This window comes from Ostrea edulis, chromosome 6, assembly GCF_947568905.1.
Source record: "Ostrea edulis chromosome 6, xbOstEdul1.1, whole genome shotgun sequence".
Lineage (NCBI taxonomy): Eukaryota > Metazoa > Mollusca > Bivalvia > Ostreida > Ostreidae > Ostrea > Ostrea edulis.
In genome coordinates this window covers 29,003,908-29,135,470 of record NC_079169.1, presented here as the reverse complement: position 1 = coordinate 29,135,470, position 131,563 = coordinate 29,003,908, and the positions used below count along the sequence as shown (strand labels likewise).

Genomic DNA, 131,563 nt, shown 5'->3' with positions numbered 1-131,563 from the left:
TGGGTTACGAATTTTTATAAAACGTTTATTTTAGGTAATTTTTCGGATCGATGGTATAGGTTAGATTACAAATATGTTATAAAAAGATGATTTAGGCCAAATAAAATTATACCTCTGTTTCCTGTTACCCGACCGACTGATGCCTGGGCGAAAATGTTGTTAAAAAAATGTCCCCGATCGACCGGGAAATCGGCAATCACGGTTCCGAATTTGCTTGTACTCAACTTCCGGTACATTTCAAGGGAGCTCATCAAGGTCATCATGGCTGCCCACATGTTGTCGGTGAGCAGTCTGTTTACTCTTAGGTTTAAGAAGTGCCAGCATAAAGATGAAAAGTCCGTGCTTAAGACGGTTGAGGATAGAACGACACTTGAAGAAGTATTTCAATCTGATCATGGGGTGTTGCCCAGAAATTGCAGTCTTCTTGTCAAAACATCGGCAGATGACCATAATATTTTCGATGTTAACCCCAACCTGACAATTTCCGATATTAACCGGGATTTCAAAATGCACGAGCAGTAATTAACTGCGTAGAATGTAGAAAGCCTCATGTGGTCTACAGCAGGAAAAATGTAATTGTTACTTAAGAATAAGAGTCTAAATAAATTAATTTGCGGAAATAGCCAAAACAAACATTTCTGCATTTGAGACAGTTCAATTTTCAAAGCATGAGGCCTGTTCTAGTTTGTAAAAGATTGATACTAGCATGAAGTAAAATGTGTCTCATTTGATTTCAATAGTAAAGTTTACAAAGGTCTTAATAAAATAATTTTTATACCTGTTCCAAATTTTCAGAAAAATTTGATGGGAATTTAGGGTTTTTTTCTTCATTATGGTCTAATGTAACTTTTTAAGTACTTTAATGTAAAACGAAACTTGTTTGTTGACTTTTTCAGCTAACAACAGAGAGGCAGCTATGCAGTCTGGCTGTTGCCATCACGGAATTCGACTATACATGTGGGACAATTATGCTGCCAGACGAGCATCACATGTATAACATGCTAACTACACGGATGAACATTACCTGTCAGAGTCCTATTGAACTACCCTACTACACCGCTGCCTTAGGACCAGTTGATGTCTGTGCTCATTGTGGCTGCACTGGGGCAGACCCCAAAACAGAACTTAAAAAAATGTACAAAACCGTCCTGCCTCTATGTAATGAATGTGAAAATGATGGCAAAAAACCTGTCGTGGCCAGATTGTACGGCAGTTTGGAGTGACTTTTGGATGTTGTTGTTGATCTAAAGTGACCTTTAATGTTTATTAATGAATTAAAAACTGTAATGATTGTTTATTAAAAGAAAACAAAACCAGTATTAATTATTTTAGCACTTGTAGAGGACTGTGTGTCTACAATTCGTACAACACGCTCCTTGCTTTAAAAAAAAAGCCTACCTACCTACCCATTTTTTCCCTGACATGTAACAGGAAACAGAGATATAATTTTATTTGCCCTTATGAAAAAAAAGTCGAAAAGGCCCGGGGGGGGGGGGGGGGGGGGGGGGTCCTGTTCTCAAGCATTTATGGATGCTGTATAAAATCTAAATGCATACTTAGGAATAGCAGAAAAGGATGTACAAAAAATGGTGAATTTCATAACCCAGGGTTATGACTTTAGGACGAGTCCAAATCAGTCAGTATAGTTTGATGTTTTAATGTTAATACACCTATTGTTTAAAGCCTTTCATCAGTGTATGCACCTCTGAGGGCAGTGAAGTTTTAAGAACACATCTTGTTTATACTGTTGATGAACATTAGAATTTAACTTCGATATTCAGAACCGCCGCGCTGCGGTGGCGGAGAGGTTAAAGCGTTCGCCCCGCTTGCAGAAGGCCGGGGTTCGAATCCCGGCCGCGACAGACCTAAGTCGTTAAAACAGGTAGTGACAGTTCCATCGCCAAATGCTCGGCATCAGGTGTGAAGGTCACGGGTTTTCGGAAATGACCTTGAAAACGGATGACCTGTGTTACAGTAGGTGTGGCACGCTAAAGTACCCTCACTGCTCAATGGCCTTAAGCGCCGAGCATAGACCCTTTGAAGCCCTTCACCGGTAGTGAAAAATTCTCGAGCGAAACGTTTAGCAAGATACAATCAATCAATCGATATTCAGAACAGGAAATATTTTCTAGATTTCATAGTCCATGGAAGTAGTGATACATGTACTTTTTCACTAGTATTCAGGTGACCGATAAGGCCTGTGGGTCTCTTGTTCTTGAGACATCGAAGTTAATTGAGATATTAATAAGAGAACTGATATGAAAAGATTTAATCGGCATTCAGGTAAGGACTGTAATTTATTATAGAAGTTAAATATATGATCTTGTGGGAAAAGGATCATCAAAACTGGTATCGGGGGTTGTTAGCCGTAAGTTAATTAAACATGCAAAGAATGTCTAATTAAATTAGGCTGTCCAGCTCTTGCTACATAAAGGCAACCCCTCCAAAAAGTCGTACTCTTATTCTTTTGCAATTCGACACCGAGTCATATAGGTATGTATTTCTGGTACTGTATTTGAAATATATAGCTACCTTGAGTAAACCTGTGTACACAATTTTATAATGGAAAAAAATGTGCAATTGTATGAGAAATCTGTAATGATGGGTTATTAGTTTATGTGCAGTCTACATCCAATACAATAACTTGAAAATAACAAGCATATGGTTCACACATTTTAATTTTCAATATGGGTGGGAGAAACTTCGCGCTAACGGGGGTGGGGGGTTCACCCCTATTTGAGGACGCTGACCAATCTACAAATAAAAGAAAAGAAATAAAGAAAGCAATCTTTGTACAACAGGCGAAAGGTATATTTTAGGGCGAAACGTCCGAAAATTCAGAGAAGGGGTGGTGAAAAACCTTTGTCAACCAATCAAGTAAAACAGTAAGTCGATGTATTCCCAGATTTTCCCTTTCATATTTTCAGAAAAGTTCCAATATTCCGGAGAGAAAAACTACGCACACCATAAAACACACTTCGAACAACACCCAAGAATATTCTAAACTCCGACCACGTAGGGTGCATGCAGGACCAACAACAAACCGATATGTCTAGTGTAACCACGGGTGCAAGTGGATAGGACTGTAAACCTCCTTCCCCTCTTTTTGTTCGCATGGAATTAGTTATTAAAACAATTTTAAACATTTTCATTTTAACATATACACGAATTAATGCAAACAAATGTCATTGTTTTGCACCTTCAATAATAATAATGATAATATATCTCCGAAATCGACTTCATACTATACACAACACTGAGGGTTCAAAAGGTTTTGAGAATGGTATTTACAAGACAGGATTGGACTGGAATAACAAGTTAAAAGACAAGACTTGTACGTAATGTAGAAATAATGCCGGTCTTACCTGTTCAACAGGAATAGCTTCAACACAGTGTTGCGATAATCTGCGTGTGTAACTTTACGTAGAAACAACAATCATTTTTAAAAAGTTCCAAACTTTATTCAAGTCCTAGTATCAACAATTTTACAAACATAAATTTCACAGGCAGGGCTTTAGTAAGTCTGAACTTAACCAAGATCAAACTAGAAAAGGGACTCTACATTTTACGCAAACTCGTCTCATCCATGCGAACTCCGCCTACATTGTCATTGATTGACCAATAGAGTGGGATTACAGATTCAAAGTTTCATACATGTATGAAATAAATAAAACAAAGCGTAGTGTTAAATACAATTCGTAGTACATGACAGTATGAAAATTTAGGGGCTTGTACCTTACCCAGCTGGGCAGACGCACAGGAGAGTAGATATCTGATGAAGAAATTTTGCATTTACAGAAAACAGATGAACGATATTACAATGTCAGGAGTAATACATTGAGCAGTGATGTTCTTATTACCGACCGTCTGGAGGCCATCGGGATGGAAAAGAGTGTCAATTATTTTTCCATAGAACTCAATACCAACTTTAGGTGCTCTCGCTATTTCACTACAATTTCAGACAAATAATTTGCCTCATTAGAGTTCATTCTACGCACTGGATAAAACCACAACAAATATTTACTAGAGTCCCGTTGTTTGTATATCTCAAATCTGTGTCCCCTTCATAACATACTGCTGTTCCGCACTCAAACACCTACTCCTTTAATTTCCAGTGCCAATTTCTTTGCATATCTTCCTCAGCCCATTATTTATTTCAATTCCTTATATTTTCACTTTCAAAATAATTTATTCCATACCTGATTTCCACCACTCGTGTAATACCAGGACTCATTTTGACCTCGCTTACTTGTCCCGTAGGGATCCCGGTTAGAATAGATCCTCAGTACCCCTTGCTTGTCGTAAGAAGCAACTAAGTGGGGTGGTCCTTTGGATGAGACCACAAAAACCGAGGCCCCGTGTCACAGCAGGTGTGGCACGATAAAGATCCCTCCCTGCTCAAAGGCCGTAAGCGCCGAGCATAGGTCTAAAGTTTGGCTACTCCTTTTAAAAATATATTTAGTTGAAACTTAGTATCAAAGAAGATTTTATTTAAATGTTTTACACATATACACTATATATATATATCAAGTTTGGCCCCACCCTGGAGTTAGAAACTCTACCCCGGGGATCATAAAATTTGCAAAGGCAGTCCTGTTTTACATGACTATGCAGTTAGTTTTTCGTAGAGATATTTAGTTGTCGAGAATAAGATTTTTGAAAATTGGTCAATTTTGACATTTTTGCCCCGCCCCATAGTCGTCAGGGGTGCAGGAGTCCTGAAATTTGCAATGTTTTCCATGTCCCAAAGATGCTTTATACTTTGAATACAATAGGAATGGTAGTTATCAAGAAAACGTCAAATATGTTCCATTGTTAACACATTATTTGATCACTGACCTTTGGGATCATGAGATTTACAATTTTGGTAAGGGACTAACTCCTCATTATAGATATCCATTTAGTTTTATTTTAGTAACAACAGCATTAAAGAAGGTGGGGTTTTTTTTTTTTTTTTTATATTTTACACATAATATATACCCCTGGAGTCAGAACCCCTGCCCAAGGGATCATGAAATTTACATTTTTGGTAGAAAAATTTTCGTTCACATGTGCTGTTGTAAAGAAGACGAGTTTTGAAAATTGGTGAAGTTTTGACACTTTTTGCCCCGCCCCTAAGTCCCAAGGAGTGCAGGAATCCTGAAATTTCATTTTATGTCCCCCTTTTCCCAAAGAAACTTCATGCCAAATTTGAAAAGAATCGGAATACCTAGTAAGGAAATTTATCTTTAATTTTTGGAACAACATAAGGATTGATTGATAGTACACTATGTATTGTTAAACTTCCCTCTCGAGAATTTTTCACTCACATGGAGACGTCGTCATTGCCGGTGAAGGGCTGCAAAAATTCAGCCTATGCTCGTCGCTTACGGCCTTTGAAAAAGCCAGGGTTCTTTATCATGCCACACCTGCTGTGACACAGGGCTTCGGTTTTTGCGGTCTCATCCAAAGGAGCGCCCCATTTAGTCGCCTCTTACGACAAGCAATAGGCACTGGGATCCCCACGGGATGAAAACATAAGGAAACAAATAAGGTAAACATACACTTATGCTACGTATAAAACAGAGAGGTAGAACTCTTCAATTCTGGTATTGGTGGGGGACATGCAGTACATACTACCAAACAAAATTGTAATACATTTACGGCGGGTGTGACCGGTCAACAGGGGATGCTTACTCCTCCTAGGCACCTGATCCCACCTCTGGTGTGTCCAGGGGTCCGTGTTTGCCCAACTATCTATTTTGTATTGCTTGTAGGAGTTATGAGATTGATCACTGTTCGTTATCTTCACCTTGCATTTACAACATAGGAAGCAATGGTAAGAAGCATAACATTGGATGAAAAAAGGATAGTACTAGTACTGTTTTCAATTGAGATGATATAAGCATAGAATATATAACAAGTACATGTACTACATCAAAAACCATATGAAAAATTAGGAATTTACAGTCCGATTTATTTTTCTTTCAACTAATACATGTTTATAAGCTCAGAATATATATGGAACAGCAGTCAATTCACGTACTGACCAGCAACACAAGTTGTGTACTTCGCAAAATATTTTTTTCGACCATACAGAAATTAGATCATGAACCTTACCATATGATTTCTTTTAACAACGTAATTTGGATACAACCATTCCTACGCAGGTAACAATCGTGCTTTTAACGCAGAGTACAACCAACACTTACGGCAATTTACTATGGAGAGTGTAGATGTCCATGAGAAGGGGTTAGAAAGTGGACCATTTTTTTCTTTTTGATAGATAATTCTTTTTTATACATGTATAAACTAACGGAAAAAAGAAACTCTGCATTATTTGGTACATGTATATGAAAAAATAATAAAAAAAATAACAATGAACAAATTAAATTTTTTGTAATAATGTTAACAAATGTATTCGTTACAACATTTCATAATCCATTAATGTTAACGTCGAATAACGTCAATTTTAGCACACTCGAAAGACACTGGTATTTGAACTTGAATTAACAAAGTTAATAACGCGTGTGACCACCATATGCATTCAGGCATGCTTGACCACGGAGCCTAATAATTGATGCCACTAAAGTGTTCAGAAATGCTTGAGGGATGTTGTTCCAGATGTTGGTTAAAGCCTGGCCTAAATCAGCCAATCCTACATGTATTTAAAGATTTTAAACTAGTTGAAACTTTTTGTAAACATGCCAAGGGCCTCCGAGGCCGAGTGGTTAGAGCATCGCGCTCAAAATCACACGGCCTCTCACCTCTGTCGGCGCGAGTTCGAATGCCGTGAGAAACCGGTGGTACACAATAATACAATGTTTATACATTTCTGAATGATGAGTGAATCTTTATTTTCATCAGAATTTTTTCCATCACACTCACAGACCAGGTCCCCATACCCCTACCAGTGTCAATCTGTGACTGATAGCAGTACGGTATTTAATTTGATATAGTGTAGAGGAAATTCGAAATATGGTAATTTTCAACAATATTAATTACAAGGCAAGGCAAAAGGGGTCATAAGCTACAGATGATGCAATTTTCACTTGCAAGTTGCACTGCCACTAGCTACACTTAATTAGTGACTTACTTACAGATAAATAAAGTAACTTACAAATATTTTATTTATTCATTTATCTATCATTCCATTTCATTTTTTTTTTTAATATATATATCATGGTTTGTACTTGAAGAGTCATCGCAATAAAGGGACATTAATTATTAGTGTTACAAAACAATCTGATCATGCAGTGTTTAAATTTCTGAATTTTGAAAAAATAAAAATAAATAAATAATAAACATTTCAACCATTCATTCTCAGACAGATTCTGATACCACTCAGCCCCCGACTGGCCAGAGAGTTCTGCTTCTGTCAGTTCTGATGCAACTACATGTAGCTCAGTCCCCAGACTGGCCAGAGAGTCCACTATTTCGGTAAATTCTGATAATGATGCAACTCAGCCCCCCCCCCCCGACAACTCAACCAGAAGTTCTCGGAAAAGACTTGCTGATGTTTAATAAATCAGTTTTCCTATTAATTTTACTTTTGCTCCTGTTCATCAGTTCATTAGGCTATGGCCCAATCTGATTAAATTTAAGATCGTTGATCCGCTCCGTATTCCTCTTCCTTTCCTGTATCTGTGAAGTCCAGAGGTGAGATATATTCTTTCCAAAACAACTAAGAATGTTCATAGAACAATTTATTATTAATTGTTTTCCTTTTATATTGTATGCCTTATTTCAAGAAATAACTTTCAGGTCACTTTTTAATGTGAAATGGAACATTTTCAATTTTTGACAACCTGACGGTAGGGGTGTTTAAGACACTATAACTCATTTTCTGTAAGGAAGTGGGGTAAAAAGAATTCAGATTTGGATTCAGTATACTCAAAATTGGTAATTACACCTGCTTTTTATTGTTCTGGGTAATGGTGTTTCAAGAAATTAAAGTTGGGTCACTTTTTGATGCGAAATGAAACATTTTCCGTTTTTGGCAACCTGACGGTAGGGGTGTTTAAGACAATATACCTCATTTTCTATAGGAAATTGGAGTAAAAGGAATCCAGATTTGAAATCAGCATACTCAAAATTGGTAATTGCACCTGATTTTTATTGTTTTGGGTAATTTTTAAAAAATGGGTGGTGGTTGCTATATAAAGAGAGAAAAAAAGGGCACAACAAGAAATGTAAACAAGCATTCTGAGAGTATTGCATGGTAATACATAGTCTCCTACCGGTTGCAAAAATTACTGTACCATAACATTATTCAAAGTCCATTATGTAGGTTGTGGTAGAAGAGAAAATTGGGGAACCAGAATAGGAAATTAACTACTATTCGAGTAGAGACTAGACCGGGGGGGGGGGGGGGAGACAAGGGGAAAAAAGAGAAATTTATAATTAGGTTTAATTAGGTCTTTAACCAAGTCAATAAACTGTGACATGTAGGTGATCATGAATGATTTAGCTATATTGTTGTATTACTATGCTAGAAGTTTTAATGAGTGTAGTACTCTTATCTACAGAGATAAGAAACTTGGATGTAAACTAACAATTCATGCTATTTTTCTAAGTCCAAGGGCCATAACTTAATGAAAAATCAAAAGACCGAGACGAAATTCGAACTTGATCTGTAACTTGTTATGGCAAAGTAATGTACCAAATATCAAATGAATATCTGCAAGCACAACCAAAAAAAGTCCGGAAAACTGATAATTCATGCTATTTTTCAAAGTCCAAGGGCCATAACTTAGTGACAAATCAATGGACCAAGACGAAACTCGAACTTGATCTGTAACTTGTTATGACAAAGCAATTTACCAAATATAAAATGAATATATGCAAGCACGTAAAAAAAAAAGTCCGGAAAACTAATAATTGATGCTATTTTTCTAAGTTCAAGGGCCATAATTGATGCTATTTTTCTAAGTTCAAGGGCCATAATTTAGTGAAAAATCAATGGACCGAGACGAAACTCGAACTTGATCTGTAACTTGCTATGACAAAGCAATGTACTAAATATCAAATAAATATCTGCAAGCACAACCAAAAAAAGTCTGGAAAACTGATAATTCACAATATTTTTCTAATCAAGTCCAAAGGCCATAACTAAGTAAAAAATCAATGGACCGGGACCAAATTCGAACTTGATCAGTAACTTGTTATGGCAAAGCAATGTACCAAATATAAAATAAATATCTACAAGAACTTCGTCGGTAGGGGACTAAAAACATATCTTATATCCTGGTAGCGGTTTGAGCTTCTATTGACAAAAAAAAAAAAAAAAAAACCTTTTCACATGTAAGCGTCATAACCAAAAATTCTTAAGAATTATATTTTAGCCTATTAGGTGACGTAATCAATTCTGGTTTGAGTTATATATACATGTAGCATTCGGTGAGATCCCCTACCACTTCAACACAGTTAGATTTCGTGCGAATTGGTCTCAGTAGCTGGACAAGTTACTGGCGGCGTAACCCTTTTTTTACTTGTCATCTCTTACCTGGCACTTATCGGCATACATACTTTTTAAAATTGTCCATTAATGTACCCAGCACAACCACACGCCTGTCAAAATGAGGTGAAGGAACTTCACACATGGGGGCGCAGAATCATTAAGCGAATCAAACATCGAACAGCCCCGATGAAATGCTTGATTTAGATCCACACAGGTTGGTGACACAGGGCGCAGACGCACTCATATTTGTAACATTAGAGAACTTCATTATCATTCAATACTCAGGCTCCCTCCCATTTTCAAACCACTCTAAGGCACAGCATGCGAATGCCTTCCTAAAGTTTCTTTTTTCACTCGGAGATTACTTGTACATATTTCATGTTTATTTAAATCCATCATAACAAATTACGGCAGGGTCTATAAGCCCGTGAACTGATACAATCGGAAGTTCCGTGAACTCAAACACACACAAATTGCATACGTCATACAATTTACTTTCGTTTTTACTAAAGGCGTAGTATTAACTCATACCCGAGATGCATATTAAAAATCTTTTGTAAGTGGAGGTACAGAATCAACACTAAATAGGATTTGATTGAGTTCACAGGCATCTAATTAGGATGTGATTGAGTTCATGGGCCTCTAATTAGGATATGATTCACTTCACGGGCCTGTCTCTAACACTAAATGGGATGTGATTGAGTTCACGGGCCTGACTCTAACATTAATTAGGATATGATCCAGTTCACGAGCCTGATTCTAACATTAATTAGGATATGATCCAGTTTACGGGCCTGATTCTAACACTAATTAAAATGTGATCCAGTTCATGGGCCTGACTATAACACTAATTAGGATGTGATTGAGTTCACCGCAAAAACAGAGGTCCCGTGTCACAGCAGGTGTTGGACAATAAAGATCCCTCCCTGCTCGGTGGCTATAAGCGCCGAGCATAGACCTAAACTTTACAGCCCTTCACCGGCAGTGGTGACGTCTCAACATGAGTGAAATATTCTCGAGAGGGACGTTAAACAATATTCAATCAATCAATCACAATTGAATAAATACCCAGTCTCTCTGTGTTATAGACTTTACCAGTCATCTTGAGCTAAATCAACATTTTTGTGCCAGACCCATTTTTGTGTGCATCATAACTCGGTATTCTCTATAAATAGTTGAATCTGTAACTACTACATGTAAGAGCTTGACGTATTTGACAGACACTTTCCCCCACAATTTCCTCTGGTACTTAGTCTTGATTTTAAGAAGAAAAATTTGAACAGATAACAGTTTTATTATCAAGACCTTAGACATACAATGATTATATTATCACATTATTGTAACCTTTGACATTGAAATATTTTTCAGATACATGTACTTATGAAAGAGCTGGCTCGCATTCTACCTCATGCTCCAAGGTTGCTATAGCAATTTATAGTAACACATAATGGCTATGTTAGACAGATTGATAATGATGGGTAATCAGATCAAACATCCTTAATATAAATCAAATTTACATAATCTGTTAAGAATTGATTATATATTACTGGGTAATTAAGGGGTCTTTCATGAAAAGAAATGAAACATCTTTAAGTTTTCATAAAACATATGAAACAACAATTTTATCTTTCTTTCAGTGATTAATTGGTAAACGCATTAAACGTTTCAATGTTCCATGGGAAATACAACATAACTATTTATTCTATTTGTTGAACAAGATGCCCATGGGCCACATTGCTCACATGAGCCACCTTGCCTTATATTTAAAGATTTTTCCTAAATAATTGTATGTAAAACTTTGATCCTCTATTGTGGCCCCATACAACCCCTGGAGGCCATGATTTCAATAAACTTGAATCTGTACTATGTCAGGAAGCTTTCATGTACATTTCAGCTCTTCTGGCCCAGTGGTTCTTGATAAAAAAAAATTAATGACCCACCCTATTTTTGTGATCATCTCCCCTTTGAAGAGGGCATGACCCTTCATTTGAACAAACTCGAAAGCCCTTCACCCAAGGATACTTTTGGCTAAGTTTGGTTATTATTGGCCCAGTGCTTCTGGAGAAGAAGTCGAAAATAAAAAGTTTAATCACGGACAGACAGACAGACAATGAACAACAGGCGATCAGAAAAGCTAACTTGAGCTTTCAGCTCAGGTGAGCTAAAAAGTATTTACGTATGGAATAATTTTCTTCATATGTGTCTTTTTTCATCCAATGCTATTTCTCCCCACTTTTAAATTAACGTTCAGATTTAAAATACATTAGAGTTTCTTGTAAATATGCATATCGATATGTGATATATGTCCTTATCAATTACAGAGTTTCATAATACTGCCTTGCATGTGCTGTAGTTAAAACAGTATACCCTTTACAAGTCGTCGCCTGCAGTATATAATAACCTCTCTATCATAAGAATGAGTTGAATTAAACAATGCTATAATTCTAATATATACAAATGATCCATGTGTACATACTCTCCAAAGAAAACAATTTAATTTTTAAACAATGTTAATGTTGCTGAAGAAAATTTACCACAAAGCCAAAAAAATGCAAAAGTTTGGCATCGGATCAAGTGCCTTTGACCTTGTTGACAATATACAATTACAAACAAAAGAATTAATAATAATTTATTCGTTTTGTGATTGCACACTCAGTGGAGGTGTATCTTCTGTTGGCCTCCTCATATGGCATTCCTGTTTTGGAACAAATGAGAACAACAGCCTCTTTTAACATCACTAGGGGGCAGGTAGTGAGCTGCCATTCTGGAGAGCAAACAAAATTCTATGAAAATTTAAACTTTAAATATTGTGCAATCATAATAATCTATACTGTCTTTAAAAAAATTAAAGGTTGAAAAAGCATAACATACATAAATATACTATATTAAATTAGTTTTTATTGTTTCAAGGATGATATGTTTAAGTTCTGGATATTAATTACTGGTAAGTAGCCTTACAGTGGATAATTTAGAAATCTTTTACTGAGGTCTTCATTTTAGCAAGCCTTGCAGTGTTCTGTATTTGGTAATGATTGATCTGAAATAAATATTGAAAAAATATTACATTCAAAACATATGATGAAATCATGAACTCTTTGGGAATAATTTATGATTCAATTGCAACTACATGAAGGATCGTTTATGAAATAGACATGAATGCCCTTTCTTGCAGAGTGGTGAGAAATCAACACACAGAACAATGGATGGAAGGAAGGACATAATTTAGATAATTATAGCAAACATTATACAACCTAACCATATACATGCTTGGATATGAAAAGTATCGATATTAAATGGGAGTATCTTTACCCATGACGAGCCTTGCTGTCCCTGAATATATTTAGAACGTGTTCCAGTTCCTTAAAAATAAAATAAAAGAGTCGGATTAGAAAGCTTTAATATGCTATATGATGCACTACTTGTGTAAAAATTGAGCAAACATGTTCATTCAACTTAATAAAGATGTGTATTTTGGATCCATACCCAAAATATATAGTGACTAATTCCTATCATATCAAAGTAATCAAAATGTGAGCTGCTGATTCTTTAGAAAATTACTTTCTTACCAATATATCAATATACTTTCCCCAAAGCAGTAAAGTTTAATATATTTATTGAACGGATTTTTTTATAAACTGGTGGTGTCTTTCATGGTCTTCTTCCTCACTGGAAAAAATACTGTTGTCTTGTTAATACATGGTTTTGAAGTGGACATTGTTTTCAGAAGTAAGGATGTAGATGTAAACCATGTTTCTCCACAACCCCTGGCAAATAGATTTGAATAATTAGGAGCTAGGATGAACTGAAAATTGTCTACCACAGCCACATATAAACAAGAGGCCCAAGGGCCACATCGCTCACCTGAGTCACTTAAAGATTTTCCCTATATATTTGTATGCAAAACGTTGATCCCCCATGTGACCCCATCCTACCCCTGGGAGCCATAATTTTCACAAACTGAAATATGTCAGGAAGCTTTCATGTCAATATCAGCTGTTCTGGCTCAGTGGTTCTTGAGAAAAAGATTTTTAAACATTTTCCTTATATATTTGTATGTAAAACTTTGATCCCCTATTGTGGCCCCATCCAACACCCGGGGGCCATGATTTGAACAAACTTGAATCTGCATTATGTCAGAAAGCTTTCATGCAAATATCAGCTTTTCTGGATCAGTGGTTCTTGAGAAGAAGATTTTTAAACATTTTCCTTATATATTTGTATGTAAAACTTTGATCCCCTATTGTGGCCCCATCCAACACCTGGGGGCCGTGATTTGAACAAACTTGAATCTGCATTATGTCAGGAAGCTTTCATGTAAATCTCGGCTTTTCTGGCTCAGTGGTTCTTGAGAAGATTTTTAAAGATTTTTCCGATATATTTGTATGTAAAACTTTGATCCCCTATTGTGGCCCCATCCAACCCCCAGGGGCCATGATTTTAATAAACTTGAATTTGTACTATGTCAGGAAGCTGTCATGTAAATTTCAGCTTTTCTGGCCCAGTGGCTCTTGATTAGAAGCTTTTTAAATGACCCCACCCTATTTTTGCATTTTTGTGATTATCTCCCATTTGAAAGGGACATGGCCCTTCTTTTGAACAAACTTGAAAGCCCTTTAATCAAGATTGCTTTGTGGGAAGTTTGGTTGAAATTGGCTCAGCGGTTCTTGAGAAGAAGTCGAAAATGTAAAAAGTTTATGACGCCGACGACGACAGACAACGGGCAAATTTTGATCAGAAAAGCTCACTTGAGCCTTTGGCTCAGGTGAGCTAAAAATATAAATGCTCACCATTTATGAATATCACAGTTTATCATTCCTGTCAGTGCATGGAGTAAACTGTCAATCTGCAAGATATTTAATTATCAAATACTTTTATGCTATTTTCTAAACTGAGCACACTGAAACCTGTAATTCATATAATACAACACAAGAGATGTTTCTAAAACACATATGCCCCCCAAGTTGCAACATTGAAAGGGATATACCCGTGCCTCATTTAATTGACAGTAGTATCACCAATTCAAAATATTGAGCAGACAATATCTTCCTATGTCAAGAGTGGATTGACCATGTGACCTAAGAATTAATAGGGGTCATCTACTCCTTCTATATGCTGTACCTGTGTACCAAGTTTGTTGTCAATCAACCAATTAATTCTTAAAATATAGGAAACATCCCCCTTAATGTATTGAATAGTATGGAGGAGAAAGCATGGGCAGGAAGATAGACATGAACTCTGATAAGCCATATAGGAGGAGAAGCGTTCACAAACTATTTTATACCCTACACCCCTCAGATCCACTTTAACTTTAAGGATAACAATTGGATCCTCCTGTCCCTACAACATGCACATCTACAAATGGCATTGAAGCATTGTACAAATTCTCAAGTCTATCAGATAAGCCATATAGGAGAAGTGTTCACAAGGTATTTTAACATCCTCCACCCCTTTTAGATCCACTATAACTCTTAGGAAAACAATTGGATCCTCCCGTCCCAACAATATTCACATCTGCAAATGACAATGAAGCATTGTACAAAGTTTCAAGTCTATCTGATAAGCCATATAGGTGGAGAAGCGTTCACAAGATTTTGTAACAGAAGGAAGGACGGACAGAAAGTACAAATACAATATGTCTCCCCCTGGAAGAGGGAAGATATAATTATATGTGTGCATGTTTATATACACACAGCACTAAACATGACTTAAAGTAATTCCACCCTCCTGTGATGTCATCAGATTTTGTAAAATCAATGATTTATTTAGATTTATGCATGATAGGAACATAAATTTTGTTAGAGTCTTTTCCGATAGTTATTGTAAAAAAAAAACTTGTTAAAATAAACTATCTCAAAAGTCTAAGTTATAGATGAATAATCAATGATACGATTTAAATCAAAATAGAAGTGTGTAACATTTCACTATAAAGAGTTGTATGAAAATGTGATTTGTGGAAATAAATATTAATGCTATAATCCTAATTAGAGGCCCGTTATCTTAATCACATCCTAATTAGTGTTAGAGTCAGCCCCGTGAACTGGAGCATATCCTAATTAGTGTCAGGCCCGTGAACTCAATCACATCATAATTAGTGTTAGAATCAGGCCCATGAACTCAATCACATCCTAATTAGTGTTCGAATCAGGCCCGTGAGCTCAATCACATGCTAATTAGTGTTAGAATCAGGCCCGTGAACTCAATCACATTTTAATTAGTGTTAGAATCAGGCCCGTGAACTGGATCATATCCTAATTAGTGTTAGAACCAGGCCCGTGAACTGGATCATATCCTAATTTGTGTTAGAATCAGGCCCGTGAACTCAATCACATCCTATTTAGTGTTAGAACCAGGTGCATGAACTCAATCACATGCTAATTAGTTTTAGAATCAGGCCTGTGAACTGGATCACATGCTAATTAGCGTTAGAGTTAGGCCTGTGAACTGGATCACATTTTATTTAGTGTTAGAATCAGGCCCGTGAACTGGGTCACATTTTAATTAGTTTTAGAATCAGGCCCGTGAACTGGATCATATCCTAATTAGCGTTAGAGTTAGGCCCGTAAACTGAATCACATTTTATTTAGTGTTAGAACCAGGTTCGTGAACTCGATCACATTTTAATTAGTGTTAGAATCAGGCCCGTGAACTGGATCATATCCTAATTAGTGTTAGAATCAGGCCCGTGAACTGGATCATATCCTAATTAGTGTTAGAATCAGGCCCGTGAACTCAATCACATGCTGATTAGTGTTAGAATCAGGCCCGTGAACTCAATCACATGCTGATTAGTGTTAGAGTCAGGCCTGTGAACTCAATCACATCCTAATTAGTGTTAGAATCAGGCCCGTGAACTGGATCATATCCTAATTTGTGTTAAAATCAGGCCCGTGAACTGGGTCACATTTTAATTAGTTTTAGAATCAGGCCCGTGAACTGGATCATATCCTAATTAGCGTTAGAATCAGGCCCGTGAACTGAATCACATTTTATTTAGTGTTATAATCAGGCCCGTGAACTGGATCATATCCTAATTAGTGTTAGAATCAGGCCCGTGAACTGGATCATATCCTAATTAGTGTTAGAATCAGGCCCGTGAACTCAATCACATGCTGATTAGTGTTAGAATCAGGCCCGTGAACTCAATCACATCCTAATTAGTGTTAGAGTCAGGCCTGTGAACTCAATCACATCCTAATTAGTGTTAGAATCATGCCCGTGAACTGGATCATATCCTAATTTGTGTTAGAATCAGGCCCGTGAACTCAATCACATCCTAATTAGTGTTCGAATCAGGCCCGTGAACTGGATCATATCCTAATTAGTGTTAGAATCAAGCCCGTGAACTGGATCATATCCTAATGTGTGTGAGAATCAGGCCCGTGAACTCGACCACATGCTAATTAGTGTTAGAATCAGGCTTGTGAACTCAATCACATCCTAATTAGTGTTAGAACCAGGTGCGTGAACTCAATCACATGCTAATTAGTTTTAGAATCAGGCCTGTGAACTGGATCACATGCTAATTAGCGTTAGAGTTAGGCCTGTGAACTGGATCACATTTTATTTAGTGTTAGAATCAGGCCCGTGAACTGGATCACATTTTAATTAGTTTTAGAATCAGGCCCGTGAACTGGATCATATCCTAATTAGCGTTAGAGTTAGGCCTGTGAACTGGATCACATTTTATTTAGTGTTAGAATCAGGCCCGTGAACTGGATCACATTTTAATTAGTTTTAGAATCAGGCCCGTGAACTGGATCATATCCTAATTAGCGTTAGAGTTAGGCCCGTGAACTGGATCATATTTTATTTAGTGTTAGAATCAGGGCCGTGAACTCGATCACATTTTAATTAGTGTTAGAATCAGGCCCGTGAACTGGATCATATCCTAATTAGGGGTTAGAATCAGGCCCGTGAACTCAATCACATGCTAATTAGTGTTAGAGTCAGGCCCGTGAACTCAATTACATTTTAGTTATTGTTAGAATCAGGCCCGTGAACTCGATCACATTATAATTAGTGTTAGAATCAGGCCCGTGAATATAGAGTACAGCAGTATCAAAGTTATTCATATAGGAAAACGAAAGTATATCGTATGACGTATGCAATTTGTGTGTGTTTGAGTTCAAGGAATTTCCGGTCGGATCAGTTCACGGGCTTATAGCCTTTCCCAACAAATTACTACATAATCGGAATTACGGGACCGCAATGTAAAATTCAAACCGAACACGTGAACGGATTTACCGGCCTTAAATGAGTACTGCGTACCAGGTTTCCCATTTCATGTCAGTGAATTTTCCGTTTTGGTTTGAGAGGTTTTTTTTATATTTAGGGATCTTACTGTTTTTGCGTCTGATCCTTACCCGTTTTGACCCGAAACGCCTGCCTCGAAAAAATACATAAAGGCATCGAACACTAACGTATTGTAAAACAAACTTGTACATATAACTTATTGAAATGATTTATATTATCAATTTATGATAGCTCCATATTTATAAAAGAAAGTGTTCATTGAGACAATGACTGATAGTAAGAGAGAGAAAGAGGGGTTGGGTATAGACTGTGTGTCAGCTACCTTGATGCATATAACTATTTTACAATCACTATGACCACAGAAACTCTGCAAACCGCCCCACGATATGCCCCGTGTATATCAAAAGTATGCACAACGCCCCGATCTCTTCGCCAGGTAAATAACAATGACCATAGATGAGCTCGGCCCACATCCAGTGATCCGGGAAGAAACTGTACGTTGACCAAAAGGTAAATGTATTAAAAGTGTTAAATCTTATTGTCAACATTAGTCTTGTGCTAACATTCTATTGATTTTTACCTTTCGAAAAGTTCTTTTATTGACTTTTAAATAGTTTGGAAAAGTCTGATTGGGACTGATAGCGGGAGTCACTTCAGTCCAGCATAAAATGTCAATAGTTACTGCATGGGCAATCAAAGAGAAGCAAATATTAATGCTGCAACCTAGATTGACAAATGACAACACTGCTGCATACAAGATTTAATTTTTTTCGCAAGAAATAGATACTTTGTATTTAAACGAACAAGATGTGTTTGTGAAACACTGATGCCCCCGGTTTACGATAAAGTGGATCTGTAAGACTAATTTTATTGATTGATTGATTGTATCTTGTGTAACGTCTCCCTCGAGAATTTTTCACTCATATGGAGACGTCACCAAGATCGGTGAAGGGCTTCAAAGTTAGGCCTTTGCTGGGCGCTTACGGCCATTGAGCAGTGAGGGTTCTTTAGCGTGCCACACCTACTGTGACACAGGACATCCTTTTTTTAAGGTCATTTCCGAGGACCTGTGACGAGCGTTTGGCGATGGAACTGTCACTACCTGTTTTAACAACTTAGGGCTGGCGCGATCGAGATTCCAACCCCGGCCTTCCGTATGCGGGGCACACGCTCAAGACCACCGCGTTTATTGAAAATTTCCAAAACCTATGTCAGCGGTCAAGGTCACAAGGTCATCAAATCGTTGGAAGAGTTTTCATATATGTACAAAAAATGCATATGCTTAATATAAAAATAGTATCTCTTACGATTTGAAAGATAGGGCTTATATTCTAATTTTCTAACCTTAGGTCAAAGGTTAAGGTTCCAGTTCAAAGATTTTAGTGTCAATGTAAATGTCTTGCCACAAACAAATACATATACCCAATATGTAAAGTCTACCTCTTATTGTGTCGCCTGCGTTACACGCAGTGGCGACATATAGGGATCACTATCCGTCGTCCTGCGTCGTTGTCTGGCGTCGTCGTCGTCACAAAAAATTTCTGTCACAGTTTTCTCAAGAACCACATGGGGCAACTCCCTGATATTTGGCACAGAGCATCAGTGTGGCCAACTGTATTGTGTAAGACATTTTCGAATCTGTCGCTTATCAACTTCCTGTTTGCCGGGACTTAGAATTTTTTACAGCAAACAAATTTTTTGCTGAAGATTTTATTTTATGATTAACTGAAGGACAGTATTTTTATGTACAAAAGGACAGTATTTGTAATTCCCATACTGAAGGACAGTATATTGATTTCAGAACAGCACTAATTATGATTTTTCTTGAGAAACAGTAAATTGGATATATAAAAAGACAACAAGACTAAGCAGTAAACCCAACAGATAATTACCTATGGTTATTACCATTGTCTTGAAGAGCACAGTAACAGGTTGATACATATTTTCAAACATATGTTTTCATTCAGTCTACATTTAATAAATGTCTTAATTTCAAACAGATTCTCCCACAAATTCCATTGCATAATAATGTCTCATCTTTCAATTTCAATTAAGTTATCGTTAAAGAATGTTTAGTAATTCTCAAAACCTTTAAAAGAAGTATTAAACTGACAAAAACCATTTGAATAATTTACTTTTTCAACATTATACGTGATATATTACATATAGAATGAACTAGCAGGCGACACATGTCTTCCGGGGAAGACATAATACTGCGTGGTGAAAATATATGACCAAGGTTAAAGTTTTTTGCCACAGACAGACGGAAAGCCCTAAATTTATATGCTCCCTTAATCTTCGATTCGGGGTGCATAAAAATGACTCTATATGAATATTATTTAATCCTAGTTTCGCGAAACTCGCCAATACAAACGTTTTCTAGAATTCTTCACTTAGTATATCAATCATATACTTTGGTATCGACACTGAGTAATTACTTTTTATCAATAAAGATACATTTTATCTACAACTTTTACTTTCATAATACCTGCCAAGGTGTATTTGACTTGAGAAGTCGTCAACTAGGAACTGTTTCACAAATCCAAGATGTAGACCATTCAGTTCCCGTGGAGATCTGGGTTAAAATAGGTCCTCGGTACCCCTTGCTTGTCGTAAGAGGCGACTAACGTCCTTCGGATGAGACCGCAAAAACCGAGGTCCCGTGTCACAGCAGGTGTGGCACGATAAAGATCCCTCCCTACTGAAAGTCCATAAGCGCAGAGCATAGGCCTATATTTTGCAACCCTTTGCCGGCAATGGTGATGTCTCAAAATGAGTGAAATATTCTCTAGAGGGACGTTAATCAATATCTAATCAATCACCATCCAATTGAAGAAAAAGCATAGACTCTGCAAGATTAAGCATGTACGGTAATATACGAAAAGCTTCACTTTTATTGACACAAGTCGGGAAAAGGATGAGCACAAGAGACCTGGAGCAGAAGAAAAAAATAAGACAGGGATGAACAAGCACAAATAGGACAGGTGAGTACTTCATAATAACGTCATTAGTAACAGGTAAGTATATCACAATAACGTCATTAGTAACAGGTAAGACTTCACAATCACGTCATTAGTAACAGGTAAGTATTTCACAATAACGTCATTAGTGACAGGTGCGTACTTCACAATAACGTCATTAGTGACAAGTAAGCACTTCACAATCACGTCATTAGTAACAGGTAAGACTTCACAATAACGTCATTTGTAACAGGAAAGCACTTCACAATAACGTCATTAGTGACAGGTAAGTATTTCACAATAACGTCAATGTCTAAAATATGTTCTTAAAACGCGAAATTACAGTAAGCTTTATATCTTTTAATAAGTTCATTACAGCGTAACATCGGTTTGATATAGAAGACTTATACCCATAGATACTGAATAAGCAGGGTTATTATCAGAATGACAAAGCATATTGTCCAGAATGGCCTGTATTGGTCCGTAGCTTTTGTAGAAATTCCAAGTGGTCTGGTGGCAAGTGGGTAATCATTCCGCTCCCACTGCGTAAATATGGCTTTCCTGGCCCCGGACCATTTCCCAGGGCCCATAACTCGGTACTGGTAAGGAGTTACTGGGCCAAAGAAGACAGGTGAGGCAAGTTTCGGGTCAGTCAACATCAACTTGCCTGTAAATGAAGAGGAAACAATATTTCTATCTTTTATAACTATGATTGTCTTATTATCTTCAACAGTACAACATTTAAGTTAATATTTGGATTATTCTCAGGCGGTACAAAGATAGAACTTGCAGTATTTTGGTAATAATTTTGGAGGTATTCTGTTTGAAGTATCTTTAAACAAGGCATCCATCCGTTTCAATATTAGAAAATAAAAAGAATTTAGTCTTTATAAACTCTTGGAAAAGAGAACATCAACAATACCGTGCTCTTCAAATGTAAAATTCGTTGCCGATCATTTAGTCATTTTTCTGTTTTCGTTCACTTAGTCATTGTGATATGCAAAACATCTATAATTTACATATACATGTACTGCTACTATAAACAACATTGTATTCGCAACTACTTTTATTCAAGAAATATCTTGTGAGAAATGTGTTCACAAAGAGTAGAAACTGAGCGAAATGCTGACTTTAAACGAGACTGTTGAAAACCCTGCATCATCCACTTGTTTGTCAGTAGCCTGCCTCGATTTAAAAACTGATTATACGTGGAACAAGCTCTCTTGCGTATCGAATCAGTTGAGAGTTAAAAGCACCTCATTCAGGCGATATGGAATATTTTTACATAAATATGGGAAGTTGACGATGGAGAAGCTGAAATCATCCCGTTTGTCATAAACTTGAGTTGTTATTTTGACGTTGATAACTATTTTCAATAAAATATCCAAGTATGAACCAGAAGTGGACGACTTTGTGGTGTCTTATTTCGAGTTCATAGGGATACCGGTACATCGAATAGACATATAGATGAAAAGTATTATTAATAGATAAAACGTCCGCGATATACATGTATCTAAATGTCGTATTGACGGCGACAGTAAGAGATTTTTTCTTCTAACGTAGAAGTGTTTGAATAAATTCTGCTTCATATGAATATAAAAACAGGTCCGCTAACAAAGGATCACAATTCGCGCCCATGGGAATTCCAACAGACTGTTGAAAGACAGTCTGTTGGGAGACCTGATCACCGAGGACTACGAAGACATTGTCAATGAGGAACTCCAGCATATTTTAATTTCAACCTCAATTTGTACGTAGAATCCGAGTGGTGTTAAGAAATTGTCTGGATGACTTGATCACTAGATAGGAATATTTTGCTTTTTTTTATGTTGATTTGAGAAAAGTTTTGCGATTTCAAGTTTACTAATAGTTTTTTGAAATTTTCTAGAATCCACATTTGATTTACAGCACTTCTGGCATATGTAGTCGCACAGTAAGTTTGCAGTTTCTCCTTCACAGCTGTAAATATTTTCATGAGGAGCAAAGATGGGGGCTTGGCAGAACATTTACTAGATCAAACTTCAACTTCCCATATTTATGTACCATATTCCATTATCACCTGCATATGGTGCTTATATCTTTCAACTAATTCGATACGCAAGAGCTTCTATTTCTTATGGCCAGTTTTTAAATTGATACAGGCTACTGACAAACAAGTTGATGGTGCAGGGGATCCAACAGTCTCGTTTAAAGTCAGCATTTCGCAAATTCTATGGTCGTTGTAAGGATCGCATTTGCCAATACAACCTATCATTGAGTCAAATGTTGTCTGACGTGTTGTTATTTTTTTTAGAAATAGTGGGGAAATTATGGAAACTGAGAAATGGTTGTATAATAACCAATGTCTTGAAGTTGTGAATACATTAAAGTATTTAGGAATGTTGTTTAATTACAATGGCAAATTTTTCCAAACACCAAAACATGTTGCCAAACAAGGACGTAAAGCACTTTTTGCAATATCTAATACTTTGAGAAATCATTATTTTAATGTTGAAACTCAGTGTTCAATTTTTGATACTTATGTACACAGTATTCTTTCTTATGCATGTGAAATTTGGGGTTTTCATAAAGCACCAGACATTGAAAAGGTGCATCTTTCTTTTTGTGAAAAAAAACATGCTGGTAGTAAACAAAAGAACCAACAATAGTATGGTATATTGTGAACTTGGTAGATTTCCACTTTACTTTAGAAGAAAATTGAGAATTTTTAAATTCTGGTTAAAAATTAAAACAATAAATAACTGTATTTTGAAAGATTGTTATGAAAATATGATTGCAAACAATGACAGCTGGATTGTTAATGTGAAACATGATCTGTCAAGCATTGGTTTAGAAAACTGTATTTGTTTGAAAAGCCGTGTGTTTATCAGCTTAAGGATTATAAAATAATAGAATTCAGAATATTGGATATTTACAAACAAAACCTACTGTCGTCTCTTTCAAGTTCTACAAAAAGTGTTCTTTATCAACATTAATAGATAACTTTTGTTTACAATCATATCTTAAAAGATCAATCAACTTAAAAGGGGAAAAAATATCATTAAATTCAGAACGTCTTCATTCTTTGAATATTGAAAAAGGCAGACATAACAATGTTTTAAGAACTGCGAGGCTTAGACAATTATGTGATTATAATGATATAGAAGATGAGTTTCATTTTATCCTGAAATGTCCATTTTACAACGAATTGAGAAAGAAATATATTAAGTACAAGGTGTGAAAATACGAAGTTAAGCATTGCAAGTCAATAATGTAATTATAGCATTTTTCTAATAACATGTGCATCTCATAATAATGTGATTACATGTATATTATCTTATATTTGTAATTTCTTCTCCTCCTATCTTCTCCTGTCCACTCGCCTGTTGTTTATCTTATACACTTAGATATATTGTGTGTATATCTGTATATGCACTAGATTTATTTCGATGAGTTGTATAACTCAAGGACAATAAAGAATTGAAATTGAAAGTTAGGCCGTTCTTGGCACGGCCGTTCTTGGCACACTGACTTTGACTACGGATAACACCGTTTACCTGTTCAAGATATATAACTGTAGGGCTCACGGCGGGTGTGAAAGGTTGACAGGGGATGCTCACTCCCCCTAGGCACCTGATCCCACCTCTGGTATATCCACAGGTCCTTGTTTGCCCAACTCTATTTTGTATTGCTTATAGGAGTTATGAGATTGAGCACAGTTCGTTATCTTCACCTTTCATCCATCGACAGGGGATGCTTGCTCATTCTAGGCACCTGATCCCACTTCTGGTGTATCCAGGGGTCCGTGTTTGCCCAACTATCTATTTTGTATTGCTTGTAGGAGTTATGAGATCGATCACTGTTCGTTATCTTCACATTTCATACAGCAGCATAACTTTGTAAGGTTTTTTAAATGACGTTTAGGAATCAAGTAAAAGTAGGGTAGCTATGGCGGGAAAATAATTTGCGATGCTGACTTCTACTGTCGAACTCTTGATGAAGTAACTGTCGATATATTAATTAATTATAGTCTAATTAGTTTTAAAATATTATATATATATAATTATTTTTATGACTCTGGTCTGTCATCGAACTTTGGCCTTCCGCATACAAAGCAAGCCCTCTACTGAATACGTTAATATGTAGATAATATTGATTGATGTTTTCCACCACACTCAACAATTTTTCAGTTATCTGGTGGCGCCCAGTTTTTATTGGTGGAAGAGAGAACCCAGATACAATCTACCTGGGAAGAGACCACCGACCTTCCGAAAGTAAACTGGGAAACTTTCTCACTTACAGGCGCGAGCGGGATTCAAACTCGCGCCAACAGAGGTGAAAGGCCGTGTGATTTGAGTGCGATGCTCTAACCACTCGGCCATGCAGGCCCCCTGTCCATCTTATCACATTCAATAATCATATAAAGAGGCAAGACTTTTATAAATGTTATCAATCAAATCAGCTATCCGATATCTTGGTTTTTTCACTCTTTTTTGAAATATACCTAAATAAGGATAATTTCCATTCAATATTGACAATTCGTCCATGTGTTTTACGTAATCCACCTGAATTGTGTGTCTTGGACTCGCCACAAACTGTTTTCGCATGGCGTCCAGTTTTGTCCGAACATCTTTCCACATCTCATCTCTGCTAGGAAGAGTGACATCTCCCTACAAAATAAATGTTAATGACTTTATAAAGAGAGTAAGGTTTGTCAAATAACGAAAAGCAGAGGAAACTTATTTTACTCTATGATTGTTTGTGTGCGTGGTCCTAGAGAATTGCACCAGTGTTAGCCTTTGAAGTTTCTACATCGTCGTGGCGGAGTAATGAGGATTGCTACGACGGTTTTCTTCGACCAGAGGGTTGACAGTTGTTTAAATTGAGGTAGGAAAATTAAGTACAGTCATCTTTTCTATGCTACTAATTATGGCAAAACAAAAACCCATTAGTAGGGAATTCCGTATCACCTACAACATAAAGTATATCCGAGAACAGTTTCCGCATCCTAATTAGTATGTAAAGGGTGAAGACAACGAACAGCGACCAATTCCACAGCTCCCATAGGCAATACAAAATAGTCAGCTGGGCAAACACGGACCCCTGGACCATCGAAGGTGGGACCAGGCACCCAGGAGGAGCAAGCATCCCCTGTCGACCGGTCACACCCGCTGCAAGCCCCACATTCCGATCAGGCAAACGGAGCCATCTGCAGCCATAACAAGTGCGCAAACAGCCGACACGAAACACGCCAGACAACACTTGACCCAATGATAGGTTGCATTGACGAATTAGATCGTTACAACGACCATAGAATTTACGTAATGCTTACTTCAGTCGAGACCGTAAACCCCTGCACCACCCTGTCCGTCAGTAGCCCGCCTCGATTTAAAAACTGACCACACTCAGAACAAGCTCCCGCGCACCGAACCAACTGAGAGATATAAATACCACATGCAGGTGATAATGGAACACCGGTACACAAACATGAGAAGTTGATGAAGAAGCTGAAATCATCCCGTTTGCCACACAGCCGAGCCGTCAGCCTGCCGTTAATGTCTACCTTGAATGAAATATCTAAGTATAACGTTATAACGATCTAGTTCGTCAATACATGTACAACCTATCATTGGGTCAAATGTTGTCTGACGTGTTTCATACCGATTGTAAGGCTGTTCTTAGCACAATGATTTTGACTACGGATAACTCCGTTTACCTGATCAGGATATGGGGCTCACGGCGGCTGTGACCAGTCGACAGGGGATACTTACTCCTCCTAGCTATAGGCACCTGATCCCACGTCCGGTGTGTCCAGGGGTCCGTGTTTGCCCAACTATCTATTTTGTATTGCTTATAGGAGTTATGAAATTGATCACTGTTCGTTATCTTCACCTTTCATGAAGTAGAAGTGGACGAGTCCACTTTAATGTTTAATTTACTCATATATAGTAATCGAACTGTCAACTGCCGCGCAATTTCCAAATTCCAGTTATCACAGCAATTCAACCTGTAACTGACGGTATTTTTCAACTACCCAGGTGTGCACCAATTAACACCTATCGGTATAACTAACATAATCCAAATATCTTATGAAAAGTTCAGCAAAAAACCCCAGAAACATTGCTTGTGAGCTACTACTGTGAGCGTTTTGTATAAACCGCCATAGCTGCAGACGCAATCGCCGTATACTCGTGATCCGGGTTAGGATACGTCCTCAGTACTCCATCCCCGGGGATCCGGGATAGAATAAGTCCTCAGTACCCAACCCCCGGCGATCCGGGTTAGAATAGGTCCTCAGTACCCCACCCCCGGAGATCCGGGTTAGAATAGGTCCTCAGTACTCCCTTGCTTGTCGAAGAGGTGACTAAATGGTGCGGTCCTTCGGATGAGACAACAAAAACTGAGGTCCCGTATCACAACAGGTGTGACATAATAAAGACCACTATTTCTGTGCTTTATATGAAATATTTCACATGCAATGTGTATCATGTATGATCCTCTTAATGAACGTTAAATAACTGTATCCCATTTCCATTCGCAATGACCGTGTAGCGTGTGACAGCATGGCGAGAATTCCATCGTCATAGAAAGCAAGTTTTATGACTTGCCTAGATGGTCGAGCGGTCTAGCGCTGGTTACATGCTGCGAGGAGATTTGGTTCCGCAAGTCGTGAGTTGAACCCCGGGTTGGGGCGGAAGTGGGTATCCAAATAAAGTGAAATTCTCGGTGTTTTATTTTACATATTTCTTCACTTAAGGCAGTTATGTTCATTTAAGAGTTCAATGCTATTTCTGTTCTTATATATATATATATATATTCATGGCATTCTATCTTTTAGAACGGTGTTTGCGAACGTAAATAATTTTTGACATGTTTATTTGTAGAATAGAAATCTCTAGAAATGTGCCATAGTATAAATCGACTGTAAATTCTGTGAATGTGTTTCTGGTCACCCATCAATCCTAGTACTTTATACTTCAAATCCGGAATGCGAGCCATAATTGGTAATACATGTGTATATAGTCATTTAAAAAAATATATATTGTCTGACAGTATCTGAGACGTTGAACATTTCTTACTATCGACGAACGCGGACGGACAAAATTAGACCGCAATAGATAACCTGGGTGATTCTGGTTATTCAAAAACATTCTTACCTTGACAACTCTAGTAAAAAGCCTACTCTGCTGTTCAGAAATTGGCATTATTGCACCAAGCGGCTGAATGAATCCAATACACGCCAGTGTGTTCTTTTCCAGGGCAGGAGGAAACATATTCTTGTACAACTCAACTTTGTTGTTTTCAACTTCTATAACAGATTTATCCAGGAACGGGAAACCGAATTTGTAACCCGTGGCTAAAAATACCACATCGATGTCATCTTCGAAAGTCCCGTCTTCGAATTCAACGCCAGTTTTGGTGAATTTCTTGACATTGGGTTTGACTTTCACAGATCCACTGATGATTCTGTTGGGGAGGTCATCATTCACAGTTGGATGCTGTGCCAAAGGAGAGTGATTTGGTTGCAATGAATATTTGGCGTGGTCGAACCTTTCATTTAATTTCTTGGCTACAGCCTTACTCTGGTTTATAAAGATGCTCATCACAGCCATTAGAGCTCTAAATGCAAAATTAATACCCAATCACATGCCAGTGTTTTGTTATCCCTTGAAATTGTATAATTCATGTTCACGGTATAAAATACGACACCAAATACATAACATTCTGGAAAATATCACAAACACATCGGTTATATCACAATCAGATACCCAAACAATATCACAAACACATCGGTTATATCACAATCAGATACCCAAACAATATCACAAACACATCGGTTATATCACAATCAGATACCCAAACAATATAAAGCCAACGTTAAATATCACAAACACATCGGTTATATCACAATCAGATACCCAAACAATATAAAGCCAACGTTAAATATCACTAACACATCGGTTATATCACAATCAGATACCCAAACAATATAAAGCCAACGTTAAAGACTATTTATATAAGTTTTACATTATGATCCCTGGGTCGAGGATGTGCATGTGGACTGTTAGTCCCGGGGGGGGGGGGGGGGGGGTGTCTCTACAGCTCGGTAGCTAAGTACTCCGTTACTAGCTTGAAAATACGGATGTATATTTAATTGCTGTGATAAAATTTAGAAATTCGTTTCAAAATTAAGGATTATTTCCCTCATCCATAGCTCTTATCCTTAGACGAATTTGACTCCACTTTTTGGCACTCTGTTTTCCCCTAAAATAGCTCTTACAAGTTTATTGTTATTTCGGATTTCAAACATTTCGGTTGAGCATCACTGAAGAGACATTATTTGTCGAAATTCGCATCCGGTGCATCAAAATTAGAACTGTTATAAGATTTACATGATATGAACATCTAGAGAATGAATAAATCAAACTTATTGTCTATTTTATGCTAGTATGCATGTTTTCAATTGCAGAAAATTTCAAATTGAAGGAACTTGATATGAAAGTGTGTCTTAAAACCCTGTCATGTTTCATCTAATCTTTTACAGATTTTCAAGGGTCATTGTAGTTTGTTTTAATACATGTACCTTGTGTTCATTCAATTGATACTATAACTTTAGAAAACCTCTCCCTCTTTATTTTGCATGTTATTTTGTAAAGATAGCTATAATAGTAGCGAAGATATGTACAAATACAGTTACATTATGTATTTGTTGTGCAAATTCATAAAATGATTGGGTTTTTGTTCCTCTTTCAGACATGAATTATGAAGGACTGCACTGAGATTCGGTGAAGGCGTCAGTCCAAATATTTAGCCAAGCCGAATCTCAGCTGAGATTAGGGGTACTGATGACCTCTTCTAGCCCAGACTCCATCGGAAAGAAAGTGGGAAATATTTCTTGTATGCGTCCTTGATGTTGATACGGACAGTGACGAAGTAAAATTGTCTTTCATGAAAGTTACGAACACTAATAATAACACAGTTTGGGCATGTGACTGTGATAATGTATCATTCACTAGATAAGACAATACTGTAGCCATATTTACCTCACAAATCTTCTCGATATTTGCATGTCAATTGGGCAGCCATAGTCTCCCACTCGATTAAACACCCACGCCCCTCTTCGTGTGCTCAAAAATACCTAGGGACAAATGTTACCCATGATCTAACAATCATTCTCAGCACCTTTATGAAGTAGTGTCAAGAAATAACAATACGTGTAAATGTATATGCTTTTAATAAATCGTGTAAAATCATTCATATTTTTGTGGGTTTTTCGTTTAATTCCAAGCCCATTTTGACTGAGTTAAAACCAAGCTGCAAATTTCATCTTAATCTGACTTCACTCCGGCCAATCTGTTTATACAAGGTTAGAAATGAAGCATTTTAAACGAGATACTTTCTACAATGCAGTAACGTATCATCTACTTATACATTGTACAGTGTAGTAATAATAAAGATTTTGTTCATTAAGCCACTAGACAGAAAACAAAATATCAGAATTTGCAAATTTGGTGAAAATGAGCACATATCCGACATTTTCTTATGATCATCATTCTGTACGATCTGCATTAATTTGATTATCATGTTCTCAAAATCGAAAGTCATTTTAGCGGGCCAGGTTAGGGTTTATATGTACCATTAAACACGTATAATGCTATCAGAATATATCTGTGGTGGTCCAAGATATATTTCGTTTGTATATAAATCATGAAGATTTGTAATTTTGTTTTTAGCGTGACTAATTTCTATTTTGTATGCACAGAGATGTATGTTTCGTTTTTTCATCGATAATAACTAGTTCACATTTCCTTAATGCATGTAATGTTTGGTGACGCAGTTGGATCAATATTTGGACACGTTAACATCAAACAGGTTATATTGATAAACAAGCTAAGGGTCATTACTTCAAGGAGGCCATCGCACTTCCATGCTTGAATAACTTCCGTTACTGAATTTTAAATTCTAACGATATAATTGCATGTTGTTTAACGTCCCGCTCGAAATTTTTTTACTTGTATGGAGATGTCATCATTACCGATGAAGGGCTGCAACATTTAGGAGTATGCTTGGCGCATAAGGCCTTTTTAGCTGCAATAATGTAGCCCTCTCCGACGTCGGGGTGGGGGGGGGTGGGGGTGTTACAACTTCTTCGGATCTCCGTAATGGTGCAGATGCAGGAGTGATTCAGATTAATTAATAAGTTACCTGACTTGCAACACGACTCAATTCCACGGAGGCGTCACTGCCCGAGTTTCCTATACCGATGACTACAATTCGTTTGTCCTCGTACCCCTGGGGTCGTTTGTAATCATGGCTGTGTATCACTTTCCCCTGGAAGTACTTTAAACCTGTCAAAGATGGTCTTCGATAGAGAAAATTGTAAACTTCATTTATCATTGTTTTATGTTTGGTGCAAAATGCTAAGGTATCCAACAGATACACCCGCCGTGAACCCTATATCTTGATAAAGTAAACGGAGTAATCCGTAGTCAAAATCAGTGTGTAAAGAACGGGTAACAATTGGTATGAAACACGTCACACAGCATTTGACCCAATGAAAGATTATATCGGCAAACTAGATCATTATAACGATCATAGGAATTTGCGAAATGCTTACTTTATACGAGACTGTTGAAACCCCTGTAACATTAACTTGATTGTCAGTAGTTTCCCTCGATTTAAGAACTGATCATACGCAGAACAAGCTATGTATATCGAATAAGTTGAGAGACATAAATACCATATACAGGTGGTTGTGGAATATTGCTACGCAAATGTGGGAAGTTGACGAAGGAGAAGCTGAAATCATTCCGTTTGTCATAAAGTTGAGTTGTTAGTTTGCCGTTACATCTATGTTCAACAAAATATCTAAGTACGATTGCTTGTGTTTTATTTGTTGTACGTCCCATCAAGAAGTTCTCACCCATATTGTGACGTCACCAGTGTGTAGGTTAAGTACCACGAATCTCAATCTAATTAAAATTAGATCCTATGATTCACTCAGGTAGCAGGTCATAGGATCTAATTTTAATTAGATTGCACAAAATTAGACCTATATTTAGCGCTTACGATAGTATACCTGGTATGTAGCGGTGAGGGTTCTTTAACGTGCCAACACGTGCCGCGACACGGGGCCTCCGATTTTAAGGTCATATCCGAAAGACCCGTGATTCTCACTTCTAAATGCCGAGCGTCTGGCGAAGGAGCAATCACTACCTATGTTAACGTCTTAGATTTGACGCGGCCATGGCACAAGCAGTGCTCGAACTCACGACCTTCCGGTTACGAAGCGAACGCTCTTTTTTTTTTTTTCTTTACCACTGAGCTACCGCGACCGGTACTATTCTATTTCAGTGGGAAATTTTATTTTCATTCTCAGTATAATTTCATTGTTTTTTTACACTGTTTATTCCGACACGCTGTATATTCTGACAAATAATATTACTTCCCAGTGCATGTTGCTTTAGACAGGTTTCACTGCATATCATTTCATAACCACGTTAGAATTGAAAACTGACAACTCCAAGAAACTTCGTCTGCCTACTCTGTCACTTAAAATCCACCTATGACGTAATTCTTTTGTTCGAACACTCCATTATTTTTCAGAAATGGGGTGTTCGGAAAGTAGATCAACCTTTATACAGGTAGGTATAAATACATGCAACAAAAGAATGAAAAACGTAAGACATGATTAAAATGCACAAAGTTTAGTAGCAAGGGGCCCAGCAAAGGTGGATTTTAAGTGGGTCAATGTACTCGTACATTAACCCTTACATACAAAACGCATTCATATAACTAAAACAGAAATTACCAGGAAAATCCGGGGTATTTTTATCAGCATGATGTCCCGTGCACAACATGACGGCGTCAAACACGTGGTCCTGTGTCTTTCCTGTTGTTAAATCCTTTACTGTGATGTTCCACTGCCCCGATGTTTTGAAATCGGGACACATTTTTACTGATTCCACCTATTTATGGATAAATAGAAATGTATATGTGTATAGAGCTTTCACATCGAAAATATCAATATATAGGGTTTTTGACTCAATTATTATTGTATCAACTAATTGATAAAATTCAGCTAATTTCAACATTTTGTAAGGAAAAGGTTGTACCATCAAATCACCAATTTGGCAAAAGATACCTGTGTTTTGAAGTTAATGTACTTCCTAACGTTGAATTTGTCCGCATACAGGTTAAAGTACTTGAGAACGTATTTATTATGCATGTAGATTGGGAATTCCTTGGGTATTGGGTAGTCGCTGTAACACATCATTTCCTTACTGGTGTTGATGATTGTTGATTTCATTACGCATGCCTGTCCGTCGGTAGAGTCCTCCGTGTAATACCACAGTCCGCCTAACATGTATCAAATACGTAGTGTGTTGTAAGTTGGGACTTCAAACAAATCCATTAACAGTAAGTATATAATACACTGTCGGACCCTCGGGTTTTCTCTCCGTTCAACTGCATTCAACGTTGAATGTAGTTTAACGGAGAGAAGACCCGTGGGTTCCGATGATGGTAAATAATAGTATTACAATTTTCCTAGAACTAAATCATAAAAATATTTTTGTCTTCCTGAAGTAATGTCCCGGGTTAAATCTTCCAAAAGGATTCCCGTGCATTAGTCAGTGTGGATCTCAAATTCATTTATGGGCGGGTTCGAATCCCGCTCGCGGCGGTAAGTGAGAAAGTTTCCCAGATTACTTTCGGATGTTCGGTGGTCTCTTCCCAGGTACATTACATCTGGGTTCTCTCTTCCACCAATAAAAACTGGGCGCCACCAGATAACTGGAAAATTGTTGAGTGTGGCGGAAAACAGCTTAAGATCAATCAATCATTTCTGCTCGATTACGTGATCAAAATGCAGCTATTCTACAACAGCAATCAACTGTGCCGTTGTCAGTCACAAGCGTAGGGTAACACTTCACTCTTTCAACTCTGAAAAATGCCAGACCTGCCCCCTTGCTCGTTGTAGGAGGCGACTAAATGGGGCGGTCCTTCGGATGAGACCGCAAAAACCGAGGTCCCGTGTCACAGCAGGTGTGGCACAATAAAGATCCCTCCCTGCTTCATGGCCATAAGCGCCGAGCATAGGCATAAATTTTGCAACTCTTCATCGGCCATGGTGACGTCTCCGTATGAGTGAAATATTCCCGAGAGGGACGTTAAACAATATTCAATCAATCAGGCTATATCAGAGCCATGGGACCATTAACACAATCTAAACCTATTGATCTTATTTCAGCACACGCGTGCAGTTCCACTTATATTAATATTCACTGCGCTAAAATGCAACAATACATGATATAAATTCTCCATAACGGACCAATGGGTTTTTAACTTTTAAACTGCGCTGATTGATTGATTAAATATTGTTTAACGTCCCTCTCAAGAATCTTTCACTCATATGGAGACGTCACCAATGCCGGTGAATACAAAAGGTTCTAGGGTTCTAGTTTTTGTTTTCTTATATATATATTGATTGTGGTTGAATACCACACTTCAAGTTTACATTTACTTTTACATATGTTAAAGATTTAGGACCCTTATGAACATATCCTTTATTTCCATTTGGCCAAATAACAAAACTACTTCATAGCATTCAAAATGTAGATATACAAATACAGTGTAATGAGTTCTGTAAATATTTTACAATCGCTAGCTTCATTACTTGAATCTGTTTCTTCAGAATACAGCACTTTTGTTCAAAATCTGTATGCAAGCAGACCAAGAAACTATAAAATTGAATTTCATACAGAGTTGACGTGTAAAGATAATCAAAATTGTTTACCCAATAAATTACATTCTATAACATAGTTATTTAATATCTTGGAGCAAGAACACCAAACTGTTACATTTTCCAGTCGTGTTATATTACGCGATCAAACCTTTCGAGATTCATTCTAGGGACTATTCAAGAGTTCAAAAAGTAACTCATTTACTATTAAGTATTAAAACAAATGTGCTGCAAAATGGATATATGTTCAGTTTCATTGAGAGCATATGTCAGAAAAACGTCCTTTGCTTTTTTAATCTCTTTAAGTGATTTATCTGAAGTTCAACCAATTATTAATTGTATATAAAACTCCAAATGAAATGCTTCTAGTACATGAATGTTATTGAATTGAACAACAACTTGGTATGTGAGTAAATGTAGCATTTGCAACTGTAAGATCTGAATTGATTTGTGATCTCCAAATTTTGTAGAAACCACAGGCACCTGAAGCGTGGATAGCGTGTAAATAAAGATCTTATGTACATATCCCTAATGAAAAAATAAATTTAAAACTAATGTAATTTATCCAACTAAATGACGACTTTAAAGGAGCGAAATTAAAAGTTCAATGTCTGACAAAAAACAAATTCAGTTTTCACCAAACCCAACCCCCCTCCCCCTTAAATTTAAATAAATATATGATGAATGTTGAAACTATTGATTGACTGATTGTATCTTGTTTAACGTCCCTCTCTGTGTACCTTGTTCACGAATAAAAGTGTACATTAAAACTATTAAATGTTCATTTAGCTAAGTACTTCGTTACTAGCTTGAAAATACGGATGTATATTTAATTGCTATTATAAAATTTTGAAATTCATTTCAAAATTAAGGATTATCTCCCTCATGCATAGCTCTTATCCTTAGACGAATTTGACTCCACTTTTTTTTTTGCCACGCTGTTTTTGGCTATAATAGCTCTAAAACTTCATTGTTATTTCGGATTTCAAACATTTCGGTTGAGCATCACTGAAGAGACATTATTTGTCGAAATGCGCATCTGGTGTATCAAAATTGGTACCGTTTAAGTTTTACATTATATAAGGTGGGGAAAATGTGTATTGTTTATTATAAAACACTGTCCAATTTATCATTAATCTATTCATTCTGAATTTTTCACTTAACATGCATTCAGGTTGTATGATTCAATTTATTTAAGGAATGAAGATAATTTTGACCTACTATTTGCGATATAACCTAACTTTTAAAATCCGAGGCCGCGAATATTCAATGGCGAACCTAGAGGGAGGGTTCCGGGGGTCGAAACCCACCCCACCCCCCACTTTATCAGAAAATTTTGCTTTAAAAGGGGTATAAATAACGCATTTCGAGGGTAGGCCCCCATTCACCCCCTTGAACTCCAAAATCAATGGTACCCCCCCCCCCCCTCTAAAAAAAAATTGCTGGATCCGCCTGTGATATTCTGCATCAATTATTAATATTGCTTAACGTTTATTAACTTCGTTCGTTGAAAGCAAAATGATAAAACTACACTGTACAAACTTTTAATTCATAAAAAGGTAAACAAGTACCGATAAATAAAAAAAGCTTGCGCCGCGCAGACTCACTTCGCAACATTCCAACGAAGCGAAGACCGCCATCTTAGTTCTTCGCATAATCGGAGTTTGTACTTTATCAAATTTAAAATCGCAAGATGGATTATGCAACAAATCTTGATACTAGGTGTTCAGAAGACATGAGTAGGCTAAATATATGGGGTAAACTGCAGTTGTCTTTACATATGTTTTGTAGGCCTATTGTTTACTTTGCAGCGCAAGATCCGACATTGGAGTCGCTCAGACAGACATCACACAAAATACGCCATGTAACAGAAAATGCAGAATAATTTGCGGCTTTTTATTTCATTAGAGTTTTATCAAACTACGTTATAACTTACCAGAACACGAGCATTATGTCACCAATTCAATCCGACACAGTAAAATACAAATGCAATTCACAAAGACAATCGATGCGACGTAACGTTATTTAGCAGGACATGACGAATTTTATGTTTTGATAGGCGGATCAAGAAATTTAACCTGTATTGTTTGCCAGAAAATTGCCGCAACTGTTTGCCACTAGTGGTAAATCTTTCTAAAAGTCCCAAATGTTTATCAGAACTTTGCTACAACTGTTTGCCACTACTGGCAAACTTTTGCAATGTTTTGGTGAATAGTTATGGCAAACAAATCTATTTGCCGCAAATTTGCGGCAAACATTTAGTTTTGGTAAGGGTGGAGACGTCACCATTGACGGTGAAGGGCTGCAAAATTTAGGCCTATGCTCAGCGCTACACTTTTATCGTGCTACACCTGCTGTGACACAGGTTTTCTTTGCGGTCTCATTCGAAGGATCGCCCCTTGCGACAAAAAAGGGGTACTGAGGACCTATTCTAGCCCGGATCCCCACGGATTTGACTGCAAAGAGCATGCTTTATCATTATGGTGCAATATCACCAGACTGTACCGTAGTTTAATTAATATACTTTCTCACCTATGTGGTCTGTTCTCTCGAAACACACGGGCTGTAAACCCTCGTCCACGCAGCATTTGATGGCTGTCAGTCCGCTTGCACCAGCTCCGATAACTGCTACCTTTTGGGGCATTCTGTTGTAGATTAATCTTTTACCTGAAATGTAGTAACGCCATGAGTCTTAAATCTTGATCAGGTAAACGGAGTTATTCCTAGTCAAAATCAGTGTGCCAAGAACGGCCTAACAATCGGTATGAAACAAGTCAGTATGTCTCAAATTAAAATTTCCTTTTTCTACATAGAACCTCAACACCATACTTATTCAATATTATAGTTTATCAAACAGGTACTATCAGTATCATACTTCTTCCCGTGGGGTTTGTTGCATATTTTTAATGTCCCACCCGAGAATTATTCACTCATATGTAGACGTCATCATTGCCGGTGAAGGGCTGCAATATTTAGGCCTATGCTCAGCCCTTACAGTCTTTGAGCAGGAAGGGATTTTTATCGTGCCACACCTGCTGTTACACGGGGTCTCGGTTTTTGCGGTCTCATCCGAAGGACCGCCCCATTTAGTCGCCTCTTACGACAAGCAAGGGGTACACTGAGGACTTCTAACACGGATCTTCATGCGACTATTTAGGACATTAGAATTAGTAGTTATCATAAAATTTTGTTAGCTAAGTGAAGCAGGTACATGTACTTATTTTCATATTTTGTATTATATGAGTTATTTCCCTTTTTAGGTCACCTGAATAATTCAGGTGACCTATTGCTATCTGTTTTTGTCCGTCGTCGTTCGTCGTGCGTTAACATTTGAACATCTTCAGCTTCTTCTCTGAAACCCCTGAACCAATTTCAACCAATTTTGGCATATAGCATCTGTGGGTGGAGGGGAACAAAAATTGTGAAATTCGTGGTCCCTGCCCCCCTGGGGCCTGAGGGGTGGGGCAAAAACCATCAAAATGAGTGTAATTTTAAAAAATCTTCTTCTTTACTCCTGGACATCAAGAAGCCAAACTGTGGGCATAATTATAATGAGCGTTGAGCCCTCTACCAAAATTGTGAAATTCATGGCCCCTGGGGCAGGGGTTCTTGTGTTAGGGTGGGGCTCTATTGGTCATATAGTGAAAATGTAGAAATTCTTTGAAAATCTTATATTGGTTTTATCTAAGGAGTAAATAAACCTTTTCTTTATGATGTCTCAGACCTAGGTTTTTTAAAAAGGATTATTGATTGAACATAAAAATGACACATGTACTTCATGACCACATAGCTATTCAATGTTTCTTCCATCCAAAAGTAAAATTCTTATATTTAAACACAAACCTAATTCAAACATTGGAAGGTTGTTACATGATACTCAGGTGACCTATAAGGCCCCTGGGCCTCTTGTTCATACTTCTATTTAATCAGGACGTTGGTAATTAGTTGTGGAATTAGCGCATCATCTTTTTAGTCCGATGACCAGAATAGAATGATCATTGTATATAATTATATGATTCGTAAATGAATTAATTGGTTAGTTGTATAATGTTAAATTAACGCCCCTCTTGACAATTTTCAGTCATATGGAAACGCCACCACTGCCTGTGAAGGGCTGCAAAATTGAGGTATATGCTCGGTGCTTACGGCCTTTTAAGCAGGGAGGGTTTTCTATCGTGCCACATCTACTGTGGCAGGGGTCCTCGACTTTTGTGGTCTCATCTCAAGTACAGCTCCATTAATCGTCTCTTACGACAAGCAAGGGATACTGAGGACCTGTTCTAAGCCGGATCCCCATTGAATAAATCCTTTGGTTATTGATATGGTTTTGTGATGGGTAACTTTAACACCTGATATGAATACTACGGGGAGATATGTCTGTGGTTGAGTTATGATACACACGGTTTATGATTGAGAAACAAACTCTGCAAATCATTGTTACGAGGTAAGTACATAGAATGTGCTGGTCTATCCATGCTCTCTATACTGGACGTAATGTGGCTAGTCTGGGGTAGGAGAGTGAGTGTGTTGGCATATCCCTTCTCCTCTACTGAGAGATAGTGTATGATCATCCTTCATACCTTAGGTAATGACAAGTGTGCGGTAAATCCCTGCTTATCATTACTGAAGGGAATTGTGTGTGATTTCCCCTGCTTGTTGTTGAGACACCCAACCATAGGGAGGTGCATACCCGTAACCCCCTGTAGATCCGCCACTGGGTAGAAAGTACTAGTACTGTAGTTCCAAGGAGACGATATACGGAGTCTGACCTATCTCTATACATTACACTTAATAGACTAAATGCCGCATCCCATACACGTGATTGAATATCGCACCCCAAACACTTTATAGATTAAATGTCGCACCCCCATACCCTTAATAGACTAAATGTCGCACCTCATCAGGTCCGTAAATTAACCTTCAATTTGGAGGAGGCAGGAAATTAGGCGGGGGTCTGGGGGCCGCCCAGGCCCCCAGACGCTGAGCACATTTTGTGCACACTGAACACGTTTCGTGCAAAATCCTTGATTCTAGGGCCTTCTAAGTTACTTGACTAACTCATTCTAAAAGAAAGATTTAGAATGCTTTTTAAGGGAGGTATCATGTTCTTAGTTATTGGAAACAACATAAATTCTAATGAACTTTAAATTTTATTTTTTTTTTTTTTGGCTCAAAAGTTGGAGGAGGCAGCTGCCTCCTCCGCCTCCATGTAATTTACGGCCCTGCTCATACACTTAATAGACTGAATGTCGCACCTCATACACTTAATAGACTAAATGTCGTACCTCATACACTTAATAGACTAAATGTCGCACCTCATACACTTAATAGACTAAATGTCGCACCTCATACACTTAATAGACTAAATATCGCACCTCATACACTTAATAGACTAAATGTCGCACTTCATACACTTAATAGACTAAATGTCGCACCCATACACTTATTAGACTAAATGTCGCACCCCATACACTTAAAGGCAGATGATACAAGCAAATTTTTTCTTTCGAAGAGACTTTGTATGATGTCATTCTTTTATGAAAGTGGATAATTCCTTGAATTCTTTTCCCCTTTGACTTGGCGAGTGAAATATTTTCGTATTTCCAAAAAAGTACAAAAAAAATAGTTATCATGGTAAATTAGCTTATTCTTCATTCGTTTACCTTTTTTATACCTCAAGAAATGGTTGTCAGGGAGAACAGAGTGTACTGATATTAGATTTACAACATAACATGTAAAATATTAATGCATTACAAATTTTACACTTGGAAAATATCAATTGCTGCTTCAATAGAATTACATATATTATGGATATTGTACCCTCAGTAAAGGTTTACAAATTAAAATAAACTTCATAATATGTTGACTTAATGTTTAAAGTGTAATATAAACTTAAAAATCATATACCATACGGGGTGAATTTTTTGAGTAGATGCAAAATTGTAAAAATCATATTGGCTGATTTTCTCAAGACAAAGAAGAGTTATCTCCCATAATATAAGAGTAAAATTTTACAATTTCTGAAAATAATGTACAATGGCATTTATGATTTTACTGTTTGTTGGGTTGGGTTGGGGGGTTGTTGTTGTTTTTATTTTATTTTGATTTTTTTTGGGGGGGGTCACTCTTGGTTTTCCTTTGCTATTCATCTCTGGAAAAAATAAAGAAATGCTTAATACAGGATCTCTTTGATGTGCCATTTTACGTTAGTTTCTGCATTATGACGTTTCCCAGTAGAAATAGGAGAAAGATGACTGCATGCTTCCTGCTGACATCTTATATATAGCAATGATCCAAGTCCATACCGTTTTTCGTCCTCACAATGTCTTATGCGTTGTTAAATCTAGTGGTCTACCACACGCAGCACAACCTTTTTCCAAATTGTCCACTAGAATTCGAAGTTCCACAACTTGTCTCCAACAAATCATCCCCTCATGCTCTTCTTCCGATTTCTCACTCTCTGATGCATCAGATGGATACGTGTCTTCATTTCCTAGGCATTCTTGTGAATTATCACCAGACGAACAATTTTTTCTTGATTCATTCAACTTCTCCTCGATCCCCACGTTGTTATTGGCATCAACATTCATTATCTTACGTCCAAGGGATAATGCATAACCTTTCTTAGCATTCTGTAACCTTTGATGACGTTTTTTACTAATATTTTTTCCTCCTGAATGATTCTGGCACCATAATTGTTTACTGACCCCCTTTCCTGCTCTTAAAACACAGAAGAGTTTATAAATGAGAAAACCAAAACCAACCAAACTATTTTTTTTACCATGGGAACTCTTCAGTGCTAAAGGTAGAAAAATTTGTTTATATCATCTGGCCTTAACAGACGAAATGTCGCACCCCATACACTTAATAGACTAAATGTCGCACCCCATACACCTAATAGGCTAAATGTTCCACCCCCATACACTTAATAGACTAAATGTTCCACCCCTATACACTTAATACAATAAATGTCGCACCCCATACACTTGTAGCGGTCAGCCGGGTTCGATCGCCGGTGGCCAGATAGCTCAGTTGGTAGAGCACCTGACTAGAGATTCGGGGGACCGGGTTCGAATCCCGGTCTGGTCCGTTGCATTTTCTCCCTTCCTGTTACACACTTAATAGACTGAATGTCGCACCTCATACAGTTAATAGACTAAATGTCGCACCCATACGCTTCCGTCATGTAGCATTCCTGTCTAACAAATTACATGTAACATGGTAATATCAGGGTTATGATTTCTTACCTGAATTTGTAACGGAAATGCCCTGATAACATTTGTGTGTACATGCTCACGAAACGTTATCGTTCACCGTTCTATAATTTAGAGTGACCGCCCCTAAGGTAAATATTTTAATGTTCACAAGCCTATCGTTTTGAAAAGATTATAATGCTAGCGTCGCGTCTGATATTTAATATGCCAAGTACAGGTTATGGGAAATGTTGAATTAATTTGAAAATTTCTATCATAGCAGTTAACAGTATATAGAATTTATAGATTATTTGATATGGAAAATAAATATAATTATTAGCTAGGTATGGCCTCTCCACTACCAAAAGTGGTATAGAGTATTATTGAAGAGCGTCAGGCTTGGCAAAGTAAACTTCTTGTACTTTCACACCCACCCATCCATTTTTTTCATCGTGAATTTCCAATTTTCGCTAAATTATTCCAAGATCACACATGATTTAATGGTTTTATGACGTCTCGGCATTATTTCAGCCGTTTCACAGACGTCAACTAACTGAAATATGTTTGTATACAAGTGTCGGAGTTTACCTGACGGCCCCCAATGAGAACATACCACACTCGTCCAATATACGTTTAAAGTGATTCGTTTTTAACTCACCAGAGCTGAAAGCTGCTCAAATAGGCTATAATTTTCACTCACTTGAAACATATAAGTGCAAGGATGTAAATACAAACTATCTACTGGACACAATTGCAAATAATGATATTCATTTTGGAAAAAAAGTTTTAGTCTATATACGACTCTTTTACCTCTATGCTGCAATCTGTAGTTGGAGTCCTTGACTGTGCTGCACCGCTTAAAATATCCAAGGGCTGTGGAGGAATTTTTTTTTTTTTTTTGAAATGCAATCCCGAACATAGGGAGTATTTAACTCATCTCTTTGAATGCAAATAAAGTAATAATATTTATTTTATATCGAAGAATGTGTGTCTAATCTTGTAAGAGTGGGTCTTTTTATCTAATAATATTTGTGCCAAAAAGAAGTATTTCTAGAAATTGATATTCTTTATGGTGGTTGTTGGCCTCCTGGCACGCATATATAGCTTCGACGGGCATCTTGGCCAAATATGTTCCATACTAATTTTATGATGGCTGAAATATTTTAAAAGAATGAAAATTAGAAAAGCGATTTATGGTACATGTGTATATATAATCACATACTAAAAACTCTGTTTTTCATACACACCTTTGGTCATATTGATCCCAAAGTGACCAAGACCTTGCACAAGAGTAGCTAAGTACTTCGTTACTAGCTTGAAAATACGGATGTATATTTAATTGCTGTTATAAAATTTAGAAATTCATTTCAAAATTAAGGATTATTTCCCTCATGCATAGCTCTTATCCTTGGCTCCACTTTTTTGGCACGCTGTTTTTGGCTAAATTTAGCTCTAAAACTTCATAGTTATTTCGGATTTCAAACATTTTGGTTGAGCATCACTGAAGAGACATTATTTGTCGAAATTCGCATCTGGTGCATCAAAATTGGTACCGTATTAAGTTTTACAAGAAGAATGTTTTGAAGATCTTTTTCCTGCCGAATTACTTTACTTCCAATAATTTAGGACAAATCGTCGCAGAAGACTATCGTCCACCTTCCTTCTCCTGTAGTTTCTCCCTTGATAGCCCTTAGAACATCCTTAACTGCTTCGCAACGGGTTTACCCTTAATGATGGTTGACTTTCCTGCTTGGGTGTGTGGATCAAAGCTGTAGGGATCATCTCTTATCCTGGAAGTACTAATTTGTGCATCCTCTCTTCGCTTCCATCTCCTTACATCTTCCTCTGTGTAGTCTGTTGATCCTAATACATGTAGTCCATCTTTGTGGTTTTCGTACACAATCTGTAGATGTTCATTGATGCATACGTAAATTTCGGAAAATGTCTAGATTTTTTTTCTCTAAATAGTGTAGGGAACTGGTAAGAATTAAAGAAAGGTGTTTGCAATGTAGCCGGTGCCTGGGTGATAGGTCAGGATTTAGTTAAAATTGTGATGAAATGGAAGGGAGGAGGTGGATACTGGTGGTGATTGCTGAAAGAGTATTGTTTTGTTGTAATTCATTCGCCATCTTCGTGTAAAGATTTTTTGATTGTTGCCAAAGAAGGTCAGTAGCATTACTAATGGTTTCAGGACCCCCCCCCCCCCCCGGCTGGGCTATCCAGGATATAATTAACGGGTAGCTCCCTGCTGGAGCTGCTACCGATTTAATTGTGTGCAGTTTTGCTCCTAGAAGAGTATAGTACGATAACAAGTTTTTACAGAAGGTACAGGGTAAAATAATGTGTGATCTGGCCATAAAATAAATTAGCTCAAATGTAAACGTAAAGGCTGCAGCCTGCTTTCCAAAGTTTTACTGGATTTCCCTGCCTGATATGGAAGAAATGAAATCAACAACTAAATAATTTCTGTCAACTAACCATTGGAAGTGTTTAATGACCAAAGATAGTTTGTGTCTTTACATGCTAAGGACAGACTTTTACAGTCATCTTCTATGGGTTTTTTTCTCCTATTGTGTTAAAGATCGCTTTTTCTTCTGTATGTTTGATAACTTATTCTCTGCAATGAGCTTAAGTATATAATGTACTGCTTTATCTATGGGATCGCCCATTAATGAGACCAAGCATTCATAAGAACATGTATGTAAATGTTTACTTTTCAGTTAATAATTTGTCTTCTCTAAGTTTTTGTATGGCACACTCTCTTATATTTTTTGTTAGTAAATGTGTGCACAGCAGCGCTTTTAATGCTGTGGCACTAGCAACTGCATACGAGCATACATGAAAAATAATGTGTATCTATTATGCTACATTGTATTCCTTTTTTAGGTAACATTTTCAAATATCACCCGATGTTTCATTGGGACTCAAATTATCCATGTTAGACGGGAACAAAAAAAAACCATATATAGTTGGTTGGTTGTTAGCATATTATTTAACGTCCCTCTCGAAAATCTTTCACTCATGTGGAGACGTCACCATTGCCGGTAAAGGGCTGCAAAGAGTTGGCCTATGCTTGTAACGGCCTTTGAGCAGGGTTGGTTAGTTGTATATAGTTTAACGTCTCCCTCGAGAATCTTTCACTCATAAGGAGACGTCACCATTGATGACAAAGAAGTCATTTCCGTACGAGGTGGAGTTTGTAGTAATGTTAATCTATATTTAATAATTTATCTTATTTCTAGTGGAAATAAAATATACACGTTGCAAAACATTCTTCTATTGGATTCTATACTGGTTTTCAATATTTCTCTAATAAAGAATCCCGTGGGGATACGGTTTAGAATAAGTCCTCAGTACCCCTTGCTTGTCGTAAGAGGCGACTAATTGGGCGGTCCTACAAATGAGACTGCAAAATCCGAGGTCCCGTGTAGCAGCAGGTGTGGCACGATAAAGGTCCCTCCCTGATTAATGGCCGTAAGCGCCGAGCACAGGCCTAGATTTTGCAACCCTTTACCGGCAATGATAACGTCTCCATATAGGACAGAGATTCTCGAGAGGAATGTTAAACAACAATCAATCATCTCGGTTACCTTGAGGTTTAATGTATGGAGTCACCGGTGTTAGTGTAGAATGTCTTGTCTATGTTTTGGGGCAGGTGTTGGGCGTTCTGAAATAAAACCAATAGGATACATTAAATTTTTGTGTAATGCACACTTCTTACCCTCCCCATGTTGTTTCTGTATAAATGCTGTAACTTCTGAATTACATGTGTAAGCTGAGACAAGGCTATATATTGCATATTTTCCCAATTATTCGCCAGTTTGTGATTCCATCTAAATACACTGTCCGAACTAAGATTCTGTCACCAACTTCTAAAACCGTTCCTCGAGACTTCTGGTCACATACGATGTTTAGCTTAGTTCTCGGCTTCTTGAAATCCTATGTAGTAAACTTGCAGTAATATCTCCCCGAGTTCCTTGACATAGTTTGTCGTGAGTTTTCCTACTTCTTTCCTTCACCAGTCGAAAGCTATATCTCCAAACATCAGAAAATATGGCGATGGGCCAGTAGATTTATGTTTGATACAGCTGGACAAATGAACTAACATTGCCACATGAGACTTCCAGTTAACTTTCTACTACGGATCTAAAGTGCCTAACATGTTGAGTAAAGTCCTCTTAAATGCAAGGTGAAGATAACGAACAGTGATCAATCTCATAATCTCCTATTAGCAATACAAAATAGATAGTTGGGCAAACACGGACCCCTGGGATCAGGTGCCTAGGAGGAGTAAGCATCCCCTGTTGACCAGTCACACCCGCTGTGAGCCCTATATCCTGATCAGGTAAACGGAGTTATCCGCAGTCAAAATCAGTGCGCCAAGAACGGCTTAACAATTGGTATGAAACACGTCATACAGCACCTTTCGGTGTAGTTCTTGATTAATTTTGCAGAGTTCTGTAGCTGCTTTCAAAATTTGCTCTTTCATCAGAATGTATGCTTTAGGAATTCCATAGTACTAGTAAACGATGAAATGGTTGAAGAAAACATCTGCACAGTCGTTTTAGCTGTTTGCTTCTTGGTAGGATAAGCCTGTGCATAACTAGTGAAGTGGTTTTGTCCAGTATATTACCCCTCTGAATGTTTCAGAGATAGGAAATCAATTCTAATAACTGCGTAGAAGTAATATTCACCGAATGCTGTCTGGCGTGTTTCATACCGATTGGTAGGCCGTTCTTAGATAACTTATTTTGACTACGGATAACTCCGTCTACCTGATCAAGATATAGGGCTCACGGCGGGTGTGACCAGTCAACAGGGGATGTTTACTCCTCTTAGGCACCTGATCCTACCTCTGATATATCAAGGGATCTGTGTTTGTCCAACTCTCTATTTTGTATTGCTTATAGGAGTTATGAGATTGATCACTGTTCGTTATCTTCACCTTTCATACAGTTGTTGCTTATCCAGTGTTCAATGTCCCTAGACATACCAGACCAATAAAAATATTTCCTTTGCAAGAGACGATGTCCGTTCCCTGCCGGGATGACAAATTTCATCATGTAATATCTGTAACACTCTAAGTAATTTTTCTGACGGCAAATTGGGTTGTTTCTATAGATTAACTTCTCTACAAAATACCATCCTCTACGCACAGACGATCCACGATTTTAAATGTATGACTACTTGACATCTGATCCTTCTAATACTACTACCCAGCTGGTACTGTAGTGTTCTCCAGTCCACATCTTTGTCTATCCATGTTCAGATCAATCTGTGGTATACCCGTCGTATCTGGACTGGACAAACTCTCAATGCTGGTATTGTCACCTTTCTTGTACATAGACTTCACAGATTCTTTGGATATTGGAATCTGAGACAATGCTCCCGCGTCCGGATTGTTTACTTCGGGTTTGTACCGGATATCCAGGTTTCCAATGTTGCAAGCCACCTATGCCCTGTAGCGTCCAGGGTAGCAGATATCAACACATAGGTTAATGGATTATTGTATGTCAGAACGGTAAAAGAATTCCCATACAAATAATCACATTTGTCCACGACTGCACACTTTAACGCCATGGACCCAAGTTTATGGACTGGATAATTCTGCTACGACGTTGACAGTCCTCTACTCGCAAATGCAATTACATGTACTTTCTTCAAACCATTATGATCCTTTCGAAAATTTGTTTCTAACCCTTCTGCTGAAACAACATACTATACGTGTCAGAGTTCTTGAAAACGTTTTTCCTCTGTTGAAAATACGGATGTATATTTAATTGCTGTTATAAAATTTAGAAATTCATTTCAAAATTAAGGATTATCTCCCTCATGCATACATTGTAGCTCTTATCCTTGGACGAATTTGGCTCCACTTTTTTGGCACGCTGTTTTTTGGCTATATTTAGCTCTAAAACTTCATAGTTATTTCGGATTTCAAACATTTCGGTTGAGCATCACTGAAGAGACATTATTTGTCGAAATGCGCATCTGGTGCATCAAAATTGGTACCGTATAAGTTTTACATTTGGACGGATAAAATAAAAATTACAATAATATGAACTGAAATTTATTCAAATTCAATTTCCATGTATTTTTCGAGTCTGTTAAATGTCCCCCTCTAATTCTGCTCACATTCGGAATCCCTCTACATTTCACTCTCAGCATCTATATCCCCTTCTGCCACACCCTCTACATTTTCCCCCCGTACCTACCTCATTGCTACTTTCACTCTCTCCAAACACATTCGCTCTCATCAACAAAATCTTTGTTTCAGCTTTCCTTTGTACAGGGTTCTTCTCTGACCTGCAGGTGAAATATGTGAGGAAAATATTTATCATTTGAGGTAGTAGCTTTTTAAGATCTTAAATTGTTATTTTGAGAGATATAATTTTTCATGTATTCTCATCGTCCATTTGTTTACTGCAGATGTAGGATCATAATTTTCGATGGATGCCAACTGCAGTCTAATCATCATCATATCACTGAGGTGACTCCCATTCAAGCGATGCCTCCTGTCAGATTTGATTAGTTTCATTTGGTTGAATGCCGTTACATTTTTACTGAAGTACACTGGTAAAATTGCAACATTGCAACACACTGATTTTGACTGCGGATAACTCCGTTTACCTGATCAGGATATAGGGCTCACGGCGGGTGTGACCGGTCAACAGGGGATGCTTACTCCTCCTAGGCACCTGATTCCACATCTGGTGTGTCCAGGGGTCCGTGTTTGCCCAACTATCTATTTTGTATTGCTTATAGGAGATTATGAGATTGATCACTGTTCGTTATCTTCACCTTGCATGATTAACATATGAATATCCAATCATATGTTAAAATTTGTTGCAATTTTCCTGTGTAGGAGTGAAGCTCCTTACTAAGTCCACAAGAACCAGGATGTTGTCCAATCCATTTTGCGAAAAGGAAGAGTTCACACTTCCCCATTAATATAAGAATTTATTTATTTCTGTTGTAATAACACAGTGAGCTTGGTCCCTGTGGTTTACAAGCTATTCGAAATGGTGTCCGTGGAATACAATCTTAAAAACCTCTTGAAAATCGTCTCGTTATGATTTACGTCGTATATCTTGTAGTAAATCATGAAATTCAATATTCAAATTTTATAAATATAACGAAAACGCACGATGGCATCCCAAAAGAAATATGCATCGTTGCAAATTATCAATGAATTAGGAATGGTTGTATCTTATGTTATACTTTCAAAGAATTGTTGTATCCAGCGCTATATCTTAATTATCATTGATAATCGTCTTTTAAGGTGACTCCATACTCGCAGTTTTATCTGATACAAGTTTGAAAAGTGTATTTATTTCCATTCATTAGAGTTACAACTAACAAATTATCAAATAAAACACATAGGTCATCACACTTTTTAAGATGCGAGACATACATAAACAGAATCATATGTCACCGTCAGAAAATTGCAATACCTATCGTAGAAGACTCCAACAAAATTTATATTCGTATCAGGTATTGCTTATATGAGTTATAAGATTGATCACTGTTCATTATCTTCACCTTTCATGTTCCTATCAGGTATAAATCTAAATAAATCATTGATTTTGCAAAATCTGATGACATCACAGGAGGGTGGAATTACTTTAATTGCAATGTTCTCTTTCTGATGTTTATGGTATACGTACATTTGTAATGATGTTGTCTTTTCATTTGACGTAATTTAATTTTAGGTGGGTTTTTCGAACAGCCGAGACCACTTTACACGAAATTTTCTAACTTGTGTTGAAGTGTTTGAGCAAGGGGGTCTACCCGACTGTTATATATCATTCAAACCAGAATGTCCTATCACGTGATAGGCTATATAATATTTAAGAATTATCTGCATAAAGAAAAATATGAGCCATTTTCTTGACTCTCATCACGGACATCTCCACTGTCTGTAAGGGTTGGTTGTACCCTATGTTAAAAGCACGATTGTATCCGGCGTAGGAATTCCAAATGACTTTTGGTCACTGTGTGGTTGTAAGGACTATCTGGATTACAAGTAGAATAGGTGATATTGGTTTCTTCATTTCTAAATACTTGTAAATCGACAGTAATGAAGCCCCAATAAGGTAAATGTTATCCATCAGCACATTCAATTGTAAGCAAAGTTCCTAAATCATGAATTTCTTTGAAATTATCTTTTTTTAAAACTTTTACTGATTGCAGTAACTGTATAAAACCTGTGACAACAACTGCTTTAGCTTTTCTTTTCTTTCTTTTTTTAATTTGCTTCGGTTGGATCGCCTTATAATCCAGATGGTAAATTGTTAAACTTTTTAACTGATGTCTGCTGAAGTCTATGATTGACCTCTTTTCGTGAACTTGCTGTAGTTTTAAAATCAGAGGTTTCCCCATAAACATCGGATTCGGCAACCTCTCTCCATGTGTCGGCGACACCTCCTATAAACAATGTCTGGGTATTGGTTCTTGTGGAACAAACTACAGTAGTTGAAATGTAACTTTCAAGTGAATTTCCAGGGACATCGGAGCTCTTTAAAAACGTAGTCACGAAAAGTATACTTCACTTAGGCAACTCGTGCATTCAAATTAGTAATGGCTAAAGAGGATTCATTTCTGATATAAAACCATCTATCTGATTTACAGTTTATTTTTGAGAATGTTGAAAACGAATATCCTAGTACGAAAAATATGGTTTATTGGTTTGTTGTAATAAATATTGTTTAACCAGCTGGACGCTCGAGAATTTTCCACTCATATTGAGACGTCACCATTGCCGGTGAAGGGCTGCAAAATTTAGGTCTATGCTCGGCACTTACGGCCATTGAGCAGGAAGAGATCTTTTATCTTGTCACACCTACTGTGACACGGAGTCTCGGTTTTTTGTAGTCTCATCCGAAGGAACGATTATAGAAAACAGTCCTTTTCAACGAATTTCGAATACTGTTGATGTTGTGAAATTAAAACTAGTAATTTGTGATTCACTGACCCCGCTACAGCACATCTACGTTCCTACATGTTATGTTGGACACAGTGGTAATATTATGTTTAGTTTTAAAGATTTGAAGCGGCAGAAATCAATTATTCAATATCAACAAATGACTTGTATTTATGACAACACTGACTGCATTGTGGTAGTCGATAATACAGGTCTATATATAGCATAGAGTGCTATTTTAAGATAATAATCGCGTCAGAAATCTTCTACATCTCACAACTGACGAGTAAAGGCGGCAACAAACCTTACTTTCCCCTAGAACTCGTTGATTTAATGTGATACCCCTCTGTTGATGACGTGGTTTCTCATTAGCGTTACAAAGAATGGAGTAACTTGTGAATCGCTAGGTAAGATGGGTATTTGAATAAGGACAAATCTGAGTTAATTTTCCTTAAACGGTCATCAACAGAGTAATCCATGTGGAATAATTGGATCAAGCTGATACAACCTATTTGTCTTTGGAACGGTTCTGGGTGATCTAAGCCTCTCCAGAGCTTCTGGGAAAACTGATTTTTGTAGTTCGGTAAGAACTAGAGTCTCCTGTAAACTTGGAGCAAGTTTTCCTTTAATACCATTCCCCAATCGTTGAAATCTTGGAACAATATTCACTAAACGATTCCAGTCCAAGAATCTTGAGGTGAAAAAGAGAAGAAAGATCGAAAGACTGATGTTTCTACACACAAGGATTTGGACTGTCTTATTTCTGTATCCCCTAGATGCAAATTCTGTGTCAATTGTTTCAATTGTATTCTGCCAAAGGAAGTTTTGACCTCGAAGCCAAGTAAATTCCAAGATTTCCCTCGCATTTAGTCCTCGGGAAGCATGATCTGCGGGATTGTTTTTAGATTCTACATAGAACCATTGTGATGGTTTGGTAGCATCTTTAATTGTCTGAAGACGTTCACAATAAATACAAGGGACCGTTTTGCTTCATTGTTAATATATCAGAGAGCAACGTGAGTTCATCCAAAAGTACTCCTTTTTAATAACAGTTTGATTTTAATAACATGCTGATTTTGACTGAAAGAACCGCTGCAGTGAGTTCAAGACGGACTATAGTAACCACTTTCGTAGGTGCCACTGGCCTTTCCAGTAAGTAATGCACAATAATCTTCATCCTTGTTGATAAACACAATATAGGAACACTATCCATATCCACTCTAGCTTGTATCCTAAAAGTGACATAGCTCAATAGTAGACTTCATGAAGAGTGGAGGTGCCAAGCAACGAGCTATCGTTGTATGGTTTAGATTAGAAATATCCTTAATCCAGTCATTCCATGCAGGTTTCAGACGGTAATAAAGCATTCCATCCAACTTCAACTTGACACATCTCTTGCACTATGTGTTTTCCAGTAAGAATAAATGGCATTAAAAATAGTAATTCCAGAAATAGTCCCTTCTTGTAAGTAACGCATCCTTAAGATCAGTGTTGAATTTAAAGGCATCTCTTTGACACAACATTTTATGTCTAAAGCTCGTTTTGTAGGAAGTTTATCAAGTGATAAGTCTTGATCCATGATATTGGAAGCACGATCGGATGGCGTTACCGATTTTATCACGTTTAGACTGTTAGAGATGAATTTGTGCAATGAAAAGGTGAAGATAACGAACAATGATCAATCTTATAACTCCTATAAGGAATACAAAATAGAGAGTTGGACAAACAGGGCCCCTGAATATACCAGAGGTGGGATCAGGTGTATAGGAGAAGTAAGCATACCCTGACCAATCCAGTCCATCGTTAGCACAAAGTTGTTGTGCACCACGAACAAACTTAATGACATCCTCTTCTGACTGTATATTTGTCAAACCATCATTAACATAGATATCATGTTGAATAAATTAAGATGCAAGCGGCAGACTGTCTTGTTAACTCCTTACAATGTATTTGAAGGCATAATTTGCACATCCTGGCGATGACGCGCTTTCCTAGATGAACTCGCATACGGTGTTTCAGCGGTATGGTGTCAATATATCCGTTATCCCACCATAAGAATCTTAAGTAGTCTCGATCAAAAATTTTCACCAAGAATTAATGAAACATCTTTTCAACATCACTCTCTACTGCCACTAAATAGTGGCGGTATGTACAAAGTATCCCCAATGAGACCAATAGCCAAATCAGGTTCAGTTAATAAATGATCGTTCATTGAGGTACTACCGTATCTTGCTGAGCAATCAAACACCACTCGTAGCTTATCGGGCTTCTTGGAGTGGTAGACTCTATGGTGAGGCATGTACCAGACCCCCACCTTCCTCTTCATATCTACTGCAAGGTAAGCAATTGTTGTTCCATTATATCATCCATGAACTTGACATAGTCATCCTTGTATTACTGGGGGAGGGGGGTCCGCTCAAAATCACACGACCTCACACCTCTGTCAGCGCGGTTCGAATCCCGCTCGCGCCGGTAAGTGAGAAAGTTTCCCAGTTTACTTTCGGAAGGTCGGTGGTCTCTTCCCAGGTACAGTGGAAGAGATTCCACCAGATAACTAAAACATTGTTGAGTGTGGCGGAAAACATTAATCAATCCTTGTATTGCTTGTCTCGTTTAAGATGATCTAGTCTTGTAAGTGCTGATGATTTGTTGTTAGGAAGCAAAGGAAGAGGCATAATCAAATGTTTATCCCGTTGCTGTGTTATGTTGTCGTTCATAGTGCTCAGAGAGAATATATCATCTTGCGAATACATGTACTTCGCATCGTTTGGGCGATCATGTGCAACATCCATCTCTAGCACCTTTATCAAATCCCTTGGCGAACAGGGCTGTAATTCCTCTACTGATGCACGATGACTTATGCTTGTTGTCACATTTTAGTCTGACTTAGAATACCCCCAGAATGCTCCATTCAGGCACAGTTTCCACGGCGTGTGGTTTATTAGTACTGCCAACGATCATCTTCTTTAGCGCCAGAGCCTGAGGACAATTGTAACCGATAGAAGTCCTACATCACGTGACTATAACGACTGTAGTTCATTTATAATAGAGTGAAGGTGTTCTATTTTTTGGTCTGTTTCCTTCACTGGGATATGAGACCAGTCAGCAGGATTGATGAAGTCCCTGGTATATGCATTCAATGTGATAGTATCGGATGAGTTGAAGCCCCTCACTTTGATGTCAGATACCTTAATAATTGTGTGCACAGAAGTCATTGTTGATAAATTCAATCCCACACTATGTTTGGGTGCATTGAGAGATTAGCGCATTTCGTCCAGTATGAAGGTTGTGTCACTCTGAGTATCCAAAAGAGCGTAAGTTAAATTTCACACGCTGGGTTTTCCTTCACTGATACCCACACTGGTACGATCATAGATGCCCCTTCTCTTTGTCATGTCGTTGACTAACATGAACTTTTGATGAAATGCTAGACTCACAGCTAGAGTGATTTCTGGGTGAATAAAAACGAATTATGGGTGATTGATCCTCATGTGTAGATTGTTTGATAGAAAACAGCATGTTAAAAACAAAATGACATGTACAAAACACTAGAAACTATTTTATTGTGTTGGAAAAAAAAATGCTTTAACCGAAACTCTTACTAAGATATTTAACCTATGTAAACAAAAAAGCATGGCGCAAATGTTGATTACATAACAAAGAATTGTCAGCGCTGTATCTCTCATGTACCTCGACAACTGGCATTCAAATTTTTGCTGACCATTAGAAATACCTTTATTAAGCATTATAAACATTAAAGACGTAAAATAAAATTTTGAAAATGCTCAGCTCAAATCGCTTCCATGTCCCTTTAATGTATATTCCTATGCCAATGACAGATTTTGAGATAAAATGATTGGCATCACTTCCACAGCTAATGCCTATTTATGTCTTTAGACCTATGTTTAGCACTCAGGGCCGTAACAATGAGGGTTCTTTGGCGTACCAAAGCCTGCCGCGACACTGGACCTCCGTTTTCAAGGTCATATTCGAAAGACCCGTGATTCTTGCTTCTATATGCCGAGCGTTTGGCGAAGGAGCAATCACTACATATTTTAACGTCTTAGGTTTGACACGGACATGGTACGAGCGGGGCTTGAACTCACAACCTCCCGGTTATGAAGCGAACGCTCTACCACCTAGCTACCACGACCTCACAAAAATATCGACGGGACGTTAAAAAACAATTAATCAACCCTCTATGTATTACGGTTACAAATTTTGTAGACATTCATTGATCGTTCATAATAGACGTCTGTATCGGTTTTCTTTGCATTTGCCACATTACAGAGTCAATTTCAAAATTGATCTCCGTCCCCGTATCAACACCGATCTCCATTCCCCTTGAATTGACAACACGTGAAGATAACTTTTATTACTTTTATTTATCTTTATCAACGGGAAAATATTGTTTCGGACGATTAAAGTAATTCCACACTCCTGTGATGTCATCAGATTTTGCAAAATCAATTATTTATTTAGATTTATGCATGATAGGAACATAAATTTTGTTGGAGTATTTGCCGATAGTTATTGTTCAAAATCTTGTTAAAAATAAACTATTTCAAAAGTCAAAGTTATAGATGAATAATCAATGATACGTTTCAAAATATTGAATCCAAGGGCAATAACTGTTTCTATTGATTTCTTTATTAAATCTATTATGTGATAGATTTCCATTATTTTTCACCGCCGCGGTGGCGGAGAGGTTAAAGCCTTCACCCCGCATTCGGAAGGCCGGGGTTCGAAGTCGTTAAAATAGGTAGTGACAGTTCGATCGCCAAGCGCTTAATCTAATTTCATTAATGAAAACCAAGCTGGGTTTAGGAAAACGTATTCAACATTAGACAATATTCTTTCATTACAGTTTTTGTCACACACTCTAATGAGTAAAAAAAGAAATTATTTTGTGCATTTGTTGATTTTAAGCAGGCATTTGACACTGTGTGGAGAAGTAGTCTGTGGAATAAGTTAACTACAAACGGTATTAAGGGAAAATGTTTTACTTATATCAGAAATATGTATATAGGAATTAAATCAATGATTAAGATAAATGGCAAGTCAGCTTATTTTTTCACATGTAGTGTTGGGGTAAGACAGGGCAAAAGTCTATCCCCCTTTCTGTTTGCTTTGTATATTAACGATCTTGAATATATATATATATATATATATATATATATATATATATATATATATATACAAAAAGCATAATTGGTCTACAAAGTGTTACTAATTCAATTGAAGAGAAACTTATGTTGTACTTGAAACTTTTAATTCTGCTAAATATAGATGATACAGTTATAATGGCTGAATCTGCTGATGATTTACAATGTGCGTTGAATGAATTTTTTATGTACAGGGATCGACATTAACGGTTGTCCGATTGCCGAGGCAAGTGAAAACCCAGTTCGGACAAGTAAAACTTATAATTTAAGTAGAAAATGTGATTATTATTATAATAATTGTGTTAAGCTTGATGAATATCAAATATTAAAAAGTAAAGTCCAACTCCATATATTGTTGTTTTCTGTAACGAATCGTCAGATTATAGCGAATACCCATTCTAGTAGATCGTACTGTGTCACCAATTGACAGAGAGAGAGATAAGAGTTACTGGTTGACAGGCTTAATAGAGTCTAATATATTTCGGACAACTGAGTTTTTTATTCGGACAAGTAAAACTTCGAGTTTACTTGCCCGAAGGGCAAGTAAGAAGAAAAGTTAATGTCTATCCCTGATATACTGTACTAAGTGGAAATTGAATGTTAATGTCAACAAAACAAAAAATTCGATATTCTCAAAGGCTCCATTGATGAAAAAGCAATTTTACTACAACGGGGGTGTTATAGAGAATGTAAAAGAATTCAAATATTTCGGTATTATATTTTCTAGATCAGGGTCTTTTTGTAGAGCTAAGAAACAACAAGCCCAGAAAGCTATGTGTGGAATTATAAGGAAAATTAGACTGTTTGATTTACCAATTAGTTGTTAGTTTGACCTGTTTGACAAGGTAGTTTTACCAGTTTTAATTTATGGATGTGAAATATGGGAGAATGAAAATTTACAAGTTGTAGAGCGCATTCACTAAAATTTTCTGAAACGCATTTTTCAGCTGAAAAGTTCTACGCCCTCATTTATGGTATATGGTGAAACAGGTCGTTTCCCAATTTATATTAATGTGTATAGTAGATTGATTTCACACTGGGCTAAATTATTGCCAGGTTATGACTTTAAAATTGTAAATGTACTTTATAAATTTTGCATACACAATATCTTAACCCAACTGTTAAGAAACCCTAGTTTGAATGTATTCATCGAATTTTAAACATGTGTGGTCTTTCAAATATATGGCATGAACAAGAGAACGTAAATGAGAAATTGATAACAAATACTGTCAAACAAAGACTTAAGGATCAATTCATTCAAACATGGTCGAGCGATATGTTCATCTAAAGGTAAAATATACTTCTGTGATAGACTTTGGACCTGAAAAATATTTAGAAAAATTGTCCAAAAAAAATCAGAACTGTACCTCAAATCACCGCCTTCCAGTAGAGACTGGCAAATGGATTAGTATTCCATATAATGAAAGATATTGTGTATTGTGTAATGAATCGAAAATTGCAGATGAATTTCATTATACATTAGATTGCAGTGCTTTGTCAAGGGTTCACAGTAGGAACTACACAAGACTTATCATGAAATTATGTCAACCAGTACGGTTAAAACACTTTTTTTTTTAAAAACTCTGTATGTTTATCTCAAAAATCTTTGAGTTAGTCTGTCCTCCTCAACATATTTTGTAAATACTTTTTCACTACATGTATATTTGTACATACTCTGACCTTATTCTTACTCAGATGTATGTATATTTAATGCACCTCATGTACCATATGTAATGTGGTTTGAGTGAATAAATGAACTTAATCTTACCCCACAACTAAGACCCCAGGTGTGCAGGAGTCCAGGAATTTACAATTTGTCCCCCTTGTCCCAAAGATGCTTTATACCAAAATTAAAAGGAATTGTAATGGTACTTATCAAGAAGTTCAAAATGTTCTATTTTTCACACATTTAAGAACTGACTATTTTGGCCCCACCCTTATACCAAAACGCCTACCCCTGGGATCATCAAATTTACAACACTATAAATACCAAGTTTGGTCCCACCCTGGGGTCAGAACCTCTCCCAGTGGCGGATTTAAGGGGGGCGCAACCGGTGCCCCCCCCCCCCCCCAGATTTTCAAATTTTTAGTTAAATCGTGGTATCTTTAGGAAAATGTACTAAACGATAAAAGAAGCAATAATTTCCTCCACTCCCAGAAAAATAAATGACAAAATCCTTTGATTTCTTGAATTACTTTATTGGGAGAACTTAATTTTTTCCATAAACCCTTAAAATTTGCGTCATTTTGTTAATTTCACCTTATAAAAAATTATGGAAAATAGTACAAATGACTAAATAGGAGACATATTTCAAGCTCTATAAAATCTGTAAAATCCAGGAGCTTCGCCTCCTGTGTCCCCACCAGGGTTTCGCACTGGACCCACTGGGGGCCTCAAGGCGACCACCAGACCTCCTGCCTCATAAAGTGGCGCCCCCCGTAACCGCAATTCCTGGATCCGCCCGTCTACCCCTGGGATCATGAAATTTACAATTTTGTTGTAGCCCTCCTGCCCTTCAGCTGTATAACTCTGCATTTATTTTTTCTTTCACGTGCGGTTGTAAAATTGGTCAATGTTTTACAGCCCCCCTAAGGTCCTAGGGGTGCAGGGGTCCTGAAATTTACAATTACGTCCCCCTGGTCTCAATGATGCTTCATACCAAATTTGAAAACAATTGGAATAGTTATCAAGAAGTTAAAAATGTTCAATTGTTAACGCACGACGACGGACAATAGGTCACCTTACTCGGGTGACCTAAAAAAAAATGCCAACCTACTCGATTCCTGCCGTTTACCATCCCCGCTACAAGACTTCTCCGTCTCCGTATATTGCTATGGACGCGATTAATATAGACTCAATGGAGGCCTCTTAGATTTTTCTAGTTCCACGCCCCTTAACTGAAATCCTGGATCCTCCCATTATATTCACTAGTTTACATTTGCCGTTACACGAGTGACATTTCAATTTAGCATAAAAAATACTCTTACACATACATGTAATATACAAAGTTGATCACCACACTTCAAAAGATAGATATATATGAGAAATAGATTTATAATATTGCTTTTATCAATGGAAAATGAGGGAATTTCTGCATAAATTAGGCCTATATAATCGGCTTTGTCGATCAACTTAGATATTTGTTCTATAAATGATTGCGTGTAACTTATTTTTGTCCCAAAATGAAATGGTTACTACTTATGATAAATATACTGGATCATCTATTTAATCTAGGTCTCGTACATGCACGAGTTATTTTTGATCGGAAATAATTATCCCTCACGTTTACACTCTTCAATTAGTCCATAAACTGTAGCGAATGTAAACAATGTTTGCATATTTGGAAATTTTGTGGGAGTTTCTGTGATATAAAGATAGGTTAAAATGATCAGTTCATTCTTATGAGAATGGGAGTTCCGCTTTCGAAGGAATATAATGAGTACAAAAATATTGCGCAACGTTCATCTTACAATCACAATGTATCGGCTCCTAATTTCGGTGCATGTGTCCCATTTTTCGAGACCGTCAGCCACTTTTCCGACGACAACTGTTGTATATCTTACAAATTACAATCTAATTGCATTGGAGATCGACATTTTCATGCCAATATCCAGAAAAGAGGCCTTGCTGCCTTCTTGATAGTAAGTGATCTCAGTCATGGGACATCAAGCACAATATACGACATTCAGGCTCAAGGGGAGATAATTCTGCTCCCAAAGAAATTACTCCAGTATACAGATTTGCAAGTCTGCAATGTCATTGGACTGCATTATGAATGGATAGTAGTTCAAATTTTTTGTCAAGATGGAATGAAGTTTTTTATCTGTGATATTTCAACAAACACCTGTATAGTGCAATATACACGAAAGTATGTACCTCAAGCCAAATTGAAATTATTTGAATGCCACATTAGTCCTAATAGGATGTTCATGTTGCTTAAACAAAATGAGCTTTATCAAACTTTATACAACAGCAATGCAGAAGATGGAGACAGTTTTTTACTTCTGAACATTCATCTACCGATTGCAACATGCACAGAGGAGCCGTGTGAACTACTTAAAAGCTTTGTCTCCCTGGCTAATGGGAAGGTTGCTGCAACCTTTGACCCTCGTAAAGACAGCGACTTGATTGTTTACACAAGTGTTATGCCTGATAAATTAAACAGAGACATCTATAGAGGACATATTGGGTTATACAAAGCCAGCCGTGACTCATTTGTGTGCACCACCGGATTACTTAATCAGGATTTCCCAGCATTGCCTGGAAAGTTTCTAAATCTCCAGTTCCTTCGCGATGGTTCTGCTTTGGTCATGGCTGTTCTTGGGTCTGTGAATCCCACTAGAACAATCTCCATCTTGTGTCGGAACCAGTTTGTGACCGTCTACGTGTTGGATCCAGATTGCTTTCAGCGGACTGGATCATTTTCGTACATTTCTCATACACTATATCAACATTTTGCTCCCGTGATCTCACCTAGTGGAGCATTAGCTTGCTGTGCAGGTAAAATCTACAACATCGAACATACCAGCACACATCAAACAACTATGAAAACCCTTAAGCGGCTTTGTTACAATGTCATTGTGGATTTTGTCTTACCAGAGGACATACAATACTTGCCATTACCCAAATCGCTCAAAAATTATTTACTGTGACCCTTGGAGTTAAATACAGTAAAACATTGAAATGTAGTTAGGATAAACATTCTGCAGTACTTGTTAAAACTGGGTGACTTAGATACTGTTATCTTCAGGACACATGTATACAGATTATTAAAATAAAACCTGCACTTTATTCTTGAACCACAGAAATAAATTGTTAACGTCGACATGATAAAAAAACAAACACATAGTGCTGATATTTTAACAAATATCTCAACAACCTTGGTCATAAAATTAAAAAAGAATTGTTTGATCAAGTTTCATCTTCAATTGATATACAAACTCATTTGAACAGGGACTGCAGTAGCTCAAAAAACAAGGAAAGCATGTTTTTAAATTGATTCTCTGCATCTTACGTGACAAATATACTATATACCAATTCTGTGATCACAGGGTATCATTTATGTTATGACAGATCAAATATAATATTGTGAAGATATTGTTTTTTTATTTGTTCAATTTCATAAAACTTAATAAAAATTCTTTTTTTACATTTTAAAGAATTTATTCTTATTTTTTAAAAGCTTTTTATCTTACGAAAAAAATTTGAATTAAAAATTTCGTAAGTTAAGTTGTAACTTAAGATACAACGCTTCTGCTTTACTAAGAATTGTGTTCTTTAAAGTAGTTAAAAAGTTGATGATGAAGAGAAAGTTTGTCTTCATTTTCTCTGAAAATGTTCTCAAACAGCATATGTGCAAACTCCATACATCAACATTTTCTAATCTATAAATTCATGCAATCAAATTTCTTTTTAATACATACATGTATACAATTGTACATGTATTTTAAAGATCATGACATTACAACTTATAAATGGTGTAATATTTAATATTTTCTAGGTTAAACAGATATTAAAATGTACATTTACATGCAGTACATTAATTATTTAAAACACAAATTGAGGCACTTCAAGATTGCAATAACCCATAAATCACACATATATATTGCCGGAAAATAAAAACCCGTGTTGATTACAGTGTATACGCACATTGAATACATGTCGTGTAAACATTGAGACGTATGACGTGTAATGTCTTGGGATGGGTTTATATGTCGTGTAAACATTGTCTTGGGATGGGTTTATATGGTGAATTCAATTTCAACATACTGCAGCAGTTCTGTAACTCTGGTTAAAACTATTGTCATATCTGACCAGGACCTACAGAACTGATGCTAATTCCAATATTGATCATCTGGCCAAAAAAAAAAAAATTTACAAAATATTTACAAGTCAAAATGTGATACAGGTGTGTCATTAAAATAGGTAAAAGCATGGTACGTATTTACTTGTATAAGTCTACCTCCAGTACATAGAAATAGACTAGATCAAACATCGTGTGGTATAATATGAAGTAGATTTCCAGTGATGAACAGTTAAGGTAGTCAATCAGCACTACATCATATTAAACTGCCCTAGGCTGACCCTGGTCAGCACATCATATTAAACTGTCCGAGGCTGACCCTGGTCACTCATACAATACATACTGCAGTATTTTCATAACACTAGTGAGTTTACATTCAAATACAAGTTGTGTTGACAAACAAGCGATTGTATCAAAGATGCACACTGTTAATTGTCTCTTACATGTTAACATTGTATAAACATGACTTCCAACTGTACACATCAAGGAGCAAACATAAATCCAAGTTAGAACAAACATTAAGAACACTTTATATTCAGAATAACATACACCAGTACTTAATAAGATGCATGACATGTCAGAAGTTATATTTATCATTATCATTTGGGTCAACAAACTTTTTGGGGGGCAGTTATTGATTTACGGGACTAGTGAAATTACTGCCAGACTAGTCCGAGTGCTGCGCCTGAAACCCACAGAATTGACAACACATTTATGGTCTCAAGAGTGCACTTCCAGTGCTTTCCACGTGATTTTTGCACTTTCCATGAAGTAAAAAAAAACCTACATGTAGTACATCAAACTCTAACTCAAAAGCGGCAATGTGACCTACAGTGTATATATCAATGGATTTCATTTCCCTTTTCGTGGAGTACATGTGCCATCCAGTTACAAGTGTATTAATGGCACTTGCTACAAACCCTTTCCAGAAATGATGAAATGAATTTACGTTTTCATATTTAGTGAAATGAATACAATTTACCATATGGAATGTATTAAATTTATTCCCATGATTTCTCAATAAATCCAAAACAGTGGGAAATTTTCTTATATAGTTATATACGGAGAGATAATATATTTCAACATTTGAACATCATAGAAAATTAAAAAGTCTATTTTATATTTTACAAAGTTTATATTTGTACTTATTCCAACCATATGTTAACCCATGCATCCATTTTTTTTCTTTCAAGTGTCTTTAAATAGCATAGAAATCTCCAAATAATATTAAACAACTTGACCAACATTTTAAAGAAAATGTTTGAACCCTGGGTTCTATAATTGTTGATAGTTAGTTCCTTAGACTACCCTAAGTTTACAAAGAACAAGAGGTATTTCCATTCCCAAAGACTACAGGAGTAATGTTTAATAAGTGTGAGGGTTGAACCATGTTGATATTGTACATGATATGGGTACATGTATGTTTGTCAATAAATATTGTTTCTTTCTGTTTTCTATATTGCATTTAGATATAAATGCACTTCATAATTAAAAGGTATTACATCCCTAAGTTGAAAGAACTTGTGTTAAAACCATTTGTATAATATCCACATATACAATAAAATATGTTCAATTCAAAATCATAATCAAAGGTTATGACAGCATTTCTATTCTTGAACTTTCAAAATGCAGTACTATAGGACTGAATAACTATTTGAGATACATTAAAAGTGCATATTTTATAGCTGTGTAACATAAGTAGCCTAATTTCACCTGGGCAGCAGTAGACCTGACACACAAAACAGTTATAGTTCCAGATTTTCCTCGCTTTCGGTTTTGTCTTGGGGCAATTTCTTGTCTGGTTTTACCATTTCACTGGTCTTTGGCTTTAAGCTGCCTGCTAACATGTGAATGGCTTTGTTCTCAAATAATTCTGTTTTGTTTCCAGAAGAGATACTAATAGCATTGTTCAGCATTGCTCTGGCTACCACTTCTGTCGGTGTGGATATTGCAGTGGGGAAGAAGTAGAAGATGGGTTTCAGAATGGTACGAAAGAATGCTTCGCCTGCTCTATTTTCCTGTCTGTCACACAGCAAAATTCTGTAATGTTTTCAAAATCAAAATATTGAATTAGCAATGTATACTTCAATTATGTGCAATTAATCTGTTAGATTAAATTGAAGATTATTTTCTATTGTACGTGAACTAATTGTAAAATCGAGAGTATGAGTAACGTGTACCATTACCTTTGTAACAATCATATTACAAGAAAATTGCATTGAAATCAATTTATGGTTCCATTATTCACACAACATTTACCCAGTTTTAAACTAAATACCGTATAATTCGGCGATTTTCTGGCTCAAAGGTATGCTAATAATTTTAGCAGAATAAATTTTGGTGGATAAGGAAGAATAGTCTCTTTTTCACATACTGAGGTCACAATTGGATGCATATTTGGTGAGTGAAATTTTGGTGGAAAGCTATCTAACCGCTGAAATAAGCCAAAATTATAACCCCGCGAAAAAACCCACTATACGGTACCGTATTATGGGTATTTTCTGCCGGTGGAATTTTTGCTATCCGATCCGTATAGGGTAGCAAATTATATTTTACATTTCCAATTTCTGTGGTAGCATCATACATGTAACTATCTATACCCATATGAATCAATGTGTGTTTCAATGGACAACTGCAGAAAATATCTGTTGTACAGTAAATGTATCAAAAAATGGTTTCGTAATGATTTTATAAGGGTATTTGTCACTTACCCTGGTCTAAAAATTGACAGTCTTTCAAAAATCATCATTTTCAAGCTCTCTTCAACCTGTCCCTGAAATAGAGCCAAATTCTAATATCTCCTCAATGTTGGTATGAAATCTCTACAATTTCTCTACAGACTATCAGGGAATATAATGTGCATTTAAATGCCATTGGACAACAAGCCTGAATCACTATTCTCCATCAGACATACATTAGGACTAACAAAAAGATTATTGCAGCATTATCAAGTGAATTTCTCAGATTCTCTACAATACTGGTTTTAACATTGATAGTTAGGATTTAAACTCTTTTACCTTTGTTCTTGGATATAAAAAAGAACTGTTTTTGTCACTGCCCTGAGAAGATGTGTGGATGAAGTGCTTACAGCCACTGGTCTTGGCAATCTCTGCTGACTTCAACACATAGTCATGGTCAACTTTAACAAATCCCTCCTGTTTAAAGAAAATACATGTATATAAAAACAATATTCAGTAGTATGGGTATAATACTGTAGAGCAGATACCTATGAAATATTTCATCTCCTCTTCAAAAAAACTCAAAAACTGTATAAAATGTAAACATTGTTGCATTTACTAAACCAACTTGAAATTTTTTTTAGATTCCATGTCTAGACTACATATGCAATAATAGGCCAGACCATATTGTTGTTACATAAAAAATTCAACACTCATTGTTGAGCCAAAGATTGCAATTGAGTTATTGTGTCATGATCTTCAACCATATTTTGGGCCTCCGTGGCCAAGTGGTTAGAGCATCACGCTCAAAATCACACAGCCTCTCACCTCTGTCGGCGCGGGTTCGAATCCCAATCGCGCCGGTAAGTGAGAAAGTTTCCCAGTTTACTTTCGGAAGGTCGGTGGTCTCTTCCCAGGTACATTGTATCTGTTCTCTCTTCCACCAACAAAAAACAGGTCGCCACCAGATAACTGAAAAATTGTTGAGTGTGGCGGAAAACATCAATCAATCAACCTATTTATAAAAGATCACGATCACTGAAATCACGGCATAGGTGACTTTTGATGGCTTGAACTCCCCGGGTTTTTTCCTCTAAAACGTGGGTCCTGTTATACCTATTTCATTATATGTCACTCTTGAAAAATTCAAAGTACCCAATGTGTTTAACAAGATGTCAATCAAATTAGTAATTCATTCCTATGTGGACATTACCTTGAAAATTCAAAATGGCTTACACGTGTGGTTTGTTAATTGGGCACTTGACTGATGATATCCCACCTCGCCAGAGTGTCTACTACCGAATAAGTCTGTAACTATATATATGCAGATCTCTTGCAATGAATAATCAGAATTGTGAGAGGATAACAAAATGCGAAATATTGAACCCGATTTTGTCGGTATGGTAAGTATTGCTCAACAACTTCTTACATAAGAACTGAGCAGTAAAACCAGCAATCTGTTTCATCATAAGATTTAAAACGTAGGAGTCAGATTACTAAATTTCTTAATTTTGCCATTTCTCTTAAAAACTTGAACTCTTTGATATTTTTTTGCCAGTCCCATGGATTTAGAGTTATAAAAAGTCCCCTGCATAATGTAAAATGTGGCATTATAATATGCAGAATTACAATGAAATGAGTAAAACAAGAAGAAGAAAAGGAATTCTCTCAGGTTGTGATTCATCAAAAATATATGGTTCCCTAACACGATTGGTAAACTGTGGGTTACAGGAATATGTATTCCTCCTTTTGTCAGCTCATCTAGCTGTAAGCTCAAGTGAGCTTTTCTGATTAAAGTTTATTCATTGTCTCTACATGCACAATGTGTTTATTAAAAATGTACATTTTCTACTTCTCCAGAATCAAGAACCAAAACTGACCGAATTTGTGTGATGGCTAATTTTTTACAAAGCCTTTATTCAAAAACTTTAACTTGGTCAGGGTGGAGGCAACATCAGGGGCTCAAAGTTATCAAAGTTTTATGTATATGATTGATTATATCTTGCTTAACTTATATATGAAAGGTGAAGATAACGAACAGTGATCAATCTCATAACTCCTATAAGCAATACAAAATAAATAGTTGGGCAAACACACACCCCTGAACACACCAGAGGTGGGATCAGGTGCCTAGGAGGAGTAAGCATCCCCTGTCGACTGGTCACACCCACCGTGATATATATGATTCATCAAAGTTTTATATATGATTAAAATAAAATGTAAAAAGTAAAATGACATAGCCATTCCCTGGGTAAATTTTTTCTCTCACGAATAATAAGGACAAGCTTGTTCAAACAATATGTAAGCATCATATAGTGTAAATTTAAATTTCTTTCTAAGCATACAAAGCAGATTCAAGTTTGATCAAATCATGATCCCCTGAATTATGATGGGCCAACGGGGCCATTTATCACAATAAGTTTAAAATATAAAACCAACAAGACTATAATTTGTCAAAACGATATGCAAGCATCTCGATGTAGCATTAAATCAATTCTGTTCAATCCCTTGGTCACAGCAGGAGTTCAAAGTCTAAGTAAGATTAAAGATGGGAAAAACCTTTAAAATTCTTCTGGTGAATTATGAGGCTACAATTTCAAAATCCTTGTGTAGTGTAGATCAATCTGATTTTAATCTGATTGTAGTGTAGATCAATCTGATTTTAATCCTTGTTTAGTGTAGATCAATCTGATTTTAAGCCTTGTGTAGTGTAGATCAATCTGATTTTAATCCTTGTGTAGTGTAGATCAATCTGATTGTAGTGTAGATCAATCTGATTTTAATCTGATTGTAGTGTAGATCAATCTGATTTTAATCTGATTGTAGTGTAGATACAATTTGAATCAAATTTGATGTTCCTTCACGTTGTTTGAATTATGACACTTAGAACCAGATTCAGTCGACAGCAGAGATCGAAGGGAATGTAAGTTGTTTCTCCCAAATTACATGTCCCCCCCCCCCCCCAAGTTGTTTTGCCACGCCTCCTTATTGTTACACTAGTGAGTATAGTACATGCTTGAGTGGGTTCTCATAACACTGCTATGCAGATATACAGAATACATAACTTGTCAAAAGACTGGTATCATTAAAAATGTAGCAAACAGTGGTTTCTTGCATGGTCTTTACCTTGGCTTCATGGTACAACTATCAATCTATATAGTATAGTGTACAATGGGGGTTTTTTCCCTTAAATCTCTCTACCATATAAGAATGGAACCCATACCCATTCAATTGGGAAAAATAGCGTCAAAATTTTACAAATGGATAATTTTCTATTATATCAATTTGATATTTACTTCAATGTACACCATTTTTGTTCAAGTTTGGAATGTCCTTTTTGAACGGTTAAAATATGTGGAAGGTACACTGTACACTCCCTCCCTGGAATCAACGGAAAGCGGTCAATACAACAAGTTCCAGCAAGGCTATAGTCGCAGAAAATTATTATGAGATAATGAAGTGTAGTTGAAGTGACTTAGATGAAGAATCAGACAGTCAAACTGAGCGGGAACAAAATGAAAAAGAAAACGAAATTCTAATTGAAAAGCTTGTGCATGAAATTGAAAAAGAATATAATTAAACTATGAACGAATTACCAAATCGAATTTTTGTCTATTATTTACTTTTTAATAATAATGAATATTGCATGTTAGATTTCGGTCTATAGGAATTTGTTGTGGTCTATGGGAAATGAAATGACTATGAACCGAAAGTCTATAGGACTTTAAAGTTAGTTTCGCACACTGTATTCAGCATTGGGAATGGTTCTGTTTCTCGTTTCCAGTTAGACTGTTAGCACTTGACTGATGATATCCCACCTCGCCAGAGTGTCTACTACCGAATAAGTCTGTAACTATATATATGCAGATCTCTTGCAATGAATAATCAGAATTGTGAGAGGATAACAAAATGCGAAATATTGAACCCGATTTTGTCGGTATGGTAAGTATTGCTCAACAACTTCTTACATAAGAACTGAGCAGTAAAACCAGCAATCTGTTTCATCATAAGATTTAAAACGTAGGAGTCAGATTACTAAATTTCTTAATTTTGCCATTTCTCTTAAAAACTTGAACTCTTTGATATTTTTTTGCCAGTCCCATGGATTTAGAGTTATAAAAAGTCCCCTGCATAATGTAAAATGTGGCATTATAATATGCAGAATTACAATGAAATGAGTAAAACAAGAAGAAGAAAAGGAATTCTCTCAGGTTGTGATTCATCAAAAATATATGGTTCCCTAACACGATTGGTAAACTGTGGGTTACAGGAATATGTATTCCTCCTTTTGTCAGCTCATCTAGCTGTAAGCTCAAGTGAGCTTTTCTGATTAAAGTTTATTCATTGTCTCTACATGCACAATGTGTTTATTAAAAATGTACATTTTCTACTTCTCCAGAATCAAGAACCAAAACTGACCGAATTTGTGTGATGGCTAATTTTTTACAAAGACTTTATTCAAAAACTTTAACTTGGTCAGGGTGGAGGCAACATCAGGGGCTCAAAGTTATCAAAGTTTTATGTATATGATTGATTATATCTTGCTTAACTTATATATGAAAGGTGAAGATAACGAACAGTGATCAATCTCATAACTCCTATAAGCAATACAAAATAAATAGTTGGGCAAACACACACCCCTGAACACACCAGAGGTGGGATCAGGTGCCTAGGAGGAGTAAGCATCCCCTGTCGACTGGTCACACCCACCGTGATATATATGATTCATCAAAGTTTTATATATGATTAAAATAAAATGTAAAAAGTAAAATGACATAGCCATTCCCTGGGTAAATTTTTTCTCTCACGAATAATAAGGACAAGCTTGTTCAAACAATATGTAAGCATCATATAGTGTAAATTTAAATTTCTTTCTAAGCATACAAAGCAGATTCAAGTTTGATCAAATCATGATCCCCTGAATTATGATGGGCCAACGGGGCCATTTATCACAATAAGTTTAAAATATAAAACCAACAAGACTATAATTTGTCAAAACGATATGCAAGCATCTCGATGTAGCATTAAATCAATTCTGTTCAATCCCTTGGTCACAGCAGGAGTTCAAAGTCTAAGTAAGATTAAAGATGGGAAAAACCTTTAAAATTCTTCTGGTGAATTATGAGGCTACAATTTCAAAATCCTTGTGTAGTGTAGATCAATCTGATTTTAATCTGATTGTAGTGTAGATCAATCTGATTTTAATCCTTGTTTAGTGTAGATCAATCTGATTTTAAGCCTTGTGTAGTGTAGATCAATCTGATTTTAATCCTTGTGTAGTGTAGATCAATCTGATTGTAGTGTAGATCAATCTGATTTTAATCTGATTGTAGTGTAGATCAATCTGATTTTAATCTGATTGTAGTGTAGATACAATTTGAATCAAATTTGATGTTCCTTCACGTTGTTTGAATTATGACACTTAGAACCAGATTCAGTCGACAGCAGAGATCGAAGGGAATGTAAGTTGTTTCTCCCAAATTACATGTCCCCCCCCCCCCCCCCCCCAAGTTGTTTTGCCACGCCTCCTTATTGTTACACTAGTGAGTATAGTACATGCTTGAGTGGGTTCTCATAACACTGCTATGCAGATATACAGAATACATAACTTGTCAAAAGACTGGTATCATTAAAAATGTAGCAAACAGTGGTTTCTTGCATGGTCTTTACCTTGGCTTCATGGTACAACTATCAATCTATATAGTATAGTGTACAATGGGGGTTTTTTCCCTTAAATCTCTCTACCATATAAGAATGGAACCCATACCCATTCAATTGGGAAAAATAGCGTCAAAATTTTACAAATGGATAATTTTCTATTATATCAATTTGATATTTACTTCAATGTACACCATTTTTGTTCAAGTTTGGAATGTCCTTTTTGAACGGTTAAAATATGTGGAAGGTACACTGTACACTCCCTCCCTGGAATCAACGGAAAGCGGTCAATACAACAAGTTCCAGCAAGGCTATAGTCGCAGAAAATTATTATGAGATAATGAAGTGTAGTTGAAGTGACTTAGATGAAGAATCAGACAGTCAAACTGAGCGGGAACAAAATGAAAAAGAAAACGAAATTCTAATTGAAAAGCTTGTGCATGAAATTGAAAAAGAATATAATTAAACTATGAACGAATTACCAAATCGAATTTTTGTCTATTATTTACTTTTTAATAATAATGAATATTGCATGTTAGATTTCGGTCTATAGGAATTTGTTGTGGTCTATGGGAAATGAAATGACTATGAACCGAAAGTCTATAGGACTTTAAAGTTAGTTTCGCACACTGTATTCAGCATTGGGAATGGTTCTGTTTCTCGTTTCCAGTTAGATAAGAAGGAACAAGAGGCCCATGGACAACATCATTCACCTGAGTCACCTTGGCCCTGCCATTGTTCAGCTGTTTTTCTTGAATTGAAGATTTTTAAAGATTTATCCTATATATCCCTTTTGAATCTTTGATTCACTACTGTGGCCCCACCCTACCCTCAGGAGCATTGATTTGATCCACTAATGTGGCCCCACCCTACCCTCAGGAGCTATGATTTGAACTAATTTCAAACTGCACAACCTGAGGATGCCTGCATATCATCATGAGTATTCATCACCCAGCTGCAAGATTTTTAAAAAAATATTTCCTAGATATTCCTTTGTAAAACTTTGATCCCCTATTGTGACCTCACCCTACCCCCAAGGGACCACAATATGAACTTAAATCTGCACAACCACAGAATGCTTGAATATTTATATGATTAATCATGGCCACGTTGCTCTTGAGAGGAGGATTTTTAAATGATTTATCCTATATATCCCCATGGAAAAAATGGATTACCTATTGTCGCCCCATCCTACACCCTGGGGCCATGATTTGAACAAACTTGAATCTACACTATGTCAGGAAGCATTCATATAAATTTCAACTTTTCCTGCCTAGTGGTTCCTAAGAAGAAATTTAAATGTACCCAACCTATTTTTGCCTTTTCTTGATTACCAGTCCCCTTTAGAGGGAGCATGACCCTGCATTTGAAAAAAATTGAATCTCATTCACCCAAGGATGATTTATACCATGTCTGATTGAAATTGGACCAGTGGTTCTTGAGAGGATTTTTAATAATGCCACAAAATTTTTACCAAATCTTGATAATCTCCAATATAAAATGGTTGTGGCACTTTATTTGAACAATCTTGAATTCTCTTTACCCAAGCATGTTTTGTGGCAAGTTTGGTTGAAATTAGCCCTGTGGATGTAAAGAAGAAGTAGAAAATGTTAAAAGTTTATGGACAGAGAAGACAGACTGACGCCAGACAAAAAGTTATCAGAATAGCTCACTTGAGTTTTCAGCTGATGTGAGCTAAAATTAATTCAAATATAACATCAAATCTTACAGGTCCACTCTTTCCCCTTGTTGTGCCCAGGGTATTGAAACCAACATCACATCCCTCAAAAGCATCCTTGTAATTTTCAAGCTGGTCAAAATCCACTACTTTCTCTTCCTGTAAATTTTAAACATATCTTAAAACTTACTGAGCATACTATTACTAACAACATTTCTATTCAATAAACACATGTATAACTACAAAAAAGTGTAGCAGCTATATTTTTTTCAATCTTCAAATTAGAACTGTCAGAAGAATGATTAACTCTTGCTATTCAATTATCACTGAAACATAAACTGAACTGTACACTCTTTGCTTCAATACAATTTATAATACATGCATTTGGTTCGCTTTCATTCTCTCAGACAACAAACTCACTTGATGTATATTATTAAGCTAAGCTTATGAGCAACTCCACTCACAATTATAAAACAATAATTATCAGTAATTTGTACATCTCCCTATCGTATTAAATATTATTTTTATTTTCTTACAAATCCTTCACCCAGCTTCTCAGTTATGTTTGTCTGTCTTCTGCCAATCAGGACCACCCTTTTAAAAGCTTTTGTCTCATTCAATTCAGTAACTAGTGCTTTGCCAGTTTCACCTGTGTAACCAACGACAAATGCCGAATGGCCTTCTTTCTGAAATCTTTCCAGATTTGGTTCTCTCCCAGAGGCCATGCTAAAGGGGGGAAAAAAAATTAAAATGTAGATTTTGGTACATAATAACCACAATGTAGTCATCAAGATTGTGGTAATTGCTGGCTATAACTGTGGAGAAAATTTCATATGGGCACATACTACATAAGCACACTTTAAATGATCAGTCAGATTTAACAAGATACATCTATCTACATATTCTTTTCTGTTTTTCTCTTATAAACATTTTGTCTTAAATCTTGTAGATGAACCTATACTATTAATTCTTGGATCATTTTCACCAACTGTAATGTTAATTTATGTAGGATACGAAGCTTAGTTAGATATTTGGACGGATGCCTTCACTGAATCTCTGGGCAGTCCTTCATAATTCATGTCAGACCTGTAAATTTACATCAAGCTTTGGCTCGTTTTTTCAATTCATGCGTCGTTCATAGTGATGGGCAATCAGGGGGATGGAGATTAATTGATAATCGGATGCATCTTTACGATTGATTTAATTGAAAAATATAAAAAATAATCAAATTTCATTTATTTCAAATTTATGGCATAAATATATCACGTCTACTTTATTTTTATCATAAATCATCGTAATTAGAATAAAATCATTAGAAATCCAAACAATTAATTATCCCATACTTTAGAATTCATTTTCCGGGGTTCTAATCAGAACAATTATAATTATCCCATACTTTAGAATTCGTTTTCCCCGAGATAGATCTCCCAACTTTTGCTGTTCTTATTGGATGACTTAGCTTTGCCAGCCATTTTTGTTAGTTAAGTTGCGACAGGAATATTCATACTAGTTAAAAAATACCGATGTCAGTGATTTTCAATTTCAAAATGACAGTCAATTATTCACTCTGTTTTAGTTATAGCCACCGACAATCTAAAGTCGGTGATAATCCGTACATCACTAGTTGTTCATTTCAAATAAGTTATTTGACTATTAAACTAACTCTCTATCACTTTTAATTTTACATTGCATAATGCCAAGTAGTCTCACTGGAGGCCATCAGAGAAACTCCAACACTCACAATCAAACATATTTCAGTTAGTTAACCACTGTAAAATGACTGAAATAATGCTAAAATGGCACTAAACCATAAAACAATCAATCATATCGCCAAGGTATGAAAATCTCCAAATAAAAAGTCACCAAATTATATCCGTTCAAATAAGTTTTCTCATGAAGGAATTGTTTTACTTTTATCTCCTGATATTGAAGATTTACTAAAGTCCAGAGGTTTTTTATTACTGATATGCAGTAACTATCCATACCTACTAGAGATCTACTGATCATCGCTGACTTTCGATTGTCGTCATCGCTGACTTTCGATTGTCGTTTGCTATAATTGAAACAATGTGAATAATCGATTGTCAGTTTAAAAATTGCCGACATCGGTAAAAAATTTTATAATACGCATATTCCTGCCGTGACTCAAATAACAACAAAAATGGCCGACGAAGCTGATCATCACATCAAAATGTAGATGAACACACTATAAATGATTTGAAAACCTCTGAGAACAAAACAAGAACAAGCAATTCAAGTTCGATACTATGATGATCCAACAATCAAAGTTATAAAACTGAATTTCTAATGGTTTTGTTCTAATGTAGATAATTTAGGGTAAAATTAAAGTAAATTGAATATATTTATACCATAAACTTGAAATGAATGAATTTTGATTATTTTTATTTTTGGTGCATATTACTCTGATTATCAATTAAGTTTCTTTTTTATGATCAGTAATACCTACTGCATATCACTTATTCTTTGCATACTATGATGCTTGGTTCTGGCACAATATATAATGTCTAAATTTTTATCAATAAGTAGATTATATAAATGAAAAATATGCCCTCTAGATATATATACACACACATGTAAAAAACACTAAAGTGATACAGACAATTACATAAACCCTAAGGACAACATGTCACTTCCTCAAGACAAACAAATAACTTTTTCATAAAAGAGTGAAGGTAATGAACAGTGATCAATGTATATGACATGAATAGAAAGAGAGAGATTGTTTTCAATCAATATCCATTTATCAGCTGACATTTATTGATTAAAATTCAGATACCTGTGGATATGGCACCTTTTCTATGGTATAGATTATAGTTTTAAAAGGGTAAAGGTCAAAATTCATATTGTTGACACTTGTACAAGTTTACAACTATTTTCTTTCGACCTCATTAAGAATGATTATCCCGATATTAGTTACCTGTGAATAGTATGTGCGTCATGTACAGTTGCTAAATCATATATGCTTATTAAACATGCCCAAAATATGCCTAAAGTTGCAACTGCAATTGCAACGCCTGGAAAAGAGTGACAGTCGCAGTTAAACCACAAGACTCTCATCACCCCCTTCAGGCCCTTGCTCAATACGTCACCAAAAATGTGTAAAGTGACTACTAACAAAACCCCTAAGACACATATGAAGAATATCCGGAATAAATTTATTTTATGATAAACGAATCATATAGTCGATTAGAAATAAGTATTCATCATTCATCATTATTATATGAATTACAATACACAGGTAAGTAATCACAAATATCATAAATCATATCAGATTCGGCTTTTCCCGTAACGTCGATATTTGACGGAAAAGGCCGAGTGTTGTTCCGATTGACGTAGACACCCTCGAGTTGAATCGGGAAGTACGCATACGTACATTTGCATACGGGAGGGTAAGTAGGCTAGAGCAAGAGGAGTCGTCAACATATTTATATTTTCCTTTTCTTAAAAGTTTGTTGCATCTTTTATCATTTCCTAGGCAATGCGAATAATTCTCCCGCACGGATGGTTATTATGTTCTAAGACGTTTATTAACATGAAGAAAAGAGATTTGCTTTAGTAAAATCATTTCAAAATGGCGGAATCGCAACGTTTTCATTATGTTGTAGGCTAGATCTAGATTAAATATGGCAAATCGACTGAAAGAATGGCGGCTGGACTGCAAAGTGTACATCGGTGATCTTGGTTATGGTGCAGCCAAGCAAGAATTAGAGGATGTCTTCTCCAGATATGGTCCAATCAGAAATGTTTGGGTGGCGAGAAACCCACCGGGTTTTGCCTTTGTGGAGTTTCAGGACACGCGAGATGCAGAGGATGCAACAAAGGCTCTCGATGGCACGTAAGTAGCTAAGCATACTCTGGTCAGGTTCCGATTTTTCAATAGTGGCAGGGATGTGGTTATCAAATGAAATCTTATGGGACATGTGGGCATTTGAACTTTTCAACTCTGTCCCTGCTCTATTCTCTTTAGAGAAGTCGAGAGGCATAGCCTACATCGACTTCTCTTTGCAAGCATTCATGTTTTGGTTCTGGAAAACGTGTAAATGCCGGAGTCGGTGACGGTTTATGCTTCAACCGACGTTTCGACTCGGATGTGCCTGGATTTACGCAATAGACAATTTGTTTTCAAACATTTAACAGCAATGCACAAAACCATCACAAGGAAATCAACACTTACTTGCTTTTAATCCATTTTCATTATGCCCCTGTCCCGGGTTTAAATCACAACTCTGATTACGTCAACCTGCTTTTCTCTTAACTGGTCCCCTATTGTGACAGCTCCCAAGACCAGTTAACGTAAACCCGGGACAGGGGACATGTTGACGAATTTTTCGGTCAAATTTTCAGGGAATTTCTGATTGTGACTGGGGCCAAATATCGGCTCCAGATCAGACCCAAAAAAAAACGTCACTGGATGAGCAACATATTACATTGTGATTTATCAAAAACAGCTATTTAGATTATCCTTTCCTCAGACCCAATCTTTCAATGGGGTTGGATTTTTACATCCTAGTCTACAAGCCTTGAATAATCCCTCCTGTTGATTGACTAGACATTGATTTAATCATTACTGTAATTTTATTTCACTGTAAGCAAACATATTTTGTGTTCTAAAGTCTGGTCACATACTTCATAGTGAGAAGTTACATGTAATTGCCACAGACCAATTTGGTATATGAATAGTATCTTCAATTTTAATCAAAACAAATACCATGACATAATTGTTATCAAATATGTCATAAATCTGTGTGAAGTAACAATAAATGCCAGAAGAGTTTTGTTACATTTATTATCAGAACTTTGTAAACTTCTTTGCAGGAGAATAAATGGCAGGCGAGTCAGGGTGGAAATGTCTTCAGGGAAATCTCGCTGGGGTTCCAGAGGCCCACCCACACGCCGTGGCGGTGGTGGAAGAAGTAACCGCGATGAACGTCGCAGGTCAAGGTAACTCGGCCTTTATTTCTCTCATGAAATGGAATTCAAGTAATGTTGAAAGAAAAATGTGGGATATACTGCTGTCTATCATAGCAGAATTTGTGTCTGCTCTTATTAGTAGATTAAAATGAAATAAGAGTTAAGTACTGAATACTTTATCAGTATTATTGAAAGTACAGTTTCAGATCTTGAGAACTAATAAGAAGCAAATAAATTCTGGACATGCTTGGAGCAAAATTTTCAAAGATTCATGAAATTTTCATCTTTTATGGGGGGGGGGGGTTAATTATAATATATTTTTTCTCAGCAAAAGTTTACTTTAATTTCAATGAAACTTTGAAATGATAAAGCTTTTTATAAAATAAAAATTAACAAACTATTTCAATATTTAGAAAGGATAATTATGATTTTGTTCAAGTTTCAGCAAAAGGTGAATTTTACAATGATCTTAATCTATGATTTATTTTATGTTTGTCTGTTGCCCCTTCATTTTTATTGTGGTAGTTTACAACATCAAGAATTTTCCCATTTTCATCAGAAATTAACTTCTAATAACTAAATTCCAAGATAATCATTTTGAAATTTAAAAGATTTTGGAGTCAAAGTTAGAATCTATTGATTCAGAACATATTGAATGGAAAACAGTAGAGAAAAATTAAAGAGCTGCATTTTTTTTCATAAATTATTATTTATTTTTTGTCATTTAAAAAAAAAAAATGAAAACTGTAATTTCATTCTGTCTTGTCATATTAACCTTGACTGATATGAAACAATTACAGGCTCTCCCTTTATGCCCCCAGCCAGTCGGCGTCATCGTTTCTCTCCCCTGGTCAGCGTCTGCCCTAATCAACATTGCTGATCAACTTGATCAACATCCCACTGTTCTATCAGCTGATATCAACCTACCGCTGTTTTATCAGCGCTACAACAACGCCCATCGGCATCAACAACAGTACTAAGACTAAAATCGGGGAACAAATATCTTCTCACCTAGAGCAGCTCTTGTTCAGACATTCAACTTACTTTTTGGTCAAGATATCTTAGTTTAAACAAAATGACAATGTGGAAAAAAGTCTGTTACTTTTAGAAAATCCAAAACTTAATATCTTTAAAATGACAAATATGCAAAATTAAGATTGAGTAGGGGAGACAAAAATCCAAATTTTAGTTTATTTCGTCAAAAATCACTCCATATATTTTATAAGTTGCACAAGGTAAACAACTCTCGTATAGCTATTTCAGTAAAATGCACGTATATGTTTAAATGCCAGTGAAGTGCTAGTAATACTATTTGTGATTCAATGTTATGGACCTTGTTGAAATGTCTGAACAGCCCAAAAATTTCATACCTACTTTTTTCCAACGCCTTTCTTCGACATACACACATCACGTTAGCTTCCCTATTCTCCGTGGGTCAGCATCAGCATCTCAACTCTATTTCCTCGTATCGTCAGGATTCCAGCTTGACAATGGTACAGGGTTGTCAAATTCAACCAGATTTTACTGGTTTGAAGACAGTTTGCTTGTATGCTTCATACTAACCATCAGTTCCACTATTCATTATTTTAAAAAAATTCACAGAAGTTCAGCATTTGTTCTTAAAAGTGCAATTATTTTATTCTTCATGATATGGGTGTTTTTATGCAGATTTTATGGAAAATTTTGAAACTGCATGGGAGCAATAGCTTTTACAGTTAACATCCCCTTTAGGAAAAAGGAGAAAATGGCATTAAACCTGTGTTTTGTTCCTAATTGTTGTTTATTGTATTCATTTCATAGTTTAATTATTTTACTTGATAGATTTATATTTTCTAGACCTCCCCCATAGACAAACCTGTCTTTATAAATTGATCGTTTAAATGTGTTTAATATTCATTCAATTTATGGTTTAAAAAATAGAAATAATTGTTTAATATACACTTGAAAAGTGTAAATTACCTTCTTTTTTTTTTTTAATTGCTATTGTGCTCTGGAATATTCCATGGAATTAAATGATTTTTACATTGGACATTTTTGGTGGGTTTGTTTCTTTTCCAACAGTGAATGAATAGAAACATATTCAAAGATTCTTACTGGATGTTTGTTTTACTTTGTAGGTCCTTTTCACCCAGACGGAGGAGTCCATCTCCCAGGAGACGAAGCAGAAGTAGAAGTCGTTCTAGGTATAACAGGCAACAAAATTATGGGGAATTACTTACTAAATCTTAGTTAAAAATGGAAATTGCGAGTGGAAAAAATCTTTTTTCCAGAATTTTCTTGGATTATTGGCTGTACTTTGAAGCTTACAGTGATTTTGTTTTGTGCATAGAAACACTTTACCAAATGATTATGCATGTATAGCAGAAGTAAATATGGATCAAATGAATGGCCAAGGTCATCTCGGTGATGCATTCAATAACCAAGTACTTGAAGGATACTTTGGGTGTCTCAGAGATGTCTGATTTAAATACAAAATGGTGTGCGTATTTGAGCAAACATGGAAGCTTTGTCACTATGGGCTCGGTTAATATTCTAACTTTAACCTTCTGCTAAGTGAAGTGTAGCTTCTAATAATTTACCATTCCAATCCAGTGGTAAACTACCTTGTCCACCAATATATAAGGGCCCACCATGTGGCCCTTTAGAAATCACTGTTGATCTGTCAGCACTTCCTATGGCATGCAATAATTCAAGTTACCATGGGAAGATTTTCCGAAATTTTATAGATAATTCATACTTGGATTAGGTAGAAAAATTTATCGGCTTTGTTACAAAGTTATGGAACTTCAAAAAAAGATTATATTATAAAAATAATGGCACTTTGTATGGCACACTGTCACAATAACTTGAGTCTACAGGATTTGTTTTATATAATTTAAGGTAATGCAGGGATTAAGAAAGATTTCAATTTTCAGCTTTATCAGTTTTGTCAAATTGTCATTACAGTTATGGGACTTAGAATTTTTATCAAATAACTCCTTGAAGGGCACTTTCAAAGTTGTCAGTTTTTAAGCAGTTAGCTGACATCCTCTCCTCTATGAAATGTGCTTTGTGGGATAAAAAAAACCCATTTACAACCATTTTTCCTCGTTAACACATTTTGTTGATGTTGCAGGTCCCCATCGTACAGAAGATCCAGATCTCCCTATGAAAGAAGATAAAGAACAATCACACAGACAGGCATGTTTTTTACTTCATTTGTCTGTTTACTTATCAAAAATTGTAGTTTTAGTAGAAAGTAAGCTGAAAAAGAAATTTAGATCCTTGCTAGACTCGAACCCACTCTCTACAGTTCAGCAGTCGACATGCTAACCAACTGTGCTACTCAGCTAGGTGATAATTTTTTTAAATGAATAGACAAATATTGCTGATATTTATATTTTCATCCATGTTTTAAAAAGAAGTCGGCCATTATGACAATGTAGAGATAGTTGACATCCCGTGGGGATTCGGGTTAGAATAGGTCCTCAGTACCCCTTGCTTTTTGTAAGAGGCAATTAAATGTGGATGAGACCGCAAAAATTAAGGTCTAGTGTCACTGTAGGTGTGACACAATAAAGATCCCTTCCTGCTCAAAGGCCGTAAGCACTGAGCATAGGCCTAAATTTTGAAGCCCCTCACCAGCAATGGTGACATCTCCATATGAGTGAAATACTCTCGAAAGGAACGTTGAACAATACATATGCAATGATAGTTGACTGTTAAAGGAAAACAAATATATTTGAGTCTTGAAGACGGGTCAAGGTCACAACCGATGTTTACTATATTTCAGTGTTCGAAATTAACCATAGACCGAGTCCATGTCAAATGACACCGGTCTATGCCAGTTGTAATTGGGATAGACCAAATTGTCTATGCCAATTTTCTAGGTTTAAAGCAATAATAGAGTTTTCCCTAAAGTCGACGTCTGATAAACGTTATGAGGAAAGGTGGACATTGTTTAAGGAAATTTAAAGATAAAATACTTTCTAAGTACATAGAAGAAAATAACTTTTAAATTTGAGTTTTTTTCCCCAATGTTACGGTCTTTGCCAATTCAATGAGGTCTGTCATCTTATTTTGGCATAGATCCTTGGTCTATATCAAGTTTTAAACCAATTTGGAACACTGTATATTACTACATTGTGACACAATAAGATGGAAAGTTTTCAGCATTGACCTTTCATATGTTACTGAGAGCAAGTTGATGATAAGACAACTGTAGATTTTGTGGTAATGAGGCCGGGGTCACATTAGACCACCCCTCCCCCTCCAAAATTGAATCGCTATCATTGTGGCACAATATTTTAAAAAGCTTTAAAAAATTATACAGAAAGCTTTATTAAAGAAGACACCAATTTTACAGTCTAAAGATTAAGGATGTCTCTGTCTATCACCACTTTCATGTGACTATATTTCTACAGAGAGCTTTCATATTTTGTACAAAAGTATTTGATTAATACAGGAAGACATTTGTGTCGTTAACTCTATACATGTAATATATTAAGATCTGTGCTCCAGTACATGTAATATTGAGTTCTCTGCAGGCCCCTTCCTGAACAAATTTGTTTTCTAGTTATCGAAATACTCATTTTTATTTTCAGGATGCATTTTCCAGTTGTGAAGTACTTGTAAAAATGTGAAGAAGAGGATCCTTAGATGAAGTTATTCTACATTATGTCCATTAAAATATTGTGTGTCATGTTTTTATCCATACTATGCATCATGGTTTTAGAACTGAACTTGTCGCCGCGCATGTTGCATGAAATCTATCAATGACCATGAACATTTAAGTGTCAGCGCTCGTGTAAGGTCAAATCACCCATTTTTAATATGTACAGAGATGAAATATGTGTGTATATATGATATAGTTGTTTTACATATCTCTGATGTTGTTGAATAAAAAACGAAATAGAAATTTTATTTTTATATTTTAAGGGGGACGTGAGCTTGGTGGTAGTAGTTAATCAGTAATGACAATACATATTGATAAATATAAATTTGCATGCATATGCATCGCAATACGGTTGTAGCGGTGCAAACTTAAATCGTGATTTGCAGTTTCTCGCAGTGCTGATATGGCATCATAATTTACTTCAATTTGCTCATCAAAAGGGATTTTTGTTTAGAATTTATTGAATGGGGTATGGCTTCAATGATTTGTGGAGATTAAAACTAGCATCAGAACTTTGTGAGACTTTAGGAGAAGTTGCACGTTGATTGACTTGATGGTGATATTTCTAGGGATGAAGCTAATCTCAGCTGGATTTTTGTCCAGCAACGCGGAAGGGGACGCAGAAATACGAGTATCTGTCCCACTTTACTTTATGGACCCAACTCCTCTGAAACCACCCAACGGATTTTGTTTGATTGTTACGTCACCATATGTAGTTGATCATGTTGAGCCACCATTTCAATTTGACAAATTTACAAGAGTTGTGTGACTTCGTTGAATTTGTACATGTTACACGATAGTAACACTCTGTGGACCCAACTTCTCGGAGACTGCTGTACAGATTGTGTTCAAATTTTGTAGTTGTTAGTCACCATATGTAGTCGATCATATTGCCCCGTCATTTTGATTGGACAAATTTTACAGGAGTTATAGGACTTTGTTCTTCGACTTTTTTGCGGCGGTGGGGGACATGGCTAGTGATGTGTAGTATTTGTCCATACCTACCATATATTACAAACTATACTAGGAGCTCTTCAGTAACGGGAGATGTACAACTGTGCTATGGGAGTCTGCATTTGAACGTAAAAGTTTGGGAACTGTTTGCAGTGCAATATGAATTACCAGCAACCTGATTAAATTCAGATCATTTGATCCGCTCACGTAGATCTCTTGTGAAGCGATCTACGTGAGCGGATCAAAGGATCTGATTTTAATTAGATTGGTTTAACAGTAAAATCACTTATCGAAAGCGAGCGGCCATATCACCTAAGAGCACATTAATTGCTAGAACCGGCCAAAGTTGAATGAGAATTCCCAGACATGAATTATGAATGACTGCTCCGAGATTTGGTGAAGGTGTCGGTCTTAACCATTATGGAATACTAGTTGTTAACTGCTTACTACTGTGTGAAGGTATTGAACCGAATCCTGGACCCTCGAATTCATGTATGAAGAGTTTAAATATAGTACACAATAATGTATGTAGTTTATATCCAAAAACGGATATTATTGCTGCTGAACTATCTGGATATGACATTATTGGTATTAGTGAAACCCATTTAGATAATACAATAAGCAATGAAGATGTAGAAATCCCAGGTTATCATAATCCTATACGTAACGATAGACATGGTGGTGTTGCTCTGTACATATCAAACAAAATTGCTTATGTTGTATGAGACGACTTGCTTTCCCCTGATTTAGAAATTATATGGACTGAAATTCATACAAACGGTAAAAAATTTCTTGTTGGAATCATTTACAGGCCTCCCAATTCAATATTGGGACCACTTTTGTCTGAATGTTGAGAAAGCTATGCAAAGTGCTTTACCTATATTTTTACTAGGAGATTTTAATGTCAACATTCTCTCAGAACAGAGTCATAACTTCAAGTTAATGCTACAGCGATTGAATCTTCATAATGTAATTCATGATCCAACTAATTTTACAACTAATGTTGGGACTTGCATTGATCTGATTCTCAGTAACAATACAAATCTTATTTTAAACACTTTTATTCTCCCCCCTTTTTGTAGCACAAATTCTGCAATAGGCATAGAAGTTAGATTTCCTATTTACAAACAATATGCATATAAAGGGGAGGTGAGAGACTTCAAATTAGCAGATTATACAGGTCTAAACAATACTTAACACAACTGCAATTGGGAGGAGGAGGATTTCAATAATGCTGATTTGGATGATGTATATTCAAACTTTTATACGCATTACAAGTAACAGTATCAACCTCCACAAACATTGTCACTATATTAGACCTACCGATAAAGTGTTCATGACCAATGCAATTAGACGTCTGATGAGGAAAAGAAATAGGATTCATCATAAAGCAGTCAGAACTAAAAACCCATCACATTGGAATAAATATAGAATTTTAAGAAATAAAGTAATTGATGAAATAAGACGTTCTAGAGAAAACTATAATAAAAGCTTACAGAACAAATTAACAAAAACATTCCACCAGGCAAATGGTGGATAATAATGAAATCTCTATCAAAACTTAATAACAACCACAAACCTATGCCACCTATTAAATTAGCAGGCAAAACATTATTTCATCCTATAGATAAGGCCAATGCACTTAATTCATTTTTTGCCAATATTTCTACCATGCACCAAGAACGTGATATACCATTACATTGTCCAGGACCGCCTATGCATCATTCTCTTGATGATATCAGTATATCTGAACAAGAAGTACTTGATCAACTATTGGTATTGAATATTAACAAACCTCCGGGTCCTGATGGTTTACCACCTAGAATCCTAAAAAAAAAAAATATATAGCCTCATCAATTTACAAGCCTTTTACAAAATTATTCAGTCTATCATTATCCTTGGTTAAACTTCCAAGATTATGGAAGATAGCTCAAATTACACCAATTTACAAAAATAAAGGTAGTGCACGAGATGTAAACAACTATAGGTCAATATCAGTCACATCAGCTCTTTGTAAAATACTGGGGAAAAAACATCTTTAAGCATCTTTACAACTACGTCTTAGACAACAACATTATTTACAAATATCAGTCTGGATTCCAACCTGGGGACTCAACCACAAACCAACTTGTTGAAATATACAACTCTATTATTTCAAGTCTCGACAAAGGTAAAAATGTAAGGTTTATTTTCTGTGATATATCTAAAGCCTTCGATAAAGTCTGGCACAAAAGTATTCTATTTTAGTTAAAGCCCTACGGTATATCTGAACAAATTGTTAAATGAGTTGATAACTATCTAACTAATAGATCTCAAAAAGTTGTCGTAGATGGATTTACTTCCTCTTCTAGAACTACAGATTCTGGAGTTCCTCAAGGGTCTGTTTTAGGACCATTTTTGTTTTTGTTACATGTATATATAAATGACTTTTTGCGGATGACACTTCTTTGTATGTTATTGTTGATGATGACATAATAACAAAAGCTAATTCACTAACAAATGATGTTGAGAAAATAAAGCAATGGTCTATAAAATGGGCTGTGGATTTTAATCCACAAAAACAATCAATCTAGATATCACAGGAAAACACATCTCACATCCTAAAGTAAAATTTGGTTATAATAGTCCGGAAGTTATGAACACAGAAAATCATACTCATTTAGGATTAAAATTTCAATCTGATGGCACTTGGAGATCACACATATTAGATATTCATGAAAAGGCATCTGATAGACTAAACATCTTGTAACGTATGCTGAAATATACTTTAAATAGGCAATATTTGTTCAAAAATAATTTTTCTTTTATTCGTCCTGTTTTTGAATATGGTAATTTAGTTTGGGATAATTGTACAGAAAGAGAATCTAATTTACTAGAGAATATTCAGGTTTCTGCAGCAAGAATAATCACTGGAATGAGAGTAAATTCTTCCAGGTCAGCACTATATGATGAATTGGGCTGGGATAGCTTATCAACCAGAAGAAAAGTTCATAAACTTATTTTATTTTACAAAATAGTATATGGAATTGCCCCTCAATATCTTCAAGAACTTTTGATGTCTTTCATTCCTCCACAAAATTTATATCAATTGAGAAACTATGATAATCTTAAATTTATTCTTCCTCAAGTTAGGACCTCATCATATATGAATAGCTTTGTACCTTCAACAATTAAACTATGGAATGACCTACCTGCCCATATTAGAAACCTTCCTACTTTAACATAATTTAAAACTGCTATAAAAATATATGTACTACAATAAACCAAATAAACTGTTTAATCATGGTAAACGCAATGCAAACATCTGGCATTGCCAATTGAGAAATAATGCTAGTAATCTAAATTTTGACTTACATAGTCAATTTCTACGAGATTATGCTACTTGTGATTTGTGTGGTCACCCTGCTGAAAAAGCTTATCATTTTTTCTTTCAATGTGTTCAGTACTCAGTACAAAGAATTGCTCTTTTAGAGTCAATAAATGCAATGCAACTACAAGTTCCCATATCATTAAAGTTATTGCTGAGTGGTGATGAGACTCTTGGGTTCAAAGATAACATAAAGAATTTTGAGTATGTTCAGAAATATATTATAGAAAGCAAAAGATTTTTAAAATGCATTTAATACATGTGTATTTGTTATGTATGTCTATTCTTATCATGTTTGAGTCGGTACTCTCAATCTTCTTTTTTTTTCTCTCTCTCCTGTTGTACATGTACTTATTCGTTTTTCTTTCACTATTTTTATTTGATTTCATTTTTTCTCTTTTGTATGTCATTTAGATCCCATTAACCACCCCACATTTCTATTTTGTTAGCCTATTATTCATATCAAGAAATCATAATACCTATATAATCATTATATTTGGAATGACTTGTTATCCTCTTACTTCATATCTATATTGAAATTTCTTGTGTGTATAATTATGTGGACTTTACCTTGTACCTTAAAGGAGAAGGCTTATATAGGCATTGCCTGCTGCCTGATCCTTATTATGTTATTCATAATAAAATACTGTTTAAATTAAGATGTTGGTCTAAATATCCAGCCAAGCTAAGGATGAAGTGGCGTTGGGGTTGTTGTTTTTTGTTTTTTTTTGGGGGGGGGGGGTCCTTTATATAGCCAGTCTTCCGAGGGTTTATCAAAGTCTCAGTATGGGGAAGTCTCACCGGCAATACATTTGTTTCAACTATTCAGAATCTATGTTTCTGTTTAATGATTATGCGTTAATACAGTTGGTGAATGAATAACGCTGGTCAAGTGAGAATTGTCTCTTTACTTAAATATCAAACACATTGTATTTAAATAAAGGTTTTCAAATAGGAGCTTCTAGTTTATTAGCGTTAATTAACTTAATCAATATCTCTGAAAATTACCCAGGAAAAAAACCAGAATTGGAAACGGAAAAAAATTCTACTTTTGGAAATCCATATATATGTTTTACTTCATTGTTTGTGCGGGGAGGATCTAGAAAAAAAATTAAAAAGCGGGAGGTGAGCAGTACTGCAACTTCGCGGAATTATGGTTGGAACGCACCTAGCGCGTGATCCTTTAAAAATGTCACATTTAAGATAAATTCTATTATGCTCATCATTAATCATGCATGACTAAATGAAATGGTCAAAATGTCTATTTAAAAGACTTCATGCTTGCATTGCAAAATCACTAGAATCCAAGAGCTTCCGGGGACTTCACCCCTTACACCCCCACCCCCTAGGACTTTCTTCGCCAATCTAATTAGATACGCTCACAATCGCTACGCAAAGTATACGGCGCGGATCTAAAAATTCTGTGTTTCTTCGCCCAACGACCTAGTGCCCCCTCCCCCTTGAAATCCTGGTGAGGAGAAAATCATTGCTTGAATATCGTGTATATGATTAGATTTACGATTCAAGAAATCTGGAGGTTTTAATGATACGCCTTTATACTGCACATAAACTCGCAATAAATTCAACACAATTCAATAAAGAGAGAAAACGTGAGACAATGCACAAAGCATGTGGTCCATTATTACAGATAAAGATAACTTTTCATTTAAAAGTATAGAAGTGCTCATTTAAAAGTAAGTGTGCTTTAATACATGTACATATATCTTAATTTAAACGTGCAAGCAAGGGTGGTCTCTAGATCAAAAAACAAAAAACACACACACCAGAAAACAAGAGGTCCATGGGCCACATTGCTCACCTGAGTGACCTTCACCCTACCACTGTACAGCAGTTGTGATTTTTAGAAGAATTTTTATTAATCTTTATTGACCCCATATTGTGTCCCAACCTAGCCCCCAATGGATCCTAACATGACTGAAAATTAATTCACATAACACGGATATGCCTCAACACCAATATGACTAACATGACCTTGATGTTTTGGTTAAGACAAAGGTCACAAAGTCATACATGCATGTACATCATGTTATGAAATGAAATATCTTGCCATTAGAATTAAGAAGTAGGTCAAGGTCACAAGATCAAACTTGGTTGTATCAAAAGGTCATGTCTTAAAGAACCTACATAAAAATATGAAAGCCCTACTCTGAATAGTTCTGAAGGTATTAAGTAGGTTACATTTTCTAACAAGTAGGTTAAATTATAAGGTGTCAAAGTTCATAGTGTGAAATGACAGATCTTGACATAAGAAATCTAAATACAAAATATGAAAGATCTACCTTAATCAGTTCAGAAGATATTGAATAGGTCAATTTTTTGAAACAGGGGGTACAACTCCAAGGTCAAGATCACAAGTTCAAACGTCTCGGAATAACAATGCCATAAAGAATCGATATACAAAATATGAAAGCCCAACCTTAATTAGATAGTTCAGGAGATATTGGATATGTCATTTATGCGGGGCGAACGCTCTAATGACTAGGCCACCGCGGCGGTGCCCCACTCGTGTCATGGCCACGTCAAACCTAAGACGTTAACATGGGTAGTGATTACTCCTTCGCCAAATACTCGGCATTTACAAAGTAGAATTACAGGTCCTTATTAACACAAGGGTTTGGAGTCAACTCGTCCACGATTTCCAACAATGGGTGGTGGTGGTGGTGATATATACGGCAGTACGTACGTATTATACGCTTCAATTCTGTCAAAATCTTAAAGGTGTGGTAAAATAAAATGTACATGCATTCATAAGTATTATAGATACACGATGTATCTACAGAATTTCAACGTCACAAACTTGGAATACGACACATCGGCTTCAGGAATTTACCCATAAATGTGTGACTGTGAACATAAAAGTTCAAGATCAAAGGTCACTATCCAAGGTACCCAGCACATCTGTACGAGATAATTACTTATCGGTACATGTCAAATATCAAAAGGCTACCGCAAAATACAAAACAGTAAAAGCCAGGACACAATTTGTAGCAGGTGTTGATACAGATCTATTTGTAAACATGAAGTATTCCTGCAAAAATGCACCACATGCATGCGTATGTAAATGATAATAACTCGTTCGTTGTTTATTTATTTAAAAATATAGAATTCGTTTATTCCTTTCACAAATATTTTCGTCAGAATTCTGTTAGTTCAAGAATCGCCATATAATTTATTTCCACGGAAACTTGACAAATTTAACATACTGTTCATTACTGTATAGTTCATTACTCATTACAATACATTTATATCGAAATCCTTATTCATCTAAACCAAGTTTTAACCCCCCCCCCTTATATTCATACCCGATTAAAGATATTATTATTTCGAGACTTCATAAGTCTTTCACCATTATTGTTTGGCTATTTGAATAGATCATACATTACTTTATTAACCATGTTATTTTATTGTTAACAAATCTTAAACCCCATCTGTGCAGTGTTTGCTATTCTATCTGTAGTTTCATCTTCTCCCAACTGTATTCAGTTGCAGACCTGCTAGGTTGATGCCTGATTCTAAAATATTTTCAGAGAGATCGGAGATTTACAGATCATCAGCAAACAACAAATCCATTCCATCACAATAATTATTTGATTACTATTTTCATTTATATATTCATTTTAGGTACACTAGTCCAACATTCTACCAATCGAGCTAAAGGGTTAACCCACTAGACAGCGCTTGTAGGAATGCCATATCACTCACACTACCACATTGTTCCCCTCCAGTCGTCTCTGATTCTTCCTGAGTGCCAACACCTGTGGGGCGAAGTATTGAGGACAATCTCTCTCACCCGCCTGAGATTAATAGAATCCTTCATTAGTACGAGTGTGGGATAGGGAAATCCCACCGACGCGGAGGGGACAAGATTCGCAGTCTAGGACAAGGTTGTGCTGAGTCCTAGACGGCAAATCTTGTTCCAGAGGTGGGATTTCCCTATCCTACACAAGTAAATAATGAAGGATTATTTTTCTCACATTTTACCTACAGTTTAGTGCATAGATTTATGAGCTATGAGAAAATTTTAAATTATGAAAATCCTCATTTGAACTTCAATGCAAAAACTAATTAGATAGGCAGAAAGATCATACCCGAAAATGTAAACTAAAAAACCCAAGGTTGTCCATCAGAAAGTATACTACATTAAAATTTAAAGAAAACAATGCAAAATATTTTACTTCACCGTGTAACGTAAATCTTCACCGTGTAACGTAAATCATCAAACTCCCTGTCGAGGCCTCATTACGTCACCTACGAATAGATTTGTGAGCAAACGAACTCTGGTGGAAGTTTGCGTAAATCATAGAAAATATATGACGTCACAATCAAATGACGTCGCAACAGTGTGAGACAGAAAAATCTCACATGGCTGTCTCGCATGGGTAAAGTCGATCTCACATTGGTGATAATGTGAGAAAACCCAGGTTCCAACGTGGGCGCCATATGTAACATAGACAGTTTTATGTCTCTGACTGTCTGATGGGATTTGAACCCGGATCTATGGCATACAAGTCCAACACTCTACCAATGGAGCTAAATGATTAAGCCACTAGCCAGAGCTAGTAGGAATGTCACATTACTCACACTACCACATACATATACAATGCACGTTAACGTATTGTGATATTGAGGTCGGGTTGTAGTGTACGTATGGCTGATCACGGGGTCGATTAGAAAATACTTTTGTTAATCTTAGACAAAATAGCAAATTCAATTAATCATTTGATTTAATTATATCTCAATTATGAATTGGGTAGATAATTAGAGTTATAAACACGTACATCATTGTTTGCAATTGTTTGAGAATAAATCGAACAAAGGAAAGTATCAGTTTGTGTTCATTCTGAATAGGGGTGTAGAAACATTAAGTAAATTGTGTATCAATTCGAATTTGGGTGACATGATTAACAGCTTTAGGACATTGTTTCCCATGCATATTTGTTATTTCCTTCCAGAACATTTATCATTTACTTGTGAAATAAAGAATAATGCATGAACTTCTTTTCCTGTTGTTCCTCCTCATTAATATTTCAGACAGAATTCAGAAAGTCAACTAAGCGCTTTTCAGTACTTTCAGTACTTTGATTCTCTCTCGCGATATATTAGGTACAAAAATTCGAGCAATGAATAATCACTGGCAGTACTCGATTCTGATGCTGATCAATTTCTGGAACTACGAGGTTTACAATACCATTATACATAACATCACTATATACACATATGAAATGTACCAATGAAAACTAAATGATTTTGTTTCATATTTGTATTTTCTCTCACCCTAGAACATATATCCCGTTAACTAGTACCATACATTTCTTTTTGAATCAATCAGGATGTCATTTTGTCGTATGATTTAATTACTGTAGTCAGAATATGTGCTTCACCTCTTGTGAAGATTGACATGATCATAATTGTGGCACTATATTGAAGTTTTGGAACATCATTTGTAGAAATTCCCTGCCTTTCCGTTATTCATATTCTATTCGTAGGAGCGCAAAACTACAGGCGAAAAATATGTTCGGAAAAGTTACTTTGCAAAGGTAAGAATACTGTAATGCGTAACCGAATATATCGATATGTGCGTAGCCTTGAAAGCACATACATGTACAGTTATTACCTGAATACAAAACAGCAATGCATACCTTTGAAGGATTTATACTGCGGTCATATATAATGACCGATAAATTGCATAATGATCAAGCAGCACATAAATAAATTGACCAAGGACAGGTCTGTATACTGTTAACAGGCCTGACGTTTATGGCAACGAATTAATTATTTCCGTTGAAGGCAATTTGGTTTAAAATTAGGCCAGTATAACACTTTTAAGACAATTCAAATTTCTAAAATAGTTAAGATTTGATATTCTAGTTTATACATTCAATACATTTTCATTTCCAAAAAGGAAAGTTGATTGATTGTTTGTTTTACCCCCTGTCGAGAATTTTTTACTCATATTTAGACGTCACTAACTGTAGGTGAAGTACCGCAAATTTAGACTAAAGCTTAGCGCTGAAGGCCGTAGTAGTGACGTGCCAACGCCTGCCGCGACATGGGATCTCCGTTCCGTCAGCTACTCCTTGGCATCGCGTTCGTCCTGCGGATTCACCGCTCTACCACCTTAGCTCATACATGTACGCAACTGAATATAGTTTGGTTGGCAGTGTATATGTTTCATGAAATAAAATCATTGCCGTGAACATAAAATTCTAAATGATGTCAATGGAACGCACACAATGTTTGTGAAAATATTTTAGAATCAGGCATCAACCTAGCAGGTCTGCAACTGAATACAGTTGGGAGAAGATGAAACTACAGATAGAATAGCAAACACTGCACAGATGGGGTTTAAGATTTGTTAACAATAAAATAACATGGTTAATAAAGTAATGTATGATCTATTCAAATAGTCAAACAATAATAGTGAAAGACTTATGAAGTCTCGAAATAATAATATCCATGAAAATAGTAATCAAATAATTATTGTGATGGAATGGATTTGTTGTTTGCTGATGATCTGTAAATCTCCGATTTTTTAAATAAAAAACCTCATATCTTGCACATCAATCTAATCATCCCTGTAAGTGAACGGATCAGTTAGTGGATGTACAGGCTGACACTAAACAAAACAACTTTTGATCAGTGAAATCAGTGGTTCAGTAGAGCGTAACATGTCACTTGGATTTTTTTTTATTTTCACTCACACCATCCATCGGTGGTACATGAGGTACAATAAATGATAAAACTAGTGTTCGCGAACAATAAGAGGGCTTTCCACCCTCTATGATTTATTAAAAAAAATAAGAATGTTGTATGTGATGTAAAAAAAAATCTAGAGGACTGAATGTAGTGTTTTGTAAAGGAGGGGTTAATTTCTTAACTTTGCAACCTCAGAATTTCTATCTTAAAATTTTTAAAAAGCATAAAAACCTATTGATGACCTTGAACTTTGACCTTGACCTAAAATTTAAGGTCATTGATTTAAGAGGGCAAATTGAAACATTCCCTGATTATCTTGAATAGTATCCAAGATAATAAAGTTGAAACATTTTAAAGGATCACAAAGGGGATGCAAATGTTTGAAAAAGGTTCTAAAGGTCCCTATAGGGTCAAATAACAGTTATTGTATTTGAAAATTCTCTAAAAGACCTTAAAAATGAAGAAAAAAAACCTTTCATGATGATTTTGACCTTTGATCTTATTTTGAAGGTCAAAGGTCATGGGTCTTAATGCAAGTGCTCCCATGTTTCTATCTATATCAATGTAAAAGTTATAGGCTTAAATAATGGTATTCGAGACTTTCAAAAGCAATAACTATGTTTAAGGGTCCTTGGATCCCTAAGATTAGTCTCTCACTGCAAGAGTGGTCTAATGTTATTTCATCAGCGAAGGTTTTGTGTCTCTAAGATTTTTGGTTTAGAAAGAGTAGTACTAATAAGCTTTTTAACTCGAGCCATTTTCATTCAAAGAAAGGTCAAAGTTCATAATTTTAATCAGCTACTAAGTACATTGAAACCAATTAGGATGTCAATACTTATGCAACTCAGATTTTAAGGGTATCTCCTGCAAGAGAGAGGGTATGAAATATGTAATTTTCTCGTATTTTTGGATGACCTTGACCTTTGACATTGACCTAATATTCAATGTCAAAGGTCATTGACCATTCCGGTTAGTCACATGCCTCTACGACCAATTATTCTTGAGTTTGACATGTTTTATGTAGAAATCGTAAGACGTAAGGGGCGATGACTCTAATAAAGGGTAATTCAATCCCTTCGTTTAATGCACCTATCAATTCTATTAAATGACCTCTATATTTCAGTAAAGGTTTGATGCTCATTGCATTTACGGTTAAAGAGGAGTAGTGCTAACAAGGATTTTTACGTAGTCTAATAACTCCGTAAAGGGTCAAAGTTCAATCACACAGGGTGATATGTAATCGTTTATTAAGAAGTACAATATTTATAGGTTATAGACTTTGTATGGGAAAATATGACGACCGAGTTTTTTGGCGCGTAGACGGACCGAGCTTGCGAGGTCCGTTCGCGACAAAAAACGAGGTCGTCATATTTCCCATACAAAGTCTATAACCTTTTTATTATATACTTTCAATTTCATTTAGAAACTAACAATAATTTTATTTTTAACAATAACTTTATCGGTTTAACTGAGTAAAAGATGAAAAACACGAAAAGTTTGAAAATTAACGGCGTAGAAATTTGATTGTGACGTAATGTTTGCGGGTCGGAATGTTTCCGGGCATATATCGTGTGATATATGCCCGCAAACTTTTAAAGAAAAAAGAAGAGATGAAATTGAAAGTATATAATAAGATGAACTATAAAGTCTTTCAATAAGTCTTAGGACCAACATTTTTTTTTTTTTTTTGATTGCAGGAAAATAATAATAAACGGAACAATAACAATAGGACTTTCCACAGAAAGGTGGAAAGCCCTAATAAAACACAAATGACAGAGCTTACGAAATTGTGTCAGAGACATATATAATATATGACTTTGTGGTTGTACCTATGATTTTTTACTGCGAAATTCTGCTATAACAAGTTCCGCAATAGTGAACCGCGTCATCAATTTCCATGACGTTACTAACTCTTTTGACCAGATTTTTACTGATAATCCATTTCCTCTCAGGCGTTCATTCGTCCGATTCGAGCATCTTCCATTCCTATACTAGATTTATCATTAATGCACAATTGCACAACTCACCTTTGATATATTTCCTTCTTCATTTCAGAGCTTACCTGAATCGAACTCAAAACTGTACTTCTAATCGTTGCTCCGTGACGTCCTGCAACGTCATCTTTTTTGTCTTATCTGTCTTCTGCAAATGATTGCTGCTCAACGAAGCAATACGTTACGTCCCAATTTAACAAGTGTAATGATGTAACTACACTCAATTTCAACATTTAAAATCTATTTTGTTTTAGCGTCAGTGAGACATGACAACAAACATTATATATAGTACTTTGTTAGTAAATTACCCGACATGCTCCATGACACCATTTTTACAGCATTGAATTTTAAATGAATTGAAATTTATCATGTTTCATTTTTTTAAAAATCGAATTATTCAGATTTATTGTTAAACTATGTCTACCGAGTTCAGTTATGATATGCCAAAAATCTACGTATCTTTTTAAATGACCCTCGTATAACTTTAACGATCGATAGACCATTCTATCTACGCCCATGCGGAAATGGGTGTACATCCCGTACGTAACCTTGACTGGTCCTCTCAGAGAGATTACAGAATAGGCTGGACCATTCTATGAACAGAAATACTGCCTGTGCAAGTCGGCCGACAGGTGGCGGTTATCCGGAAACGCATAAAACGGAAGTACATTTGTAGCGACAAAAAACCACTCAGCAATAAAACGTTTCCCCCTCCAATATATATGAGGGGGAAAAATAATGAAATATATGTAAAGAACTAGCAAGAGTACCGCAAACAATACATAATACGCCCGTAAAAATGCTTACACAGGTAGGCCTATAGGGTGTTTTTCTTAAGCCATAATTGTGGAAAGAAGGTGTTGCACGTCTCATGTTAATTTCCCTAAAGGTGTTGCATGAAAGATCTATAAAATTAAGTTATTCAAATATATCATAAAACATTTGTGAAAATAAGTTTTAAAAATGTGTATTGACAAAAATTAGCCAAAGTAATTCGAGTTTAAATTAAGCAACAAACGATTTATATGATTTTTAGCGTTAAAATGGAGGGGTATCCTCGAATTTCAGAAAAACTGCCTCCGTGAAACAAAATAAATTTAGCATGAATATGTTCTTCGATTTTTCCGTTAAAACACTGTAGCTCTGAAATTTTGTTTCACAGGGGCATTTTTTGTAAAAATCAAAAAATCGAAACTTCACTAATATTATTTTCATCTTAACCTATACGTTAATTTTCCCTAGAAAGTTTTGAGCTAAGTACTACGTGGTTCAGTGGATAAGGTCGTCGAATTTGATATATAAAGATGAGTCGTTTTTAAAATGACCAAATTCGAATCCCTCACGAACACAATTTTTTTTTCATATCACGTTTTCCATCTAGATTTTTTTCTTAATTGAAACACACTTCTAGTGTTTATAAATATTCCAGGTCAAATCTCTGTTTATTACAATGTGCCGAGATTGAAATAAGCTTCTAACCTGGACACTGTTTAGTTTGTGAATAGGATTCGCTGCATATACACGCCGAATACAGCATGCAATACCTGTGTTTTAATAGTGAAGGTTGCTAATAAAAACTTGTATGTTTTTCTGAATGAAAGGTGTTGACAAAGGCGTAATATGGTGTCTTTCAGGAAAAACCATTGTGGACTTTGCAAAGTTCTGAAAGAAAAACTTTAAGGCCAAACAAGGGAAATAACCGTTAAACAGTTTGAGTGGATAGGATGTTGTGTATTCCAGTAGCATATAGCTATGGTGAATTAATGTTTTCAGATGCATGTACATATAATAATGTTGAACGGTATTAATGCGTATTACACTTCCCATATTTTGTTTGTGGTCAAAGTCATGTACAGTTGCTAACTGTTGGTTGTAGAAAATAATACATACGAATGTAAGAGTACATGTATAAGACTTTAGTAGTATAGAATATTAAATATTTGATACACTCGTAACATGTAACTTAAAGATTGTTTATTCAGATACTACATCAAAGAATGGCATTCACACCTTAAATTAAATTCAGATAAAAAACTAAGTTGCTTTTCCACTTTTAAACAAAACTTTGGTTTTGAAAATTATTTGAGATCAATTAAAAATTTTGAGCAAAGGAGAAGTCTAACACAATTCCGTATATCAGTTCAAAGACTAAATATTGAAAGGGGACGTTACCAAAAAATCCATCAGCACGAGAGATTTTGTCTAAGATGCAACAACAATTCAGTGGATGACGAAAAACATTTTTTTATTCTCATGTAGTCATTTATCAGAAGAAAGGGTTATTTTATTCCAAATGATAGACAAATCATGTAAGAATTTTGTAAAGATGGACAGTGATCAAAAGCTTATCTGGCGAATGACCAATGAAGATGAAAATATCCTCATCCAAATTAGTAAGATGATTTTAAACAGTGGGATATAATACTACAAATGTTACATTTCATTGCATTATGCACATTTTCTTTCTTTTTCATATTTTACACTTGTAAGCTGTCAGTCAGTTCAACGTCACGAGTGTTGGCACCGAGCTCCGATTAGGGAAAATTCCCGCTTCGGTGCAACACCCTCTTTGCTTCAGGTAGTATCAGGCTGTGGCATACTTTCTTTGCATAATATGAATAATAGCTCTTGGCTCAAAACTGTGACAGAGGCAGATAAGACAAACCAAGAGTTCTGTGTGTAAAATATTTTCCCAAATTTGACCAAGTTCAACAACCCCTCAATATTCAAAACATCAAAGAAAATTAAAAATTGTTGGGAATCAAAATCCTTGCACTATGCACATCTTCAAGTTATTTACAAATACCATATAATTTCTAAACTTTGAGAGGAATTGTAAGGACAAACCATGTCCTTTATGTAATATTATATTTCCTCAAAATGGACAACAACGTGTAATTTTCTTAAAATTGAAGAAAACCGAAATCCTTGCCACATTCACATCCTCCATGCCCATACAAATACTTTGTAAAATAAGAAGGTCCTCACTTGAAAACTGTGGAAGGAAAAATGAAAGACAAATTATGTACTATCTATGCCATAATCCCATTGAAGAAAATCAAAATCCTAATTACTACATACTCACTTTCGATACATGTACCCATATAAACATTTGTAAAATAAGAAGGTTTTCACTTGATAACTGTGGGAGGAGTTCACCGAACAAATCATTATATTCTCTTTGTAATATTTTCTTAAAATGGACCAAGTTCAGCAACCTGTATTAATCTTAAAATTGAAGAAATTAAAATCCTTGCCACATGCACATCTTCAATATCCTTACAAACACTCTGTAAAACAAGATGGTCCTCACTTGAAAATTGTAGGCGGAGTTTGCCGGACAAATTATGTACCCTCCATATAACAATAATTTTCAAATAAAGAGGCACAACTCCTGCAAGAAAGGTCAAAATGGATCAAAATTGCAATATTATCTAGAATGATAAAAAAAAAAGGCACCTAGCAAGTTTCAGCTTCATAAGTGACAGAGAAATTAAATTAGAAACAAAAAAACCCTAACGGACGGACAGACGGACGGACGTACAGACATCGCCGAACCATGATATGTCCCGTCTAATGACGGGCGTATAAAACGTACCCTTCTCTTTAGGATATTCTATTTTCACAACATAATATATTCATAATCAAATTTCATGCAAACGGAATTTCTCATCTATTTTAACATGTTTAAGAAGTTTCAAAACCATTATTTTCGCAAAATTTTACTTGGTAATTAATTTTAAGCCAAGGTATCTCAAGGACAAGTGCTGCTTACTGCTGCTATTGGTATAATGGTGTGTCATGTGATTATTGAAGTAAGCGGAAGCTTTAATCGCGTGACCTTGGGGACTTCCCGTACGACGTAAAAACAGTGTGTCTAGAATGCATGCACTTTTGGAAAATTAGAGATATATATTCTGATTAGTTTTGCCATTTTAGTCTTATCTTTTTTTGTACCTTGTGTATATCAATGAACATTAACATTGAAAAATCTTGCATAAATACAGGCATATTTAGTGTAACCAGCAACTGCTCATCTCTAGCAGACGATATCGCATGTATCGATATCTCATATGTGGCGGTTTTCATTCAATGCCCAGAAATCGTGCATTTTGTGAATCCGTGCCAAGGGTTACAAACTTAACAAGGATTGTTGACGGAAATTAAGTGATTCCACGACCCCTTGTTCTGCTAGGGATTGAACTTGCACTCTCATATATTATGTTCTAATTCACTACTTCAAACGAACATAAATTATTTATAAATTAAAACTCAAACACATATCTATATAGGAACTGGTTTGCCTGTGCTAGTGCAACAGCGATTTATTGCATATGCAGGAAAAATATGTACATCAATACTGTTTTACTCTTCAAGTATAAAACAATTCCAGATGCAAACGCAACATAAAATCAAATAATTAGAAATTTTGAAGAGAGGGTAAGGGAGGGGGAGCTGGTTGCACGTAGAGCAGCAAAACATCGAATGCCTTCAATTTTTCATATCTGGACACAGGCAAACTACCGTACGAGTTCATTCAACTCTTTGTATCAGAAGCCTCATACTACTAATAACACACAGGAAATAAACTCTAACACGTACGTGTTTACCTTACCATTTATAAATATATGAATTTTAATTAGCATGCCGGAGGGGAAAAAATCATACTACATTGTACGCATCTAACGATGCTGGATCGAACTATCTTAATGTATGAAATAATTTTAGAATACATGTCAAGTGTAGTCGAGTGCTTAGTAAAAATGAAGGTGTTGTCATGATTCCGAGCACATAGATATGGGTGCAAATTTGACACGAAGCTAAACTAAACAAATGGTCAGTAGCTGAAAAATTTCAGGTGAAAACCTACATATTTATAGTCCAGCAAAAAGTCTGTAGCTGAGAGGGAAGGCGGGGGCCCCAGATGTAAGGTAGATTTTAGCTGAGAGGGAAGGCGAGGCCCCCAGATGTATGATAGATTTTAGCTGAGATGCCCCCCCCCCCCCCCCCCCCCCGAGGTAAGGTAGATTTTAGCTGAGAGGGAAGGCGGGGCCCCCAGATGTAAGGTAGATTTTCAAAGAAGGATAGACAGAGTTCTTGATGTTGCGCAGTTACTTTGATGGGGTTTGGGTGGTGCGTATTTAGCCCAAATAAGAAAAAAATCAAAACGAGAAAGGGGGCACCTGCTAAGGGCATGTTTTGTGCACTAGCACCAGTATGTATGGAATAATTGGATTACACGTAATTTAGGGTCATAATTTATCACCTACATATACACCAATATGAAATACATGTATTGACATAAAAGGAATATATGATTTTTCATTAGTCTGTCATAATCTGACTTTGATGTATACCCACTACCCACATGTTTCAGAACAAAACAACTTGTCTCCTGCCACCTATCACACTATTACAGGCCAGTCGTACTTCCCATAGTTACTTCCCATAGTTCCCTACGGTTGTCATGAGTAATGGAATAATCTTTCTGCATCTGACTGCCAACATTTTATTTAGATGGGATATTTGTGAAAGTCTCTTCACTGTAATTCCTATCAAATCCGAAATAGATGTCCGCAAATCGTTATTGGATGACTTTGTCACATGGATCCTCGATCTCTTCCAAAGAATGTCTACCTTCATTCTTGGTGGGAAATTTCCAAAAAAAAAATGAGGGTTCATTCCTGATGTCATCAATGTTTTACCTATCTGTAACCTTACTGATTACTTAGAAACCTGGCTAGTGAACAGGATTCTTCTAAGTATCTACACAATACAGAGCACAACGGAATCTCCGATTGATAAACGACAGTGAATTTCACCGTCCCCAGTCTACGTCCAACATCAGAACCCCTGTTTCATTGGACTATTCCGTCAAATTCATTTTCACCGTCCCCAGTCTATCATCCAACATCAGAACCCCTGTTTCATTGGACTATTCCGTCAAATTCATTTTCACCGTCCGCAGTCTATCATCCAACATCAGAACCCCTGTTTCATTGGACTATTCCGTCAAATTCATAGGAAATTACCTAATACCCCTGAACAAACTTCAAATATCTTCAGATTCTGTGAGCCATCTTTCTAGATATCTTTAAACACCTGACATGTTCCTGCTCACTGACTCCGGGTTGGATGAAATCTCAAACAATCTCGATACATGTACAGAATGTATAATCTTTGTGCTATGACCAATGATGAAAATTTTCTTTTTCTCCTTGGACGCAATTCTCTTCCACGGATTCCAGAAACAGACATAAGATCTCTTCACCTGTTTAACAACCGCTGTATAAGAAACTCATACTACAACCAGGCTATCAAATGTGCTAGATAGTGAGTAGATAGTGTCAGAAAGTTAACTTCATAAATTTGTAAACAAAACAGGTACCTTTTCTTTTTATTGCATTCTTTCTTTTTGCTTTCACTCTGACATTTGTATGACATGTTTTAGCATTATGTTCTGTATACTTAAATGTATTATTCATAACTGTATGCGTTTCATGTCCCTTCGAATATAATTGCATAATCCTTGCAGAAGGGAAATTAAACATGAATGAATGGCCATGGATTATATATATTTTAGTGATTTGTATAATTGTTTGTATTTGACCTTATATCTATGTTGTAGATCCGAAACTTTTAGGTATCGGGTGTTGTTGAAACTTAATGCTTATATATATATATATATATATATATATATATATATATATATATAAGGCTCATAACAGGGTTCCATTAAGACCCCTTACAATGAATTACAATAATATTGTAATATTCATAATTTAATCGAATGTTTCTTAAAATTACATATTTGCCAATTTATCTGTATAACACCTTTGCATTCCTGTAGTAATTACTTATTCCATATTTATCATTCAAAATGTTATTAACATTATATAGCTATTCGCCAAACTTGCCTTGTATTCACTCAGTCAGGACTGACCAAAGCTTGGAATTGTAAACAGAGGGTCATAGGCACTCTTCGTCACCAGTACTTTGGCATAGGGGTCTATTTTCCGTTTCAAAAGTCGGCCGTACAATTTAGCCAGTATATTTACGAGGTGTTGAGGACCCTTTAAAATTGCAATAAAACGTCTTCATTTTTAAAGTACCCCAATATATATGAATAAAAAAATGTATAGAACATTTGAAAAAGATCGAAGACTAGGAAATTCTATATTCATAATTCATTACTGTGTTCCCATGCAAATTTTAAAATGTTTAAGAAAGTATGGAACCAGTATTTCCATAAAATTTAACAAGCTGATTTAAGCCAACATATCTCAAGGACAACTACTGCTTACTGCTACTATTAGTATACCTGTAAATGGTGTGTCATGTGATTGGAGTACGCGGCCACTTGCTCCAAGGCTTTGACCGCGTGACCCTGCGATGCAAATCCCTGCAGGATGTCAACAGCGTGTCTAGAATACAAACAATATTGTAAAGGTAAAGATATACACGAGGGTTTTCCATACAGCCTTAATTCTAGAAATAAGAAATAAACGTTATCTTTATCTTTCAATTCATGAACTTTGAAATTGTGTGATAGGTTAGATTTCTATCACTCGCATTTTCCTGAAAAGTATGCTCAGCCCGATTCTTTTTTTTTTCTAAACAAAACACACGACTGAAAAATAGATGTCCATGATCTAAACACGGGACAACCCTCGTGTATTCTGATTACTTTTGCATAATTGAATGGAGTCATTCGATGATTCTAATAACTTTGCGGATCACATTTACACAGTAGAGATAACACACCACTATTGTCTACAAACAGATACCGGGGAATTCAACACGACGGTACACCCAACACGGCGGTACACCCGTACTATGGGTATTTTCCAGGGATAAAATGCGATGGTAATATTAATAAAAGGAATTATGGTAGTATCAAACAGATAATAAAAAATTTTACTCGAATTTTTTTTTTTTTTACTGTGCATGGTATTAAAGAAATATATCCTACATTTTTTTTTGTTCACATGGTTTAAAATATAGGGCAACAAACCCCAGTCAGAAGAGTGTATAATTAAACATTCGTGATAAGAGAATGCATTGTGTAAAAAAAAAATATCTAGAAATTTTACAAAAATTAATAATATGTACTAGTTATGCATGTAAACCTGACCTATTTTGTTACTAAATCTCAACAAAATGTATTTTAATTGGTATATTTATTGTTGGTTGTATATTGTTTAACGTCCCGCTCGAGATTGATATATTTGTATACAACCCGATGTTCATTATACATATTTGTAACATACATGGTTCGTCAATAGCAAATCGTAAACGCAAAATGCTACATGTATAAGATCTCTTAAAAGGAAATGTATACTTAATATTTTTGGGGGGAAATTAACATATTGAACAAAATAATACAGAAATTGATATCTTTTAAAAAGAAAAAGAAAAGATCAACTTAGGATTTTGGATATTTTGGACTTTTTAGAAAATTTGACTAAGAAAACATCGACACATTCCGCTAATGACGTCATCATATCTGATCTTTAACCTAAAGATATGACCTTGACGTTCACGTTAAGACTGCTAATACATGTGTCCAAATATCAGGTTTCTACTAGTATAACACAATGTCAATGGTTTCTAGTATATTTTAGTAAAGTTTAAACACAAAGTCACAGACTCTAAGAGTTCAACCTTAGTACAAGTTCTAAATCACCAGCACTGGGAGGCGTCTAGTTAGTAACATTAGTACAAGTTCTAAATCACCAGCACTGAGAGGCGTCTAGTTAGTAACGTTCATAGTGAATCGTATGTAGTAATCTCTCAAATGTTCACAAGTCACAAAATCTATACCCGGGTCATGGGTACTGTCCGTTACTATCAACAACTAGAAAGAGTTCCGAGTCAAGGACGACACACTCTCAACTGTTTCGCAATGTCATAATTAATCTAATTATTAAAAAAACATCATATTCTACACAGCTTTTGTAAACATATATTAATTATGTACTGAAAAGGTTAATCAGTGACCTGGTATCTAAAGAAAAGATGTTTTGACATAAATGGCATTTCCCTTTCACATCAAGAGAAGACAATTATATATGCAGATTAACAGAGGACGTTATATTGACAAGGTTCTCAAGGACATAGAACTATTATGTCTTATTAACCCATAGTAAGAGAGAGAGAGAAGGAGGAGAGAGAGAGAGAGAGAGAGAGAGAGAGAGAGAGAGAGAGAGAGAGAGAGAGAGAAGAACAGATATAATATATTAATTTGCAAATATATGTAATCTCATTGAATCAGAGTGGATCTGATGCATTTAAACTCGTGACATCAGCAAAAAATGTCGATTATGATTTATTGTCTTCCTGACAGTAATTCCTGTTTGTAATCTCCGATGTGCATTGACCTCGGAGGTCACCAGTTCGGGAAAATGCGGAAGAAAAATTTAATATACCAATTTTATAGCAAACTCATCATCAAAATTTCTTTTGAGTGACGCATTTGTGTAATTATTACTTTCTTACACTTAAGATGCTTAAAAGTCATTCATGACACGTGAAATATTAAAACAAACGAAATGTGTAGTCACCCACGTCAGTTTTCATCTTCGTATGACCTCGGTCTCAGCAACCCTATACATAGCTTTTTGAGCTTGCTCAAATAAATATTGGTTTTTTCCCTTACAAAATGATCCGGACTGGGAAGATATTATGCCCAGATATATTCAAATTTTTCACAATTCCAATATTTTCGCCATTAAAGTAAAAATTTTGCAGATGGACCTTTTGAGAAAGTCGTAATTTCTGTTTTATCAACGTTGACATTTAATTTAATTTCCATTAAATACAATAAGAATGGATGCATGTTGCAACCGTCTGCAGACTCTGAAATGATAACTGTATCGTTAGCATAGAATAAGATAAAAAGTGTTAAATAAAATAAAAATTTATTTTCAACAGTGTTTAGAATACTTTAGAAAGCCCACGCATGTTTTTGTTAGCAAGAAATTCTTTTAAATCATATATATACAGTGCATGAGATAAACATTCACCTTGACGGACAGCTATCTTGCATTTAAAAAATCATGCTTTTTGAAGAAAAAAAATACATAGATGAAAACAGAAGATTCACAAAAGTGAAAAAATCCATTTGGAGCTATATAGTTGACGACAAATACTCTTCAATGTTATAAATTGAAACCCAAACATTATTTTTGTGTTATAACATCACACAGAGACCGGTATGGGTTTGATTGTGTGTTTCCGATCAAACCATGAATCGACGAAATAAGATCTGTTCAAATTCTAAATGGTAATTTATCGATATTTAACAGTGTTTGACTTTGAAAGCTGCAATAAATAATTTTCGCAATATCACATATACATATATATAGAATCTTTCATGGTTTTATGGTTTGATATGATTTATATTCAACGAGTTGTGTGTTTTCTTGCCTTGGCGAGGGGATGGAAAAACACAGAAGGAATTGGATATAAATCAATCAAACCACAAATCATAGGAGATTCTTTTTACCACATGTTACCCCCACCCCCCTTTATTCATTTTCATTACTATATTGTTGGGAATTTTGCTTCCTGACATTTTGTAAAACAAACTACGTAAATTATTATTTTAAAAAATGCGCTTACGTTTTACAACGTGTTGTCATATTTTATTTTATTTTTTGAGGGTAGAAGTAAATATATGTATTTCAAAATTAAACTATGGATCATTTAAATAAGGTTTAAATTTTTGAATAAATAATTTTTCTTTGCTTTCACGTTCTTTTTGTGTTGTATCTTTGTACAATTTATAAATTGGAAAAACGGTTAAACTTGAATAATGTTTTTGGCGCATTTTCTAATGTGTTCACTAACATGGGTACACTAGTATTCAGGTTCTCGAATCATTTGTCGGTGAACAGTCATGCGGTGTCCTAATTCTAATCGCATCTGGCGCAGGTAATTACATGAATAAGGTTGGAACTTACACTTACACATGTCATTGACATTTTTACCGTAAATTTACTTCCAGTTTTGAAGAAAAAATGCGATCTCTGTGTTATGCACGGACACGTAGCGCATCTCGATTTGTTGCATTTAGCGATGGTGGGAGGTTTTTCAATATTACTGGTAAAACAGGCTCTGGTAAGAATGAATTCAAGTGAAGGACTTTACTTTTTTTCCAAAACTCTTTTCATGTCTTGGCCGGCTTCTATGATAGAAAGGTTCATTTTGATTATTTGAATTTAGGGTTATATGTATTGAAATGTATGATATGACACAATTGATAAATTAGTTTTTCACCGCAAAAAGGTCCTTTCCTTCATGTGATTTTGCTTTGTTCATTCCGGTTTTATTAATTTCCCAAAATAACGTCAATGCAAAAGTTGTTTTTTTTTTTTCACGAGACGAATGTTCAGAATTTATGTGTCCGATATTATCATGCAAAGACGTCTAGCAAGATTATATGGAATATCATTTCTGGTATGTTTAGGGTGGCACAAGTCAAATGGTAAGTATTGTTTCGAATCCGTTATTTTGTAGAAAACATCAGTTATAATGTTATTTTTTTTTTTCATTACCATACCGTCCAGGAATGCTAATTTATTTCTATCCGATTTCACTGTAAATTTCAATGAGTGTTCAGAATATTGAATTTTTTTAATTAATATTGTTCTTCACTTTTGTCCCATATGATTAAAGGACACATCTTGTGTTTTCAAAGTATACAGAATTATATGCATTTTGTCTTCCTTATGCTTGTAGAAATTAATTGTAATAGTTCGTTCGCTGAAGTATTGCGAAAATTAGCCACAATACGTCTAGACAACGTTTCCTTGATGTTCTAATAAAGGTTTAAAAGTTTTGTCCGAATTTTTCCTTAATAGTCTTAAAACGAGTGTTGTACAAGTCGGCGCAACTATGGTTCCCATTGCCGTGCTTAACTTTTGTCTATAAACCATTTCATAAAAATGTATAAAATTGTTCTCTAAACTTAACAGTAGACTTTTTAAGACAAATTCTTTTGGAAATTTGTCATGTCCAATATTGGGAAATTTATCTATCCAATTTTCTATGGGAACTAATCCTAGATCATGTGAAATATTAGAGGAGAGGTTGGTCAAATCAAATGAAACTAGAATTGATTCTGTGTTGACTTTATCTTTAGAACATCTACTGTATATCTTAGGTAGCTGTCAATTTCACTAACATACACCATGTTGGTCCCGCAGCTATGGGCCTGATTTGGATGTCTGCTGGGTTTGACTATTGTACAGAGCAACTTCTTTATTACAAAATGCGAGGAACAAATGCCTAGTAAGTCTGTAATATGGGGGTTGAGAATTAAGAAATACGAAATATGTATTTAGTCCGTAAATATGGGCAAGTAATGGAGACAGCTCATACATGGGGAAAATCACAATAAAACAATGTTATAGAAACAAAAGTTGTTTATTTCAGCTTATCAGCCTACAACAGTAAGTCCAAATATAACATTTTGATAATAAATAGTTTACATAAAAGATGAAGGTGTACATATACATGTATACATTCCCACTAAGAACTCATCAATATTACGTAATATAAAATATGTAAAATCCCAGGTACTCTATCGAAATGTGATCGAGTAACCGGATAGATCTATCTAGTAAATGATATCTCTAACATGAACACATTAGTATGAGTGAAATGTTTACATAACAAAACATTAGTTTATAATACAATTCTGTTTACGTTTGTAATTTGTTACTTTACTCCATGACCACTTAAATTTCCATTATGTCCATTGCAAACGCCATTTTCGTTCTTTTCACTCCAGTTTTTCAAAATCCTTCTAGCTTTCTGTAATGCGTCTTCTGTCTGTCAATGGTAAAAATGATTTGTATATATTTATATAGCACTTCTAAAAAACCTACTTGTTTACTTTTAATACTGTACAGTGATGAAACAGATTTTTCAGGAATGAAATACAACAACAACAAAATCACTACATTGACCCCATCATGTAAACTTTTTCGTGTCGTTATGAGGTTTATTTTAATTACGCTGAAATATGTATACAAAAAAGTCCTTTAAATTACTGCTAAAGAAAGATGAAGATAACGGACAGTGATCAATCTCATAACTCCTATAAGCAATGCAAAATAGACAGTTGGGCAAACACGGATCCCTGGATATACCAGAGGTGGGATCAGGTGCCTAAGAGGAGTAAGCATCCCCTGTTGACCGGTCACACCCATTGTGAGCCCTTTATATTGATCAGGTAAACAGTTATCCGTAGTCAAAATCAGTGTGCCAAGAACGGCCTAACAATTGGTATGAAACACATCAGACAGCATTCGACCCAATGATAGGTTGTGTTGGCAAGCTAGATCGTTATAACAACCATAGAATTTGCAAGAAACCCCTACATTATCAACTTGTTTGTCAGTAGCCTGCCTCGATTTAAAAACTGCTCATATGCAGAACAAGCTCTTGCGTATCGAATCAGGTGAGAGATATAAACACCATATGCAGGTGATAATGGAATATTGCTACATAAATATGGGAAATCTGACGATGAAGAAGCTGAAATCATCCCGTTTTGTTAGTTTGTCGTTTATGTCTATTTTCAAGAAAAAATCTATGTATGAAGCAGAAGTAGACGCTTCCGTGGTGTCTTTTATTTCGAGTTCACGGGGATATATCGAATCAACATATGAATGAAATGATTATTGTTAACAGATAAAACGTCGTCGATATATCTAAATAATCTGATCTCATATTGTAAAACTTTAAATGAATCGCGTGCTGATTAATACCTTTGCAAAACAGACTCTGACAAATTTTTCTCCAAAATGCCTATGCTCCTCACTGTAGAAAATGGACAAGGGAATAAGGGTGATTTTCTGAAGAAAAAATAAACAATTATAAGGTCTGCTTAACGTCGATACATGCAGTTGATAAAACTTTATAGATTCACAGTACTGACTTATAAATGTATTAGAAATTAGTTCTGTGTTGAAACTCGATAAACAGTTAATTTCATTAGACTCAATTTTCTTGTGAATGTTCAATGTACACATTGGACCAAGAACTATTTATTAATTATTAAATCAATGATATCAAACATTTGACAATCCACATAAATGTTGTTGTTGTTGTTTTTTAAAGTACCTTTTCTTTGATAGCCCACTTGACAAACTGGGAGTCGTAAGCCTCTTGGTTTCCGTGGTCAATGCTGTTTTCTGTATCTGGTATTGGAAAGGATACTTATATTAACTTTTAAAACTTGTTGGAACAACACATACTCGGTTATGTGCGCGCGCGCACAACAACTGGAACAAGCATATACTCTCCTCGACAGAGTTAATGGATTATTCTTTTCCCGCTCCAAAATAAAATAGTGACAAGAATATTTTGGACAATTGTATGATTTGTTTCTTGTACAATAATTTACCTATAGAGGAAATGTCAGCGACAATGAAATAGCCCCCGCCAGGAGTGATTGGCTGTAGTCCTGCATTTTCTAGATAAGCCGACATTTCGTCTCGCTTCTGTTCCATTGATTTAGCCAGCAGGGAAAAGTAGCAATCAGCGTTTTCCATTCGAATTTCCTCTGTTTCAAATGCCATAGCCAACGCTTCCTGTGAGTAAATCATTACCTATAGACTTTTGTATCTGTTAACTTTTTTACTTATCGAATTATGAATATTATATTGAGATATTATAAACTTTTGTATTTGTTAACCTTTTTACTCATCGAATTATGAATATTAGTTTGAAATATTATAAACTTTTGTATATGCAAGGTGAAGATAACGAACAGTGATCAATCTCATAACTTCTACAAGCAATACAAAATAGATAGTTGGGCAAACACGGACCCCTGGACACACCAGAGGTGGGATCAGGTGCCTACGATAAGTAAGCATCCCCTGTTGACCGGTCACACCCGCCGTGAGCCCCATATCCTGATCAGGTAAACGGAGTTATCCGCAGTCAAATCAGTGTGCCAAGAACGGATTAACAATTGGTATGAAACACGTCAGACACCATTTGACCCAATGCGAGGTTGTATTGACGAACTAGATCGTTATAACGACCATAGAATTTGCGAAATGCTGACTTCAATCGAGACTGTTCAAATCCCTGTACCATCAACTTGTTTGTCAGTAGCTTACCTCGATTTAAAAACTGACTATACCCAGAACAAGCTCTTGCATATCGAATCAGTTGAGATATATAAACACCATATGCAGGTGATAATGGAATATTGCTACATAAATGTGGGAAGTTGACGATGGAGAAGCTGAAATCATCCCGTTTGTCATACAGTTGAGTTGTCAGTTTGTCGTTAATGTCTACATGTACTTTCAATAAAATATCTAAGTATGAAGCAGAAGTGGACGACTCTGTGGTGTCCTTTATTTCGAGCTGACAGGGATATATCAAATCGACATATGAATGAAAGATATCATTGTTAATAGACAAAACGTCATCGATATATCTAAAAGTCGAATTGAAGGTCACAGCGAGAGATTATGTTATATAATTGTTGATTTACTTATGATTGTTATATTGAAATACTATAAACTCTCTTGCATCTGTTATAGTTTCGTTATCGAACTATGATTGTTCTACTGAAATTCTATAGATTTTTGCATCTGTTGTAGTTTTCTTCCATCTAACTAGTGTTAATATTTTACTGAAATACTATAAACTTTTGCATCTATTATAGTTTTTGTTTTATCGAAGTATGATTTTTATATTGAAATGTGTCATTGATAATCTTGAAGTACAAAAAATGTTCTTCTGAAACAGTTTCGCAAACATTTACATGTTGTACATTGCGTAATTAACTTTTAATTCATAAATCGTCAGAAAACAAAAATTCTGGTTTGCTTTATTCCCCAGAAACTATGAGAACTTGAACGAAACCTATTGGTTTGTTAAGAATACTTAGAGTGAGAGTTTTCTTACCTGCAACACCGAAGGTGTACCCCTAACAGCCAGATGATGGAATAAATGCATGGCGGAGATGAGATGAGCGGGACCAATTGCCCAACCAATTTTCCACCCTGTGACACTGAAAGTTTTACCAGCACTGCCCATGGTTATCGTTCTATTAGCCATTCCATTTAAGGTGGCTGAAATAAAGAAAAAATAAAGTGTCACCCTCAAGCATGTTTGATAAACTTTATACTCTTAATGTCCTGCATTCACCGACAACTTATATCACACACACACACACACACACACACACACACACACACACACACATATATATATATATATATATATATATATATATATATATTTGTTTCTTGAAATAACACATCTATTTAAAGCATAAAAAGGGACTACATCGAAAACAGACATTTCACCTATTCGAACACGCTCTCGCTCTCCATAGATAAGCCATTCGTAGACCTCGTCAGAAAAGCACAGTACGTCATACTTCACACATAGGTCTGCTATCTCTTGCAGTTCCTCCCTGGTGAAAACCTGAAATTGATCATAACTCATATGGTATGTTTATTCTGAAAGAGGGGCAATGGAAAGTTTTGAAAAGGTCTGTGATAGAAAAGGCAAAGACGTTAATGATTTCCTTAACATTATTTTTTGATATTCCGATAATAAGTGTACTCACTTTCCCAAGCGGGTTCATTGGATTGTTCACTACAATTGCTTTAGTTTTCTCGTTGAAAGCAGCCTTCAAAGTTTCAATATCATACTTCCAGTCATCACTTTCATTTGAGCCTTGTTTCTGTAATGATTGATAAGACCATCAATTCGATGCAGTTTCTTCTCTTTCATCCGTATATCGTCATTATAAAATTGTCAATTCAATACCGTTTTCACAGTAACAGTATCGTAGATTTAGTAAATGAAAAGGTGAAGATAACGAACAGTGATCAATCTCATAACTCCTACAACGAATACAGATTAAGAGTAGGACAAAAACGGATCCCTAGACATACCAAATGTGTGATCAGGTGCCTAGGAGGAATAAATATCTCCTGTCGATCGGTCACACCCGCCGTGAGTCCTGTATCTTTATCAGATAAACGGAATAATCCGTAGTCGAAATCTGTGTAAATAACATCCTAACAATTGCTATGAAACACGCCCAATAGCATTTGACCCAATGATAGGTTGTATTGGCAAACTAGATCGTTAATAACCACAGAATTCGCGGAATGCTGACTTGAAACGAGACTGTTGAAATTCCTGTAACATCAACTTATTTGTCAGCACACTGCTTCGATTTAGAAACTGATCATACAGAGAACCTGCTCTTGCGTATCGAATCAGTTAAGAGACATAAACACCACATGCAGGTGATAATGGAATACTGCTATATAAACATGGAGTGGAGAAGCTGAATTATCCCGTTCGTCATAAAGTTAAATTGTTATGTTGTCGTTAACATCGATATCCAATAGAATATTTAAGTATGAAGCAGATGTGGAAGACTTTATGGTGTCTTTTATTTCGAGTTCACCGCAATATATCAAATCATGTTGACATAGGAATGAAAATAATTATTGTTGATAAATAAAACGTCGTGGATATATTTAATTGTTGAGTTGAAGACCACAGCCAGAGATCTTTTTCTTCTGATGTAGAAGTTTTTGGATAAATTCTGCCTTGTAAAAATATAAAAACAGGTCAGCTAATATAGAAACACAATTCGTGATCATTGGAATTCGAACATACTGTCGAAAGACCTGATCAATGATATACAATGTACCTCAACCGTTTTAAAACCAGAAAAATCACTAAAACGCATCAAAGATGCGTATGGCCGAGTTGCATTTTGGAAAATTATGCAAGCTTGCATTCACGAAGTAAAAATATGCACGTATTTAATATAGTTTATAAATATGAAGCTTTGAATGGCCGCAATAGGTATTTAGTGTGATAATGACCTTGACCTTTGGATTTCAAAAGCAACATGAATTTTGAATGTCATCAGGATTTGAAGTCTGATAAACATGCACCAGCACGTACATGTATAAAAGTTAGAGACAAGCCCAAATCTACAGTATATAGTGAAAAAGAGACCTTGACCTTTGACCTTTTGACCTCAGAATAAATAGGAACCTTCCTCTTTTGGATGTGATCAAAATATAGAAGTCTCACAAATACGAAGTCTGATAAACATGCACCAGCAAGTACATGTATAAAAGTTAGAGGCAAGCTCAAATCTACAGTATATAGTGAAAAAGAGACATTGACCTTTGACCTCAAAATAAATAGGAACCTTCCTCTTTTGGATGTGATCATGTTATGTAAGTTTCACAAAGATACCCCCAGTAGTATGGAAGTTAGAGACCGGACAAGCTCAAATCTATGACATTTAGTGACAAAGTGACCTTGAACCTTTTGACCTCAAAATAAATAGGAACCTTCCTCTTTTGGATGTGATCATTTTATGTAAGTCTCACAAAGATGCACCAAAAATTAAGAAAGTTAGAGACCGGACAAGCTAATTATGGACGCCGCCCGCCCGACTGGACGCCCATCCTTCGCCAATTTAAAAGCCGAGATTTGCTACTCAACTCGGCTAATAAAATATGAAATTAATACATTTAAAACCGAGATGCAATTTCAATTCATAATGAATATTCATGCTTCCATTATTCGGAAATACATGTTCATTAGAATTTTCCATAAGATAAAATGAAATAACTAGGTCCTCCAAATAGGTGTGTATCAGTTCATCGTCGTTTTACGATGATTGTTCAGGGAATCGGAACAGTCGCTTTAATGTAAATCAGTAGATGTATCTAAGAATCTCGTTTGAGATACACTTGTTTCTGTTACATGCAAGAGTCGTAAATACGTTGTAACAGTTTTGTAAATGGGAATTAGAAAATTGTTATTTTTTCATTACATGCGTTTCATAACCCTTTTCTAGCGAAAATTGCACCAATGAACACTTCGTTAATTAGCGGATGGAAAGTTTAAATGCCATTACCAAACCCATTTATTTGTAGGACATGAAATGTCCTTTTCCTTTATAGTTATTAGTACTTACCGGAATTAACGGCACAAAGCGAATAATGGCTCCCGCTAGACCTGCCACCACTTTGTATGGTTCATAACAAGGTTCCAGCAATATAACCTGAGTATCAAAAGATACATTGAGATGTGATCGCAGTTTTGACTTTCAACAAATAAACATTGAGATGATATATTTATCAGTGTCGGATCCTGGGGGGGGGGGGGGGGGGGGGGGGGGGGGTCCGGGGGTCGGACCTCCCCCCCCCCTTTCGTCAGAAAATTTTGTTAAACAAAGGTTTAAAAAAAAACGCATCGTGGAACACCTTTGAAAACCAAACTTAATGACAGAACTCCCGTTTCAAAATTCCTGGATCCGCCCATATGTATACTAGTATTCATTTTAATGATCAATTTACCACTGACCTCGTCACCAGGGTTGACTAAGCCCTGGAAGGCGGCGTACATCGCCTCATATGCGCCGATTGTAGTGATCACGTTCTTCATAGGATCCAAAGTCTGCTGAAGCTCTCGGCTGTAGATTTTAGCCAGAATCTTCACCAATCGTGGATGGCCCTTAAAGGTGAATTATAAATGTTAGAAAGAAAATACGGTAGTGTGCCCAGTAGCACAGACAATTCAAAGGATATCTAGGTGCATTGATAATTTATTTCATAGCTTACCGGGATTACAAGGACCACATTATGTGTAGATCATAGCGAGAGAAAAAACCGAGTACGACTTCATGATACTCACTAGCGTTCTTGTGTAGTGGTGGATCATATGGTTGGATTCGTTGGTCACGTGGGCTAGCGCATTACGAATATGCTTTGGTGGCGCAAAGTCTGGAAATCCCTATATGAATATATGAAAGAATTCTAAAAGTTTTTTTTTTAATTCCTTGGCTTCATTTAATCTTACTTTCAGTAAGGGTTTTTAAATTATCCATGATCATTGATTAACAAAGGAAATATGAATTAATAAGTTAGCGTAATCATATCCTCATTTTAAGATAAGTAGAACGATTCGAGGCTACGCACCGGATGTTCTACGTCCCCACTACTTACCAGAGCTAAATTCAGAGCTCCATGTTGGCCAGATAGTTGTAAAATCTCTTCCCTGCAAAAAGAATATAAAATATGCTCTATGCAAAACAAAATAGATCTCTTTACATACACGTAACAAACGGAGTTAGAAAAACCAAAAATTGCAATATTAAGCTGTATGACCATGATGACCTGGCAATATTCTTTTGATACATTTAAGAGATAAATTTCATTTTTGAAAATATATGAGAGTATGAACAGTGACACTTCACGCCGGTTAGCGCTTCATGAAAAGTAAGCCGACTTGATGCGGTGCAATTCACACCCTCATATATTTTCAAAATTAAATTTTATTTCTTTTACATTTGCATTATACTGTCATCTAATTTATTTCTTTTACATTTACATTATACTGTCATCTATTTGGGAATTTAGTTTTCGAGTTTGAAAGCGATGAAATTCAAATCCTAGGATATGCATATTTACATCGATATTTTACGCCCATTATTACTGCTAGGCCTACGTAGCATATGCATTTTGTTATGGTCTTCAATACACACTCGCACCAACTGACCTTCACCTTGTAACAACATATAACCTGTGCTCCTAGTTTCTACCAACCGGTAGATTTACAAACAAATTTAAAAAAAAAAAAATGATATTTGAACTTTCAATTATAAGTAATAAAACATTGTATTTCCTAGCTTTAAATTGAATCATAATGCTTTCATTTAAGAAAAATGAACTCGTAACATTACAACAAGTAGGCCTACAGTATAACACCGTGCCCCCACTTATTAACGACGTGTAGACCACGATTCAAAAATGATCATGATAATGAAATTGCTTTATGAAAATAAAGTTCTGTGATTTCCACTTTGAATTTGATTATTTTTATTAATTCATTTTCGAAATGCGCCCGTGACAGTAGGCCTAGTTGTCAACGATGTAACTATCATAATTTGTCTAATCCAAAAATACAACATAATTGCACTGTTTATTTTTTAAAAAAACGCCAATCATATATCTTTAAAGGAATAATATTACCAAAGAGTGTTTAGACAGCGATCCATGTAAACATTATTTTTACTCGCAATTGCCGATTTCATGCTTTCTTTCCTCGCTACATTTGGGTATTTACATCGCTATATATAACATTTGGGAAATTTGTTAATGTCGAAATATATGTTGTTCATGGTGAATAAGTTAGGCCTCTAAAAGCTGAGTTTTAAAAATTATTTTATAACACTATTTTCACTATCAGTTGATCGAAGACGTCACTGTATCACGTGCCTACATACATTGTAGATAATTAACGAGACTTGAGACTGGGGCTTAGATTTAAATCCGTATTGTGGCTAATTTTCGCGATGTTTCGGCGAACGAACTATTAGAATTGATAATTATAATTAATTACCATAAGATAAGAAAGACAAAATACATATAAATTTGTATACTCTGGAAACGTGTGTCCTTTAAAGTAGACATACTATATTTATCCGTATTCATAGAAATATCAAAGACAAAAACAACGAATATGTAAAAACAGAGTGAATTTAAATATTGGCACATAATAATAGGTAAGTACTTTATTACATTTTTATCAGTGAAATTAATACTGTGATTCATTCATTGAATAAAAATTCATATTTTCACAATTGTTATTTTCACTGTGCAAAAGTGATGTCCTCAGATTGTGAAAGTAACAACCGGAGCTATTGTTTTGAACATCAAGGAAGAGACAGCTAAAAGAAAAACCAAAGTAAATGTAATCAACAGAAAATTCAACATTAGAATATATTTCACTCGCGACACTCGCAATAAAGGTCCGGGACATTTTTTCTTCTTTTTCCATTAAATAGTTTAAATATTTCAAGAATGGGTGCAAAAACATATCGTAGATAAGAAACCACAGATGCCGAGACTAACATTCTTTTGACTTACCAAATATTACTCTTCTGTTCATTGATTATTCTGTTGGAGAATTTATGCTTCGTCGAATTCATTTTGTTTCCCCTAAAAAGTTTCAAAACAATTGTCAGCGTGGCAAATAAATTCCAATTCACAAGTTTCAGAAAAAAGTTTAAATTCTGTAACGTCTCTGTGACTTCTTACTCGTTTACTTCTGCCTTGCTGCAAAGACGATTGAAGTATAAAACAAACAGGGACGGCTGAATAAGATAAACCGCGTAGCCTTGATTTCGTACACCAGTCAGGTGACACACTGTATCCCGCCCCGCTTTGCTCACGTTTTCTTTTGAAGACTATTTGGGGATATCAACGACGCACTTTCAAAATGTATTTAAATGACATTGGGGTTTGAAAAATTTGAGATTTTTTTAAACCATAAATTCTGAGATAGAGAGAGAGAAAAAAAAACCTGCATGCATTTTCTCGCACATACATGTGCGCGCACACACACGCATACCGTTTCATCGGCTCACGGCGAGTTACACGGTAGTGTATTCATGAAAAATCCAATTTATTGACATCGTTCCTTTATTTCTTTAATAATCTCGCACATTTTTTGTTTTTCGTTTTTGTTTTGTTTCTTTGTTAAGAATGTGTATCTAAATACTGACGGTATTTCCTGTTGGTTCACTAAATGGAGAGAATCACAGGTAGTTTCATTTTACGACTTTTCTTATGTTATCTAGTCAAGGCCAACCGATATGATTCGATCAATACAGGCAATCTAAAAAATTTATTTTGTTGTAAAAATGTGTTATTATATTCGTTTTGTTTGTAACTTTAACCATAATCTTTTATGAAATTAAACTTAAGTTTAAGAATTTACCAAAATTTCGGTTCTACTGAATATATAGAAATCAGTTTTTGTACGGGCAGACAAAATGTAATTCTACTTCACTCTGAGCCCCTAAATAGAATTTCTAATACAAATATCAATAACAAACGTTATATACTTTATTTTTCTTTTCTTTTGTCGTCATTGAAATAGCAAATCAAATTTTTTTACAACAAACATTTTTGACACCAAAATGACAACTAATATTACTTTTAAAAAGGAATGTGGCATATATCAAATGGTATTAAAACTCTAAACATTGTACATGTAAAATATGAAATAATTTGTTTAAAATATCTTCAGTATACAATAAAAACGACAACAATGCATTTACATTGTGTACTGATTAATACATCTTTTGTAGGAGAGTAGCCTTTCATTTTCCCAACAGAAGGAAGGAGGGCCTTAATTCGCGTCCTTATCTGTACAGACACAGGGGGTGGTTTGTGTCATCCGCCTCAATTCATGCGTGTCTCACAAACACCTTCTTGTTTGAACATCATTGTGCCAACAAGGGAAAAGGAAGTGTGAATTACAACATGTCATTCTATACAGAATCTTAGGCCTAAAATAAAATTCGACGGTCTTCCGCTAAACCGGCTGATCCTAAATTACATGTACTACCCAATAGATAATTTTTAAATCAATTTGTTCGAGAGATTATTGAATAAACATTGTTTTGGAGTTAGAGGTAATTGATATAAAGTTGAATTAATCGTGAAAAAATAGCCCCACGTGATCAGTACGTGTATACCAGCTAGATCATAACCGGAATGTTTGTAGTGTACTCCGAAAATAAATGAAGTTGCAATGTTTTAAATTCATTTCTTTTATATACCTACCTCTCCTAGCTTTATCTTGAATGTTAGCGGAAATACAAAACAGATATATTATTTTTTGGCCTTACATCTTTTGTATATTTACAATATCTTTTAACCAAACCGCTGTATGATCGAAGAGTTTCACATGCAAACTATGTACCTTGAATCTATAATTCCATGCCATTATCGAATCACGTGCAGGAATTAATTATCCTCGCTGATTGCAGGCATTAAAATCATCCATTTTATGCGAACATTGTACATGTGTATGATGCTTTATTGGTATGGCACTCCGATTCATAACGCATGTCATATGCAGATTATATATTTCTTTTTACTTGATCCTTAATCAGCACAGAATATATTGTATATATATAGCATGTTGCGAAACGTATCCATGCAAGATTTGAATCTTTATTTCCGAACCTAAAATTCGACATATCATTTAAATTCACTTTTATCCTAGCACCAGTAAACATTTTTATCATCAACTGCCTTGCGGCTTTAATACCTTTTCAATCATCGATTTTTCCATGGCACCACCCTGATCAACTTGCCCCCACCCCCACCCTACCCCCTGAATATCTCCTGGCTAGTCATGAAAATTTGGGTTCAAACTAATATCATATTTGGTAGTAAGTTACGTCGCAAATCCAATTATACTAACACTTTCCTATGTCATATATATAAATGGCTAGATCGATGTTTTTGGTAATTTTTCGCTTTTCCAATTTACTAGGTCAACAAACATGCGGACAGGGGTGTTGCAGAAAAACATACACTCCCCCCAATAAAACACAATGCAAAATTTATAACTTTTGTAAAACATCGCTATGACGTCACTTCATTGTCTTGAGAGTACTTTCTTTTTCATACTGCACTGATCACAGTTGAGTGTATTATAATGATCAGTCCAACAGTATAGATAATTAATACTGGACTGAAAATAAGACAGAAAAACACCCCCAAAACATCTCCTCAATACAAATAGGACAGTGTGGCATTGCGACATTAGAAGTGATCTACTGAGTGTTGAGTTTTTTGTTGGTGGTGTTATTATTTTCATGTGTGAATTGATACATATATTGGTGTTTTATCATTACCGAGATCTTATAAGTAAAAGTAAGTGAAAGTTATTTATATATGTGTACTAATGTATATTCATTTTTGTACATGTATTTTACGATAAATGTATTTAAAAAGAAGGCTGCGCGGTTCGTCCTTGTCCCGTACTGGTCAGCACCGTGTATCTGTGATAGACAATCTCTGTCTTGTATTTCTTACCTGGAACTGAAAATCGCCTAATTACTTATTCACAGTCGTTTTTAGTTCTTCGTGCATTATAGCTGTCTAGAGTTCATCGGTCGTTAATCTCACATTCTCTCTGGTGAGAATAAAGTCGCTTCGTGATCGATCACGAGACTGTACGTTACCAAGCTAAATACAAACCCGCATATTGTGAATGACTATCGTATACAATTGTCAAAATGACTACAAATTACGATCAGTCAACACACCACGACTTGTCGACCTTCTTTGATATATACATGTATTTATAAGAAATAGATTTAATTTTTGGAAATACACGAGGAAATGACCTGCGACGCTTACCGCTGATATGATGTGTGTTAGCTTTTTTATTTATTTACCAGTCATTTTTTATATTTACATTCTACTTTCATTTCTGGCAGAATTCCTCGTTGTCAAAATATATGTATTGCATTTATCAAGATTCATACGTAAGCGCATTATTCACAAATATAGCGCATTCATGAGCATGGCATGTCAAACGTTGCAATATTTGATCTTTTCCATTTGCATTGTATAATTTTCCATTTGTATTCTATTTTTTCCATTTGCATTGTATAATTTTTCATTGGCATTGTATAATTTCCATTTGTATTGTATGTTTTTCCATTTGTATTCTATATTTTCCATTTGTATTGTATAATTTTCCATTTGTATTACATTTGCATTGTATAATTTTTCATTTGCATTGTATAATTTACATTTGTATTGTATGTTTTTCCATTTCTATTCTATGTTTCCATTTTTATTGTATAATTTTCCATTTGTATTCTATATTTTCCATTTATATTATATAATTTTTTCGTCGTTTGCATTGTATAATTTCCATTTGCATTGCAAAATCTTTCATTTGTATTGCATCCGAGGGATTGTTTATTTTGATTTGTTACGAAGGATTTCATTAGTTTAGGTCCCACTTATATAGCCGTCACCAGCTGCAGGTGACGTACCACAAATAGACTTACTATGCTAAGTCAGTAAAGTTGGCTACTAGTAACTGGCTGCTTAAAAAGAGAAAAGTTGTCTACTAGTAGCCAGCTACTTGAACCAGGAAAAGTTAGTTACTAGTAGCCAGCTACTAAAAGTAAGAAAGGTTAGCTACTCATAGCCAGCTACTACAAAATATAAAAGTTATAATTACTGATAGCCAGCTACCAGATAAAGGTTAATGAGTTTGAAAATTATTATCTATCAGATTTATTTCTAAAGAAGACGAGGAGTCGTATGAAATTTCATGCTTAATTATCCCCAATTACATAACGTTGCAATGCAAAATACGAATAAACTTTTTCAACTGAGTGTTTACTTTAGAAATGATACGGATTGAATTCAGACCATCATTCATTTGATATACCATCCATTTTGAGATATCTGCTACTTTTACAATTTAATTCGAGTTACCCTGAAATTTCAACATTTGTGTGAATACCGTAAGAAACTTTATGTTTGTATTCGATATCTGACGAATTTACAACTATACATATGGCAAGAAGTGATAGATGGTGTTTTGATACGCCACGAATTTTCAGATATCGCTCTTTAGGAAATCAGTTACTTATACATTTTGATTATCGGTACAATGAAATTTCAAGATCTGTGTGAATACTCCGTGTTTATATCATATATTTAACTAACTTACAACGATAAGTATGGCGAGTAGTGATATTGGGTACCGTGATATGCCATTAATTTTCAGATATCACGCTTAAGGAAGTCAGCTACTTATACCTTTTGATTGCAGGTAACCTGAAATTTCAAGGTTTTCATAAATATCTTAAAGAACTCCTTGTTTGTATTAAATATCTGACTAATTTACAACTATCCATGTGAAGAGGAGTGGTATTACGTATCTTGTTATGCCATCAATTTTCAGATATCACGCTTAAGGAAATCAGCTACTTATACCTTTTCATTGCAGGTAACCTGAAATTTCAAGTTTTTAGAAAATATTTTAAGAAGCTCCGTGTTTGTTTTAGATATCTGCTCAATTTACCAATGCACATATGACAAGATCTGATATTAGGTATCTTGATATAACATCAATTTTGAAATATAACGCTTAAGGAAGTCAGCTTCTTATACCTTTTGATTCCTGGCAACCCTAAATTTCAAGTTTTTCATAAATAACTTAAAGAACTCTGTGTTTGTATTAAATATCTGACTAATTTACAACTACCCACGTGAAGTGCATTGGTATTACATGTAGGTATCTTGATATGCCATCAATTTTTAGATATCACCCTTAAGGAAGTCAGCTACTTATACCTTTTCATTGAAGGTAACCTGAAATTTCTATTTTTTAGAAAATATTTTAAGGAGCTCCGTGTTTGTTTTAGATATCCGATTAATTTATGGTAATCTGAAATTTCAAGTATTTCGTAGATATCTTAAGGAACTCTGCGTTTGTATTCGATGTGTCATAAATTTACCATCTCACATATGACAAGGAGTTATATTAAGTATCTTAATATGCCTTCAACTTTTAGATATCACCCTTAGGGAAGTCAGTTACTTATACCTTTTGATTCCTTGTAATCTGAAATTTCAAGTTTTTCGTAGATATCTTAAGAAACTGTGTGTTTATATTAGATATCTGACTAATTTACAACTATCCACGTGAATAGGAGTGAAACTAGGTATCTTGATATGCCATCAATTTTCAGATATCACGTTTAAGGAAGTCAGCCACTTATACCATTTGATTATAGGTAGCCTGAAATTTCAAGTTTACCGTACATATCTTAAGGAACTCTGCGTTTGTATTAGATATATCATTAATTTACCATCTCGCATATGACAAGGAGTCTAGGCACCTGATCCCACCTCTGGTGTGTCCAGGGGTTCGTGTTTGCCCAACTATCTATTTTGTATTCCTTATAGGAGTTATGAGATTGATCACTGTTCGTTATCTTCACCTTGCATTAAGTATCTTAATATGCCATCATTTTTCAGATATCATGGTTAAGGAAGTTAGCTACTTAAAGCTTTTGATTCCTGGTTACCTGACATTTCAAATGTTTTGTAGATATCTTCTAAGAAACTGTGCGTTTGTTTTAGATATCAGGCTAATTATCTACTATCCATGTGAAGAGGAGTGATATCAGGTATCTTGATATGCCATCAATTTTCAGATAGATATGTTAGATATCTGACTAATTTATCATTGCCGATATTTCAGGGCTTTATATGAAATATCTTGATATGCGATCAATTTTCAGATATCACGTTCGACGAAGTCAGCTACTTGTACCTTTTGATTCCAGTCATCCTGAAATTTAGAGTGTTTTGTATATAGCTTAAGGATCTCTTGTGTTAGATATCTGACTAGTTAACTACTATCCACGTGAAGAGGTGTGAACAGGTATCAAGATACATAATATCACACCTCTTCACGTGGATGGTTGTAAGTTAGTCAGATATCTAATACAAACACAGAGTTCCTTAAGATACTTGTGGAAAACTTGAATTTTCAGGTTACCTGGAATCAAAAGGTATAACTAGCTGACTTCCTTCAGCGTGATATCTGAAAATTGATGGCATATCAAGATACCTAATATCATTCCTTGTAATATGTGAGATGCTAAATCAATGAGTTCCTTAAGATATCTACGAAAAACTTGAAATTTCAGATTTACCAGAAATCAAAAGGCATAAGTAGCTGACTTCCTTAAGGGTGATATTTCAAATTTGATGGCATATCAAGATATCTAATATCAGATCTTGTCATATGTGCATTAGTAAATTAATCGGATATCTAAAACAAACACGGAACTCCTTAAAATATTTTCTGAAAACTTGAAATTTCAGGTTACCTGCAATGAAAAGGTATAAGTAGCTGACTTCCTTCAGCATGATATCTGAAAATTAATGGCATGTCAAGATACCTAATATCACTCCTCTTCACATGGATAATTGTAAATTAGTCAGATATCTAATACAAACACCGAGTTCCTTAAGATATTTATGAAAAACTTGAAATTTCAGGTTACCAGGAATCAAAAGGTATAAGTAGCTGACTTCCTTAAGGGTGATATCTAAAAATTGATGGCATATCAAGATACCTAATACCAATCCACTTCACATGGATGGTTGTAAATTAGTCAGATATTTAATACAAACACAGAGTTCTTTAAGTTATTTATGAAAAACTTGAAATTTCGGTTTATGCTTCGACCGACGTTTCGACTCAGATGTGCCTGGATTTACGAAACAGACAAGTTGTTTTCAAACATTTAACAGCAATGCACAAAACCGTCACAAGGAAATCAAAACTTACTTGCTTTTAATCCATTTTCAACACGCCCCTGTCCCGGGTTTAAATCACAACTTTGATTACGTTAGCCTGCTTTTCTCTTAACTGGTCCCGTATTGTGACAGCTCCCAAGACCAGTTAACGTAAACCCGGGACAGGGGACATGTTGAAAATGGATTAAAAGCAAGTAAGTGTTAATTTCCTTGTAACAGTTTTGTGCATTACTGCTAAATGTTTGAAAACAACTTGTCTATTGCATAAATCCAGGCACATCTGAGTCGAAACGTCAGTCGAAGCATAAACCGTCACCGACTCCGGCATTTACACGTTTTCCAGAATCAAAATATGAATGCTTGCGAAGAGAAGTCGATGAAGGCTATGCCTCTCGACTTCTCTAAAGAGAATAACTATGCTACATGAACGGGCACAGTGGCGTAACAGTGGGGGTTCTTTAACGTGTCAACGCCTGTCGCAACACGGGATGTCTGCTTAAGGTCACATTATCCGAAAGATCCGCGATTCTCACTTTTAGATAGCAATGCGTATATGGGAAAGTATTAACTATATTTACGTCACAGGCACTTGACGTTTTAAATATCTATAATAAAAAAATTGTCTTCCTGTAAACATAATATTATGTTTACAGGAAGACAATTTTTTTTATTATAGATATTTAAAACGTCAAGTGCCTGTGATTTACATCTAAAGTTTGATGCAGCCATGACACGAGTAGAACTCGAACATGCGACTTCACGGTTACGAACCAAAGGGTATATCACTGAACTACCGCGATGGGTTCCATATAAGGACTAGTTGAACATACATGTAGCTAGCAACGAGCAATCTTGCGCCGGTAGACCCCCCTCCCTCCCTCCCTTCACAAATATATTTTGTATATAGATGTCGAAAAAAGCATGCATGTACGTTTTATTTTGTCAGAACGCACTTGTTCCAGGAGCGGATCCAGGAATTGCGGTTACGGGGGCGCCACGTTTTGAAGCAGGGGGTCTGGGGGCCGCCTTGAGGTGGCCCCCAGTGGGTCTACCAGGTCCAGGGGGCGAAGCCCCCGGAAGCTCCTGGATTTTACAGGTACAGGGCTTGAAAAATGTCATTTTTAATATTTAGTGAAATTAGTAAAATGACGCAAATTTTAAGGGTTTCTGGAAAAATTAAGTTCTCTCAATAAAGTAATTCAAGAAATCAAAAGATTTTATCATTTATTTCTCCGGGATTGTAAGAATTATTGTTTCTTTTATCGTTTAATACATTTTTCACTAAACAAGATACCAAGATTTACCTTAAATTTGAAAATTTTAGAGGGGGGCAGCCCTTAAATCCGCCACTGACCCCCCTTCCCCCCCCCCTCCTCCACCAAGACTTTGCACTGGACTCACTAGGGATCTTAAGACAGTCCCCAGACATCCAGCAGTTTACTGCATCCTTTCGTTCAGAATTATCTAGATCAGCCAGTGGTCAAATAGGAGACTAGTTTGAATATGCTGATCACATTAGACGCATAAAAGCGATCAATTAATTAGGGGGGGGGGGGGGGGTACGCCATTACACTTAGCAAATACGGTACATTCCTGCGAAACGTGGCTCCTGAACTTTACCTTTTCAACATCTCGCGCATTACCAAATTCGATAAACGATAAACTTAAGATTAACCCATTGAATAGTTGTAACAAATCAAACTCGATGTTAACAATTGGTGGGGACCCAAGAGCCGAATTAAGTCCCCCGAATCTACTGAATTCCGAATAAATAAATATGTGCGTGCTTTTCTGGACAGTTCTATTTTTTTTTAAAAACGATCGGGGGGGGGGGGGGGGGGGAATTCGCCATTACTAGAGCTAACTACGTATTTTAATAAAATAACTAGTCCTGCATCCATGACCTGGTCGCGGTAGCGCAGTATATCGCTTGGTTTGTAGGCGAGAGGTCGTGAGTTCGAGAACTGTTGCTGTCATTGCCGCATCAAACCTAAGACAGTGATTGCTCCTTTGCCAAACACTTGGCATTTAAAAGTGAGAATCACGAGTCTTTCCGTAATAACCTTAAAAACAGATATTCCGTATCGCTGCACAGGCGTTGGCACAATAAGGAACCGTCATTGCTACGGCCCTGTGTGCGAAGGACGTCTACATTTGTGGTACATCAGTGACGTTAACTAATGAAATCCTTCGTAACAAATCAAAATTTAAACATTCCCTGGATACAATACAAATGAAAAATTATACAATGCAAATGGAAAATATAGAATACAAATGGAAAATTATACAATTTTTTTCCCGGATGGGATGTAAAACGACGTAAAAACAAAAATATTAAATCTCATCCCAAATACATGAAAATCCCCTATTGACCATTGATCATTTTCACTGTAACATATATACAAAGTTTTAGTATGCACGCAATATTGTTGTGACAAATGAAATAATTTAAATTTCTTTTTCATACGCTCCAAGCCATAAATTGTTCTGTCTATGATTGATTGATTGAATATTGTTTAACGTTCTCTCGAAAAAATTTCACTCATATGGAGACATCACCATTGTCGGGGTCTGCAAAATTTAGGTCTATGCTCGGCGCTTACGGCCTTTAGCAGGGAGGGATCTTTACTGTGCCCCACCTGCTGTGATACGGGACCTCGGTTTTTGCAGTCTCATCCAAAGGACCGCATTTTTTTGCTCCTTACGATACGACAAGCAAGGGGTACTGAGGCGGAGGACCTATTGTAACCCGGATCCCCATGGACGTTCTGTCTACATGTATGTATCACACACGCACACACATGAGGCTTGGGACGTAACAGTGCGAGTTCTTTATCGTACCTGCTGTAGGTGAAGAACCAGATATTTATACCCATGCTTAACGCTCAGGGCCGTAGCAAAAAAATATGCAAGTGTTCTCTGCTTCTATCACATGTAGTACTACCAGTCCAGTATAGATTTGTTCCTGAGAAAATCCTTCAAATGTTGATATAAGTTATTGATAAAGGTGTTACTTTCTCGTTTGAATTTTCCTTTGTGTTGACTTTCGTCTCCATTTTTAAGCGCTAAGTGTAGCTTAAGCGCTTATTGCCGCCAGTTGGATTTTGCTTTCGTCATCATGTTTCCGGTTTATCGCCACCTATAGGCGAATTTATGCATCGCTGTAGTCAACAAGTCGTGTTTAAAGTAGTCGTAATTTTGCAACCGATCTAGCACGGGGATAACATTCATATCTGCAGTTGCATTTTCCCCCCGGAAATACAGTTCGTTGAACAGTGAATAAAATATGTATAAAAAGGGTGATATTTTTATCCTCATTCTTGGGGAAAGTGAGACACAGATGCAGGTCATTCGTCAGTTAAAATTCCCATTTGAATCTGCGTCTGTAATAATTAAAGTGATTCAAAATCTAAAATTGAATAAGAATATGTACATGTATATGAAACCGTTTTAGCTAGGGTGTCTTTGCATTGTTGCCTTCGCATGGCGCTTAGAGGCCAGGAAAATCAATTTGCTATAATTAGAAGCCACCTCATTAAGCTATACACGAGTCAGGAGGGTTTTCCACTTGTGTTTTGGCTGCTGTTCCGACTCAGTAAAATTTTTGTCCGACGCAGCAAAAATGTGTGCAACACAGTAAAAAATTAACTGATCCGCGTCCATTGTGAACGAGAAAGAATTTGTGCACGATTATGCTTTGACAGCGAAGGACAGAGATCGGTGTCTCAGAAGGATGATATTGCGTAACTGCTTACACCTTCCCCGATCATATACGTAAGTCGGTCATGCAGAAATTTAGAGGATGCAACGGTGTAACTTAAGCTTACTTTATTATTTCTAAACGACCAAGATATTCTTCAGAATCATCGTCAACACAATCAAATTTGATTTCGTGATTTAGTTTCAAAAATGAGACTAAAAATAATAGTCTTGGGGCAAGGAAAAGATAAAAGGTACAACATTATATTATATTATGGAAGACAATACCCCGGTTTCAAGTATTCAACACACCGCGTGGAATTTTACGAGGGATGTATATTTAGAACAAGTGTTAGATAAACATTGCCATTGTGTCAAGCATGAATGTGAAATGGTTTGCGGTCCACAGCACGCTACATACAACGAAAAGTAATCGTGTTTTCAATTTCTTTGTACTTCAAACAAACAACTGACAATGACATGCATATGCTACATGTATTTCCGAACGTACAAATGATGAAGAAGGGGATGCACTGTCGTTGTTCCCTGTCCCCACATTTTGTTTTCGCTGAACGATCTTTTCATATAAAAAAGATGCATTTAGTTTTTTGGTGAGATGCCTCTTCATTATTTCTAACAGCGGTTTGCACATTACCGTTTGAAAATTACTTTTGTAACTTTTCAGTGCCTAGTTCGGGATTTTCATTTATCTACATTTACATGTTGTAAATTTTGCATATTTATTGCGAGTAACTTCTGTTACGTTTTTTTTTTTCATATTAGAACTCCTACACAAGCTTCGAATCTTATGGTTCTTTGCTAAGGTTATTAGCATTTTCATATAAAGAACTGTTTTATAAAATTAAAACAATAGCAATGTGTATTATGTCTCATTCAGACAAACAGATGAGTCTCCTTTGCAATATGAATATGAGCTTTTACACACGAAGTGTAATACACACAAGTTGATGAGTACAGCGTTAAATGTACCTGTATACAAACTTTTTTTTTTTTTTTTTTTTTTTTTTTTTTTTTTTTTTTTTTAGATATCGAATAACAAACAATTACTACAATTGCTAAATGTAAATCCATGCTTATATGTTACTCTAATTCATCATCATATTTGAATTGGTATATCCTCTTGCACTAACTTTCATGTTAAAAATGAGCTATCTCCACTCTTGTTGATGACGCAGTATTCAGTTTCAAAGTAATATTGCACGTGTATGATGAACATCTTTTCTAAATAACTTCCTAAATTTTGTTTTCAGTTATACATGTATTTATCGGACTTATTTGGATTCAGATTCTCTCCAACCTGATTTTGAATTGAATTAAACTTCATTATTGATTACAAAAAATAATTCCACTTTCATGGTTTGATTGCTATTTACAGATAATTATGCACTGGATTCTGTAGTACAAGTCATACAGATGCATGTTTATATGTGTATTTAAATGATTTCTGGTAAGGTAATGAAATGGATGTAAAGCGTTTCATAATCCTGCATTATTGGTGTGTTTGGACATGTGACATTTGTTAGTGTATCTGGTTATGTGTAATTTCCTTTTTGTCCAGTTTGTTTGTTCCTTTCTATTATAAGTGACTTACATATATGTATCAAACTATTGATTTGTTTCATTTCAGTTGTATTCTAAAAATATTTCATACACTATTTAACTGGAACACAACAGTAAGTTAGTTGCGTAAAAACAATTGAACACTTTATACCGAAAACTACCATTACAACTGTTTTCTACCAAAAATGTTCTTCTCTATAACATCACATCATGTAGAGAATTTAATGATCCAGGGACCGGAGCAGAGCGGATCAGAAACCCTTGCCTTGGGAAGATGGGTGGGAGCTAAACAGGGTATAAAGTGTTCATTTGTCAAATATTTGTATAACATAGCCTTATTGATTGATTGTATCTTGTTTAACGCTCTTCTCAATAATTTTTAATTCATATAGCGACGTCACCAAGACCGGTGAAGGGCTTCAAATTTAGGCCTATGCTCGGCGCTTACGGTCATTGAGCAGTGAGGGTTCTTTAACGCTCCACACCTACTGTGACACGGGACATCCGTTTTAAAGGCCATCTCCGAGGACCCGTGACATTCACACCTGATGCCGAGAGTTTGGTGATGGAACTGTCACTACCTGTTTAATGAACTAGGTCTCTCGCGGCCGGGATTCGAACCCCGACCCCCCCCCCCCCCCCCCCCCGCATACAGAGCGAACACTTTACCTCTGGACCACTGCAGTGGTGGTAATGCTATTGATACTAAATTCTGATTATAGATATTTAATAAGAACAGGTGTCCTTTACCAAAATTGTAAATTTCATGATCCAAGGACAGAGTTTTAGTTTAGTGTGGGATCACAATTATCATAGTGACCATTGTTTTAACAACATCATAAAAAATTTGTATTTCAACGTGTTGAAAAGTTTCAGGACATTGCTTCCAATCCATATTTGTTATTTTCTTACAGAAAATATACTACTTAGTTATGCGAAAACAAAGAATAATGCATAAACCTTTTTTTTTTTTAATGTTGTTCCTGCTCATTAACGTTACATACAGAATTCATGAAGTCAGCTTAGCGCTTTTCAGTACTTTCAGTACTTTGATTAAATGTGAAATGAATCATGTCATGTGATTTACCACCGTGAATATAGTGGCTATCGAAGTTGATTGATTGGGTCTTGCTTAACGTCTCGCTTGAGAATTTTTCACTCATATGGAGACGTTATCGAAGTTGAATTTTGTTCAACTACAAGGGCTCGTCACGAATTGACTCACTGTTACTGTGTTTTATATTTACGCAAGGGAATCTCCAAAACTGCAACCTCAAATTTCCATTCGTCTCCAGCTTTTCTGATCGAAATTTGTCCGTTGTCTGTCGGCATCGTCGTAAACTTTTCACAATTTTATCTTCTTCTCCAGAACCGCTGGGCCAATTTCAACCAAACTTAGCATAGACCATCCTTGGGTGAGGAGGATTCAAATTTCTTAAAATGAAGGGGCATGCCCCCTTCAAAGGGGGAGATAATCACACAAAAATGTAAAAATAGGGTGGGGTCATTTAAATCTTTTCTCAAGAACCACAATACCGGAAAAGCTGAAATTTACATGAAAGCTTTCCGACATAGTAGAGATTTAAGTTTGTGAAAATCATTACCTCTGGCATTAGGTTGGAGCCACAATAAGGGATCAAATTTTTTTTTACATGCGAATATATAAGGGAAATCTTTAAACATTTTGTTCTCAAGGAACATCGGGCCATAAAAGTGAAGGTTTAAGTGAAGGCTTCATGATACAGAGTATATTCAATTTGTGTAGATCATGGCCCCGAGGGTAGAGTGGGGCCACAATAGGGGATCAAAGTTTTACATGCAAATGTATAAGGAACCAAACTTGGCACAAAGCATCCTAATTTGTTCATATGAAAGGCCATACCCGTCTACAAAGGCGTATAATAATTAATGAATTTTTAGTCGTTACCTTTGAAAAGTTTTTTTTTTTCTGAATCAAGCTGCTTGTATAATGATACATGTAGTTTTGATCCAATCTGATTAAAACCAGATCCTGAGATCCGCTCACTTAGATCGCTACACTAGTGTAGCGATCTAAGTGAGCGGATCTCAGGATCTGGTTTTAATCAGATTGGTTTTGATCAAGCTTGTTTATTGCTTGGAACTGCTCCTCGGGTGAACAATTTGGCCCATGGGTCTCTTAAGCTTGGATGAGGTAAAGCAGCTAATCGAGTTGGTCCCCTTTTCCGTGGTCAATAAAAACAAACTTAAAATTTTATACATAGACGCCATAGACGATGGTTTAAATGTCTTGGTCGTAAGGAGTGTGGAAATATCAACTGATTTTAAAACCCTATAACAAGCCGTTTTCGTCATGATACTCCATGTGCACAATGCTTTGTAACATTCCCAGAATATAATGAAATTTATCTCCAATTTGGTTACAATTGCATAATCTAAAGCGTTCATTTCTTTCAAAATTACTCCATCTGCCTTCTTCGACAGGAAGGTGATGGTTTGTATTTCTAGATTTAACAAAGGTAACAATGTCAGATTCCTCACATTCAAACTTCGTTTTAAAAATCCCGTAGATCACTCCCTTCGAAGCCCTAGATATATCGTCGTACCATTTTTGTAAATATATATATATATATATATATATATATATATATATATATATATATATATATATCGTAGTATTTGGTTAACAGCTGACTTAATTTGTCTAAAATACTTTATAAATGAAACGCAAGTTCGGATTTTGTAATATAACTTTTAGACACGTGGACAAAATTTAATTAAATTTGACACTGAACTACCTCCGTGCACTGTGAAAATGTTCTTTAGTTAATATTCTGTCGACCGTGACTCCACTCGACGATACATCAACAGATTTTTCAAGAAAGCGTGCATCTGCGGTACTCCTGCACTATATGTGCTGTTCAATTATTAGAATCGAACATTGGAACAGAACAAATCAGCTACATAAAATTTCCAAAGCGATGCTGCGATTGAATGAAGTCGATTGGGGGTACGGCCTT

At 35.8% G+C, this 131,563-nt stretch overlaps 5 protein-coding genes across 11 annotated transcripts; 2 read left to right on the top strand and 3 right to left on the bottom strand.

Annotated features, from left to right (window-relative positions):
- Positions 1–12,053: 12,053 nt before the first annotated feature.
- Positions 12,054–41,695, bottom strand: LOC125647518 (flavin-containing monooxygenase 5-like). 3 transcript variants are annotated; one of them, XM_056142334.1, is made up of 14 exons: positions 41,623–41,695; positions 36,908–37,042; positions 32,777–32,991; positions 32,444–32,600; positions 30,838–30,980; positions 29,676–29,770; positions 27,789–28,251; positions 25,136–25,301; positions 21,063–21,319; positions 14,227–14,282; positions 13,006–13,203; positions 12,749–12,798; positions 12,398–12,476; positions 12,054–12,203 (listed from the first exon to the last, which is right to left on the bottom strand). In XM_056142334.1, exons 2-11 carry the CDS (start codon positions 37,017–37,019, stop codon positions 13,068–13,070), a joined length of 1,800 nt encoding a protein of 599 aa, XP_055998309.1. In that variant the 5' UTR covers positions 37,020–37,042; positions 41,623–41,695; the 3' UTR covers positions 12,054–12,203; positions 12,398–12,476; positions 12,749–12,798; positions 13,006–13,067. The 3 variants fall into 3 exon arrangements, with proteins under 3 accessions (XP_055998309.1, XP_055998308.1, XP_055998310.1); XM_056142333.1 differs by having other exon boundaries at positions 12,749–13,203; XM_056142335.1 differs by lacking the exon at positions 13,006–13,203.
- Positions 41,696–58,960: 17,265 nt separating this feature from the next.
- LOC125647521 (uncharacterized) lies at positions 58,961–60,815 on the top strand. The gene has a single exon (XM_048874224.2). The coding sequence runs from the start codon at positions 59,059–59,061 to the stop codon at positions 60,307–60,309; it is 1,251 nt and encodes a 416-aa protein (XP_048730181.1). The 5' UTR covers positions 58,961–59,058; the 3' UTR covers positions 60,310–60,815.
- Positions 60,816–61,128: 313 nt separating this feature from the next.
- Positions 61,129–74,647, bottom strand: LOC125647522 (oxidoreductase HTATIP2-like). The gene is made up of 6 exons (XM_048874225.2): positions 74,413–74,647; positions 72,011–72,200; positions 71,526–71,633; positions 64,478–64,615; positions 64,172–64,233; positions 61,129–63,500 (listed from the first exon to the last, which is right to left on the bottom strand). The coding sequence occupies exons 1-6, from the start codon at positions 74,550–74,552 to the stop codon at positions 63,206–63,208; spliced, it is 933 nt and encodes a 310-aa protein (XP_048730182.1). The 5' UTR covers positions 74,553–74,647; the 3' UTR covers positions 61,129–63,205.
- A 153-nt stretch (positions 74,648–74,800) lies between these two features.
- LOC125647523 (RNA-binding protein 1) lies at positions 74,801–81,303 on the top strand. Of its 4 annotated transcripts, none has more exons than XM_048874226.2 (6): positions 74,801–74,884; positions 75,101–75,330; positions 76,311–76,436; positions 78,524–78,589; positions 79,522–79,586; positions 80,990–81,303. In XM_048874226.2, exons 2-5 carry the CDS (start codon positions 75,119–75,121, stop codon positions 79,565–79,567), a joined length of 450 nt encoding a protein of 149 aa, XP_048730183.1. In that variant the 5' UTR covers positions 74,801–74,884; positions 75,101–75,118; the 3' UTR covers positions 79,568–79,586; positions 80,990–81,303. The 4 variants fall into 4 exon arrangements, 3 of the variants coding, with proteins under 3 accessions (XP_048730183.1, XP_055998307.1, XP_055998306.1); XR_007359985.2 differs by lacking the exon at positions 80,990–81,303 and adding an exon at positions 77,207–77,899 and having other exon boundaries at positions 74,814–74,884; positions 79,522–79,559; XM_056142331.1 differs by having other exon boundaries at positions 74,877–74,942.
- A 25,199-nt stretch (positions 81,304–106,502) lies between these two features.
- Positions 106,503–116,546, bottom strand: LOC125647520 (kynurenine aminotransferase-like). Of its 2 annotated transcripts, XM_048874223.2 has the most exons (13): positions 116,220–116,546; positions 116,049–116,120; positions 114,126–114,177; positions 113,815–113,913; positions 113,485–113,634; positions 113,096–113,182; positions 110,702–110,818; positions 110,436–110,556; positions 110,032–110,198; positions 108,509–108,695; positions 108,226–108,302; positions 107,871–107,957; positions 106,503–106,929 (listed from the first exon to the last, which is right to left on the bottom strand). In XM_048874223.2, exons 2-13 carry the CDS (start codon positions 116,108–116,110, stop codon positions 106,816–106,818), a joined length of 1,320 nt encoding a protein of 439 aa, XP_048730180.1. In that variant the 5' UTR covers positions 116,111–116,120; positions 116,220–116,546; the 3' UTR covers positions 106,503–106,815. The 2 variants fall into 2 exon arrangements, with proteins under 2 accessions (XP_048730180.1, XP_055998304.1); XM_056142329.1 differs by having other exon boundaries at positions 116,049–116,322.
- Between the last annotated feature and the right edge of the window lie 15,017 nt (positions 116,547–131,563).

Bases quoted from the DNA above. Each gene is read 5' to 3' on its own strand.
- LOC125647518 (XM_056142333.1), bottom strand. From the start codon at position 37,019: ATGCCCCAAAAGGTAGCAGTTATCGGAGCTGGTGCAAGCGGACTGACA. The intron at 21,320-25,135 runs GTATATTTCAAA...CTTCATTTACAG, and splicing joins TGGAAATTATCCTTATTTAG to GCAAGTTGATGTTGACTGAC. The intron at 13,204-14,226 runs GTGAGCATTTAT...TCTATTTGCCAG, and splicing joins AACTGTGATATTCATAAATG to GGGTTGTGGAGAAACATGGT.
- LOC125647521 (XM_048874224.2), top strand. From the start codon at position 59,059: ATGAGAATGGGAGTTCCGCTTTCGAAGGAATATAATGAGTACAAAAAT.
- LOC125647522 (XM_048874225.2), bottom strand. From the start codon at position 74,552: ATGAGAGTCTTGTGGTTTAACTGCGACTGTCACTCTTTTCCAGGCGTT. The intron at 64,616-71,525 runs GTAAGATTTGAT...TTCTTTAAACAG, and splicing joins CAAGGGGAAAGAGTGGACCT to GAGGGATTTGTTAAAGTTGA. The intron at 64,234-64,477 runs GTAAAAGAGTTT...GCTCTATTTCAG, and splicing joins TTTTATATCCAAGAACAAAG to GGACAGGTTGAAGAGAGCTT.
- LOC125647523 (XM_048874226.2), top strand. From the start codon at position 75,119: ATGGCAAATCGACTGAAAGAATGGCGGCTGGACTGCAAAGTGTACATC. The intron at 75,331-76,310 runs GTAAGTAGCTAA...ACTTCTTTGCAG, and splicing joins ACAAAGGCTCTCGATGGCAC to GAGAATAAATGGCAGGCGAG. The intron at 78,590-79,521 runs GTATAACAGGCA...TTGATGTTGCAG, and splicing joins AGAAGTAGAAGTCGTTCTAG to GTCCCCATCGTACAGAAGAT.
- LOC125647520 (XM_048874223.2), bottom strand. From the start codon at position 116,110: ATGAATTCGACGAAGCATAAATTCTCCAACAGAATAATCAATGAACAG. The intron at 110,819-113,095 runs GTAAGTACTAAT...CAATCATTACAG, and splicing joins GCTTTGTGCCGTTAATTCCG to AAACAAGGCTCAAATGAAAG. The intron at 106,930-107,870 runs GTATTAATCAGC...TACCATTGACAG, and splicing joins TCAGAGTCTGTTTTGCAAAG to ACAGAAGACGCATTACAGAA.